This window comes from Netta rufina (genome assembly GCF_964035555.1).
Source record: "Netta rufina genome assembly, chromosome: 5".
Classification (NCBI taxonomy): domain Eukaryota; kingdom Metazoa; phylum Chordata; class Aves; order Anseriformes; family Anatidae; genus Netta; species Netta rufina.
In genome coordinates this window covers 59,595,995-59,725,495 of record NC_140128.1, presented here as the reverse complement: position 1 = coordinate 59,725,495, position 129,501 = coordinate 59,595,995, and the positions used below count along the sequence as shown (strand labels likewise).

The following is a 129,501-nucleotide window of genomic DNA, read 5'->3' as shown; positions in this document are numbered from 1 at the left end:
ATCAAACGCCTGCTTAACAGAGGTGTGAGTTTAAGTAATAGTCGGCACAAAGGACCAAAGCTGATTTCTTTCTGTTTTCAATGAATTTACGAAAGCTCCTGGTGGTTTGTGTGTACGGTGTTGAAAAGAGACTTGTGCAGGGCTCATCTCTCTCTGCTCATTGGTATTTAGTTCTCTCACTCTTCCCTGTGGGCGTTGTAAGTCTTTGAAGGCACAAAGTCTGCAAACACATACACACAAATTGCTTCTCTTTCCATTAGAGTCCTTTGGGCTCTGGGGCTGACGTATGCTGCTGGGCCAAAGCGACTTTGAGCCTCGAGGGGGTTTTTGGCCCCAGATGTAACATTACCAGCAAAGAGGACGGGACCTGGCAGAGTATATCAACTGATTTAGTGATATTAAAAATAACCTTCTCTTCTTTCAGGATTTATTCTTGAGGTTTTAGAATAAATTAATTAGGAAAAGCAACACGAGAAAGAAAAGAGGCTTCTGATATAAGCAGGAAAACAAAGATAAATAAAACAACCTCTCACTGCCCCACAGAAGGATACCAGCACTGCAGCACCTAATGTCTGGTTTTAAATTCAATCGTCTGCCCTACAGGCCACGCGGGTTCCATGCATGTCCCATAGCCTGTCCTCCAGGCAAACCAAGAAGTGTGCACAGCGCTGTCCTGGGTTGAATCGCTGAGTTGCCACCCCAAAGACCACCTGCATCTTTCAGTGCAGCTCCAGCACAGCGATCCTCCCTGGGGTGCCTCTCGGACCTTAGGTCTCCATACCTTCTCTCTCCATCTCCACGAGCTCTGGAGATGAGGCAGGGCCAGGCAGCCTCTTCAAGGTCCTTTTTGTGTGCTCTTCCCATTGCTACAGCTGCCAAGGAAAGAGCTTCAGGCGTGTTTGGAAACAGGCACCCCAACCTCCTGCAGAGCTTCAAGGCGTCACCCACGTCCCCACTTCCCCCGCAGCACCCCGGGGGCCAGCCACACACACACACAGGTCACATCCCAGCTCTGCTTTGGGAGCCGCAGTAAGTTCCTGTGTCAGCCCGTGGGTGTGAGATGCCGTTTTGCTCCCGAAAGCACAACCATCCCAGTGCCAGAAAGGCAGCAGCAGAGCAGGTTAAGCCCAGGAGAGGCAGAAGTTTGTGTATTGGGGTAATACCACCTGAGCAAACCCAGGGGCTGCTCTCTTTTGTAACGAACTGCAGAGATAAGGCAGGGACACGGTCCAAAACAGCAGCTCTGAAAATGAGCTCCTTGACAGAGAGATTCCTCTTACTGCACGCTGTAAAACAGGGAGATGGCTTCAACCTGAGCCTCTAGTAAATGCAACAGCAAAAATAACTAGTCTGAATAGAGTGTTTTTCACTGCTTATTGTGTAATTTACCCTTCCTTCACTCTCAAAGCTCACAGGCACAGTCTCTGCAGACAGCTCGGTGCTCTGAGGGCTGCCTGGCTGTGGCTGTGCCGCAGCAGGATGCAAAGCCCCAGCCTGGCCCTTTAATTCCCACATCATGCGAGAGCTCTCAGCATCCCCAGCCCTCCGCTGTAATGAAATGTGATTAAAGGCGGTGCCTTCCCCCTCTAAGCCTGACTGACTGCTCGCTCCTTCATCCCCTCCACACCAGCAGTCGCTCTAGGAGCAGCGAGGATTACCTCTGTTTCTCTGAAAAGGGAATTTTACCAAGAAATCCAGCGACAGGAGCTTAAACAGCACAATTGTTGGCCGTGTGAGCAGGCACAGCCATGTGATGTGCACACACCAGGTACCAGAGAGGAGCACACCAGCAGGACCCCGGCCAACAGATCCTATTTCCCCCTTCTGCCCAGCTCCAGCCCCTGTGCAGAGGAGAGCTGAGCAGAGTAGACGGGTGAGTAGGAGGGGGAGCTCTGCGTTTGCAAGATGCAGGCAGTAGTGGCCTAGTTTCGGCAGTGCTTGGTAGCTGAATTGCCATCCAAGAGCTACATCTGCAAGGCTCTGCACTCACCTCCAGAACATATAGCTCTTAAAACGATCCCCTGCCCTGGAGAACCAGGAATCTGGGTCTGAATCTATGATGTGAGACGGCGATGTTGTTTGGAAGCACACCCTGCACCCTCCCTGTGGCAGCAGGGTCTCCGCGTGCTATTGCAAGCGCTGCTCCCGAGCATCTTCAGAGCAGCAATCTTCTTCTGCAGTGCTCATCCCCATCCCAGGAGCCTAGCCCAAGGTTATTAAAAGAAGAAGCATTAGAATTTGGCCTCTCAGAGATTCCCAGCTGCAGGGAACAGGACTTCCTTCTTCAAGCCCTGGCAGGGCAGTTTTGGAGGCCGGTTATTGCTGAGGAAAAACGCTCAGACTAACACCAGTGTGTCTGCTGCTATTTAATGGCACTGCTGAGGATCCGGCTGAAAAGAGAGCACCAGACAAGATAATCTGCGAGCTCTGAACAGGTCAGACAGTGGCCAGAAGTTTACATGCACAGCGATTTGATACTGATGATACAGCAAAACAAAAACAACAACGTTAAAACTATCTGCGGATCTGCTTTTGGGAGAAGCTGAAGAAATTGAGGCAAAGGCCTAGCCAGAGCTGCTTCCACCACAGAACGTTACATCGGTACCAAAAAGGCACAGCCAACAGCCAGAGAAGCAGAAGCAGGGTTTTTTTATGAATTCTCATTGGCTTGCATTACATCACACAGCGTGCACAGAGTGCTCTGTGCATTTACCCAGCCCTACAGCCAGCCCATTAGAGGTTACCATTTGAGTCCTGATTTATGCTGCTACTGTCCGTGCACTTATCTGACTCCGAGTGTTGATTATGCACTGTCTGCATGTCTCTGGAAACTCACAGAGGCTAAAAATTACACTTTGCATGCTGGAGGAGAGAGAAACGGCCTGCTATGCTTTCATTTAGGATTTGGCATGGCAAGGAGGGTATTAAAGAATCAGCCTGTGGAGACAAAACCTGCAATCACTTTTCCAACACCCCAGAGATCACACCCGGCAGTGTGACTGAGAGGTGCATTCACCATCTCTAGGACCCAGAACTACTGCAACTATGGATAGAAGTGCAATGAAAGGGAACACAATCCTGACAGACACGAGGCTTTGTGCCCTTGAAGCAATCGTCACCTGTTAGTAAGCAGCAGTGCTTGTAGGAGCTGCTAGGAAAGTGTCTACGTGTGCCACAGGTTCATGGAAAAACACGGTGCTAATAACAGGTAACCCGAGAGAGCGAGCCCTGTGTAAGGGGCCTGAGGACAGGTAAGGCTGCCTGTGATAAAGCTGAGCACTGCAGGAACTGTCTCAGTGTAACCATGATAGCCGGGCTTTGCATTCAGCAACATTCTCACCTGGTCTTCTGTTTTTGACAGCACAGATCTAATTTTCTTCTTTTGTACACAAATGGGAACCAAGAACATCTTAACAGCAGCCCCTGGGGGCAATCCATAAATCAAAATCAGGCTCAGAACTCCTCATTTCTAATTGCTCATGTCAATATTTCTTATGAGAAGAAGTTATCTGAGCAGGAGGCCGTCACCTGTTCATTCGTGGCCTTGTGCCCAGCACAGGCTGAGCACGGCTGCCCTTATCTCAAAGCAGACAGCAGAGGCTGGATATGTCTGGCTGCCCTTCTGAGCTGGCTCTACCTGCCCGAAGGTTCAGTGTCAGGATATTGAGTAGTCAGGCTGTGACACCGAGCTGAGCCCTTTGCTGGCTGTGCCCACACACCTCCTCTGTGATGTGAGAAAAGTGTAACGCAGCAAGGCCTGACCCTCACAGCCACAAGGTGTTCGGGTGCTGGAGACCCACCGAGAGCTGAGTCAGGCAGGGGCTGCATTTTGCCAGCATGAAGCCAAGGAAGATCAGTTCGGAGACCTTTTATCTATTTTTTATTTAAATTTATGAAATTAAGCTCCCGTTAGCAGAAGCGCTGTAGAACCAGGCTCTATTTTATATTTGTAATTAGCCCTATCAACTTCAAAGAAGCTGTTTTTCTATAATATTTGCAGGGCTGGGATTTGTTTTTTGCATTTAATTGATACATCATTTAGCACTTGGTATCAGTACTTCAAAGGGAACATTATTGCTTTACATTTCAAAATCACTTTGTAGTGCTTTCTGCGTATTATATCGCTGGAATTGGAGAGAACAACCGGCAAATCCTTACCAGCTCCAATCATCTGCGGCTTTATTTCCTGAATTAAATGTTTGTAGTGAACACGAGCCTACATTCCTCAAACTCTAGCTGATGTCAGTGCTGAAAAAGCAAAACCAGGCAGGAGTAATCCCTGCTATAAACAGCCCTTAAAATCATCAATTTTATTCTTAGCTTATTGCAGTGGAGTAAACAAGTCCAGCTACGGGGTTTTATAACTTGTGGCAGGCTCTTTTCTTAACGTAACTTGACATTTGCAAAAGACTAAACCCAAACTGACAGAGGGCTCTGCTGGTTTCCCATGAACCATCCCATTGTATAATTTAAGCCAGTGTCTTCTGCCAAAGTAGTGAAATAATGCCCAGGGCCCTCTGCTGGGTTATGAAGAACATATCTCCTTCCCCAGAGTGCTGAGATGAATCACGGTCTTGGAAAAGTTCATAGCACGCCTCAGCATACAGCCTTGGCCATCACCGTTGTGTTTTGCAAACAGAACTCCAGGTCCCACTCATGTCAGTGGTAACAAAGGGCATTTTACCACGCACAAACAACAGTACAGGGAAGGTTTCCCAGAATAAAGCATCAAGAATTTGTCCTCATTGTGCTCAAACTGAAAAAAAAAACCACGTCCCTGTTCACTGTAATTTCCTAATCTGAATTCTTATCAGCTCTTTACAGCCAAACACGGTAGAGAAATAGATAAGAAAACAAAAAGCTCTGTAAAAGCCAGGGAAAGATGCTGTAAGAGGAAATGAGCTCTTGCCCTTTGCACAGCTGGGGGAGAAGAAAAATTCAGCCAAATGAAACCGGCTGAATACTTTCTGAGCTTCAGATGTGGAAGTCTTACCAACCCTTTGTGAGGATCACCTTCTAGTGGCGGAAGGAGCACGTGGTCCCATCACCCTGTCACCTATCACAAGCAGCAGGAGCTTTTTCAGCTCCAGGACCTCAATGAATAGAGCAAACAGGAGACAGGACCAAAGCGGAGGGGTGGAAACAAGAAAACTGGGCTCCCAGGACAGCATTAGAAAGGCTGACTCCAGGTGGATGGGGGACTGTGATGCTAACAGAAAACATTTCAGATCAGCACTGCAGCGTCTCTGTTAGCAGGAGAGGTTTCACAACACTTCTCAACAAAATTAACCTGGAAGACAATTGAGTCCTCTGTATCAGATGCACAATTCTTGTAAAATTTCCGAAGAGGCTTCTGAAAAAGGTGTGGGAGGGTTAACGGATGACTTTGAGGCCCTCCGGACAGGAGTGAGAAATCCAGATGACACAAACACATAATACGTGACCATACAATATAGACTTCAAAATGGAAATGGTGTGAAGAGACTGCTTGAGGTTTGCTTCGTGGGAAGAAGGGTGACTCACGTGTGATTTTGTTGTTCTTCCTGACTTCTCAGAACTTTCTGAGCATCGTGTACCTGCAGCTGTTCCCTAGCTTAATTGCCTTTGTGCTTGTTAATGGCACATACATATATTTCTTCTACATTTTTTTTAATAATATAAAATAAGTTCTGAAATAATTTTGATTTAATATGAGAACTTCTGTGAAAGTTTGTTTTTTTTATATGACTCTATCTCAAAATAGCGTTTTGGGCTCTGGATTTGAATTTCTATCTTGCAGCTGAAACAGTTCAGCAGAATCAATAGCACGTAATTCATGATTATGAAACTGCATTTTTTTGTGGGAAAGTATTGCTGACGGGGCTTTGTCCAGCTCTGGTATTCTCTGTATTGAAAGCTACATCAAGTGAGCTCATGAAAAAGGAATGTGAGAACTTTGTGGGTTTTACCTTAATTATTCATCCATAGGTGTTGGATAGAGCCCAGAATATCAATGGCTTTACAAATTCTGTTGTATATTAAGAATAAAGGGTATCAGCTTGACATTTGTTTTGCAAGTGGGCTTGGCCAGATACTAAATACCCCCACTGCATGTTTATTTAATCAAGGAATGTGAATGTCAAGGGGGAAGATTAAAAGATCTGAGGCAATGAAACAACATCCTACTGATATGCACAGGAACAACTCTTAAAATGTAAGGATTCAAAACTTTAGTTTCAATTAAAATCAGAAAACTCATTAGAAAATTCATTCAGAGAGCATATTTTCCCAAAGATGTACAATTTTGCTGTGGATTAATTTCCACTAAAGCAGGAAATACAATCAGTTAAAAAAATTTGTGGATGCATCCTATGCTAAAGATTTATTCTATCTCACTAAAATCCCACTGTGAAGCCATTACCGGCTGGTATATTAATGGCACTCTCAAGGACACGCATTGTGCCTGGTGACACAAAGATATGCCGTAAAGGAGCCAGTTTTATTTTTCAAAGATGCACTGAAGGTAAGCACCAGTGACTGTTTTTGTAGGAGGTAAACATTTTGACCTGTTCTGCTGTCCTCCTGTATCTTCTTGTTCCAGTCTCTTCATGTTCCAGTCTCCATACCATCACTTTGTTCAGGAAAACAGTGTTCCAGCACTGCTGGACAGAAAACCCACTGCTGTTTTTGTCATTTGGTCAGACCGTGAGTTTTCCACATGCCTGAGAAAGAGGAGAGGGAATCACTGAGCCTTTCCAACATCATATTTTACCCAAAGTGATATACAAGATTAGATGGCAACTTAATATTCAAATGTCATTTTCGAAGACAAAAGTAAGCTGTTTAAAGATAAATGTAAAATGTGATGCCAGTAGTCTGTAGTGCTTTGTGCTTATACCTAAGGTCTGATTTTTCTGGCTTTACTGACTTTCATGGTTAGTGCTGTAGTTATGTGAACTTTCCTGAAGCCAGCTGGTCTCAGAATCTGACGTTTCATGACATTTTGAACCATCTGGCTGGAAATGTCAGTCCTGAAGCTCCTCATGTAACGTATACTTCCTTGCAGGCTTTTCTCCAGGACGCAGACCCTACCACTGCCAGCTACTTGGAAGCTTGACACTACTTGCCCTCCAGGCGAGGTGTGCAGCTAGGAGTCCCCAGAGGAAAAGCTGTGACTTTCAGTCACTGTTTCTCCTCTTTCAGCTCTGGGTGAAGAGAATCCGTCTTTCTGTGTATCATCTCTTGGTCACTGTGCTCCAGGGTTTGAATAGTCAGGGCCCTGTTCCATGACTTCTGAGGAAGGCAGACTCGTTCATTATACCAGCCACTGCAGGATACATCAGGGCAGTACCTTGATTACGGATTCAGTCTCAATTTAGACAACCCAAGTAAGTCACCCATGAGCCCCTTTGAGTAAATATTGCACAGCCACTTCACTCACAAGAAGTTTCTCAGGAGAGTTCTCTTCTCCCTCTGCCCTTCAAATGTTCTCAAACCTATCTTCATCTTCATCTTATAATATATAACTGCTTAAAACACAAAAATATAAGGAACTTCGTGGCTTGCCAGGTACAGTCCTTCTCTATTTTAGGCAACAGTATGACATAAACTATTCACTGCCATCTTAAAATAAGGTCAAGTGTTCTGTCCCTCTTCTTTCTACTGGAGAGCTGTTCCAAAACTTCACTCCTCTCGGTGCTAGACAAATTCTTCTAATTTCCAGCCTAAATTTATTTATGGCCAGCTTACAGGCATTTGTTCTCAAGCCAACAGTGTACTTTAGCTTAAGCAACTTTTCTCCCTCCCTGTTGTTTTCTTTGCTGAGATATTCATAGCTTCCCATAAGTCATTCCTTTTTTTTCAGCTTGCTGCAGATTTTAAACTTCGTGCGATTTGTTCTGCTCTTATTATTAATTGTCCTCTGAAATTAGCTGCAGTGTTCTAGAAATGTTTACTACAGGTTTATCAAGAAACTTCATGACTTCATGCCTCTGCATATGCAGCTCAAACTGACCATCCCTAACTCCATTTCAATACACCACTGCCATTTCCTTTTCATGTTATTCTTCACTTAGCCTCTGGTTTTCTGTGTATGCACTAATATTTCTCCTTCCCACTGAGAACAGGAATTTGAGGAGGAGGAGCATGGGGAGGTTCCCAGAGGTATCAGCTTACAAAAGAGCTCATTTTTTAAACTAATTTCCAGATTCCATTTCCTTGGTTGCTTTTTCTTCTTCTCTCCAGTTGGTGTTTGCATCCTGTCCCAGAGCTGCATCATTTACACATTTTATAATTCTGCCTTTAAGTCCTCTTTTAGAGAATGGAAATTCATTCCTGAAGAATAGCTCCAAGTTCTTTTCAGCCTAGCTCAACTCACTCACTATCGTCCCTGCACGCTACCAGTGCCCCTCCAGCAGCACATCACCACGGAGCAGAGCTGGAACTCCGGTCTCACATCTCAGATCACTGCCCGCATTGCCCAGCAGTGTATGCAAAAACCTTTCAGGAATGTGTCAAGGTGAACAAATTCTACATCTCACGTACCCAGGAGCTAATAAAAATCTCCCCATTTATTTGCAGGTGCTGAGCCTTAAGACGAGACGTGGGTAAAGCATCCAACACTCCTAGGAGTTAAAAAGGATTGAAAAGACCCCGGTCTGCCAGGAGCCATGCAACTGAGTCTAAAATAATCCAATGGTTTGGTTAGAAAGATATGAAGACATATAAAGGGAAAGTAGAGACGAAATAAAGTAAGAATTATAAAGAGCCTTTGGTCAAGCCAAAGGGTTACTCATGATCCTGTCTCTGAGTGGGTCCAGTTGCAGATTATTAGGGAAAGTGCACACAAACAGGGAAACCAGGAGTGAAAATCACTTCCATTCCCAGGGACTGGAAATGCCCTGCAATATGTGTTGAAAGATTTCCCAAGCCAGCTATTGAAATTGCATCTTGCTGCTTAACAACCTTTGATGGAGGTATATCCATAAATTTGTCTAATCACATTTGTAATTTGTTTATGCTTTCAGCATTCGTGACATCCTGTAGTAATGACTTCCACAATTTAATTATAGGCCGTTGAAGAAATACTTCCTTTTATTTGTTCTGAACCTGCCTGGTGATTTCTCGATGTGCTCCAGAGCTTGCACAGCAAGAAATGGTGGCTATTGTTCCCTGTTTACATCTTCATGCAGCTTGTGATTTTATATACCCCTGTGATTTAGTCATTTGTTTTCCAAGGTGAGCACTTCATACAAGTTCTCATAAGGAAATTATCCCATACTGCTGGTTACGTTAAGTACTCTTCCCTTAGCATTTCTAGCTCTATTTATTTTCGTGATGGAGGAACTGTGAAGAATTCAAACTGCTTGCACGGTGCAGGGTGTGGGTACACTCAGAATCTACTGCTACAGTGTTTTTCTTTTGTTATGTCATCCCACCCACCACCCAGTGGTTTCTAACATTTTGTCTGCTTCTTTTATTGCTTCCAAACATGGAACTGGTCTTTTCATCGAATTATCCATAATGTCTCTGAGATCCTTTTTCTTGAGATGTGATAGCTGACTTAGAGCTCATCAGTGTGGATCTATAGCCATGGCTGCCTCTCCTCACATGCAGCAGTCTGTGCAGTTACCACTACAGTTTCATCTAGTGTTTCATCGACCAGTTCCTCAAATTTTATGAGGTCCTTTTTGCACTCTTTGCAGTTGCTAGTGTTCTGTGATGCAGGAAAAAAAAAAAAAAAAAAAAAAAGGTTAGAAGAAAAAAAGAAATATGAGAAAGAAAAATGCTTTTTAGGATTCTGTTAAGCTGATGATGTAGGAAGTCCATTACTCAACTCCATCTTTTGATACATCAGTCTTAGAGTAACCTTGTACTGTGAATTATGCTAACAGATCTCATCACGACAAGATCCAAATACCTCAAAGAAGACTCGCTGATATCACATCTAGAATGCTTCTGTCATCATCTCTCTCAGACTGGGAGGATAGGGCTTGGCTCTTTTTCATCCATGCAGCCAGACCGATTAAGGTGTTATTTCATCCTGGAGAGCTGACTACGCTGGTTCCAGCCCAGCAGGTTTTCAATTTCCATTGTGCATCAGAGACAAAGAGATGTGCTGCTCACCGTGGAAAAATGCAAGAGAAGAAAAGTAGGTGAAAATTCCTCGCTGCATTTCATTGCTGCTTTTGAGTGCAATTCATTTGCCCCAGATATTACAAAAAATGTTCCAGTGCTTCTTCTGTGACATTTTGGGGGTTCATATTTCCTACAGACCACTGGTGACTGACATTACAGTCTAACTGCTGAACATGCTTAAGAGCTCTCTTGAACAGTTGTGGGATTTTTTTGTTTCTCCCTAGCTCTTTGTAACCGGTGGTCTTGATCTCAGCATAACCAGGCTCTGGGAAAAGGTAATTCATAAGGATTCTGTTGTGGTCAGACTAAAGTGATTCTACCACACCTACTCTAAGTGGCTGTATTTTCACAGGTTTAATTCCCCGTGTGTAAGGAAAAAATAATAATAACAATAGCAGGCGAGAATATGACCATAAAACAGTTATGGCCACGTAACTGGCATCATTTTGTAGGGTTCAGTGGAGCTATAGGAGCACACACAAGCCGCAGATTAGAGCCAAAATTGCTTCCCTTGTAGCTTGATGAGTCTATAATGATACTGTCTCATGGACGATTTACTTTTGTTTCAATGGAGCTCATTCAGGCCCTTGATACATAGAAGTGAAAGAAGAAAAGGACATATGCCGAATAGGATCGTGTTTTCTGTAGTATCGATGCAAGTGGGGTTTGTTCTATTATAAAAATTGGAAAATATTCACCACTAAACTGAGAAGCACATTTTCATTTCTTCAGAATTTGCATTTCAGCAGATTTCTTCTGCATTTCTGCAGATCCTCTATAGCAAGGATGAAAAACTTGATCCCCCTCCTGGAGAAAGGATTTACTTCACCATTCATAAGCAGTAAAAAATAAATATTGTAAACCTTAAAGAGCTTGATGGCTTTGGATATTATTGATAGATTACAAGGAATGAAAAAGTTAAAAAAATCAATTGAAATAGAAATAAAATAGAATAGAAATAGAAACTTCTTTTTAAAGATTGGCCATGAAAATATCACAAAGGTGTTTCATAGGTGCCGATTTCTATCCTAAATCAGACCCCAGTGAGATTCAGAGTACAGAAGAATTCAACAAGGGCACAACACTACCCTCCACCAACGTTGTCAGTAAACGACATGGATGTTTCAAAAGTTTGTTCAACATAAAATTTCAGTGACTGGATCTTCTTGTACCTTCCTCCATCAAACTCAAAAGCGTGTGCTACCATCTGCATTTTTCTGTAAATACCTACATACTGTTACTCAGCTCAGTCTTAAGCTTCCTTTTATCAGTGAGAGTCTGACAGCAGTGCATCACCAGCTTTGGTTTCCCGTCCATGGCTAAGTTTGTAGCTTCCTTTCCTGGAATGAAGCCACGTCAAATGAACACACCGTTGCAGGAGCTGTTTTACCCATGCTGCATACAAAAGAAAAATTCCTTCTGTCTTATCCCCTGTGTCCACCTACTTGATAAACCCATGGATCATGTGGGTTGGTTAATTTTCACTCGAGATTTACAATGGCAGCTGAGGCTGAAGCGGTGTGCTGAGATGCCCTTGTATTCCTTTCCTGAGTCAGAGCATTTCAAGATGGGGTTTCTCCTCCTGTAGCCGTAGACCATCCAGCCGCAGCTTCCATTTAGCTGTATTGAAGTGCTTCTTGCTGGACTGTGACCATTTAATTAGGTGACTCAGATCATCGTGGAGGTATAACTTCATTATTTACTACTCAACAAATTTGCGCCATCTGCAGATTTAACTGGCTGAGACCAACGTTACCATTTGGATAGATTAGATAGTTTCATTACATTGATTAATAATCATTAAAATGATTTCCCCCATTTTGAGATCTGCTTTTAAGCCAATTTCTAATCCATTTAATGTGTGCCCTGCAAATTCCATTTTATGCTACGCTGCTTGTTTTCATATATTTTACGTTTATGGTGATGTTCCCCTGTGAGTACCTAGTCGCTGTGGTTTAACCCTGGGAGGCAGGAAAGCACCTCACGGCCTCTTGCTCACTTCCACCCCAGCAGGACAGGGGGAAAGAATCAGAAGGGCAAAAGTTAGAAAACTCGTGGGTTAAGATGAAGACAGATTAATGAGAAAGACAAGAGGAGAAGAGAAAAGGAGAAGCTGGCGGGGCAGTATGAGAAGCTGAGAAGTCTCTGACTGCATAAGCACTGCTCTGCATGTTATTATCACTATTTTCATTACATAACCAAAACTGTAGTGCCATACAAGCTGCTAAGAAGAAAATTAATTCTGTCCCAACCAAACCAGCACACTACCTGGTTTCTGAACAATTCCCTGCTTTCTTTGATATTTTCAAGTTACGCCCCCTGTTGTTTGTCAGAAATTGCTGTGAAGTCTGGGACAGTGACCATAACAAAAAGAAATAAAAATAAAAAATAAAAAGAGGCACATATCTATTACTGCATAGTGCTATTTTTTGTTTGCGTAAAGCAAGTGTGCCAGGATCATGAGTCACTAGGCAACTGCTAATTTATAGATCAATGCTGAGCTCATTTCTGTCTGTTAGCATAACATCCGGTCGAGCTGGCTGGAGAAGTTACTGCAATAATAAAACATCCTATAAATAATGCCTTACCTAGTGTTTCCAGAAGCACTAATGAAGTTTTATCAGTTTGATTTTGTTGTTGTTTGTTTGTTTTTAATCTCCCTGCAGGAGACTTTCAGCAGCTATTCCCAAGTCAAAGGCATCTGAGATAACTCAAATTTTTTCTTCCTGCACATTACTGACATAGACACACAAAGCAGCTTGTCCTGCACCACAGGGAAATTTCATACAGATGCCCAGTGCCCATCTGAGCTCACTCCTCAGATTTTGTGGCCTGTCTTAAAAAGCGCTGAGAAAATACAGTAATTCAGATAATCTCAAAGCACAATGTAAAATGTAAAGCACAGACACACATATTCATTTTTATGCTCCTATTTAGTTCATTTACTTTAGAAAAGGTGGTGAACAGTTGTCTATAAAATCAGGTGAATTTAAATGCAGCAGAGAGGGCAGGGCCCTGCAGCACTGGCATCCATTCTGCTTCTTGTGCTCTGTATCAAAGGGATGCAGCCAGAGCTGCAGGGAAATGGTCTTGTCCATGCAGAACTCAGGCAATCAGGAGTTATTCTTGATAAAATACTCACGCATATGTATTTAAAGCCACAATTCTGTCTGTCACTACTGACATACTTGATTCAGCACACTTCTATCCCATTCCATCCTGCAGGTCAAACTGTAACTAGCCGGGGATACACACTGCCCAGGTAACACCTATTTTTGGCAACGCCAAGAGCAAGCAAGTGCACTGCTTCCCGTCACATTTGACTGCATCACCAGTGCTGTGTCAAAGCCCAGAAGCCTTTCTCAGGTTCATCTTAACAACGTTCTTCTTGACCCCCGGAGGAGTAAGGACTGTGCGTTAAGAGGGAGAGACATCAATGTAGCTTCATGTTTCCAACTACTGGCAGTGCTTAACCTGCTAAGCTACCAACTTCTGATCACATGGGCACAATTAGAAGTCTAGAATTTTTAAAACTTCAAAAAGCATAGACACATCTCACATCAAAATATTCAGACTACTAAAATTATATAAAAATTCCCCAAATTGTCTCATTTATCTTACCTGATAGCAAAAGCTAAAGTGTGTACAGTTTTATTAGCAACAAAGAACAGAGAGCCTAGCTTCTAAAATGCAATCTATTTTAAACATTTACACAAGGTCTATCATCACTGCTTCTTGGCACTTAATCTGATACTTGATCTAAATATGCATTGGTTGGCAGAAATGATACTGGAAGCACTTGAATTAATAAATGACACAGTGAAAGTCAGAAATATCCCAGTGATACAAATAGAAGCAGCCAAAAAGCTGCTCATAGCTTACAAACAATACTTTTTTAACAATGGAAATTCTTCTACAAACAAATGTACCAATCACTTTTAACAATCCCAGAGAAACCAAGTTGTCTACCACCCCATAAAAGTACCAGTAGAAGGCAAAGGCAGAAACATATGTCGGTGATACACAGTGATCAAGAAGAATCTAATGAACAACAGTTTCAAAAAGTTTCACTGACAGTCAGCAAAACAATTCCAAAAGTAAATGTACAGCAGCAAGGCACCATCAGCACTTAAATATTTGCTTTGACTATGCTTTGAAATGATTTAAAATTATACTGAAAGGCTTTAGCAGAATTAGAGCAGAATGTGCCACAGCAGAAGGTGAAAGATAACACACTTGAAATGATTAATTCAGTCTGAGATAGGTCTGAAAATCCTTTATGTTAAAAGAAAAACCTAGCAACTGCTACCAGACCTTTTTTTAAATATATGTGCAAATATACGTTTTAACAGCTTTACAAACCAACACCAAATTATCTAGCAGTAACATTATCTAGCTCTTAATGAGCTGAGTTAACAATTAATATTGTAATACCACCCTGCATATTTGCTGTAGTTGAAGAGATTAGGGATATTATATGCACTCAGATTTTAGGTTGCCAAAGCAGGGCACCCTGAGATGATTCAGTCACCTAGAAAGGACTAAAGGTGTTCCACAAAATGTCTATTTTTGTAATTATTCCCTTCTGGTAAGACAGGAGTGTTTTCCAGTCAAACAGAAATCCCTACACCCAAATTAGATCATTTGGCTTTCCTCATTGCCAATAATGAGTCATTCACTTACATGCTCAGAAACAAAAGCAGTTGCATTTTGCTACTGAGAGTACCAATGAATATCTGGATTTGGATGCAATGTCCAGTTTTACTGCTTCATCATTCAACTGCTTGCTTGAAAATACTAAGGAGATCACAAAATGGCATCAACAGGCCTAGCTGCCTAAGCTACATTACTGTGAGGGTTGCCCATAAGATTCTTTGTCAATAGGAAAGGAAAGAAAAGGAGTAATTTGCTAAACAAGACCAGCTTTGTTGCAAGATCCAGTATAACACAACACACTTCCCTTAAACAAAATTACATAAAAGGTTCTCTGCAGGAGGCTCAGAGTAAATGACTGTGTTGGTTTTATCCTTGAAACATAAAGTGAGCACAATTTTCAGAGCACTAACATCCCCTTTTTAATTTAAAATCGTTCCATTATGTACTTGTTACAATATGTTAATTTGTCAGATGATATTTGGACGCATAATTTTACCTTATTACAGACTTCTGCTAAAAGAAACCTACTAAATTTTTGTCTTTGGGTAAATGAATTTTAGCACCTATAGACAGGGAAGTCGGAGACCAGGCAGCAGCATCTTTTATAATGGAGAAACAGATGGAAATGAGCTGCCTTATGTGGAATTGGAGTGACATCTGGTGACATCGGAAAGCAGCGCAAGTAACAACTGATCAGCCTTTGAAAAACTACAGAAGCTGCTTGAGCCATTTCCACTCCTTCAATTAAAAATGTTAGGAAACATTAATGCAAAGATTTTAACAGAAACCCTTGAAATTTTCAATAAATCTAACCTCCTTAGTCCCAAATCGGTCATCTCTGAAGACACCTGAGTCTGCAGGAAGCCAATTTTCTGCTGGGAAATCCTACTGCTGGGAAATGTTCATCTAGCCTCACTGCATGGAAGAATAAAAATAAAAAGATAAAATTAAGGGAAAAAGGCTGGGTGAGCAGTTCTTTCAGTTTGACTGGTGCTTTTTATCTCATGCTCACGTTTGTAGTTGATTTTAGTTAAGCCAGAGCTTCTGTGTTGCAAGTTGGCACAGCCAGTTTACATTCTTCTGAAGTTAAACCACTGCACAGATACAACATCCATCTGACCAAGAGTGGTTTGTGGGATAGAATAAAACTCTCTAAGCCTTTTTTTTTTCACATTTCACTTAAAGCACCTTAGCAGCTCTTCGCCACTACTCACAATAAAGTCATTGCAGTGTAAATTAATTAAGCACCAGCACAGGGTCAGATGGATGGAAAAGGGCTGGAGAGAACCTCCATAGTGTTGTGTCAGACCACTAGCCCCGTTTAACTGGGATTACTGGGATTACTGGTGCCGTACCCCTCTCCCTCAGGTACCCAACATGGCCGCCGCCATGCCCACCGACATGGCCGCGCTCCCGGCGCCAGGGCAGCCATTCTCGCCTCCCATTGGCTGCCGGCCCCCGGTGGGCGGGGCTATGCGGTCTCCTAGGCGACGCGTCCCCCTGGTGGCGCTCTGGGCTCCGGCGGTGCCCGGGCCCCGAGGAGGCCGCAGGGGGAATCGCGGTGGTGGCGGGCGGGAGCTCGGTGTGTGTGGGGGCTCTCTGTGGGCCCTGAGCTCCAGGGGTGGTGGTGCTGGCGAAGCTGTGCCTTCCATAGGGGAGGTAGAGCAAAAATCTGTGCTTCCCCGGGCTCCCAGGCAGAGCCCAGAGGAGCTGGTGTGCACCCAACCTAACCAACTTCCTCAAGTGTTGCACCTGAAAAATACATTCTCCGTTTCGAGCCCCAAAATACTCACTAGAGAGGCTGTCTGTCATCAAATGCTGTGGCAGAGGTTCCAAATCAGCAGAAATGTAGCATATTAAGGGTATGCTCTGTGCATCCTGTGCACACAGCCATTTAAGTGATTCAAAAAGCTGCTGTGTCAATTGTATTTTTACCTACTGTTTGATGACGCTAAAGATTAATTGTAGCAGCTTTCTAACTAACAATTTGTAGCAAAGGTTTTGTAGTCTCAATTGTATTCTGATATCTGCAATGTTTGTGCAAAAGTGCTTTTACTGAGGGTTTTTGTGGTGAATTATGAGCTCTGGCTGGCATGTTCTTATCTTTATGATTTGTGCAAATATAACTTAATGAACCTAATGCACGAGTAAATGAGTGTGCTTCTTCATCCTTCTTTATGGATGTGGTCATAATAACTTGTGCTACAGTGCTTTATGGAACTTTAGAATCTAAAAATGTGAAGCAAAAAAGTAGTAAATCAAAATATCTCTGGCAGTTTCAGCTTTATTCTGTCATAATCTTCACTGTGAGTCCATTAGAAATACAGATTCTGTAATTAAATACAGGAATTTAGATTTTTACAAACTTCTTGGAAATCCTGTGACTCTGTATGGGTGGCTACACAGCTAATAATATTAATGTATTTTTTTTTCTAAGAAGTTACTAAGAAATAATAGTCACAGCAGAGAACTCAAGAAATGGTGCAAAGTGATAACCAAACCCAGAACCTTGAGGAGATGATTATGGAGTTGGTAAGTTATTCAATTTTTATTTTATTTTTTTTTTTTTTCATCTCTACTTCTGTAAATATCAGTGTTCTTGCTAGAATATAGAGCTATTTTTTGCTTTTCTAGAGGTACCATTTGTAGTGTAGCCTCCATTCTGGAATACCCCAGAGGTGGTATAGGGCAGGCATTAATAAGAGTCTGTGGTGAACTGAATGAGCTGTAGCAAACATATTAATACTTGAGGTTCTTTGTCTTATGAGAATATCTTTAAATAAATTACTTTTAATGTATAGCTCCCTGCTTTGTCTGTTTCTCATGAAGTAATATTTCCTTGCAGAAATACTTATATACAGAAACAAAAACAATCTTGTTATATACATTTGGCCAAAATAAATCTTTTAGTTTTGACTCAGTCACATCTTTTTGTAGATATCAGATAATTGTGAACAGAATCAGATGGTACGTGAAGTTTCCAATATCTTCGTTTACTATGAACTGGTTAGAAGTTCAAAATGTGGTCCCACTCCACATTTGTTTAAATGTCTGCGTGTTTTCATATGCTCACTACAGGCAGTGGAACTAAAGGATAGGATTCAGCTGCATAGATATTGCTGTTTAGTGCTGTTTTCCTGACTTAATGTGTCCAGAATATCAGCTGCAGGATACTTTTAAGGCCTCTAAATTAGCACTAGATAGTCTATGTGGCCAACTGTATGCCATCCTTAGTATATATTGTCCAGGAAACTAACAGAATAAGTCAATTTAGTGTAAATATCTCCTGTATGATCATCAGAATGGATTTCTGGGATCTTTTGGCTCAGGCTATATTGATTGAATCCCTTGACTAACATTGAGAGCTTGGACAAGAGGCATGTGTGTAGATGCCTACTGTTTTGTGTCTTATTCTCGTCCTGAATGAAATTCCATGTAAACTTTTATTTTTATCGTGGCCAAAAACTTGCATTGCATTTACTTGATACGACCACTTTAGAAGTGGAAAACTACAAGACTGATTAAAACCCACCAGCTAATTGCATACACACATATGCATGAACACATACATGTACTAGTTCATAGATTAAGTTATGGATTCCTGGGTTTTAATCTAAATTAAAATTAGCTACTTGAAAACTGTTGTTTTAAATTTAAGGTACATTTTGAGGTTTGATAAGAAGATTTTGTGTAATACTTTGTGAGCAGAAGTATATGTTACTTAACTTTTACATGCTTAATGTGGTTAAAATTGCAAAAACATTTTAATGCAAAGAGAGTTTTAAAAGACACAGCTGCTGTTAAGCAGTACTGTAATGGCAGTAAGACATTGTGCTTCATAATGTATTCTTCATAATGTATTTTTTTTTTACAGCATGAACATAAAGAGAATAATGGCTTTGTTTCATTTCCAGTGCATATGCAATGGATTGCCTTATGAGAAAATTGATCAAGAGGGACTGAAAACAACTGCATTGGAGATGTTTTTCTCAGGTTATTCCAGAATTGTAGGCATGGAGTACTTCCCCAATCTAACTACTCTCACTCTCATTGGGCAAAGTATTCAAAACATTACAGATCTGGAGCACTGCTTATTGCTCAAAGAGCTATGGATTGCTGAATGTTGTTTAGTGGTAAGTTAAGTATGAATTTTCTTTGACAGCTTTAGCCAGTTTCCAGTCCTTTGCAAAGACAGTCTGAGTCTTTTGAAAGCACTCCTTTTATTTGTTCAAGGAAGAAGACACCTTTTGAAGGAGTCTAGATTTGACATTTAAGTATATAAAATCCCTTTTTTGATATGTATCAAATTAACTTTTTTTTTTTAATTTATTTTAGAACCTACTGTTGGATTTTTTTTCTCTTTCATTAGAATTATTTTTTTAATAACTAGGATAGTTATATTGAAACCTTTTCCAGGACACTAGTTAGAATGAAGAAATTTTAATGAAAATAACATTGTATTTTAAAAAAGCACGTATTTTCAGGAACTATTGCAGCTGCTGCTACTTTTTATTTGTGGGCTTAATTGAAAAGCTTTCTAAATCATCAAGATTCTTCTGAGGGTATGATCTTAAATTGTTTGGAACTACTTAAGTTTCTGTGCAAGCTAATAGCATATTGACAAAAAGAGTGACTTCTTTTGTTCAGTACTGCAAATACATCTTCTTCTATTGCAGAAAATAGATGGTCTACAAAAATGTGTAAATTTAGAAAAGCTTTACCTTTATTGCAATGAAATTTCCAGGATTGAAAATCTGGAATCTTTAACAAAGCTGAATGTACTCTGGTTGAATAATAACATGATCAAGAACATAGAGGTGAGTCTGGTGTCCTTGTTATGTTTTCTTGTCTTCTATTTTATCTAATATACGGTATATTAATTACGTGAAATCAAAATGTATTAATAAGTAAGGCTAAGTTTTAGAATAATTGAACAACAGAAAGAGCAATGTTAAACTTAATGTTTCAGCCTCAATTCATACGTACTCATTTGGAACAGATTGACTGTCAAGGTTTTCTTCATATGCAGAGTTATCTAAATCAACCGTTTTCAGATCTCTATGACTTCTGATGCGGAAATAAAATTATTTATTTAGCTTTTTTATAACTACAGCCTTTTCCCTGTATTACATGGAGTATTACATAAAAGGTTTTCCATTTAACTCTAATATTAGCGTTTGGCATTTTTGTTTGGAGGGATGAGCTCCTGTTAAGGAAAACTTTTATCCTGGGTTTTCCTCAGGCTGTTACATATGAAGTTTGCTCCAAGGGAAAACTGGTTTTCCCCTATGTCCCCTCAAAATAGAATTCTAACCTTTGGGTTGGAGGTTAGTCCAGGACCAGCAAGAGTTCTGAGATTACCAGCTTGCCAAATAAAGGGAGAAGAAACATATAGATGGCCATTTCTAGCAAAAGACCACATAGCATTCTGAATTACCAGACTCCCATCAGGGGACAGAATGCTGCAGCCCAGTCCACTTTAACTTGAGAGAGTGCAAGAAAACAAAGCAGAAGGAGATACTGATATCAATATAAAAGTAGTTAGAGCAGAAGAGATGATGATAAGGATCAGATTATTGTGAATCTCCAAAGCCAGAAAGAGGAGAGAAGAGAAATCAAAGCTGAGCGTGCTGATGTGGAGAGGAAGGAGATACTGATATATTACACCTGACAGAGAAAAAATATAAAAGCAGTAGAATGTTACAAGGTAGAAGTTGTTATTTATTAGTGGGGACACTGCAAACAGTAGTGGCATCCCTCTGCAAAGAACTGCAGTGTCATCATGGAGAGAAATGATTGACATCAGTGATACAGTTCTTATGATATATATCCCTAGGCCAAGACATGGGCTGCAGCCAAAAGCTAATGAGTACTTATGACATAGGGCATGATCTGTTAGATTTCTCATACACAGCTGTGAAACTAAGGCTGGGGGACTAATTTTATTTCCATTGCAGTATCATTTACAAAGGCTTTCCAAGCTCGTTCCCTTTGGGCAAAAGGCTTTCTCTCTTTGCATGTCAAAATAAAGCTATAGTTTACAACAGAGGCAAACATTGTTTAGACTCCAGTCAAATTTATTTTTACATTTGAATGATCTGCCTCATAGCCTACAGGCTTTTCAGCATTGGCAGTGCTATATTAGATTAAAACTGTATTGTTTAAAACATTCACAGGGCTTACATACTCTGCAGAATTTGCAAGAGGTCAACCTTGCTGGAAACTTAATAGAAAAAATAGGTAAGTGATGTCAGTCTGACATTTCTAGCATGAGCATTCTGGTTACTACTGAGGATTTATGTCTTTAGTTTAATCCTTATCTCATTCTAATAGAAAAATTCTTACCAACTTACACAGTTCAGAGCCATATCCAGTATACACAGTCCTGATCTTCCCAAAGTCTGTGTCAGAACTCCCTAGGGCTCATCTCTACTTACACCAAACTCCTTTCTGTTGTTGTAGCCATATCAAAGAAGACATAAAATAGATATTAGTGGTATTTATGCATTTTTTCACCACCTCTAGTATAAATGACTTTTAGTGTAAATCTATATTAAGCCTGTTTGATTATAAATGGAGATGTAAATAATTTCTGCATTTCTACACTAGTACTAGAGAATCTCACTTTTTCTTGATTTATCTTCATCTGTAATAAAAAAGATCTTCCAAATACTATTCCTACTTTTTGAGTGAAAATGGAAAATAATGTGTATGATGTCATTGTGTTAATGAAATAATCATTTGTGTTTGTTTGTTTGTGTGATGAAAACTCATCCAGAAGATGAACATGTAGATATCCCAGTAGACAACACAAATGTTTTTTTTCTCGATTGCTGTTTGTCTTTGTTTAATTTTAGGAAGTTGCTTAGACTTCAATATACAAATTGAAATATTAAACCTCTCTGGTAACAAATTATCTTCCTTCAAGGTATGTTCTCACTTTACATTTCTTTTAGATGTGTTCTGGTTTTGTTTGGCATTTTATCTCTTGCTGGGAAGAGAGCTGGCTTTTCTTTACGATATTAGAGGACCAGTAACATGTGACTGTGATGGCAAATGGTTTAAAAAGAAAAGATGTCAATATTAACTTTTATTGGTTTTGTACAGCTTTTAGCTCTTTTATTTTGCAAAAATTACTGCTTCTAAATAAGCCTTGTTACAAAGACTTGAAATTTATCAGAAAATTTGTCAGAAACACATTGTGTTTTTACTTCTCTTACGTGCTTCCTGTTCAGTGTGGCTACATTACAAATCTCAGAAAAATCACAGCATGCACATGTTCAGTATTGACTGTTCAGAGTTTAGCAGCTACTATCTTAAAAGAATCCAGCCTCTTTTAACCTGTCTGCTCACTGTCCTAGCAAACAGAGCAATTCCTCACTCAACTCCTAAATGCAATCAGATTATGAATTAGTTCACAAATCAAATAGGCTTCAGGCAATGGATACAAGTGCTCAGCAAGAGTTTCCCCTCTAGTCTAATTCTTGTCTTCTGCTGATGATGTTTGGATCAAATTACATTCTGCTTCATCTGCTAAGCACTCTTTTAGAGAAAGTCACCAGCTTAAGGAAGGAACAAACTGGAGCTGAAAATGTTAAGAAATAGCCTGGGACAAAGAACGTAGGGTCAAGAAGAGGAAAGGCAGAAAAAGGAAAAGAAGAGGTTACATGAAAAAGGAGGTAGAAAAACTCAGAGGAGGATTTAGACGGGGCAAACGCAATGGTGAACTAGGATGGCAGCCAAGAGAACAAACAGGCTAGCCAGAGCCTAGGAGAGTTACATGGGGAAGAAGGACAGTTAACATGAAGTAGGAACAGAGCTCAACAGGGAAGGGACAGGGCATATGAGGTAAATTGAACAGGGAAGAGGATATTTTTAACATTACACATAAACAGACAATGACACTAGTGACATATTAATTTTGAGACTGTAAGTTTAGCCAAGTGCTGGGGATTGTAGGGTATTAGGAGGTATTTTAGGAATGATTAGTGAATTCATCCTGGGAATTTAGAATGTTAAATTAACTATAATGACATTTAGCTGATCACTTTGTACTTTAGGTATGTAGCCCTGCATGTAATTCCTCATTTCTAACAGAAGTCCTTTAAATCTTGTCTTTATCATCAGGATTTCAAAAGTTTTGTTGTCAATGGCCACATGTTTTTATTTTAAGCTTGAGAAAGATCAAGGCTTTTGAGGACAGATTCACTTTTTTTCTAGATTTATTTCTTCATAGAGCCTGAGAGCCTGACCTTTATTTCACACATTTGCTTTGCTTTCTTTCATTGATTGGTTGTAGTTTGTTTTTTCCCAGAATTTAGGCAACCCCCATGGGGAAAAAAAAAAAAAAAGAATCCCCAATGCTCTACATGAATCCTGAGAGGTCTATAAAGTTGCATGAGCCCATGCTCATGAAAGCTACTGCATCTGTGCTATATTCCTTCCTCCCTCAGTTTGTGCGTTTTTTGTTCTGTATAACCCCTTAGCGATTAATATCCCATTTGATCTTTGTGCTAAAATATGCTGAAATAGTCCCTTTTTAAATAAGGTGTATTGGCATATTGTTGTGATAGCATTTTGTTTTTCAGGAACTCGCTAGTTTGTCAAGACTACCTAATTTAAAAGATTTGGGCCTAAATGATCCTCAGTATGGGCCCAACCCTGTTTGTCTTCTTTCTAATTATGCTATCCATGTGCTGTATCATATACCACAACTTCAAAGGTTTGATACGTATGATGTTTCTCAAAAGCATATCAAGATTCTGGTAGAGGTAAGTTCAGACTTTATGAATGAATGTGTTACTGATGATAAGCGTTACTATGTGATATCTGAGTTTCAGCCAGCTACAATGAGTGCTTTGTTACTGCTCAATACCATATTAGGTTGTCAAAATTTTGAGTTTTATCATGGTCTCACAATTTTTGTATGCTTCCCTTTATGTATGGTATTGGATTGCAATAATATACATTGTCTCACTAAAATCTGAATGTATGTGATTTGCTACCGTTAAAAATATTAATCTTTTACCTAGTGTCAGTACTTTTTCATAGAGTTGTTGCATTTCAGGCTGTTGCTATTTAATACTGAAAGAAAAAGGATGACAGAAAAATTTCACATGAAGTTACATATATTTTTGTTTTAAACGTTAGTCATCTAAAGTGTCAGTAACCTAATATCAAAACCAGAGTGTCATATTTAAAGGACATGGAAGAATTTACTGAAAATATGGGTTTGTGTGTCATGTTTTCAAGTGTTCCAAATATTTTACAAAAACCATCACAGATTCATTTTCACATTGGTTTGCCATGTAATGAACTTTCAGATGTCTTGCTATCCAAGCAGAATATCTTTAAATCACAGGAAATTTAACTGGATGCTTAATAGAGTATAGGAAAAACTTTCTGAATAAATTCCACAGTTTAATGAAGCAAGTCATAAAATTATTTTAATGTGGAATATGTGGCATCAATCTTATGGATAGCTGTTAGGACTCTTATCTGCAGAAACACATGGCAGTTAATTCTTGCTTTGGAAAATGTTCCTGGTGGGGGAAAAAAAGCTAATACATGAGAGGAAGTGTTCAGAACAGCAACTGGTCTCAGATGAGAAATGTTTTTGTTGATTTATCCAGAATACTGAGCATGTTTTCCTTTAGATGTCCAATGACATCTAAATGATGTCATTGAACAGGTTTGAATATAGACTAGAGCTAACTGAGGTATGTGGAATGAGTCCATAGTTTGATCAGTAGCTACAGCATAAAATTATTAATTAGAATGTTCATACAGATAGTATTATTGGCTGTTTGTTTAAAAAAGAAAAATAATTACAAGAATATGTTCATCAGACAACACCCAATGGCTGATGTTCAAATACAGTCAAATTCAAATATACTAAAATGATATTTAAAATGCAAATGCAATTTCTGAAGCACAATTCATAGGTATGATGTTGTGTTTTGCTATGTTCTTCAGGAATAAGCTCTGTGAATAGCTACAACTTATTAATAACAAATGAATAATTTCCTTTTTTTTTTTTAAGACCACAGTTATGAAAAAAATAATGTACTATCATATGCGTGTAAAAAGTGTTCATAGACAGCTCCGTGACAGGCTTGAGGAGCTAAAAGAAAGCAAATGCAAACTGCAGGATTTGCCAGAAAAGAAGATAAAGTTGTTCAGCTGCAACATAAAGCATGTAAGTTGAAACAGCTTGAAATGTCAGCAGAAATGTATCATTTAAACCATCACCCAAAAAAAACCTTATACTCATTTATGTTCAATAAATTATTTCATGAAAGTACATCAGCTCTTACTAATCCTTGTAATCCAGGAGTTTGTAGGACTCTGTTTCTGCCAGAAAAATAGCTCTTCTTCAGAGTAGCCAACAGTCAACCATATGGGACACTTAAACTGCTGCAAGGGGTCTATTTCCAGCTTCATTTCTGGCAGGTTCATAATAATTTCAATCTGCTGTCTTAAGCCCTAAGTGAGTGCTTTGACCAGTGATTTTTATATTATATTTTTTTAATGGAACAACCCTAAGATGAAAACCTGAGAGATCTACCCTAGAAGAGTAGACTAGGTAGGATATTTACCTAATATGGTAAACTGAATTTCAAGTTGCTGCTTTTATTCATCCAGTACGGGTGTTTGCAAAGAACCTTTGTGCTGAGTTCCCAGATTATTGTGATTATTGCCTGTTCTAGTTGATACCATGAACATTTATAATGGATCTGTGTTCATCCTGATATAGGACGCTTTTCCATGTTGGGAAGTGGTTTTTTTCCTCACCTAAGCTTGTATTTTGTGTTTGTTTTTGTTTTGTTTTGTTTGTACTTTTTTTTTCCTGATTTCTAATTGAGTACTCTATTCCCCTTCAAGAATGGTATAATCAACATAATGAATCAGATTCCAGTTGCATTGGTGCAACCACTCTTTACATCAGTTTGTAAGCATTCCTAGTAGGTCCTCAATGCACTTTGCATGGGCTCTTTGCACATATGTCTGTATAGAAATAACTGACCAAAATATTGCTGATTGCATAAATAGGACCCCTTAAAAGTGCTTTGATCAACAGTCAACAGATTCTAAAGGTTTACCTTTTAGAAAATAATGCAAAGAGTTTTGCTTCAACTCAACAGTGAGTAATTGCTGTCACACAATGATCAAACATGGGGAGAGAAATGATCCCTGCCCTTAGGTGTTTGAAGAAAAGCAGCAGTTCCATTTTAACAGTACCTTCTAATTCTCTTTTACTTGCTGATACTTGATTTGTGATGAAGTCACATTGAGGAATTGGTCCTGCCTGGAAAAAACAATGGTCTAATTGATATGAATAGAACTCGGATTTGAGCCAGGATACAACGGAAAAATACATGCAGCTACTCAGAGCAAAGCTGTCCCTTTGGTTGAGTAATTCATCTTTTTCGATTGACAAAAGATTTTGAATTTTTAGAAATAATTTTCTGATTTAATGATTACAGGTATGCTTTATAGTACACATTTAGAGGGCTTATCTATTGAGAAAATGTAAGATAAGTTTCCTGCCATACTTTAAGTTAGTCTCTTGCCTCTGAACCATGGTATGGTATTTTTATCAGCTGGAACGTGAACTGGCCAAGCTGGAAATGTTGGATAAAACATCAAGGAATGAATCTCCAAGGAGTAAGGATTTGGAAACAGAAAATCCAGTTCATGATACTGACGATACAGAAAAGGCATTCATAGGAAAAATAAATGCCATGAAGGAAAGAATAACATTCTGGAACAGAAAACTGGATGAGTATGTTTACTGAATTGTGTAAAAACAGAAGTCTGATATTTTCAAACAATAATTGGGTATGACTGTGGTTGATGGTTAGGAAATTAGCAATAGGACATGGTGCCTGTTTCCTGCTTGTTTTGGACGATGTCCAAACTGAGTATTGCAAATATCATTAAGGTGGCAATTCTTATGTGGTCTCAGTTATTAGATTCAAGCCAGTTTCTAGCAGGTAGATGTTGCCATTCATGCTGTCCGTGGTCTTAGTATATGTGGAAATGTTTGAACAAGAACATCTGGGATGAGTAATTATATCAGACTGGTGCTTGGAGAAGATTTCTGGGCCTTTAAACAAGAGAGAGCTCCAGCAAAATGCTGCAGTTTGTTTTGTTTTCCCCCTTTTAATTCCAATGTGGTTTTAATGGCTGCAGCTTCTTGTCATTGTTGTTTCTGGCTAAGTACTTCATGAGTCAGATACACTCTAAAGTCAGTTGCCAGCACGAGGCGTGCACACAGTCCCTCACAGTAGGGCATGCGAAGGGTATCAGTGATACCACAGACCTGGTGTTGGATGCCAGCATGGGGCTGAAGCTCATTCTACAGAATTTTCATGAAGGAAGAAATGGCTCTCTTCTGAAGGGTAGAAAGTCTAGTTTTTTCTTTGGTTTGATATAAAAGACCAAGAAAGATTGTTCCTATTGGCAAATGTAGTAGAAAGAGTCTGTCATGCCTCAGGCTCCAAAAAAATTGAACCACTTGTTTTTTGCGTTTGAGCAGAAATAGTATCCTGAAGTAGCACACTTTAAAAGCCTGCTCATAAAGAGGAGGAAAGGAAGGAATAACTGATGGAGAAGTGGAAGAACTTAAACGTACTGTGAAACTTGTTGCCTTTGCTTGTCACTGATTTCAGTCCAGTGCCTCACACTGAACTCAAGCCCAGGATGGTCTTATTAGTACTGCAATTTCTGCTGAGATCACGAATACCAAATAGCAAACTGAGAACACCTCTTACTCAAAGAGGTGATTCTCATAAGTTAAGGATTACAGCACAGTGTCGAGGGTAAAAGTGATAAAGTTTCCTGTTGTGATCACTACAGGACCTTGCTATCCACAGTTGTAATCTGTTATCTGTCACTTTTATTTTTTTTTAAATATTGTTGTTTGGGAGTGGGGGGAAGAGAAGAAAGATAAGGAAAAAAAATAACTCTCTCGTTTTATGCATGTCCTTGATACATTATTCCAGCAAAATTCTAGTTTCTTTTTGCAGAGTTGAAAAAGATTATCAAATGGAAATTAAGAAGAGGAAGAAGAGTTTTAATTTGGTAGTACAATTTTTGTTGATGGAATTGGAAACAGTGGGAAACGTTCGCTTTGAAGAAGGCTTATCAAATAATCCCTGGTAAACTTTTCAAGATACTTCAAACTAGAACAGGTTTCTTATGATTCGAAGTTAATCATTTTTAACAAAGTAAGCGTATTGCAAGGATTTGGACTTTTCTGAAACTTTTGTGCTCTGCATAGATGCCGTTTGAAGGTGGTAGCTGTAGAGAAACTTATCCTTCTACTTGTCTCAGGGGTGTATTAGGCTTTGAGTCCACAAAGTTTGGTGGTGGTGGCTGTAGTTGTCTCTCTATATATTTTTTATTACCAATTTCTGAAGGCCTTGATTTTTTTTTTTTGATTTTTTTTTTAAGGGGGGTACATGACACAAAAGAAAAAGCAAGCTGCCCGGTAGTTTTGTAATGACAGTGATAGTGATCATTCCAAGTTCCTAGAGAGCTTTACTTGTGAAGAAGCATTAGAAGTTGCTTACATAATCTCTGTGTGAATAACCTTGATGCTCAGTTGAGGGGAGATTCAAATGTAGGTTGGCAGTATTTCAAGGACTGTTTTCTGCTTGAGTACACCAAGCTTGTCCACCTCAGCTAAGCTTTCCTTTTGTGTTCAGGGATGTTTATTAGAGCTGCAGGTAGTCCTGTGTGTACTTTGAGGTTGTTTATAAATAGCATTCTGCTTACTTTTTATGCTACTTTCTAAAGCCAAGAATCTTCTTGTTTAGACAACCAATAAATGTTTTTGTTTTAAATTTAATAAATTACTATTGTAGGGGTGAAAGCCAATCCCAAGGCTTTTGAATGAGTAATCTTAGTACAGAATCTTTTTGATAAAGATAATAACTCTCGCTGTTTGTATATCTTCTTTCTAAAAGAAAACTTTCCACTGATTGAAATCCACTGATTTAAAAAACTGTGGAACCTCTTGAATTTCTAGGTTGGAGTTCTTCTTAAGGTGTCTGACTATCATATAATTATTAAGGAATTTTACAGTACCAGATGGAAGCACAGGAGCTTATCACCTTACTGGTGAGACACAGAAAATGGCCACGTATTTATTAAGTGACCTGATTTCTGTACCACAGGTCATAGGTGCCAGAACAGAACACTGAGCTTCTGTCTCCAGGTTCCCAGCTAGCCAATGGGCCATCTCTTCCTCCTCAAGTTTTACTCTAGAAACTGTTGTAGGTTCTTGCAAACCATGCTTACTTGATGCATGATTGCACTTAGTATGGTAGAACTGCTCATTTGAGTAGTGCAGTAGGACTTAAACAGGTTTTAATAAAACAGTGCAAATAGAAGAAAGGAACACTGAGTCACAGATGATTATGTACTGATGCTTAACTTTGAATACGGCATTCAAATAAAGCTAGGTAAACTTCTATGTCTCCATTTGAGCGAATAAAGTTGGAATGGAATGAAATGGGCTAGAGATACTGTTTGTGGTTCTTCCTTTTGGATAGGAAAAAGAATAAAATAGCGTAAGTTGCACTGAAAAATTCAGTGCAAAACCAGAACAAAATATTATTAACTTACTGTCTTTGTGCATTTCTGCACACAGGTTTAGTTCCTGCTGTGAACTAATTCAATCACGATTTTGTACCTGGGACTTCGGAGCATATGGTATCACGGGAGTGAAAATAAACCGCATCTTTAGAGTGCACAATCAAATTCTGAGGCTGAAATTTGAAGAGAAGTTTCAAACGTTTCTGGAAAAAGAAGTTTTCCATGTAGCAGAGTAAGTGCCTAAGTCCTAAGTGCTATTTACTGTAACATTGGCAAGTGATCAAAGTAAACCTAATGATTTCAAGGAACAGAAAGATTTTGCAAAGCATCAAATAATTTAGGATTATTAAGAATTTTGGGCCACTTTTGCACATATAAAGGTGAGACAAAGTTTGCCACAGTCCCTGTGTTTGGTATTTCTCTGACTGGCTCTTGGTCTTCAAAGGTCCATGTCTTGATAGAAAATACCAGATAGGAGAGTTGGTTTAGACTTACAACGTTAGAATCTGGGTCTTACCTCATCTGTTCCTAATAAGGTTGTGAAAACAGAGTAAGTGCTGTTATGAATGGTCAGATTCCTGAAAGCAGCAGTAAATGAACCATGCAGAAACAAACAAAACAAAGCCCACCTGGATGTATACGCATCTGTATTTCATTTGTATCACAGGAGAGCATATACACATCGAGACGTTGATTTATATCCTTGCAGATTAGCCCAGTTTTTCTACATAAGTATTAATGAGCACGATAACACAAATTTCAAAATTTATTTCACTGCCTTCTAAGAATCAAACTGAGACATGATGCAACTGTGGTTTTTATTGTAAGCACTGGTAATTATCTGCCCAAAGCTGCTTGTAGAACTGTGTCTCCAGTGGAGCACAGCATCTCCACTGTCTTAAGACACCCGGTTGCCCACTTGTAACTATGAGACAGAGCTCCTGCTTGCATCCATTTCTTTCTTTGCAATAATGAGGAGTTTGATGATTTGATGTGTGAGTTATTTATGTAAGTTATGATTTTTAGTACAGTTAATAGAGTGCTTTTAATCTTTGTATGTGCATTTACTATGTTTATGTGTGTGTGAAAGCTTATTTGACGTTATATGTAGATGTGTGTGTGATTTCTATGTGTGAATAAATAAAACAAGTTAAATATAAAATTCATGACCTTCAAAAGAGCGTGAGAAAGTTGGGACATACTTCCTAGTTCTGTAGGTCCTGGGAGACAGAAGCTGCCTTTTACAGAAGTGTAACCATGACAAACATTCAGAGGAGGGCAGAGATGATCTTATTGTACTACTAGTTTTCTTCCTTTAAGTCTGTAGCTTAAAGTTATTTATCCCCATAGCTGAAACACCACTATTAAGCTTCTGGTTCATTCCAATACAACAAGAAATACATGTAGATTTGTTCATCCCTTGCTGCCCTTCACATAAAGTTGGAAACATGAAATGACCCTTACTCAAATTATTTAAGCTATTAATCAATGTCAGATTATTCTATTACCCTATTCCTGTGATTTTTTTCTGGTTATGAGAAAGTCAGATTGGCACAGCCAATGGTTTTGGGAGTTCTTTTCATATTACCTGGAGAGAAAAAAACTTTTCAGGTAGCTCCTCAATGCATTCTGTAAAATGTTGGTAGGATATCCTCCTGTATGTATGAAGAACTATCTCATGTGTTAACTCCTAGAATGGATTAGCCAGATCAGATCTGTTCATGTGTATTACAGCCTGTTCTTGTTGATCCCAAACAATTTATACATCTTCCCTAAAACGCAATTATACAGGGATTAGGCCACTGTTCTTAAATTGAAACCGTGTGGTCTGATGCTCATTTCGGCAGAGAAGTCCTGCAAGAATTAATCAAATACTCAAACTAACCTGCTGACACTCAAACTGTAGTGTCATAAGTCACCAGAATTGGCACTCATGAGGAAAAAAAATAAAAAAACAATTGGGAAGAAAAGAGCAGCTACCAACAGCTATGTAGTGTTTGTATGGCTTTCCAGATCTGCTGTCAACATAAATTGCATTATTCTCCTTCATGTTGAGTTATTGCTGTCTTCCTGCTAGGGATCTAACCAAATTTAAGACTTGTTCCTCCACAGGTGTTGTGGTTTAACCCTGGCAGACCACTAAGTACCACACAGCCACTCACTCACTTTCCCCAAGTGGAATGGGAGAGAGAATTGGAAAGGTAAAAGTGTGAGAACTCCTGGCTTGAGATAAGGACAGTTTGTCGTGTAAAACAAAAGCCATATATACAAACAGAGCAATGAATTAATTTGTTACTTCCCATCAGCAGGCAGGAGTTCAGCCAGTTCCAGGAATGCAGGGCTCATTGCGTGTAACAGGTTCTCCAGAAGGCAAACGTCATCACTCTGAACATCCTGCACTTCCTCCGTCTTTCCTCCACCAGTTATTGCTGAGCACGGTGCCACTTGGCATGGGGCATCCCTTTGGCCAGTCTAGGCCAGCTCCTGGTGCACCCCGGCTCCCTTGCTGGAAAAAGAGCACAAGGAGCAGAAAGGAGCATCACAAGGAGCTCTGTGTGAGCACTGCTCTGCAACAGCTAAAACATTTGTGTGTTATCCGTGGTGTTTTCATCAAAAAACTGAAACATAGCATCCTATGAACCTCTACAGAGACAATTAACTCTATCCCAGCCAAAACCATGACAAGCTAAATAGGTTATTTATTTATTTTTTAATATAATATAGGGGATGGAGACTGCTTTTACCACTTATGAAGAGTCAGGAAAGAAAAATTTATCTTGCAAGTGATCTTGTGATTACTGTAAATGTGAATATTATAGAATCAGAATTATACTCTGTTATTCTTAGTAAATATTGTGTGCATGTGTAAACGATATCTGATTAGAATAGCTGTTCTTGTCTCTTGCCTGCTTTTGCAACAGTGTAATGAAAACCTGAAGTCTTTCCCTGTGTCTTTTCTTCTTAAGAAACTACAAAGAGAAGATGGAGTATCTCTTTTATGTATTTAATCCTAAATTGCCAGTTAAGGAAAAGCAGCTGCTGCATATACTGGAAGATGGTTTCCAGGATCTGGAAATATATACGGTATGCTGCATTGTGGACAGAAGAATGCTATTGCTTAGTAAAGGATGGCAAAGAGAGCAGGCAGAAAAGTGCTACTCTTTCTTTCTCTCTTCTTTCATTGATTTTTCTATTCATGTTTCCTCTGTCTTTTTCCTCTGTTCTTATCATATTTCTCCATTTTACTTCTGCTTCATTCTTCACATCTTTATGCCATCATGTCATGATTAGTGCTTTCCACTTCTTTGTCATCTTCTTGTCCCTTCCTTGCCCCTTCTCTTTTTGCTGCCAATCATCTCTTTTTACTCACCACTTCTCATCAATCCCCACACACTCTAGATTTTGCTGGGACTGATGCAGGACTCCTTTGGAAGTCTCCACAGTATCAGCTTCACGTGTTTGCTGCCTATGAAACATGTTGTTTCAATGGTTTTGTCAGTTACTTACATTGCAATTGTCATTACTATTTGTTTGGACACAATATTATTTTCCTGTTTCATTCTTCCTACTAGTGCTATCAGAAAGCATATCATGGATTTTTATGGTTGGTAAATGGATGGTATCCATTTTCCTGTTTTGTTTATTATTGTTTATATCTTGCTAGTTTATAGAGGCCCCACTAAGATCCCTTCTTGTGACATTGCATGCTATATAAGCATACAGAAGGATGGGCCCTGTCCCCAACAATCTGATCTTATCTGTTTCTCTCATACTATTAAAGTAACACCACAGATCATCTTTTTATTCTTTATTCTTCAGTTTTCCTGCCTGCCATCCCTTATTGTAAGTCATGTGTATGTTTACATACCTAAATTTTTTTTTGTATTTTTAAGGGTGCTTTTATTGAAAGGTACTTGGGCCTTGCTTTAATTTTTGCAGCAGTCTGAGAAAAATGAAGCTGTTCCTCTCTGTAACAGTCTAAGCATATGTGAATGTCCCAGAATAAAGTTTCTGAAACAACAAGCCAAGGCTGAAGGCAAAAACAAGAGAGATCCTGAGGAGTCATTCAGACATGGTAATTCAAAGTTGGAACAACATTGTAAAGTTGATGATAAATGCTGTATTTTGTGCTACAGGTCAAAGGACATTTTGTAAATACTGTAAGTGGCCATGAGTAGGCATAAGTAACTTGAAAGGAGCTTTGAAACTGCTGAAAACTGTGCCAGTGGCATTTTTATGTATTAGGAAGCTCCAAAAAGAGCTTGGGCTGCTAGGAGTAATTCCTAAACAGGAGTTTGAAGCCTCTATGGGAAATGTCCTCATCTGAGATATAATTAGATATGTCTGATCTTTTCAAGATCCAACATCTCTAAAAAAAGGCAGAGTGAAGAAAGGTGCAAATACACTGGGTTAATTTGTGTCTAGGACTGGACACTGAAAGGAAAAATACCAGCCTTCTCTTTTTAGCCTGGTTTCCTAGAGAAAAGGCTTAGGCAATCATGCTGTGTGATGCTGTCATTTTAGTAGCTTAGGAATAATCAAGTTTCAGCCAATTTGGAGAAAAAAAAAAAAAAAAAGCTATGAAGTCTCAAAGATAATTATTTATAAAGTATAAAAATTTTGTAGAAATGTGGCTTCACCTAAGTTAGGTCACCTCTCCTCCTTCTTCCAGCCCTGCTCCCCACTAAAGAAGAGGCATTTCTCAGCTCATCTAGGGTTCCTTTAGTGTTAGCCAGCAGGGCAGTCAGTGTGGACTTCTCACACATCTCTCAGGATAGATATAGCTTGAAACTATCCACAGCATATACTACCTTTTGCTTGGCCTTGGTGATCTAGAGAGCTTGGAAAAAATGGGTTTGCTGTAGTATGGAAGAAAGACCATTTGTTGGAGAGAGATTATGTGTTGGAGGTCACAAATCCAAATGATAGCTGGTCTCACATCTTTAAATATTAGCTAGTTACAAACTTTGGATATCACTGTGTTATTTTTTTGGCCAAAGAATGTTTGTTTTCATGAAAAACATAAATATTAATAAAGATTCAGTGTTTATTTTACATATATATATATATATATATGTATTATATACATATTAGACCATTCATCATCCAGACCAAGATGTAGCTTGTTTATAATAACATTAAGCACCATTTTTGTTTTATTATTCTGTCCTCATCCCCAAGCCAGAATTAGAAGCATTAAATGTCTTTTCTCTCTACACTTAGGGACAGTAATAATTGCGAAAGTTTTCCTTGGCTGCAGTGCTCCAGTTCATGCAGCAAGTCCCATCTGTCAAAGCAACTACCCAGAAGCTAATTCTGTATTCAGGCCATGGAAATTCCTAGGAAGTGATACATCTACTTCTAGTAATGGTATGTATTTGTAGGCACTTGTTAGCATAAAGTTAAGGTTAAAGTAACATTTGTATTCCAAACTCATCATTCACTTTGGGTTGTGTCAAGAGGTTTCATTCCTGAGAACTCAGTCTCCGCTGAAATGCGTGTTTTTGAAGGCAATAGCAAATAAGAAGATCTTTCTGTGAACTAAATGCGAACAAATATTTATTCAAAGAGTGGAAGTGAGCTGTGCCATGCTGCTTTTAGCCGTCAGTCCACGCTAAGTGCAACTTAATTCATGGAGGTTCATATACACACGTCATGCAGGGGGATTGAGTAAGTGTTGCAAAGGGTCATCTGTACATACCACAAAAGAAAGCTTCAGCCTTAAAATCCACAGCCCTTATTTTTAAGCAAAATAAAAACGGTTGCTGCTGGTAAATGCAATGTTACAAGTATCGAGATTAAATCTTCATATTGTGTGCCCTCTTAGTGATAAATTCTGCTTTATGCTATTTTTTGCAAGAGAACACCAAGTGGTAATTGACTAATAACATTACCTGTTCTTTCTGGTATGTCTTCCAAACTTTCAGATGCTGACAGAGAGCAAAGTGTGTTCCTTTATAAAGGAATTGGGATTGTTTTGATTTCTTAGGAGGAAGTGAAAGCAAATTTGGAAAGTGATCATACCACAGTATGTTGGAGTAGTTTAGGACAGTGCAGCAATAAAAGCAATGCAGGAGAGCTGCTGGTGATCTCAGAAGCTAAGCTAGTTTTTCACAGGCTGTGATCTTTGTACTGGAATCTGACAGTTTTGTATTCTACATGGGGGTTTAGATAACCAATTTAAACTCCTTTATTAGCCTGCGTGAATCTGTATGGCCAAGCAAATCTAATGTCAGAAAGGAATAAATATGAAGGGTCTTCATGGAAGGAGATATCTTCGACTTACTAACATTCTAGCCAGGGGAGTTTTAGGTTAGATGTTAGGAAGAACTTCTTTACTGAAAGGGTTGTGAGGCATTGGAACAGGCTGCCCAGGGAAGTGGTGGAGTCACCATCCCTGGAAGTCTTCAAAAGACGTTTAGATGTAGAGCTTAGGGATATGGTTTAGTGGGGACTGCTAGCGTTAGGTCAGAGGTTGGACTCGATGATCTTGAGGTCTCTTCCAACCTAGAAATTCTGTGATTCTGTGATTCTGAAATGAATACCAAGCTTAGCTTAAAAGCAATAATGTATTTGTTCTGTTTCTTCCACTTCAGGACTGCAGGCTCCCTTGGAACAGAAAAGTTGTGACTGCAGCGGCTGGCAGTGCGAGTGGTTTGTATTTGACCATGAGCTCGTCCTGCCAGAATACATTGCTGAGTTTGAGTATACTACACTGGTATGAACTGCTTTTTCCTACTGTGATAGTAGAGAGCACATCTTAGATTTCACAGCTCAAGAAAAAAAAAAAGGGGGCAAGTAGGTAAAATGAAATCCTGTTTTACTCACAGGACCTGTCGAGCTTTGGTTTAAGGTTGGTTCTCTTCTTTCTAATCTATCAGATACAGATAAAAACTTCTGTGGAAATCAGTGAGAAACTTTCTACTCATAGTGAAAGTTAGGGGAAGCTTTTATTTTGTAGCTGTAAAAGGTACAGCAAAGAAAGCAAAGATCCTCGTAAGTTTCAACAGATAAAGGAAACGTAGATGAAAACTATGTCCTCTCTCAGTAAGAATTCCCTTCTTTGAGGTACCATGTAAGGTAAAAACTGTTAGTATTGACTGTTGAAAAGATCTTGTTTTCATGGAGTCTTTAGGGAGCAAATGATTTTTAGTTGTTTGATTTAAATTGTAAGATATGAAGCTTTGCAAAAAATAAAAATAAAAAAAAAAATAAAACCAAACATATATTTTAATCTCAGCTGGTTTCTTGAACAAGTTTTCTTTGTAAGAATTGCTTCTATTCCTTTTTGTAAGCCATATAATGCTCCTCTTTCACTCATCTAGCTTCGTAACTTGCTGCCAAGGTGAAAGGTGAAAAGGGCCATTTCAGACTCTAAGTTACCCTGGGGAAAGGAAGGAAAAGTGTGGAATTCACTGATGTCTACCTGGCCCGTGGTCCAGCTGTAGACTGCTCCATGGTAATTCTTAGACTTAAGGAATTCCAGTGTACAGTTTTACTTTTAACTTTAGCCAGAGTTATGCGTGGCATACAGTAACCTATAAAAGGAAAAACATTGTGCAGTACTTTGATTAGGAGGCATTTAAAACCCAATTTTTAGCAGGTCTGTGTTACAGAAAGATGATTTCCTAACTTAATTGCCATAAATTTCCTCATCAAACTTCTCTTTTTATGCTGAGTATTAGATTTATTATTTAAGCCGAAAATATAAGGTTTACAAATTTTGGTGTCTCTTATTTTATATAGGTCCAAGACAAGTCTCTGTTTTCCACATGCAATGTAATTGTGGAAGAGGGAAAGAGAAGCACAGAAATATTTATTCCGTCTCATGATTTGCAACGTGATGATGATGTTTTGAACATGGAACCAACAGTAAAAGGGAGGCCTAAGATTGCTTACTTAGATGAAAAAGCACTATTTTCAGTTGCTAAGGTCAATATCTACAATCAGGTACAGGTGAGGGATTGCTGTCAAATTTGCAGTAGAAGAAATGTATTATGCAATTGTTACCATTTTTTTTTTCAGGTTGGCCCATGACCTAAACCAAAGACAGTAGGTTCATTTTTAGTTTTCTGTTTGGGTTTGTTTCTGATGTTGCTTACATTTCCTTGACATCAGTAGAACTTCTGTTACTCTGCCTGTCAGTTATGAAAATAACAATTGCTTTTCCTGTTGTGTAAGGGACAAATAATTTCAATGAAAAACAGGTTAAGAAGAATGGATCTAAGAATAGGATATGACCTATTATCTTTTCCATCAAATTTTATGGAATATGTGACTGTATGCCATTATACAGATTGTTCTTGAAAAGATTTTGGGAGTGGGGGTGGGTGAGATTTGACATCAAAAGAATGTAACCCATGGAGAAAACACTTTTTTTTTTTTTTTAAAAAAAGAAGCTGCAGATTTAAGCTTAAGAAGTGTATGTTGTTACAGTAGCTGCACAGAAAAACACTTTTTCAGATGGGAATTCGTATACATAATTCTGACATTGCATTCATATGCATAATTATTGAGCCGATACTGTTTCTTATACCTGCTGGTTATGTTTTTGATCCCATTTTTATACATCTTCAAATAAACTTTTTATTTTCTAAAATTTATTTAGAGACAAGAAAAAGGAGCATAACAATTCTGTTCTTGTTTTATCAAAATGCCATCCGTACAGTGATCTGTTTGCAGAGAAACATTAGCAATTCTCCTTCACTTGGCCTTTTTCTAAGGATCCCTTCCCTGTGTCTGCTTGGCCCCATTCTTCCCATCCTGTTTTCTAAGAATTGAAAAGCTACCAGTTCCTTCTCAGCATCTCCATTAAACAGAGAACTGATTGATTGTTTCCTTCTGTTGTGAACGGATTGACTGTCTGACTCTCCATCTTACCCAGGCCATTTTTATTTTGGGAAGTAATAGTCTTCAAATAAGCGAAAGAAGAGTAATCATAGCCTTCAGTTGTGTTTTCATTATTTTATGTTACATTCACCTTTTGCATTCAACTTTTGTAGTCTTTTTATGGTTTGCCAGTAGGATAGTGTTTATATTGCACTCCAATGGTTGAAGCTTTTTCATTTTTAAGGCAGCAGTGAAGTATTACAGTATTTGTCTGCATGTCTAGTAAAATCACACTTTCCGATGTACTTTTGACCTAGGTTTTGAATTTGCACGGGAACAGCCTGAGTCAGCTGCAGAATATCTCTAATCTTAAAGCACTTCGAAAGCTTATCATCAGCTTTAATGAATTTACCTCCTTAAATGATGTTTATGACTTGGTGAGAAACTAAGCTTTTTTTTCTTGTTTAAAAGAAACATTTACTCACATAAATATGCTTGCATCATGGAGTGGGCTTACAGGATAGAATTGGGCCTGGAGGTGCACTGTGGAACAAAACAGAGGGCTAGGGCTGAACTAGAATCGTGAATGCTGTCAGCAGTTTTGGTGCCTGTTGATGTTGTCTCCAGTTTGAATCACAATATTACAGTGGTATTACTTTATCACCCATCTGTCCTTTGTAGCTGTCATTTCATTTTAACAAATAGTGACATTTGGGGTGAATGGGATAACGGAATTCTCCACCTGGTTTAGCATTGGCCTACTTGATGATTTGGGTCACACACTGCTTTTCTCCCCCTTCCTTCCAAATATGTGGAATGAAATAAGTGCAAAACATATCAAAGTAGAGGCGATTAATAGGAATAAAAAGCTGAACTACATGGACTTGGAGCAGGATGGTTAAGAAGTAATTCATCTTCAGCCTGAGAATGCTACATGGTACGTGGCTGATAAGTCCTAGCCAGGACCTCTGGGCTTTTCTGTATTACCACTGGGGATTTAGGGATCCAGCTCCTAGCTTGTCTTTAGGCCACTTAGGAGGCTCTTGATATGAGCCCTAGATATGGTCTTCCCCTTTCAACAACTTCCTGGCAGGCAGTCAAGTAGACATTGAATGCCAAAGTGCTCTGCCAGGTAACAGCTCCTCTGTTGTCTTTACTGGGACATGGCTGGAGCACGCTAGATCTCACTCATAAGTGTCTCTGTCGAGGGAGCCAAAGCATTAGGTTAGATGAAGTCTGTTGAAAGATTAAACATGTCTGATTACTTCAGCTGAAGTTTATCTTGCTACAGTTTTGGCCACACAACTATTTTCAAACCTTTGTTGTTTTGCAGCCCAACCTGGAGTATTTTGATGCAAGCCATAACCATGTGATTACTCTTGAGGGCATAAGAGGCTTAACCAAACTGCAGTTCTTCAACCTGAGTTGGAATCAGCTGAAAAAATCCTGGGAAGTTATAAAAATTTTATATGAACACACTCCCAATTTACTAAGTCTTGACATCACACACAACCCATGGTATAAGGTACGTAGGCTTAAAATCTGGTCCTGCACCTTAATACTTCTAAGGCCCTTACAGTGTAAGAAGCCTTATGATCATATTATGGAGTCTTTGTTCTCATGAGGACTTCATTCTGTAGCACTTCTGTGGCACTTCTATTTGGAGATGTCTCTAAGGCATAATTTCTTTCTTTTCAGTTTCCAATAAGAATTTTATTGGTGCCAGATATCAAAAATCAAGCCATGGCTTTAATTTTGCTGGCTCAGCTGCACTGAATAAGGGGTGGGAGCAGAGATCCTTCCTAGCATTGGGGCTGATTACATACAGTTTGTCTCTCTCTTACTGCATGCATCTCTCAGCAGCAGCACAGATGTGTTGGCTGGAGCTTCAGAGAGAGAGCCAATACTCAGTCCTTTTACTGATTCTTGTACATTTATATTGCCCAAACAGCTTCTGGAACAAATGTTTCTCTCTGTTCTTTATTCCTTTTGAATCAGTACATTTAAATATCAGTTCAGAGCAAGGCAGAAAATCCTTATTACCTTTCAGAGGATGCATGCTACCATCTAGCTCATAAAAGATTGCGTTTGGGTTACTTGACTGTCAAAATACATCTTTATGCCATCCACAAAAACATTATTATTCAGCATGTGAGAAATGTGTATTTCATTTATTTTATGTTAAACTAGTGGGCAGGCTAACTTATTCCCTATGTATATGGTAAGTTTGTGGTGATGTCTTGAGGTTTCAATGACGCCTCTAAATCCTTTAAACATCTTTCATATGTCCTATGAAGCTTTTGGCTTTTGCAATATTTCTAGATCATAAATGAAACTCTCAGATTATAAAATAAACACTAATACAGCTCATATATTAGTGAGCTTTGCAGGATTAGTAACCTTCTGAGTTAGACCATGTGACTTTAGAGCAATTTATTACCATCAGTGTCACATAAAATCAGAATAATCAAAATTGGCCCAAAGGTACCTTGTCTTATGTGTTTTTGGCAAACTACATAAGCAGGGATGACACAGTGGCTCTGCTGAAGATCACTACAAAGCTCTAACTCTTGACATCCATGAGCTGACAGTAAGAAAGAAGCAGAAAGGAAATAGAAGTCTCTGTTATGTACTGTCACTTTTTTCTTTCTTTTTTTTTTTTTTTAAATAATTGACGGTTTATTTCTCTCTTCAAGCCAGCCTCTTTGCGGCTGAGTGTCATTGGTCAATTAAAAGCTCTCACTAATCTAAATGGAGTCATGATTACTAATGAAGAAGCTGCAGAAGCATTACGCTACATTGCAGGATCAAATATAACCCAGGTTTGATATCTGTTTTCTTGTAACTTACAATGGATACTATGGAAAAGGAAAGCTTTATGAATACATACATTTTTGATGTCATTCTATGCTGTGTTGTGTTTTTTTTTTTTTGTTTTTTTTTTTGTTTGGTTTTTAAAGACAACTTGGCTCTCTGATTTTTTTTTTCTGAAAGCAATTGTTTTGTCTTTTGCTTCTAGCAGTAGGCCAGAAATCATTCAATAAACACATATCTTACAAAGATCTTTGGTACCAAAAATTGTATTCTGGCATGATGTTGGAATCCGTGTTTAGGATCTGCTGAATTCAGAATGCAAGACAGTTACTATGTTTGCCAAATAGAAACAATAGAGGGACTATCGTATAACAGACTAAAACAATTGTACTGCATGCTTGTTTTTAAATATCTTTTGCCTAATTCCTTGTTTGAAGGTCTTTTCAGTGGGTAAATTTTTAGAGTATTTTACAAGCATTTATGAAGCAATTCTTTGCAACCCCTGAGCACAAACTTGTTTTATTAGAGCTTTGGACTATATACTCTCCTGAATCTTAGGCTGAGCCTAAGCTAACACCCTTCATCAGCTGTCTAGGTTGGAACTCAATATCATGCTGACACAACATTTATATGATCAGAGCACAGTCACAATGAAACTGTTTTCTGAGTCAATGCTGAGTAAGGTCATGACTTCCTGCAAAGAAAAGGACAAATGTCTTCCCAGAAAACAGACTAGAGTTAAAACAGAATGTTTAATACAGTCTATCTTCTCTGTTTTATGTACTGAAAACTCTTAAAAAAAAAAAAATATATATATATATATATATATATATATATGTATGTGAAGGTTCTATAGGAATCTTTCAAACTATTAAGTGTAATAAATCTATGATTTATTATAGAATCTATTTATCTGCTGATATCACCTTTCCCTTTCAAGAATAGAAGAATTTTTATGCTTTTTGCTATATGCTAAGATGTGAACTATGTATCATGGAATAATAGAATGGCTTGAGTTGAAAGGGACCTTGAAGATCATCTAATTCCAACCCTCCAGCCATAGGCAAGGATTCCACCCTCTAGATCAGGTTGGCCAAGACCCCATCCAGCATGGCCTTGAACACCAGCAGGGATGGAGCAACCTGTTTCAGCGCCTCTCTACCCTTACAGTGAAGAGTTTCCTTCTGGAGTCTAGTCTAAATCTATCCTCTTTTAGTTTAAGACCATTCCCCCTTGTCCTATTGTTATCTATCTAAGTAAAGAGAACTTCTCCATCTTTTTATAAGACCCATTTAAGTACTGAAAGGTCACAATGAGATTTCCTGGGAGTCTTCTCTTCAACATGCTGAACATCCCCAGTTCTCTCAGCCTTTCTTCATAGGAAAAGTGCTCCAATATAGTAAATCTTGTTATATTATCTACTTAATACAGTATTTTCTTTCTTTTTCCCCCAGGCATCACTACTGAAATATTCTAGGACTGATGAACAGAGACCCCCTATTCTCAGTGTATTTTCCTGTGCTACAATTCTGTCTCAAATCAGCAAAAACAAACTGGATTCACAGATGCATCATAACAACTGGTATTCAATGGTAAGGCTGAGGCTGTTTAATATACTTATGTCAAAGTTTAGATTAATCTCTATAAAAGCTTTCTTTTGTCACGTTAGTTTAAAGGTTTTATGCTGTTTGTTTATATATATATCACTGAAAACTTGCAAGTCTAACCAATAGTTATCTTGTCTCTGGTAGCCATTTCCTGATGCCTCACAGGAAGCTCCAAATACCCTGAAGGGGGCATTTAAGTTGGTGTTTTTGCATTGCAACTTTCTTTTGAGCGTTAATAGATTTTTAAGACCAAGCAGACCCAAAAAGATACCCTAGACTAACTTTCATAGAATCATAGAATATCCAAGTTAGAAGGGACCCACAAGGATCACTGAGTCCATTTCAAGTAACAGTAGATCTACCAGGTCTCTCCTATCTCTCTATCGTTTCTACCTTGTTTTTGAAACAAATTTGGCTACTATCAAATTTCACCCACTCATTTTGTCTCTTTCCAATGTTCTGAAGGACTAGAACCAGATGTTCTAAAGGACCAGGAATATTTTTGTTATTTCGCCCACATCATCCCACTTTTTACTTCTTAATATCCATCCTCTAAACAGTTTCTCTATTAAACAAGAGACAAGTTTGCTTTTGGATATCATTCTTTTTTATTACATTCTCAGAAAGTAGTTATTAAAGTTTTTAATACACTTAAAATATCATTAGAAACAATTCAATATTAGTTTTTGTTTCCTGTGAACTGTGCTGTAATCCAGTAATAAAGCCATTAGCTTTTGATTATTTACTCCATGGCACATAAGCCTTTCTATGGTACCTAAGGATTACATCAAGCTAACTGAGTTATTCTAGTCATCCTATTTATCCTTACTACTAGTATAACTTCAGTTTGTTCATAACTCAAGAAATTCTAAAGGTTTATGCTATGATTGTAATTAAATGAATTGATGAGTGGCTCAGGGTTCATAAATGTCCTCAAATGAAAAATGTCTTTTAAAAACGTTAACGTGAGTAGTTCCAGGTTTGGGTTCTTTTTAGTAGCTGACAAAGTACAAAGTATTTCCTTATCCATGTAAATTATGAGCATCTCATTCTGATTCTCCCCAAAGGCAGAGAAAAACATACACTGAAACTATCCTTCTCTTCTGTATTCTGATTGACTATTTTAAAATCCTTAGATAGGATCAAGCCTGTAGCATTGCTTGAATTTCATTAGGTTCTGATTATGATGTCTCTGATTATACTGGCTGTTAAATTTTTATTGACGTTCTTAGCTTTCATTATCAGCAATCTGTTTGTCACAACTGTTTTATTCTCATGGCTGTCATTTTTCCTATTTTTCATTTTTTCCGCTCTACTGGAAACAAAGGGCCAAAGCCTGATCCAGTGGGGCTCATGAACATTTGCTTTTGTCTATAAACTTTAAAGGATGAAGATTTTTTTAACTGTAAGTGAAAAAGTGTGTAATAATGAACTGTTTATTGTTTAAACTTCTGCATATTTTAGCCTCTCATAACTAGCCTTCACATATTTAATTACGTTTTTGTGTCATTCATTTTGCTCAACAGCTTTTGGTGTATGAAAGTTGCCATTCCTACAACAATAAGGGTATATAAAGGACATGCTTATGTCCTTTATATATGTCCTTTATGCACTTCCACGGTTCTGTGGTGCTGATGTTTTTGTGTCTTTTTTCCAAAGAACTATCTCTAAAGGCAAGACAAAGTCCCTAATCTACTTGCTTCATTTAAGAATTCAAGGCATCCCAAATGTTCTATAAGTATTTCAAATGAAAGTGACAATAAAGGTTCACAAACATTGAGCAAGTTTTTAAAGAGCAAGGACACTGGTGGCAAGGATGATGAGAGAACCAGACTGATTTGGGAAATTGCAGTCAGTTCCTTTGCATTATCTCCCTGATCAGTAGAGGCTGGCTCTAAGAATTTTTCATTAGAAAATTCAGTTAGCTCTGCTTAGCTTATTTATTCTGCTAATTTTAATTTTTCTCTTTCTGATGTCACAAAAGCACAATATTTAAACATGTTGAAGTACGAGTTCTTCCAGTAAATTATATAATCCTAAAATCTCTACTACATATAATGACAAAATTTTTCTAATACTAACCCTTGAAATACAGTCTGCACTAAAATTTAGACACTTAATCATATTCCAAGTCTAAAGCCAAATGATCTTTTCCACGTGTATATTGATCCCTGTACTAATCAATTTCTCGTGGTCAGGCAGGATTAACGTTTTTGGAGAATTCTACTAAATATCAACATGAAAACTGTCTTGCAAGAAAAGAGCCAATAAGTCTAATTTCAAACTAACAAACATTGACAGCAACCCTTTGAACATTCTCTCACCTTGAAAGATTATGTCAAATTGTGAACTAATTAAGCAGTAACTAACCAGTTCCTAATTGGGTCTTTGCTCTCAGAATGTCTTAGGTCATTCACAACAGGTCTCTTCTGGATTCTCTAGTGTGTAGCATTGTAGCTGAGCCTTTCCTTCACTGGGATCATAAAATTATGTCTTTTGCTCAGCTGTTCATTTTCATGGAGCTTGGAGGAAGTCAGTATCTTTCAGCATAGTGCTTGTCTGACAGATTGAGCCAAACATCACCAATAGGTTTGAAAGTTAGTTGTAAGGTTAGCAGATGGATACGGAGGCAGCACAATCGTGCTAGCTTTTTTTTTTTTTTTTTTTTTTTTAAGGAAACTGAGCTAACAGAAAGCCATAAGAGTCTGTGGAGGAAGATTCAAGGTCATCCTAACCTGTTGTGACCCATCAGTTGAAATCATGTTAAGCTACCCAGTATGAAAAGTTAAAAGCTTCTCTGTCAGTTTGATTTGTTATTAGAATGTGGAATGGCTGGAGGAAAACACATTTCTGTTGATGAGCGTAGCATTTCATTCTCTGTGCATTAGGGAATTTGTGTTTACAGAAATTGCCAGGAAAGTTAATGCTTTAGCATGTCATATATGTTTTGTGACATCGGAGAGGAAAGTTTCATGGAGGGTAAGATACATGTTTTGAAAAATACTATAGCAAAAAAAAAAAAAAATGTTCTTCAGTCATCAGCAAAATAACTCCACTGGCACTGAGTGTTTTCATGATTATTTGTCTTAGGCTAAATCCAACCCTTGATATTTTGGGTCCCTACCACGCAATCTGAATTTTTTGTTTGGGGCTTTATGATCCTTTTGTTTCTTCATTGTGCAATGGTCGGCCAACATACTGCAGTATCATCAAAAAGCAGGGGAGTCATCGTCGTACAAACAGGTTGTGGATAGGTTTGTTAATAGCACAGGAAGCTTGCTGCCTGGTGTCTGAAGTCAGATCTTGTGTAAGAAAGTCCTTTGACAATGTGGGCAGCAAAATATCTACTTGCTATCTACTTTTATTTGTTTCTGTTCAAGACCCTTCTAAAGAAAATTACTGAAGTTGTTAATCTGTGATATAAAGAGTACTTTATATATAAAATCATGAAGTACTACGAACTTAGGATAAATTCTGCTCTCACTCAGCCTGCGCTAAATCTAAGTTTGAATAACAATCTCTTAGCGCTAGGGTGGAAATCCTTTTCCCATTGCAGTTCTGTTGTAGAATGAGGATCTGTAAAGCATACTTACCAATCAAAAATCACATTACATTGACAGAAGATTTTAAGTCAACCAAAGCTATCTAAGGTCTGACACAGATGAGGAAAAAAAAAAAAAAAAAAAGCTATGTTCAGATAGCTTCAACTGCAAAGGTACATTTGGGAACTGGCATTCTTATGTTATAGAGCCCTTGGTTTTGGAGGAGAAGCTGAGGTTTTTTTGAAGATTTTTTTTTTCTGTTGCATAATGAGGAAATGTCACATCCTGCATCTAATAAATTGCTATTGATAGCAGTAAGAAATGTGCAAGCAGAAACAGCACAGAGTAAGTAGGTAGAATTAAATTACAGATTAACTGACTGGTCAGTTTCTTTCACTTCTAATACTAAGGGGTTTTGTTATTTTTATTTTATTTTATTTTATTTTTTTGCAGATTACTGTTTTAAATCTGGATGGCCAACATCTCTTCAAAATTTCAAACCTGGAAAAATTGGAGCACTTGAGATGGGCATCATTTAGCAACAACAATCTCACGCAAATAGAAGGACTGGACTCTTGTCTCAACCTTGAGGAACTCACTTTAGATGAAAACTGTATTTCAACACTGGATGGTACTATATTTACCGTGGTAGTGGTAATTCAGGCTGTTAAGCCAGGTCTCAGTAGAAATGTTTCTTTACAGCAAAATATAGAGGCTATGATTTATTTGCTGGCAACTGTGTGAGTTTGTCAAATACTGAAAAATCTGATCTTAAGTTTCTGAGTGTATCTTTTACAGAACTGAAGTAAGGGTGGGAGGCAGAGCAGTTATGTTGCAGCAAAAGAATTTTCTTTTAATTAAACATAAATATGCCATTAGATCTAATGATTAATAATCTGGTTATAGTTGGACCTACTAGCATAACCTTTGTCACTTATAATGTGTTTTACCATCTGTATCAGACCTTTTTCTATTACAGCTCACTTTACACTAAGTGCATTTTGTTTATTTTTTGAGGAATTTCAAAGCTCACCAAACTTACAAGACTTAGTGTAAATAATAACCATCTTACCAGCCTCGAAATACATGTGTTTGAAAATCTGTGTCATCTTCATTATGTTTCCGTTGAGAACAACAGGATCACATCTTTAGTTGGTTTAAAGAAAACCTGCTCCCTAATAGAACTATACATAAGCAATAACTGTGTTTCTACCAACCAAGAGATGTATCATTTAAAGGTAATTATAGATTTACTGTTTCAGAGATGATTTATTCATTTATTTATTTTAGCACATTATAAGTACAGTCTTCTGCCACTTGGAACTGGCGAAGTTTTACTTCGAAACATAGCTGAATCTGAAGTGATTAAAAAAAAAATAATAATAAAAATACTCTAACCTCTTTTGATTGATTATAATTACTCCTGAAAAGGAGGTACTAAACCTTCTGGCTGGACTGGGCTCAAAATTTTCTACAGTTAAACATCACTTACACTGCATAGGCTTTAAGGCTTAAAAAACATGGAATAATTCTACAACTCATGTCAGATAACAACAAACCACACCTGCAGCAGTTCCAGTTCTTCTCAACTAACGTATGCATGACAAACTTTGTTGGCTGGATTCTGACACTTACTAATGGGAGACTGAGGCCCTGGTTCTTATTTATGTTCAGACTGTTAAAACTTTGTGAAATTACAAAGGCTTTTTTAGGGAATAGTTTTCACTTACTTTGAGGGCTTTATTTGTGCCTTAAGTGATGCCAAGTGCTTTTCATCTAAATGAAAATATCTGGGTTCTATTAAGTGGTTTCTTGGTGTTTCATGCGGATGACAGCTGAAGAAACAGCTGAAAATGGGGGGGGGGGAGAGAGGTGAGAATGAATAGCTGAAAAAATAGCCTGAAAGCACGTATATATGGACATTATAAAGTGATACTAATAAATGTGTGTTTTTTCTTTTCTCAGGGTTTGACTAACCTGATAATTTTGGACATTAGTGGAAATGCAATAGTCTGGAAACAAGATAACTACCGACTATTTGTATTATTCCATCTTCCCTCTCTAAAAGCTTTAGATGGTATCAGAATAGTAAGTTATTCTGTATGTCGATTATTACTACAATTTTTGGGTCTTGATTTATAGAAGAACAATTTTAACAAATAATCAGATTTATGAATATCATGTGTGTAATCCTTTAATGTGCTTAATAATACTCCATTTTCTTTCTGTCTCTTTTAAAATCATTTTGGGATAGAAATTGCTTCCTCCCTCTCCCCTCTTTTTCTTTTTTGTAAAAGTTCCAACCACAATAGTGTCCTGACACATTGCTAGAGTTCTGGGGACTTTAAGTGTAACTGTGGAGCATCAGCATTTCTAACACTTACGAAATCAGTATGTATTATTTACAAATCTTCTTTATGGACTAACTGAGAGAACACAGACTGTCTCCATTAATCTGTTGCACAAGGGAAAATGTTAGCCAGGTCATGAAGACTAAATAACACTTTTTAAGTTACTTTGATTTTAAGCATTTTTAAATCATTGATTATCCTCTGTGCTAAAATGTGTCTTGCCTATATTACTATAATAGTTCTAGATCTGTCTTAATATAGCAGAAATCAATTGAAATGCATCTAACAGGAGCCAACAGAAGGAGAAAGTGCGAGAGATTTGTTTGGAGGCAAACTCACTTCTGATATGATTGCAGACAGACTGGGTCATTCAGACTTCACAGAAATGCGAGAATTAAATTGGGCAACCTCTAATATTAGGTACATTTTTTGTTGTTGTTTTGTTTGCAGAAATGCATTATCTGTTAAAAGTATCATCTAATATGGTATTATCTGTGGTTAGAATGTGAAAATCTGAAGTTAGGACTTACATTTAACAAATGCACCTGATAATTCTGTACTGTTTGGAGGCTGAATTATCTCGACTTACCCATAAAATGAGTGTTTTTTTCATCACAAACAGTTACTGTCTAGAGTTTTACTGAAGAAATATTCTTTCCCTAGACGTTTCTACTTCTCATTTAGGGAGTGGTACTGCTTGTATGCAGTTTGACAGAAAATGTCTAGGAGAGGTAGAATACTGACTCTAGACAGAGAGTATGAAGAAAAGAAATGTTGTTTGATCAAAACCCATCTGCTCTGATTCCTTTCAGAATAACTTCAGTCAAAGTGAAAACAGACACGTATACATGTTCAGTGCTGCTTCTCCAGTCTTCTGATTTTTTAAAAAGCTGCTTGTCCATTGTAGATATAAAAGCATTCAGAGCAAGAATGGGCTGGGATTGGTTGCATTAATTGCATTCTTAACAGAGCACTAGTATGTATTCATAGTAGGATGGTCACGGTTTTACAGCAAAGTATTTTACACAGCCCTAGTCACACTAAGTTGCAGCTATCATCCCTGATAATAATCTTTAGGAAAGTATTTCTATGGGTTGTGTCCACATATTTATTGTCTTAGAGATATACTTAGATTTTCATCTTTCCCAGTATCTTAAATCTGTCAGTGAAAGTCCTGCACTTCACGTTATGTGAAGTCATTTATCATGGCACAGTCCACAGTCTTCATCTGTCGATGTTAAATAGCCTAGAAGACTTTCAACAACAGTGGAACCACAATGTCAGGAATATCAGTGTCAATATTCTGGAGGAATTGAGAAGGATCTTGCTCATAATGAGATTGCATATTCTTTAAATTTTAATGTTGGTTTCATCAGACTGTTTTAAGATGCGAGGACAGATGCAAATATTTATACACTATTGTCAGAATTATTTTCAAGAACATTAATTCCATCAAAGCTTCTGTAAAAGGTTGTAGAGCAATTCTATCACATCGACTGTGTGCCTTTTAGGGTATTAAAATTGCCAACCTTGATTTTTCTTGAAGTGATTTATCAAAAGCTCAATTATGAATTCCCTAAAATCACTTGAGGAATGTCTCTCTGACCAGTAGAGTATCCTGCTTTTACTATTAACTAGGAACAAGCAACATGAAAGCAGGCTTTGACTCAGCTGAGGTGCACAGTTAGAATCTGGGTGGTGCTTTGGCAAGCCTCATGCTAAGTGGAGAACAGAATACTCCATCTGAGCAATGGCAGTTCCAGCACTACCAGAAAGCGGTGAAAACAGCCTATGAGGTGTGGAGCTGGTATTCCAGCAATGAGCTGTACAAGCAAACAGAGCAGATTGTTGCAAGTCCTTGCCTTTGATGTCAGAATCAAGCCAAATTTTTATTAGTGGAAAAAGAACTCTGAATTTGTTGTGAGGCTTTCATTAGGGCGCATCTTTCATAGGAGCTTGTTGCGTTTCTTAACAAAAAGACAATATGTTTAGGATCTCATGCAACATATGTTGTTTATAGCTTATTTTTCTGTTATGTGTATTCTAAATTTCTGATTATATCCTTTCCTTGATTCAGAGCCATAGAGCTGGTGCCAGCAGATCAGTTTAGAAACGTCTACAGTGTAAATTTACAGAACAATAATCTCACATCTTTCAGTGGTTTAATCTTCCTTCCTAATGTCAAGGTGAGTTCATGACAGTCTTTTCTCTTTTTAGTAATAATATTAATAATAAATAAACTAATTTCCTTTGATTGAAAATGTATCTTTAATCACTAATATGCTGTTTGTGTTTGTGTAACAACAGTAGTCAATCAGCACGAAGCTGATTGCAACTACTACTGCAATTTTACAATATAGTTGCAGTAAACTAATTCAAAAGATCAATGAACTGCACTAGATTTTTTTAAACGCTGCAGGTTGACCAATCATGTTTCTAAAATACAATGAAATTTCTGGATCAGAAAAATGTAATTGGCAGTTCTGCTAATGAGTTAGCAGAGAAGCATTCATTTGATCTACTGTGTTTCCTTTGTAAGGTATTATGTCTGAACTACAATCAGATTGAATCGATACTGCCTGGACAGAAGTTTCCAAATCAGGTAACAAATAGGCAGCACCTGCACCGAAGGGTGGCCTCTAGTGGGTATGGACAGCAAGAACTTGCCAAAGAAAGAAGGTACCACTAGCTTTTAAAATATATTTGTATCTCTCTTTTACTCCATTGAGGAGGAAAGAGGTCTCTTCAGAGTCAGATCTGCTGTTTTTGTTTGTTTTTCTGTTGTTTGTTTTATTCATTTTGCACGTGTGGCATGTTTGATATCATCTTGTTGGTTTTGCTTTCCTAAATTTCCACAACTTGTTAGGCTAGTTCTTCATCAAAATAACAATACCAGGGTTTTGCTCCCCATTCTTTGAATCTTGCTACATAGACACTTATGAATATGCTTAATTTTATTCACCTTCCTTACAAAAAAAATAATTTTAAGTAAGAGAACCATCTACCTTTCTCTGGCTGCTCATTTGATCGGGGGCAGTGTGGACATGTATGTCTGATCAGATTGATCATTGATGTTCTGTGTTTGTGTTCTTTAGATAAAATTATACAACATTAAACTACAAAATTTTATCAGTATAAGAAATATTTTGAGGTAGTATTTCAGTCACTTGAGCCTGATCTGTGAAAATAAAGCTGCCTTGTGCTGTCTAGTATTCTGATAGCAGTCACAACCACTTATTAGAATCAATGAGTTCAGCCAGTTCAGGCTACAGTACTTTTGTGACCCAAAAGAAGGCTTTTGTGTATTCAGTCAACCTTCTTTTGCAGCATTGTCTAGTCATTTATTCGGCCACTAAATCTCCTTTCCTTCACTCATTTCGTAAATGAGGTTCTTTTATCCATCTTCTGAAGGAGATGGTCATACTTACTTCTTCTTTTTGCCATCAACTGTAGGTCAGCTTGTGTCCTAAAGAGCATTTTCAAATTACTTTTCAGTTTGCATTTCTCATCTGTATACTCTTTCAGGATTAAAATTTCTGAAATCTGTCAGGATCCATTTACTTTCTTCTGCATGGATAAGGCAAGACCCATAATCAAAGTCAGTTTTATCGTATCAGACAAGTCTTGTAAGGCACTATGCAGAGTTCCATCTATCCTTTGGTCAAGTTTTATGAAAGTAACAGAACATCAGAGAATCCTGGAAAACCTAGCAGTTGTGTGCATGCTTCTCAAGAGCTCACCCAGCTCTTGTCTTTATTCTTTGCATGTGCACAACATCTGTGGTGTAGGAAAATATGAATTGCTTTCAGATTTTCTGTGGGAAATGGACATGGGCAGAAGAATGCGTAGATATAGGTTATTTGGGCTTCCCTCATAGTGTGCTCGTTTTGCACGTCTGCTTCCTTGTGAGAGATGAATGTTCTTTACGTAGACTGGGGACTCAAAAAGGGCTTGCAATAATTGTTCAATAACTGTAGGAATGCCCTTCTTGTCAACAGAAGGGTTTCTAATTTTTTTTTTTTTTTTTTTTGGTCGGTTGGTTTTGTTTACTTGCTTATACCAATACCTTCTAGCTTTCTCCCCTTTTCCTTTTTAAATATTGATAACTTTAGCTTTTGTACAGGCTGCTGAACAGGCTGCTTGGTTCATAAGTTAGTGCAAGTCAACTTAAATAGTCTGTAATGTTTCTCAGCCAGCTTTCTCAAATGTGACTTACTCAGAGTCACTGACTTAACCATGTTAGATTCTAGCTCAATAGCTGCTACTAAACATCCTTGAAGTCAATACCGAAATTGAAATTATTTCATTATTACTGTATTATATCAATGACATTGCCCCTTTTTTTTCCCCATAGCTGTAGCACAGAAGTACTTAGTGGACACCTATGCTTTTTTGAGGTTTATTGATAGTTCTGCTATCTTCAGCTAACAATGATCCAATACCATGGTCAGGTTTGCTTTTGTAATCGATACACTTATAAACTTTGTGTGTAATGCTACAAGCCATTGATATCCCATTAAGTGCATTTGCTCTTTTCATCACTTTTTAACATATTCTTACTTCTCGCTGTCAATTATTTTCCTATTTATTATAGCTGCTTTTAATTTCCCACTACGTGGATACTGGCTTCTTAATGACAGTTGCATTCTTTCTCAGTTGTGGGACATTCTAGGAACAAAGATGTTTTTCAGCTTTCCCCAGTTGACATTTGACAGTTTCCCCATTGACATTTTCTCCACAAGTTGAATTAGCTCTTTTTTTTTTTTTTTTTTGTGGTTTTGTGAGACAAACTTGTGTAGAAGATGAAACATATGTATTACGTATTAACATATGTTAAACACAAATTAATTTTACATACAAACATGCAGTTGGGATATCAGTTTGTAGTATATGAATATAATCAAGTCATGATCATTAGCTGCTCAGTGATCACCAATATTTAGTGTTTTTATGAAAATTGAGGTTGCTAAACACATTGTGTAATTAGCTGGGTTGCGACGAAGTAACAAAGCTAAAATTGAAACCTTTTTTACCCTTCTCTTTCTCAGTTTAACAACTCATGCTACCTAATTACAGGTCAGATGCAACTGAAATGGAGCTTTTACAAGCAAATTGGTGGAACCGTGCATGTTATTTTGCCCTACTGTCATCCAGCTGTTGTGCGAATACACCAAATAGTTGTCATAAATATTTTCCTAAATTAAGCAGCAGTTTACAGCTGTTTTCTTTTCATGTCCTCGGGTTTCTCTGAGCAAAAGCGATTTTTGTATTTGTTTGATTTCCATAGTCTGGATCCAGAAAACTTGACCTAGCGTATGCAGTAATTCTAACTCCAAGTAGTAGATTTTTCATTTCTCATCAGTTTTTTTTTCCTGTATATGGGTGTAATTCTTACAAAACCTGTTTTAGTGATTAGTGAAAGTGGAGTCATCCGTTTATATTTTTTGTAATTGTTTTTTCTTTTGGGAAATGCTGAAATTTTTTTGTTCAAGGGATATTGTGGTGTTAACACTCTTGTTTACTTTATTGGTTTAGGGATGCAAGATTTGGAGAAGACCTGCCTCCAATAATGCAGAGTTTGGAAGTTCTTCATCTGGGTCATAATGGAATTACTGACATGGCCCAGCTGCAGCTTAGCAGGCTAAAAAACTTGAAGCTTCTGTATTTGCAGGGTAGGTGATAATATCTTTTTCTGTACATTCATTCAAGCATATGACAGTACTTCCCTTATGCCCAGTCTTCACCCTGTGTCTTGGATTTGTGGGAGATGGTCTTCTCCGGTCATGACCCCAGTAACAATGATGCTGTAGCTTTAATTCTCGCCCTGGTTCCAAGATCCTTTAGCTATTGAACAGTGAAATTCTTCCATAGTGCACCAGTGTGTCACGCTTATCTTTTACATGTTTGTCAGATTATAGCCAGCAAGAAGTTCCACCTTAAGAAATTTCCTCCTTGCTATAAGCAATAGTGAAGATAATGATTCACATCTCAAGATGCCCAGATTTGAATGAGGAAGTTGATTTGCTTTAAATAGATGTGGCACATAGACAGAAGAAATCAAATACACTGTCTTCTAGTGTCACTGAAGTGGTCCAAAACAAAAAATAAGTAGTGCAGAAAGTTTGAGCTGCTTTTGCTTATGGTGATTTTTTGCTAGAAAGGACTCCAAATCCATTAGAGACAACTCCATGCATTTACTCTTGGTATGTTAGGAAATTACATCAGCCGCATTAAAGGACTTGAAGGTCTCCAGTTTCTGCAGGAGTTGGTGCTGGACCATAACCGCATTAAAACAATTTCACAGGACTCCTTTGCTGGACAGAGTAGTCTTTTGGCTCTTTATCTAAAGCAAAACCAAATACGAGAACTGAAGAGTTTACAACCCTTGGTAAAATTACAGGAACTCTTTCTGGACTTCAACAGAATTAAGGTACAGTTTATTTTTGTTAATGCTGAAGATTCAGTGGACTAAACGTCCACTTTTTGAGACAAATTCCCATTGGCCTCTGTGGATTTGCCTCAGTAAAATTACCTGTGTTTTCCCTAAAATATATACACGAGCTGCAAGATTTCTGAGAATTGTTGATGTGTGTTGCTGTTTTTTTTAATTGTTTATTTAAAGTTTTTGTTTTGTTTTGTTTTAACTTTTGGACAGGAGTTATCTGAACTAGAAAAACTTCAAGTTATTCCCAGTCTCAAGGTGCTCTCAGTACGTGGAAATCCAGTGAGTATGTTAGTTTGCATTGTTACATAAACCAGGTATGTATTTCACTTCATACACAGAGTATTTACTCTTTTATAATAATTGAGACTATTAAGAATTTCCCCGTAGGCAGCACGTTCTGCTATTACTGTTTTAAGGTTGAAAGCTTCATAGCATGCATGATGACATTGCCTCACTGTGCGTGTCTCAGTGCCCTACTGTAATCAGAAGGCGCTTATTCTTCAGCATACTGTTCTTCATAGTGCTGCAAGATAAATTTAAAATGCATGTGTTTGCATGAGTGTATTGCAGTGATGGGTTGTCCTTTCAATATTCCAATACAGGCCAGATCTGTGAAGAAAGATCAAAGAACGTTAAAGGATCTCTGAAATACTTGATTTTATTTTTAAAATGGCTCAATAGCAATCTTTTTTGTTGTTTTGCACAGCACTCCTTGAAAAAGTCCTGAAGGGAAGTTTGAGGTTTCTTTCTTTCCAGACATGCTACTATTTTTCAGTGTAGAATTTGTTGGTTTACCTTCTTTCTCTCTGATGGCAAACTACTAGAACATGGTAAAGAAGACTGTAGCCTTTCTGATTTTATGAATGCAGAATATGGTACAGAAGACAGATGTACTTTCACACAGTGGAAAAGGCTTTATTTCTGAAGTGCAACTCAGTGGGGGCAAATATATAAAGTTTGTATTATCTCAGCTTTATGTATTGATGTATCTTAGCACTGCTGAGCTTTAAAGTAGCATTAAATGTAAATGAAAACAATATATGTATTTCATTGTTAGTTTGAGAACAAATATGGCTTTCTAAATTTCAGTTAAAAATATAGCTCATAGGGCTTGTTTTTGTAAATGGACCCTTGAAGGTTGGCCTGAAAGCCCAAGTTCTAAATGCTTCTTATGTTTGCTTGTTGTTTTTTTTTTGTTTGTTTGTTTTTTTTACTGTAATTCTGCAGTTTATGGTATAAAACAACAGCTAGAAGCACATGGAAGAGAGAAGATAGGCATGTTGGATAGGCATGGTGTAGTCATGGACTCTATTTGCAGTGATTGACTCAAAAGAATATTTTCACACTTAGGACATTTTTCAAACTAACTTTCAAAGTCTTATACAGAGTAGTAAATTAATTGGTTTCTGAAATGGATGATGAAATGGCAGGAGCACGTCAAGCAAACTGAATGTCACCCACTAATGGCCAGAATAGCGATTCCTTTCGGGAAATTGCTGTTCTGGAGTTTACTTCTTTAAAATTGCAGGTCTAGACTTCCCCCTTAAGGGGATGAAGATGGTAGTCTCAACTCTTCCCCATACAACATGGCGTTAAGGAGATGTATGTCTCAAGTATATTAGTAAGTGTCAGTATCTGCTGCTATGGTCTACACTTGAGGTGTTATATAATCTTTCCTTTTCAATAACATTTTATATTAAAATAGAAAAATATTGCTCGTGCTTTCTGCCTCCAGCACAGCCTGCATCTCAGCACTTGGCCTTCTGTAAGGCCAAGTTTCCTAGTCACTTCTCTACAGGGAGCACAGCACGTTTGAATTCTCATATGTGCTGAGAGCCATGAGAAGCTGCTGGGGTCCAGGCTAACACGATGACAAAGGTATAAATATTCCCACAGAGTGCCACTTTGTCAGTACAGTCATTCATGGGCACTTAGTTGAAAACCATTGCTCAAGATGTACAGTCATTTATGCCCAGCTTGGATTACGTTTCTAGGAGAGAAGGGGTATAAGGTTTAGTTCAGACATTTAGTAGTGTGGCTGAGATACTATCATCTTTTTGGACAAGGAGCCAGTTTTGGGTTTAATTTATATTTTCTTTATACAGGTTTCTCTCAAGAAGAACTATCGTTCGCTGCTTGTGATTCGACTGCCAGCACTACAAGTGCTCGATGGAACAGCAGTAAATGCAGAAGAGAGGTTGAAAGCTGACTATCAGTGCCTAGAACAAGTATAGCAAATATTACTTAAACTCCAAAGACAATATTAATGTTACCTATAGTGGGTGCCTAATGTGGTTATCATAACATTAAAATAGATTTCTTTCTACATTTCTTCAGAGAAACTCTCTCAGGTTTTGTAAAGTCAGGAAAAAGAAAAGACATATCTGCTCCCTTTCTTCATCAGCAAATTTAGTGAGCGTATGAACATGTAACAGGTTCTTTTCTGTCATCTGGACTGGAAGATGTCTACAATTTGGGTGTTGTGCTACCTTCATTGAGTGGCCTGTGATAGGACTGCAATACAAACCAAACATTTGAAAGCTGTACAAGACCTGTTAGAGTCTTAGGCTCATCTCCCTATAGATATGTAGGACACCATTGATTTTATGGGCCAGAAATGTAATTTTTACCCCTGGTAGTAAATTGTATTTATCCTGAGGTTCTATGCTTCAGCAAATTCACTTATTTTTCTAGCCAGGTTCACCCTCAGTTCATACATGCAGTTAGACAACTTTTGGATGGTCTAGACCACAGGTGGAATGAGGCCATGGGGAGAAATTCATTTTGTAGCTTCAGGCTTGATGAACCTTATACAAAGGTTAAGCAGAAGCAGTGCCAATGTCATTCAAATATGTCTACGGTAAACAAGAACATACGTATTCATAAGTATTCATGATTTCATAGGGTATCTGCATTTGATACATTTTTGTAAGTTTCAGTGAAAGCCAATTCTCTTAACTCATAATGTTATTACGTAATGCAGTATCAGCAATGCTGTATGAAGGTTTTAAACTACAGTTTCAAGGTGCAGTAGTCACTTGTAACTTCTATCTATTTTTTCTTGGTAAATAAGATTCTTGCCACAGTTTATTACAGTTTTTCTTTTTGGTGATAGTTGAGAATAGTTATGAATGTAAGCATATTTTGATAATGCAATATCATATCTAGTCTTGAAAGAGTCCATCTTGTACCATCTGCATCCATTGGAAATACTTTGGCACAGATAGTATTCTTCACTTATTCCTTTGCCTATAAGCCTCTTGTTTTGTGTTAGCTTTCCCTGTCCTCCTCATGGAAGTGCACGTACTCCATCTTTGTGTTTCAGTCCTGCATATCACCGTGCTTACTGACAGTGAGGTCATCTCCTAATGTCTTGAAATGCAATTGTATACCTTGAGCTGACTAGTGTTACCATTAATCAGCATGCCTTTTTCATTGCCGTATTTGTGGTGTTGAGAAGGGGCTCCCTTGTCCATCTACCTTGTTATTCTCCTGCAGACCCTGCCCTGAAATTCTCACTGACCGTGGAACCAAAATAAAGCCTGACAACAGTTCTGCATCTGCTTTGACCATTGTCTGTCACACAGATCAAATTTATTGCTCATTATTTTCTTGTGCTCATCCATCTGTCAGTCTGTCTGCATTCATTGGGTGTGCCTTATCTCATTTTACAATGTAAACTCACTGGAACAGAGATTTTTTGTAGGATTCACTATTAGGTTTTCTAAATACAATAATAACTATAACAACAGCAAAGAGTCAGAGAGAAGGCTAGCTCAGCACGTGTCTCCTACAAACAGAAGGTTCATTGTCTCTGTGGTTCTCTTTATCACTAGGACTCCACTCACTGAAAGAGTTTGTTGTCACCACAGCAGACCTGTGTTTTCTATATCACAGCATGAAACTTCTCTAGAGATTTGTTTGATGAACAGAATTCTTTCCTTGCAGCTCAAAAGACTGCAGTATTCACTTTAGCCATCCTTTTCCACAGAAGGATCAGTTGAAATTAATGGTGAGATCCAGAGTCTGTTCCCACTCTGCACAAGGCAGTTCTCTTTTAATTTCTGTTTCATATTTATGGAGCAGAGAAACAGCTTTTACACGTTTGAAACACAAGTACTAAGGATGATGAGAAGCTTCAGTAAGATTGGCTTTATTCTCATCACCCTGGCCAGTTTTTCTTCAAACCTCTTTGCATGGTTCTTTATAGAAGAAAAGCTCTGCCAGTAGACATCTACATCACGAAGTTATTCTACTCTAATTATCTCCTTCAGATTTCTTTTATTGCCACAGTACCCTCAGCACACCCAGCTAAAGTGTTGCTGAGTTGAAAATACTACTTGCAACACTGCATGTAACCCTTTTGCTGTTATCTTATGCTTCCCCATTTTTGGGTTATTCCCATATTGGTCCTTAATTTATAAGTTCTTGTCATAGATTTCTTGGTGTAAGTATGTCACTGTATAAATAAAGTCTTTTAGCATTATAGCTTCCTAGCTTCCTTTAGCTTCCTAGGTAGTGGAATAAATGCTATTACTGAGCACTGATATTAGTGGTATCTTTATTGTTTTGCCAGATCTGTCTTAATGTGGATAGTAGGTCACAGATGAAACCATATAGGTTAAAATCCATGTACATGGTTCTGTTTCAGAACTTGATCTGTCAAGAGTGCATTACCACAGTTACATTAATCTCTGTTTGGAGACTCAGGACCTTAGTATCTTAGTGTACTAGTGAAATACATTTCCCCACTTGAAGCCACAATGCTTGTATACAAGAGTTCAAAGCACTTTTAGATTGAGTAATTTCACGTGTAAATGCTTTATTTCAAAACTGACCTGTGCTTTCATTCATTGGACATCACTTAAATAAAAACATGGCAGAACAAGTAAAGTAATAGAAGCATGTTAAGGCTATATCTTTAGAGAAATCTCTGTTTTATATTCAGGTTCAGTGAAGATGTTATACCTCATTAGCTACAACAGAACTGAGCCATTTTCTCATTAGATCATTCAAGTGGAACAACACAAAAGATTTTCCAAGTTTGTCAATTGCATTTTAGTTGTGTTTTTTAAAGTGCTTGTTAGAAAGCAAGAATTGAAACCGTATGGTGTTGTTTAAGCTTAAAAAGTGCTTTTGATCTTAAGCTTCAAAAGAGATTTTCCCAGCAGAGAGTAGGCTAGCACTTTATTCGGTACTATTTTAGGTGGACACCAGAACACTCTGTACATAATATTATTTTCTCTTTTCATGCTATTGATTAAATCTCCTTTTAAAGTTTTCACTGCTGAATTGCAGATGATTTACAGGAGGCAATCAATTACTATTGTCATTGTACTGTGTACGCAGTCTTATCAAAATTAACAAATTGGCACAGACTGGCAAAGAGCTTTAAATCAGTTGCTACAAAAAGTGGTAGCCTCAAAGTGAGACTTAGGAACTACTAAATATTTCTAGATATTATAAAGAATCTTCCAAAGATTAATTATTATCAGCCCCCTGTCAGCCATCTGCTATAGTTGGTTTAAATTTGAAAATGTATTATTTTCCATCTTTCTCAGTAAAAACAGCTTCAGTGCATTACAGGTTTGTTCTTAAGGGCTTACAATTTTCTGTCAAGGCATTTTGGTTTCATAGCTACTGATTCTTTTTGAGGTATACAACTTGCATAGCTTCTGTGTTTGTCTGAAAGCTTATCTAGAAAGTGCAATAGTGAAATCATAAGCTCACAACAGTAATTTGAAGAACTGGTCCTATAGTTCTTTAAGTAGATCATTACTGTTTATACTTCCGTAAAGCAAACAAATAAAAAAGACATTTCTATCATAAAGACCAAGATACTTAATCTCTTTTTTCTCCTTTTTTTTTTTTTTTCCCCCTTACGGAGGATTTCCAAGCTGCAAATTCCCCAAAGAACTCTAGATTTCCTGCACTACCAGCAAATCTTACAAGACAAACTCCTCTCAGAATAGCAAATGTGAATCTGAATGAAAACATTAACCGTTTCTTTGATTTTACATTTGGTCGTGAACTTAAAGAACCCCTACTGAATAAGTCAAATAAAAGTAAGCATAAGCAAACATCATTACTAGTTTCCCTTTTCCATGGTACTTAATGTTGTTATACTCTGTCATACTGTATATTCTATGGCCTGTATAGAGCAGTTTTAACAAGCACATTTTTATCTTTCCTACGACTCTTGAAGGTTTAAGTTTCTTAAGTTCCTGCAATCTGTAAGTTTTTAACATCCTTCCCAAAGCTGGAAAATGCTTGTGTTTTCTGAAAGAATATACATCCTTGGCAGGTGTTCTTCATATTGGGATGGATCTTCAAATTCATTCTGAATCACCGTTAGATGAATTATCCCTTCAGTGATTTCAAAAGCTTTGTTGTTGTTTTTAATTTGTTAACCAATTTCATTCTGTAAACTAGAATTTAAACTATGCTAGAAATTGGAAGGAAATGGTGTAACCTAATTGATCTGGCTAGGAAAATTCAGAAGAAAAGAGGAATGAGTGCAATTCTTGATGACTGGTAGACGGGTTTAGGTTGTACAGGCAGAAAATCCATGTGCATTTTGTGTTACAGGTAAGTCTAGGATCCCAGGAATTACAACATATAATCTTCAAAGCATCCATGTACAAAGAACTCTTAGGCACGCCAAAGGAGCATCAACTAATCTAAACCGTTTGGTGCATCACAGTGCTACTTCTAAGACCAGCCAACTGAATCAGAGCAAGAGAGAAAATACCAGCAGGTGAGGCTCCTCAGCTTCTTTTTCTTTGCTTTGTTAAGGGGAGATGTGTATGTGTCAGAACCAAAGCACCTCTCTTCCTCCTTCCTTTGCCTGATGGGGAATTCCACATCCACCAAAATTTTTTTCTCTTTCTTCTTATAAAGCTTGCAATGCATCTAGGAAAGCATCATAGAAAACAATTTAAAATTTTACCATTAGAACAATGACTATTAAATGGAGTCAGACATCTAACAAAGATAAGCTCATATCTCCTAAGTCCATGTTTAGCCCTGTTCTGTCACTAGCTCAAGACTTTGGGGGGTTTGTTTGTTTTGTGTTTTTGGTTTTTGGTTGGTTGGTTGGTTCCCCTCTTCCCCCCCCCCCTCCCCCCCCTTTTTTTTAATTTTGTTGCCTGAATTCTAGTTTTGTTTGGTAATTGTGTTTAGTAATAGAAGTAGTTTCCAAAGGATTATATATTTTTGTAGACCCATATCACGAAAGCTCTGAAGGTGAAACACTTTAAATAAACCTTATTTAACCAGGTAGTGTTGTACTGTCTCAGATATTATAGATGAGAAAACAGTGGTGTCAGAGGAAGTGATGTTACTCACTAAGACTGATCTATACAATATAAAATTCCCCTTAATCTAAATTTAAGCTGGCCTCTTCACAGGGATGTATTCTACCTTTAATGCATACTGCTTAGCATCCTTCTACAGGCACTTCTTTTTCATTTATAAAGTGTTTTTTTTCTTCAGTTAAAGCAGCAAGTATGACTGTTTCCCTGTGTTGTAGATTGATCCTCACACATTTAAAAAATACATAAATAAAAGCAACCCTCACATGGAGGCCATGTAGTTTAAAACAGGGTTGATGAAATGTTATAGCAAGCGTCCTCTATTAGAAATTGTGTTTTCATTTCTTCTCATGCCACATGTTCTTTGATCTCGTCCCATTTCTCTCAGCATGTTGTAACATAGCAGAACTATGCATGGAGTCTAGGTGATTCAAATTTAATCTTATTTTTTTATAAATTCAACATGCTAAAATTAGAAAAACACTGCAAAGGCAGCCAGGTACTTACAGCAAATGTTTGCCTCTGATAAAGCAACACTAGTCATGTCATTCCTGATTAAGAAGAAATTACGTTTTAGGACTGACTAGGCCTTTTTTCTCCTTTTCCCTCATGGCATTGCTTCAGGCAGAGTTAAAGCTATTCATGTATTTTAACATCATTCTTCTTACACGGCTGTCATTAAGATTTCTTTGAAATATTATCTTCCTTGAATTTCTTCACTTTGTAATGAATAGCTAAAGGATATTTGTAGGACGTTTTCCATTTAAGTTACTGTTTTTTGCTTTTTAATTTCTATTTTAATTGAACTTTTAAAAATACTGATAAATTCTGCATACAATCCTAAATTAAAAATGAAACAGGAATGCTGTAGCACAATCTTTTTACTTTATTTCTACTGTACAGGTTCTGTCTTTAGTCAGTATTTTTTGAACTTTTGGGAAGATTCACTGATGCATCAAAGCAGAAAAAACTAACAATGTTTTTTGCCTGACTATGAATATCTTCCAGACTTCAGTGTGTTCAACTTTCAATATTGTAGTTATATATTTCAATACAAGGCAAATTCCACCAAAAACAGATTATCTGAACCAGATAATTTGGACTCCAGTGAAAACACCTGTTTTTTGTTTTGTTTTGTTTTTAAGAGTGTTGGCTTTTTATCCTTTCCTAGTCCCAAACAGTAAGGGGTCACTCTATCAGCTGCTTGTAAACGAGAGTGATAATAAGATAATGTGTTATTATCTAAAGGGTTCTTTCAGGTCACATTGTGGGGTCGTGTGCTCCCTAGCATTAGGTCAGTGGTTTTGATGTTATCACAACTGGAACAAGGTTAAAAGCTTTCACCATATCCACAAGTTGGATTGGAATTAACAGATGCAGCAGGATGTTTATGAACCTAGTGGCATATTTCTTTGCTTGTCATTTTTAAGTCACCTGTTTGCATGGACAAAGTGATAATTGCCTTTCAGCAGATTTAAAACTCTCGGGATATTTAGGCTTTGCAGGACTAATAGAGCAATACCTAGCTATGGTTACAAATCTGATTTCAGTATTTGATATTTTTGTGAATAATTTCTTCATAACACACACACACAATTTTTTAAAATACTTATAAAGAGAGGCACTGAAGTACATGGTAGAATCTTTCTTCTATATTACTAGTAGATCTCAAGAGTTACTTTAGCAAAGTCCTATGTTCATCCATTAAGAGTGAATAGTCATGGGAGCACGTGACAGGACCGAGTATCATGTTAATGTGCTAAATATGTATAATTAATTCTCTAAGTTAATATATATATATATATATATATATATATATATTTTTTTTTAATATTGAAATTCTCTTTTTTTCTTTTTAGGAAGCCAGCCAATAGCCTCTCCCAGCTAAATCAACCCTAAGAGTCTGTAGTAACTGTGAAAATGAGAGAAATGACAGGAAAAATTCTTCCTTGGGATTACTACACAGCCTTGAGTGGTGTTACAGAAGTGGCATTTTGTACTTTCATTTTAATGCTGTGATTGTGAATGCATAATGAATGAAATGAAATGTCAATTAAGTAATGAAATTATTTAATTCAATGAAGCAACCGTTTACACACATGTAGAATATCTGGATCCCTTGGGACTCAGAGATCCCTTTGTCTTGTTCTCACTCATACCAGTATAAATCAGGAGTCAACCTTCTGAATTTAGTTGACAGGAAGTCTGAATTCAATATGATTTCTTCATATTTATACTGGAAAAATGCATAGTCAGATCTCTACATCTTTACTATGTAGTGGTGTTTTCTTCCAATATCTTCATAATCTTAATTACTGTTCAATTTTTACTAAACTGGGAAAATATCATGGGTTACAGTACGTGCATTTTCTTGAAAAGGTGAGGAACAAAATCAGTGCATACCAGATCAAGGTTTTGTACTGGTAAATTTACTGCGCAAAATTTTCTTTTGCTGTTCAATTTTAGACAAAAAAAAAAAAAAATTCTTTTGCTGTTCATTTTAGACAATTCCAAAAATTGGTTATAACACATGCCTTTACTATACCTACAGAACCTATCGCATGTATCTATTTATATCTGTGTGTGTGCGTGAACTGATGTAAGGAAAAGCAATTGAATTACATCTGAGTGTAAATTATGGACTTTAATATTGCATCTTTTAGAAAAAATGCATTTCACTTTTCAGATTATTTTTTAAAAATATATGATTCCACTGGTATACATGACAAAATTATAGACGTTATATATCTGCTCATTTCTAATAAAACTATAACTATTTGAAATGTAATTGTTGGTAATTTACCATATTACTCTGAAATTAAAGGACTTAGATGTTTAGAGTGCTATCTTTAATATCAGAGCTTACTTGCAGTCTTGATAAATTTTCCATAGCATTTTCACCTTTCAGGTTAAATTAAATGGCTGCTGAAGGTAGGTATTTATTTATTTCTAAAATTTTCTATGCTAAATTTGGAAACAAACATCGCATTTCTATTAGCTGTATGCTTTTTTTTTTTTTTTTAAATCTAGAATATTATAACTTTTTGTTTGTTTGTTTCTCCTAGGTGATTTGAAAGAGCTTTTTAGTGTTAATTATACTTACAATTATATGCCAGGTAGTAAGTGTGAAGGTTGTTAGCAGACACGGGCATTCGTGCAGTCAGGTCCCGTTTCTGGCTGGTAAGTTTTCTTTGTCTCTTGTGCGGTTTGCAGGACAGCCACAAGGTGTCTTTGTTGTACTGTTGATTTTCTCGATCAGGGCCGCTGTGCCTGCACTACCCTGGCTAACAGGCTCTCACTTCAGACGGGTTAAAGCAGCTTTGCACCAGAAAAAGCCACAGCTGTTGGTCCCATTCTTGCATTTTACAAGGCAAGAAAAAGCCAGTTGTAGTGTTGCAGAGCTCAACAGGAGTCTGTGGGGGCGGCACAGCCATTGGGAAGGTTCTTGTTTTCTGAGTAATTTGGAGCTGACTTCTTGGGAAATGGGTCTGAGTGCATCTAGTTTATTTTTTGTACAGTTTGAATCACATTGCATCTAAAAGTCACCGCTAGCTAGCAGTCAGGTTTGTTCATTGCAGGAGAGCTAGAGGGACCTGAAGAAGGAAACTGTAGTGTTTTCAGGGGAAAGGTTTCATACCTAAAGGCATTCATACCTTAAGTTGAGCCTGAGGGAGAGAGAAGCACATGTGCAGCTACTGGATGTAGACCAACAGCACAGAACCGAAGATGGCCCCTCATGAGTGAACCAGTTGTAGAAGTCCCATGTTGAGGAAAATGAAGAACAGGACTGCTTATGCAGCATGTGGTGGTGCTCATGGCCTTGTGTTACTGATCTCTGTACAAGCTCAGTCCCAGCCCTGCATAGGTCACAGCTGAATTTTAAGGCAAGTCTTAACAATTGGCCTTAAATGAGGAATAAGGGAGGAAGAGAGGGATGAAAAAGAGCTCATATTGTTCTCTGCAGGGACTGCTCGGTGCAGCTTTTTGCTTGTGTTCTCCATGTAAATTTGAACCCTATAGAAAAACCCCTTGTATAATCCTGAATAGAAGTATCCTTTGGCATGTTATCTCCATCCAAGACAGAGAGCATTCTCTGACAGCCTGTAACAGGTGAATAGCTTTCCTTTCTGTAGGCTGTAGAAGCACAACGTGGTGAACATAAAATTAGAAATATGTGTGTACTCCGTCTAGCTTTATGTTTTAATTCTCTGAACTTATCCACATTAGTGCATTCTTTTAAATTTCAGTATCTTTCAGCAATTTAAAATTCCACCTTGGCTGACTGCCAGGGCTTTTTTAAGTGCAGTATTTTACAGTGGAAGTCTAATTCTGGTTTGGGGGCTAACTGAACTCCATACTTCCAGTAAGTCCTAGTTTAGCAAAATATTCCTTTGTGAGAAATTATATTCTTAAAGACAGTTAAATGCCGAAGCACAATAAATATACAGGACGCTTGTGCTACAGAGCTTTTAGAAAAGATCTCTCCATGTTGGGGAGACTGTTACAACACTTAGACAGGTGAGTTCCAGGAAATGCTTATTCAAGCAGTGAAAAACTTCTTAATTTGGGGAGACAACAAATAAATGTCAAGTCAAAATATTTAATAACATTTTGTTTGCAAAACATGCAAAGAGGAAGAGGAGGAGGAATAAAAGGTGTCAAAGGGGATGCAGCAGGGAAGAGAGAAAAGCCTTGAGACTGCAGTCCTATATCTATGCTTCTGTACCTTCAAACCGTATCATCGCTGCTTTTCTGGTGTAAAATTCAGGGTTATTTTGAGGTTCTCTAAACGATGTTGGAACACACAGGATGATGGACACTCCTCACCACCACTGACCTGCCTGTTTATGCTCACAACGAGCTCCACCACAGCCTTGGCAGTGGTGAGGCACTAGTGGGGTATCACCATGCCCAGTCTTGCCAGCAGAGACCCAGATTTAAGTGGTCAAACAGCCCACAGACAGTTCAGCAGGAAGGCTATAATTAGGTTGCTGACAAGAAAAGGGATAAACCTTCAGAGTAAAATCCCAGACAAGGATTTAAAGGCTCTCTGTAGTGACACACTCAGTTCTTTGGCTGGATGCACCCAGGATTGTCTGCATTTACTTGTCAATCTCTTCTGTGGGAAGGATCACAGAAGAAAGCAAGCCTTCTCGGAGCGTCTTTGTTGAATCTCATTCAGCAGGCTTACTTCCAGTGACAGGAATGACATTGCCTCTGCAACCACCGTTAGTGAATTTGGCCCAGTGAACTGCAGTGGTGCTGCAGCACAGTAGTTTTGATCCTATACATGCATTGAAATCAATGGGATGTTTTTCCTGATAACTAAGGGCCACTCCTGCATCCTTTTTTCTTCTGATTCCTGAGTCTAAAGGTGTAAATACCATTTGCATTGGCTTGTTGCAAACATTCCTTGTAAAATAGAAAATGAAAGCTTAGAGCCTGAAGAGCACAGGCAGATCTGCTACAGAGGCCTCGCGTCTGCAGCAGTCCCCTGGGCAGAGCTGTGAATGCAGGAGTCTTTGCCTATTGCCTTCTTATTTAATTTTGTATAAAGTTGATCGTCAAAAAAAAAAAGCAGACAAAACTTTGAATCTCCCCATCTGTGTATGTGTGCAGACATTCAGGAGGCACTGGTGCCGCACCATTTCAATAGCTTTTGTCTGTAAAGTGTCACACTTTTCATCTACCATTTAATTCTTCTAAATGGATGTTGCTCTTCTTCCCATTATGGACCTCCATCGCTTCTATGAAACATTATTTGCATAAAAGGAACTGAATAATTGATAGAGGATGTGAGCAAGAGCTAGCACACATCTTGGTAGGGGTTTGCTGGTAATCCCAGCGAGTCTAACACATAGCTCATAGCTTGTTTAATGGGATGGAAGCTGACAGGGTTTTCTTGTACCTCTGCTACAGAACTCATAGCTTCTGGATGACCTCCTTGTACTTAGCTTCTTTTCTTGTTGATCTCGCTGCTCTTTTCCTCCATTAACGGGAGAATTCTTGAAGGGAATGATACAGTATGCTACAGTTTGTGTTCACGCACACCATAAAATACTACTGCATCTGAGGTCTGGTGGGTTTAGTCTCTTGCTTTTATAAAATAAAAAGGAACACAAATCCTAAATGGATTGTACTATTAAAGGCAAAGTCTGCAAACAGCTTTCATTTATAAGTTTGTTTGATCTTGAATTTAAGCTTAAGTTTGATCTTTGATTTTTTCCCCCCATATTAAGTTGTTTTTTTTTTTTGTTGGAAAAACTCTTATTAAAACTGTAAAACTTACAGTTCTGTAAGCAAAAACTTAGAGATTTTTTGCTACTGTTCTGTAACATACGTTATATACTGAAAGGCTTCTGCATTTTAGATGTCTCCACTTCGTGAGATGCCTGTCAGAATGAATATATATATTTCTGAACAGAGAAAAAGCCAGAGAAGCAATATATCCTATAAATAAAGCATGTTTGGCAGTTGTCTGAAAATTTTTCTAAGATGGAACTAGAATTGAATAATTATTCTTCTAGAGATTTATACGTTTCCAAAGTGTACAGTTTTTAATGATAAGCAGCTGTAATAGGAGGGTCTGGAAACAGCTGGACGATTAGTATTTTAGTGGTGAGGGAGCAGTCTCAGCTGCTCTGACAAGCAAGCTGCCATTTTCAGTGTAATCACTTTTGATTCTAAAGCACTTGCTTTGCTTTTAACTTTCTGCAAATCCCTCTTGATATTCCTCTTTTTAAAGTAAGATGCATTTCCATATGTCCATAAAAGTTTCCCTGACAATTCAGCATGCTGTTGGCAATGACTTGCCTTATTCCTGTTGGGTGATTTGTGAAATGAGGCTGCTTTGTTTATTAAGTGTACATGAGAATAATGTAAAACATACTTAACATCCTCAACCACTGCACAGATGTTTTTGTGCTGAAAGGAGACTCAAAGTTGCGCTGATTTAATTAACCTTTCATTTTCTCCCATTTGGAAAGCGATTTCTTAAGAACTCCTATTCCTGATAAGCATGTTATTCCATAGTTTAAACATTCTTTGTAGAAATAAATAGTTTTCGGTATTCTCTAAAGAGGAGTATTTGAGAATAAAGAGAATTTAAAAAATAGTATGAAAATAGCTGGTCAAGATATTTCTGTTCATTCTGCCATTTTCTCTCTTCAGAACTGTGCCTGATGTTTTGGGGGGAAAAGGCTTTCTGTGACAAAACACTGCTGCGTAACATATTTTGTTAACGTGTCGATATTTTATTCCTCAAAAATATTTTACATATGCTTTTTCTATTCTCATAAAATTAAGTAGCAAACAAATATATATCAGTAGCATTTTAAAATTTCAGTTCTTATTCTTTCCCATCAATTTGGCTGAAAACAGGTATTTGCAAACACTGGTAGCCTAATTTCTTGTGGCCTTTCATTTTTTATGAACTGTTTTCAAAAGACTTCAATCAACCTTAATGGTGCATTTTTAGTTAAGGAAACAGAATGGAGAGAAGTCAATTTAAGCTCCCCAATGAACAAGTGTGTACAGAAAAAAAAGGCATAAATGGGTTTAGAAAACAGAGCCAGTACAAGCAAAATGCAGTGAGCAGAGCGCTCAGGGAAGCCAAGATATAATGGAAAGAGTAAAATACTGCAGAGCTTTTTAAACTATATACAATTGGAACAATGGACTGGACCCAGACATCTATGTTAAACTGTTAGAAGATAGGTGAAAAGCAAGCTGCAATTCTGCAACCGGGGCTAGAGAATACGAGAATGGAAGGGCTTAAAGCTGAAGCAAATGAATGTAGGGTAGTTTAGCAGGATAGAAATCAAGTCAAAATTGGCATATTTCACTGTTCAATTTACCATGTGAAGAACCATCTCCTGGCTTTCTGTATTAAAGGACTATTAGTACCAGCCTCCTTAATGAAGCCCCCTTTATGCCACCTGTGAAATAATAATACCTTTTTTTGCGCACCTTTTTTTCTTTCTTTTTTTCTTAAAAACCAAAATACCTTAAAAGCATTGAGTAATTAAGTAAGGTGGCCTCTGCGAGTATACATTATATATCTGCAAAACATACACAAAAGAAATACACCTGGGAAACAATTACACAGTGATTGTTTAATTGCCTCCCATGACTTAAACATACCATTAATAATACATATAATATATTTTTCCAAAGCATCACAACCTCGCTAGTAAAAGGGTGGCTGCATAAATATTAAAAATCCAGACTAAAATAATTCAGTCTTGCTAAACCCGACGGATGCATGCTCTCAGTTGTCTTGGCCCAATCACCTCTTTGAAACAAACTACTTTACAGGGTACCAGCAATTATTATCACTTGTATCGTAGCCTATCAGTTATACTTTGCTTTTATGCATGCTTACAGTTGAGTGCAGTTGTTTTTAATGCCTGCCTTACACCATGATTCAATCCATTTGGGTAGCTTAATGCAAAGATTTCGTAATGTACACAGGGATGAGTAGCACTAAGGCAACGAACATAGTCCTCATTATTCTTTTAAGGGGAATGTCAACAAGAAGAGGAATTAGAGAGGAAATCGTTGTAACTCCAAAAGAACATCTGACTAACCACTACAGATGACATGTTTTTTTTCCCTTTTTATCCTCTTCGCGATCCATAAAGGAGGATTTTTCCAAAACAATTAATTTGGTTGCCAAACCCTTCTTAATTCTAAGGAGATTTAAAACTCATCTACTTGGAGTCTGTCTCATGGAGCTAGACCCACAACCGGATTACGAGCTATTCCATCATATGGCTGTTGTTAGCCCAGTTGCTGCTATGTGGTACATAATTGGACTGCTAAAAAAAAAAAAAAAGACATAAACCCCCCAGTCTTCTTTACTAAGCCTACTGGCACCTCCAGCATTTTATTATTTGTATTACTTTCTCCTCAAAATAAAAGCTCAGCAGCCTGAGAGAAAAAGGATTTCCAAAACCTTCTTCCAAGTAACCTTGACATGCAGTCCCTCGTACAAACAGTAATGCTCTAAGCTAAACCAATCAATAGGCAGCACTGCGCGCCGCAATCCCGCAGCAAAACTGAGGTTTAACTTTGAAAAATGGCTGCTCTTTGTGTCTAGTGCTGGAGAGCATATGGCAAATTTCCACTTAACAGGAATCACGATTTACGGCACAAAGTCCTGCGTTAATTCTTTTAATTAGTGTGTGTGTACGCACAAGTATGTGTGTTGTTTTGTTTCTTTAGAGAGAATCCATGACCTTAAACAAGCCAAAGAAGACTTAAACCCTGGTTCACCCTTTTGCAACAACAGTGGGGTCATGGCGATGTTTTCTTTCTCTGTGCTGGCAGTGCACAATGCTCTGCGCTTGGTCTTTGCAAGCCGAGACAGGGCCAACAGTCAGACAATGTCCACACTTACAGCCACGGTCTTGGTCCTTTGATGTTCCAAATCAGACACCTCCTGAGCACAACACCTTGGCCATCTAGGCTTTGCACGTGTTACCTCTGTGGGAACTGTGACGGTCACAGAAGATGGAGGAACACACCAAGATCTTGTCCTAAGGTGGTACCAGAAGCATTCCTGGTTCAGTTGCTTTAGAGCACATTAATGGAAAGGCATTTCTTTCTGCATAAACTTAGAAGAAAAAAAAAAAAAAGATTCATAACATGTTAGTATTCATTAAAAGTTGCTGTTTTTTTTTTTTTTTTTTTTTTTCCCTCACATAATACAATCCTAGTGTGTTGTGTTGTGATTGGCACATGCATGGCCCTACTCATATCCCACATTAATAATCTTAAGTGGTAATGATTTTCTGATTTAGTAAATCTAAACTATTTCCAAAAATTAGAAGTTTGTGCCCTTTATCAATCTCTTCACTCATCCTGTTCCATTCTAACCCAATTTGTGATTGGACGTGATATCAATTTGTGATTGTGTTCTATCTCCTTCTTTTTTTTTTTTTTTTTGTCCTGGTTTATGTCAATTATTCCCAGGTTAAGTATAAACTGAGTTAAAGCACGAACAAGGAAAACTGGGATGACTCTAAACCTGACTGCCCAACATGCATCAACATTGGCAAAATATATGGAACAACCTTGTACTTTCAAAGAAATAACGAATGAATTATAGAGAAGGAGTAGAAGTGGAGTACCTGGGAAGATGCTATCCATTTTGCAAACAGAAGGGATGAAGTATTGTAAGTCAGAGGGATGCTGATGTATGTGAGAGCCAATCATTCACATTCCTGCATAGCAGCCCCACTTTTATCTAGGGCTGAATGCTTTAATTTTCCTGTCTAAAGCTCAGTGTGCCAAGAAAGAAACTGCTTAAAGCTAAATATTTTAAATTCAGAGAATCTCTTTTAAACTATTTTCCTCAGAAGTTAAATATGTTTGCACCAGATTTTTGCCTTTGAGTTTCAGTTTTCCAGCTTGCAATAAGGCAGGAGTCCAAGTGTATCCTGTCTGGTAAACACTACCCTTGTCCTGGGAAAGGAGCTGCCCCACAGTGCTCCCAACCCATCTCTGACCCTCTTTGGAGAAAAACATTGAAGTGTGAGTTTGACAAATTCCAGCTTCTGAATCCAGGGTGAGAATCGTCCTCCCCATCGCTACCAAGAAGCTTTGGCACTCCTGCTGTTGCTCTGACAGCAGTGTACAGGATCTCTTTTGCCCTATGACAGCAAAGCAAAGGGGAAATCCATTGCCATTCTTCATTCTCACTCTCTTCAGGGCTCAGAGAGAATGCCCATTCTTCGTTTCTTTCTTTTTGTACAGCTCAAGCCAACTCTAGCAACATAAATAAAGAATCCCCCTTCCTCTCCCTGTTTTCTTCGGTACGTTACGTCATCTAGAGCCAAACAAACTGCAACATTTCCTAAAACAGAAATTGTTTTTAAAAAATTCAGGCTGGCCAGCTGTTGGGAGTCTCCCAGCTGGGAACGCTGCCTTCAGAATCCACACTTGATGCTCCTGCACAGTCCCTGCGCTGCTCACCAATCTGTCCGTCTGCCTGCATGGCACGGCGCCAGCTCTTAAGTTGGCCGGATCTTTATCCGAAGCAACGTGGATTTGGACTGACAGTCTCGGTAACCCCAAGTGCTGCTTTGTCTGCCAGAAGTCCCTCCACAGCGACACCACTGCTTCTCTTGCTAGACTGCTGCCCCTGGTCGGTATCTTGCTCCCGGTGGCCTTTCAGCTTTCAGGAAAGGACAGAGATTAATTCAGAGCCATAGTTACTAGTCAATATAAAATAAAAGCATTGCATTTTTATATACGTCAATGTTATGTACATCACTATACTCCTTAGGTTAGTAGTTATGTATTTGAGGTACATGAAGATGTAAGAAAAGCTGTTATTGTGTAATGTGCAAATTAAGTCACAAAACTCCCATTGGTTTTACCATGAGCAGTGTTTGCCCCTTGAATTTATTTTTGCTAAAGCTGTTTTAAAGCAACAGAATGCTCCAAGGAAGTCCCATTGAAATGAATGAGGTTCCTGGTAGAGACATTATCCAATGTGAGTCTGGGTACCAGGGGATGCTTCTGAGAGCAGGGCATGTGGCTTTTCAGTACATCTCTTTCTTTTGTGTAGTTCCATACATGAACGATTATTTAGACGCACTTACTTTCTGACAGCACACTGGGAAAGGTGTTGTTGGGTTCATCACAATTTATAAATGACTTCTGCAATCCTTGCCTCAGAAACAACCTCATTCATTCCCAAACTCTTCTTAGTTTCAAGAAGCATATTTGCTCTGTAGTGTTCACAAATCAACAAGCCTTTCCTTTCCTTTCCTTTCCTTTCCTTTCCTTTCCTTTCCTTTCCTTTCCTTTCCTTTCCTTTCCTTTCCTTTCCTTTCCTTTCCTTTCCTTTCCTTTCCTTTCCTTTCCTTTCCTTTCCTTTCCTTTCCTTTCCTTTCCTTTCCTTTCCTTTCCTTTCCTTTCCTTTCCTTTTTTCTTTTCATTCTCAGCTTGATAAAGGATGACTTTGTAGTTACTCTTAAAAACATAACTTTGTCATAACATAGCAGCAGAAAAAAGAATGCATTTATACCTAAATGCTACAGAGACCAATGAAATACCAAAAAGAAAAGGAAGAAGGGACTTCACTAGTACCAGAAGGTGCTGGCAGAGCCAGTGCATTGGCTAGAATCAAGCAGAAGTCTTGATGGTTGGGCTTGGTCATATTGGAGGTCTTTTCCAACCTAGATGGTTCTACAGTTTGCATCATGGGAAACTTGGTCACTTAAGTCTTTAAGTGCCTTTAAAAACTGGTGCACTCATTTCTAGGCGCCACATTATGACAAATCAAACCAACTACAAGATCTCTGACAGCTCAACGTGCTCCCATCTTTGCAAAACTTTGCCACATCAGAACATTTCTCAGTTATGTACTGAAACCTTTCCGTGCTTACCAGAAAGTTCTTGAAAAAGAACTTATTGTTATAAATAGGGTTATAATTAGATAAGTATCTAATTATATTATTTCCAAAATTCCCTATTTTCATTTTTTCACTTTTAAGGACTATTTTCAGCTTGCCTTTATTTTCTGTTTCCCTATTTTCTGTTATTTTTGCTACTACACAGTCTTTCAAAGATTCTTCATCAGACTAAGCTTTAAAGGAAAGCACATGCACAGCGTAGCACACCGTTCCTCCACTGTGCAGGGAAATAACACGGAATCTGCAGCGGCAGAGCTACCCCACACTACCCCAGTACTAATTCTGGCATTCAGGCCCTGTCAGTCTTCTTCAGGGGCAGTAATAACATTATAATGGGACCAGGAGACAAAACTGTCAAATTCTTTCCGAGACAATCTTCGAGGCTCATCAGCATAGACAATCATTCCTTTCACTTCTGGAGTAATAGGAAGATTTTAAGCAATATCTTTTGATTTGAGTTGGACTTGAAAAATGACATAGCTGGGGGCCTTATTTGAAATGCAACGAGACTGAAATGTAAAGTGCAATTTCCCATGCAGTCTGTGGAGAGAATGAGGCACTTGTCCCAGTTCTCTTAATTGTCTCTGATTGCTGTTTGTGTAGCACAGTCACTTCCTCGTCTTCGAAATCACCTTCAAGGGCTCCAACATTTTTCACTTCACTGTTTTAAATCAGGGAGGGCTAAACACCCACCCATTCAGCCATTATGGCTCTTTTATGTTATTTATGTGGTTTATGCTATTAGGCTTTAAAATTTTGTTTATTTAATTGGCCTTAACAAGTACTTAAGTAACAGTTTTGAGGACACATCAGTGGGACCCAGCACATGTTGATTAAGGTGTGCTTAACCTGACAGTTAATATTTTGTACCATTTTCCCAGCAGCCGTGACTGTTATGGAAGAAGTGCTAATTTTCCAAGAATGGTTAGAGCTTGATTATTATGTTGTTTCTTTATTCACATGGCTTCATTATTTTGTTGGCGCTGCTCTGTGAGAGATGAAGGAGTGCTATTATTTCTCCTCCCAACTCCTTTCAGTCTCTTGCAATCATTTAGGCACATGTGTGACATTACTCAGATAAGCAATTCTGTCTGCCTGCAATGAGACTGGCCAGATGAATAACCCCATAAAACAGCTGCCCACCTTCAGGAGCAAGCACCGTATTTTCTGGCATACACCTGGCGAGGTGAACAAGAAACAGTAAAAATCACAGTCATACATCCCACCAAATCTTCTTTGTTTAAGTAAGCAGCGTGCATTCAGAAGAGAAGTTCTGCCAGTTGGAAGCTCTAGAGATTTTCTTGGTTTTGAGAGGAGCCCAAAAGGAGGGAAAGGTAAGGGCACAGAAATTGCCAAAAAAAAAAAAAAGTTGCAGGTGAGTGGAGGCCAGAGAGGCCCCTAAAAGTAGAAAGGGTGCTTTGGTTCTCTGGCTGGACTATTTGAAGCTACTCTTAGGTACTCGTAAGTTATCCCAGACAGCAGGAGTCCAACTTAGCTTTTTATATCAAATTATTCATGAAAGTCAACGGGAGCTGGAGATAAACTATTCATTCTTTGCACATCTACGTGAAAGGAACTCTCAGGAGAGATCCTTAAGGTCCTGCCAAGAAAACAAGGGGAAACATTTTAAGAATGGGAGGAAACATTTATAATTGAACTCACCAGAAGTGTATTTTGATTAGTTAACTCTACCAGAATAAAGATGCCACCTTTCCTTAGACAAGTGGGTGGCACAGAGGGGAGCAGGGGAGGACATGAGGGCTGGAAGGGGTGCAGCTATGATGCCAGCCTGGTTTTAAACATGACACCACTGGACCTAGTGGACACACACTGGCTTCTAGTGGAGAAGCATCTAAAATAAGGCCTTATACATCCTAATACTCATCCAGAGGGTTTCCAAGGTCATGTAGTATCGAGTAGCCTCCAATTCCCTAGCAGCATCATTGCAAAAGCCAGCAGAAGCTGCCTTTCTTTTACCTTTCTTCACCGAAGAAATAAAAATTTGAAATGCTCGTTGGACGGTGTCTTATTTTTCACAGCTTTTTGTTGTTATTATTCATGTTATCACAACAACGCTGTCCATTCATGGACCTGAACGTGCTGTACAGGGGTGCTGCCCTAAGGAGCCAACAACAACAGGGCAAGAGACCACGGATGGGCAGAGAACTAACAGACCACAGGGAAGGAAACAATCAAATAAGCCAGGTTTGCATGTGTTCAGGGGGGCTCAGAACACCTGCACTTTCATCTTAAAGAAAATAAGACTCCAGCAATAGGAAAGACAGTGGCAGTTTCAAGCCATGTAAGCCAGCTCTTTTTTTTTTTTTCCCACAAAAAAAAAATTAATGCCACATAAAATGTGAATTTTCATTAAGGCACCTAGTGTAGCAACAGGGGAAGGGAATAAAGGATGTTTTTAAAATGAACACTTTTGCTTTAAATACAACATTTGAAATGAAAAGTATCAACTGTTTTTCATTCTCTACCTTTAACAAGATGTTGAAGGGTTTCTTAGCAGTACTTGTGACAATGGGAATAAGTCAGGGTTAACTTGGCAGAAACCCCATACCACACTTAGCTGGTCCCTATTGTAACTGTGAACAAAGGTTTTATTAACATCTTACCCCTTGTTGGGCCCAAGAGTCCTTCTTTTAAACACAACAGGAGCTTTGAGTCTTCAATTTACAGCTCTGTGGAGGGGATTTATGCTGGCAGATTCAGCATGTTGTTCAGCGTTTGTTTACATTTATTTCCAACCGTCCCCATCAAAAGTTATCTGAGCAGCAGAGGCTATTTTCTAAAAAGGGTACTTTTAAAATGTGTCCAATATGGGCACAAAATCAATGCGTGAAAAGCTTTCCAAACTCCAAACCCAAGCTGCACATAAAAGATGGGATGGAGGAGGGGCTGCAGCTCATGAAGGCTGCCCTCTATGCTAACAGCGGAGGAAAATCAGAACAAAAAACCCTTCGTTGAGAAAATCTTGCTCCCCAGGTGCCTGCCAGTTCAGGTGCCTGAGAAAACCGCAGCTGTCAGGAGGAAAAAAGGTGTTGCACTGTTTGCTGGAGCAACCAAGGAGAGCTGTGCTCATCATCCCACCGTGCTGATGGGCTGCGTGGCCACAGAGGCTCTGCGTGAGCCACCTCTGCGGGGTGCCACAGCCTCTGCTTGCTCCAGGTCTGAACGTGAGGCTGCATCGAGCCCTCTGTGGCTATCTGGCCTGAAGGGAGTGTCACAAAGAGAGAAACAGAATTTGGGGTCAAATGGACGGACTCAGAACCCTGTGCCAGCACCGAAAGGAATCAGCTAGAAGTATTTTGGAGTGACCCGGAAGGATCCTGTGTAAGGTGACAGCAGAGGCTGCACGGTGAGGTAAAATTTATCTCACTCAGCAGCAGGGGAGCCTACTAATAACTCAGCATGCACCCAGAGTGTACTCACCTGCCAAATAAGATGTCCTTGCTCAGGACGTCCTCACCTTCAACCCCATCCCAGTCCAAAACAAACATAATTCATTCAATGACTCTAGAGGACCCACCGTATGGCCAATCCTTGCTCCTTGTTGGATTTAAGCTGCATTTTTGGAAGGACAATCTGCTGTCAGCTGGCATGATGTGACACTGGGAGGGACATGCACAGGGTGCTTTCCCCACAAGCACGATGCCCTAAAATCTGAGCTCAGATGCTGGCCTTCCTAATGTGTCAAGGTTTCCTAATCCTCTTTAGTATCCAAACATGTCCTGATGCATTTTGTGCTAGACTCCAAGTGAAATGAGCACACTGTGGGAAACGCGTCCCTTCCTTCATGGAAGCCGGCAGCCTTTAACCTTGCAATGATCAGCTCGCTCACACAGGGGGAATGCACCTTTGTGGCCTCAGGGCACTGCAAAAAAGCATCCCCTGTGCTTTCTGTGTCTATCCTCGAGTTCAATCTCATGGAAACGCTGGAGGCAAAGGGATTGGCATGTGCTTTTAAGCAGGATCCCCAAACCACTGATGTTACACGGAGTTATATCTTTTTTTTTTTTTTCAAAGCAAATGGTGATTTCTCAGTTTCTTCACCAAGGTCTGTGCTTCCAATTTCAGTTCCAGCTGCTGCAAAACAGCAAATAAAACAGGCTGCTCTCCTACCTCGAGAGGGCACCACGAGACAGTTGAAAAAAGGAACGGAAGCAAGCAGGCTTTACCTCAGGCACTACATTTTCATGTCATGATGTTCAATCACAGTAATTAGCAATAATCACATAAGCAACAGGAGCTTCCCTTACCTCCCTTTACCCCTCCAAAGAATGGAGTCTGTTTCATTAAAACCTCTGCTTTCTTCTTAATCCCACGGTCCAGTTCATGGGCGCTTCCTTCAGCAACCGGAGGACCTGGTTTCAGTAGTTTTGCTGCCGAGATATCAGGTCAGCGTGTCAGCCTCGAAGGGAAAAACACATAATTCGTGAATCACCTGACTTCAAAACGGGATTGTTAAAAGGGGGAGAAAGTCTTGACTGCTAGCAGGACTTATTCAACAAACCGAAACCTATCGCTAGTGTGACTGCCGCTATGCTTTCCGTGACAACCATGACCTACTTACAACAAATGAGCTGTGTCTATGAAGCGGCATTTGTGCTTTTAATTTAAACAATTCTAACACAAAGAGATTCATAGCGCCCTGCTGTGAAGGCCCTATGGCCTGACCTGCTCCAACAGTGGAGGTAGGAGTGAGCAGATTAATTGTAAATACCCCAAATGAATTTTAGCAACACTTCTACTTCCTTTCTTAGATACGTCCACTTGATAACGTTATCCTTGCATATCTTACTGACAAATCTAATTTGGGGTGTTATTGATAATATTGTAACATAAAAACTGAAGGAAACCAAAGACATTTCAAGCCAAATAAGTACATTTAAAAAGTGAGCAAACTACATTTATCTGTTAAAAATACTTGGTGAGTTTGGACAATGATAGGAGACTAGAGGGTTTTGAATGGACTTCAATTTCTCAGTGAGATGAAAGAACAGGCTTGGGTACTCCTGACCTCCAAATGGGTCGAAAATACAGGCTGCCTGTGACACAAACGCATATTCACTGCTGAAGCCCCAGAAACCAGGATTATGGTCCCAAAGTCTTTAATGCACTGTCTGAGCCTTCCATTATAGACCGGAAAGTGTGGATTTGAGGTAGGACCCAGCATAAGAAATCTTCACAGTTGGATGTAAATCCATGTTGGGAATCGATGACTATCCAGTGTGCGAGGCCAAGGTAAAGGAAGAGAACAGCAGCCCTCCGAGTCTGCTCCTTGAGGCTGTAAGTCCCATTTAACCCAAAACAACATGTACAATGATAAAGGCAAGCTTGGATGTATTCAGGACATCTGGCAACCTGATGGAGATAGCAGCCTGTGACATTTTGCAGCCAGCATTTCCCAGTATTTCATATACTCGGGAAACAACACATGCACTACTTCCTCACCATAGGTGAGCCAAGGACAGAATCAGTGAGGCCTTGTTATTGGGAAGAGCCTTGCAGAAAAAGCATGGCTGACAGAAGAAACTATGATTTTCAGTTGTATAAATATAAAGAAAATAACTGATATGTTCATAACCAAGAGACTTTGATTTACACACTAATTTTGGGGCAGGTTTCCTGTTGTTAAAACCGAAATGCTACGGATACAATATTTTAGAACTCAGGTAACAACATGGAGAATTAAATACCTACAGCTCCCTTTCTGAATAAACTTCAGAAGTTAATAATTTTATGGATTGTTTTTGTCTTCTTTTCAGATTTCTGACAGCATCCAGAGCTCAGGATGATGACATGGTCTTATAGATGAGGTCATGAGATAAAAAAACAGCTAACTAATGGTGTGTGGATTTTGTGAGAACATGAGATAATTAAATCTCCATCCCCCCAACTCTATCCTGAATGGTTCTTTATAAAGACTTATAACAGGCAAACAGCAATTTCATGAAGTTCAACAAAGAGAATCGCAAAGCCCTGCACCTAGGGAAGAACAACCTCAAGTACCAGTACAGGGTGGGCACCAAATAGCTGGAAAGCAGCTTTGCAGGAAAGGCCATGGGGGTCCTGGTGGACAACAAGTTGAGCATAAGCCACCAATATGCCCTCACAACAAAGAAGGCCAACAGCCTCCAAGACTGCATTGGAAAGAGCATCTCCAGCAGGCCAAGGGAGGTGATCCTCATCCTCTCCTCTGTGCAGAGGTAAGGCCGCATCTGCAGTTCTTGGTCCAGTCCTGGGCTCCCCAGTACAAAAGAGACTAGGACATACTGGGATGAGTCCAGTGAATGGTCATGATGATAGTTAAGGGATTGGAGCATCTACTGGATGAGGAGAGACTGATGGAGCTGGGACTGTTTAGCATTGAGAAGCTCAGGAGAATCTTATCAATGTGTACAAACAACTGAAATGAAGGAGTAAGAAAACAGAGCAAGACTCTTCTCAGTGGTGCCCAGTAAGTGGACAAAAAGCAATGGGCACACTGAAATACAGTTAATTCTATTTAAACATAAGAAAAAAAAATACCGTGAAGGACGTCAAACACTGGAACAGGTTGCCCAGACAGGTTGTGGAGTCTCCATCCTTGGAGGTACTCAAAACTCAACTGGACACAGCCCTGAGCAACCTGCTCTAGATGATCCTGCTTTGAGCAGGGCTTGGAATAGAACACCTCAAAAGGTCGCTTCCACCCTCAGCACTTCTGTGATTCTGTGATTGCCTAAACTTTTTTTTTTCCAGGTTATCGATGTGTTCTTCAACAGGAAGAACAACAAGCTGTATCAACAAACTCTTGCCCCTGGAAGAGCTGAATTAGTCGCTAGAATCACACCAGCCAGCTGGAGTCAAAGTGAGTTTGTATTCAAAGTCCTGCCAAAGTAAACATTATTGTTGCAGAATTTGAGCTCTATGTGTGGGTTATACGCTGTATTTCTTAATGTGCTTCAAGAACACGAACATCATTAGCCACAGGATTAGCACCCTGATGAGAACCACATGGGATAGCAATGAGAAGAGCTGGCTGAAATGGTGAGTGAGCCTATGCCACAGGCTCTGCTGTACCAAAAGGGCTATAGATGCCTTAGCTTGGCCAAAAAATCATCCTGTGACTGAAACATGTACAAGGTATTGAAGAGACATGGGAGATTTCATTGCAAACCATATTTAGCACAAGGCTTTTTAAAGCTTCATTTAATGGATGCATTTAAGCTTTTCAATTTTTTCAGGCTTAATGATTCCTGGAAAAGCAATGTAAATACATTCCTAAAGACAGAAAATTCAGAAGCAATACCCCTTTGATCTCAAAATTGCTCAGCCTAGTTTTTAAATCAGTCACACGAGTTAGAATCATAGTCACAGAAACACAGAATATCATGAGTTGGAAGGGACCCACAAGGATCAATGAATCCAACTCCTGGCTCTACATGGGACCACCCAAAAACCACGTCTGAGAGCATTGTTCAAATGCTTCTTGAACTCCATCAGGCTCGGTTCCATGACCACTGCCCTGGGGAGCCTGTCCCAGTGCCCGATCACCCTCTGGGTGCAGACCCTTTCCCTAACCCCCAACCTGACCCTCCCCTGTCCCAGCTCCATGCCGTCCCCTCGGGTCCTGTCGCTGTCCCCAGAGAGCAGAGCTCAGCGCCTGCCCCTCCGCTCCCCTCGTGAGGGAGCTGCAGGCCGCCATGAGGCCTCCCCTCAGCCTGCTCAGCTCTGGGCTGAACAAACCAAGGGACCTCAGCTGCCCCTCATACATCTTGTCCTCCAGACCCTTCCCCATCTTTGTAGCCCTCCTTTGGACACTCTCTAACAGTTTTATGTCCTTCTTATACCATGGTGCCACAAACTGCACACAGTGCTGGAAGTGAGGCCACACCAGCACAGAGAAGAACAGGACAATCCCTTCCCATGACCGGCCATCAGTGCTTTTCCTGACACACCCCAGGACACTCCTGGCTCCCAGGGCACACTGCTGACTCACATTCAACTTGCTGTCAACAAAGCCCCCCCAAGATCCCTTTCTGTGGGGCTGCTTTCCAGCCTCTTGTCCCCCAGTCTGTACATATAGCAAGGGTTGCCCCTTCCTAGGTACAGAATCCAGCACTTGCTCTTGTTAAATTTCATATTGTTGATGATTGCCCAGCCCTCTAATTGGCCAAGAGCACTCTGAAAGGCGTCTCTACCCTTGAGGGAGTAAACGGCTCCTCCTAATTTAGTGTCATCTGCAAACTTACTTAGAATACCCTCAAGTCCTGTGTCATTTATGAAAACACTGAAGAGAACTAGCCCCAAAATGGAGCCGTGTGGAGCCCCAGTAGTGACTGGCCACCATCCCGTTTTACTATAACTTTCTGATCTTGACCAATCAGTCAATGTTTCTCCCATTGCACTATGTACTTATCTAGATGTACGCTGGACATTTTGCACAGAAGGTACTATGAGAAAGAGAATCAAAAGCCTTGCTGAAATCCCAAAATTACAACAACTGGCTTGCCTTGGTCAACTAGGTGGGTAGTCTTGTCATAAAAAAAAAAAAAAAAAAATTAATTTCATTAAACAGGACTTTCCCCTCTTGAACCTGTGTTGTCTATGACCAATGATGGCATTATCTTTCAGGTGTTTTTCACTAACTCCTGGAATAACCTTCTCCATAATTTTGCCAAGCACTGAAATGAGACTAGCAAGCCTGTAATTACCCAGTCTTCCTTCTTGCCCTTGAAAATCAGAATGATGCTTGCCAGCTTCCAGTTAAGGTAAGAGGTCTGCCTAATTATTTATTGAGAAATTTCAGTTGAAAATACTATTCTAAAGTACATTGAGTGTATTCCAAAACCCAATTTTAGTCCTAATAGTGTAGCCTGTTACATCAAAGGAAGTTATTTTAACATGAATATGGTTTTAGGTTTTACAGATTTAATTGCAATGCTTGCCAGCTCCCTTCTGTATAGATGACATGAAATGAAACAAAATGAAACCAACTGAAGCTAGATGTTTAGGAATGATTTATTTGAAAACATGATTGTCCATTTTTAATCAAGACTGAATTAATTTTTTAGATAGACCTGTTCTGGAACAAAATAAATCTTTATGATGGCTTTATTTTTGATCTTGGAATATATTATGTCTCTAAATGTTGAGCTATAATTCATTTCTAATCATACTGGTGTTTTTGCGGTACACTCAATAAATAAATATATGGGAAAAGATGTCGGCATTTTGTTACTGCTCAAGCAATTTTCACTTCAAACCATGTTGCTCTTTACTCTTTGCTTTCTTGTACAGTTCTGCACATCAGTTATCTGTAATTGCCATCCTCCAGATTGCAAATACAGCCTGTTTATTTTTCACATCCAAAACAGGAGCACAAGAATAAAGGTTGCTTAAGACAAACATAACTGTAGTTCATGAGAACAATCCCCTTAGATCCAAATCTAGCAAAGTTTGTAAGCATATCTTTAATTTAAAACATAACAGTATTCCTATTGCCTTTGAAAGAATATGTTTTATGTTAAGGCTTTCATAGAAATTCTTAAATTATGCACAGGGCAGAGAACCTCAGTCAGACCTCTGTCTGACCACCTCACAAGTTGAATAGACCTACAGCATTAAATGTAACCCTCTTTGTCTTTCAGGAGCTAAATTCTCTAATTGTCTTCACACTGTAGTGTATTTCTTAGACTCCGACTTTGATTTAATATTTAAATATATTAAGTGAAATTTCAGATATATGGCTTTCTGACTTCCAAAAACAGCTCCACTGGAAGTGGTTCATTCTCCGAAAATTGCCTATGACAAGTCAGAATTTCACTGATAAGCCTCTCAAATACTACAGCTGCTGTTCAGAGGAATATCTAAAAACTCATCATGCCCAGACCTTGACAAAGAACAAGAATTCAATTCAAACCGAAAAGACGCAGTGCTGGGAAAGGTTCTGACATTCAAAAAGGGTAGGAGGATAAAAAAGAGAAAAAAATGACAGACTCAGTCTGCACCATTACTAAAATCAGATCATTTCTTTTGTTCTCCTGAACCTTCTGCTCTATTTGCCAGGAATCATATTAGCAACAGAAACTGTGAGAATCTGTCCAACCTTATTAGAGAAGCTGGACACAAAGAAATTATGAAAATCCTTTTTAAATGTACTTGCACATACAAAGAAAAAAAAGGCAGAGTTTTAGGATTCTGAAAGATTAGATCAAAACCCATGTCAGAAAAGCTGGACATCAAACTAATGAAGCTTAATTAACAGTATTGATGTATCCTGAGCACCAGCAAAGAACAGCACTTTACCATTTATGCATGTGCATGTGTATATATGTGTATATATGTGTGTGTGTGTATATATATATATATATATAGTTTTACTACTTTTACTACTTAGGACAGACCTGGACAGGCTTAAACACAGGCATGCTCACAACTTCTTCTCAAGAGCAACCAGTTCATCCAAAATATTAATCTACCGTCCAAGTACTGCCACCTGTAAGAGCTCTGCTCTTTGGAAGCATTTTGGTGGTTGGCTTGTGTTCCCCTAACCCCCAGCACCCCAACACAGTCCTGTTTCCTAACTGTGATTCTAGCAGTGACAAAAATCCATTTGTTGCTGCTAGCAAGGTGAAGCATGTGGATGGATGTTCTAGGCCTTTAACTCTTACGCTAAAAATGCTTTTCTTTACATGAAGTTTGAGATTCACCAGCGGGCCTAATGGTCTGTACTGCCGTAGGAACAACTGATGATTGCGGTGTGTACCGAGAAACAACAGCTGCACTCCTAAACGTCGTGGGAATTTCACATGAGAATTTTCACACTGAGATCTTCAGTCTGCTTTTTTGAAAAAGAACAACAACAACAAAAAAAAAAAACACAAACGTTCACAAGCAGCTGCTGGCCCTGCCAAGGGTGTCACTGCTGCGTGCATGGAGGCACCTTATGGACAGCCAGGAATTACAGGCACAAAGCCAGCAGCTCAGACCAGCTCCTGGAGTGATGTTTCCTGATGGCTAACATTGGCAGCTCTCCGCTCAGTGAGTGCTGACATCCCCTGGAGACCTCCAGACATATACCTACTCCTCTCAAATATCCCACTTAGGTCTCTGCATTAATTTGGGGGGTCAAGAATCTGTTGCAAAGTTCGATGCCTGATGGAGGCAATCTGAACCCAGTCTTCAATAACTAGTGTGTGTGGCATGTCTTGCACACAGTCTGTCTCCATTTATAACCACAACATCTACGTGGCCATGGACTGCAGTATAAATGACAACTGTGAAGCCTGTATGGCCACAGGACTGTTACACCCTGTCAGACTAAACATCCCATAGTCAATCCTGGGTTGTCACTTACGATTCAAGTAGTACACAAATTTGCAATCTGTAATTCTTTCTCTGTCCCCTTCTCCTTAGATCAGTGATAAATTCTCAAAACACAGCAATTGAAAGAGACTTCAAAGGCAAGTGAGTCTTTCCCAAAATGTAAAATATTTAACTAGATTGCTTCCATAATCAAGATGTTTTCAGCATTAACAGCAAGCAGGAAAACCTTGCTTTGTTAAACAAACAGAATTCAGTTCACAGCTCTTGATTTTAGCAATATCCTATACAAACTAAAAGCCAAGGGCATCTTCAGTCTCACAGACTGTTTTATCCCCCACTGGCAGTAATACTGGAAGAAGATTAGTGTTCTCAAAAAAGTCCAAACCTCATTATGCACAAAAATAAATTGATAAGAAATACTTGTATCTTGATTTAATGTCACAATAAATAGCTATGTATCAACTCTCAAATTACTTGAAGTATATGTTTAGCTTCCATAAAGGAAGGGTAGCTAAATGGAAGGTTATACTTCAGTTAATAAAACCCATTAATTACATGGATGACTGTTATGCTTGCACAATTAATAGTAGTTCAGAAATGCCATGAGAAGCCTTTGCCCCCTGGAAAACATAGGTATCTTGCACATGTAGGAACAGGGCACTTTTTTGTAAAGTAGATGGTTTTATTTTAAAGGGATAGTCATCCAGAAAGAAGGAAACTACCTAGTATGCCACGTTTTTCTGCCAGCCTAAGGCCATATCGTCTAAAGGAATTACTTCCAAGGGAGCAACAGAAAAGTAGGTGTGGATAACATACATCCAGCACACACAGCTTTCCAGAAAGCCACGCTGCTATACAAATGATGGGCCTGGTATAGAACGGAGAACAAAAAGACTTGAGTCAATCTGAGGAATCAGATTTCATTCTGACATCTTTTGTTTGGGAAAGCCAGCTTACAGATCTCAAAATAGCAATAATTAACTTCAGGCATCAGGAGAAAGAGAATAAATAACTTTCATAGTCTGACTCGAAAGAAAGCTTTTTTTTTTGCCTTTTTTTTTTTAACTTACACTAATTCTCTTTAAAAAGAATAATGTCCTACAAGCTCCACCTTCCTTAATGGTTAGTAAATGCAATAAAGCACCTGTTTCTGGTGTTATTATCCATACATATAAAGATGCATTCAAAACCAAAAATCACTTTTTCAGTTTATCTTTAAAGAGGAGAAAGGTCAGTAAGAAAAATATTCGCTACTGCATTCATCATTCTGAAGAAAGTAAACATAAAAAGTATGGAAATACACACAATGATTACTTGGAGGTTCAGGATTAATAGCCCTTTCACAAACTAAAAAGAAGCAAGCCAAAAAGCAAGTTGTAAGGCTGCAAATAGCTTATGTACATCCTAAATTAAGCAGATGAAGACTCCTATTAGTTTCAGTAGGACTATTCACATGCTTGCAGTTATATATTCTATGAAAATCTGGAAAAGGCAGCCAGAGGTTGGCAGAATTTAATTTGAACACTTTTCTGTTTAGTAAGTTTTATTTTATATGACTGGGAAAACTCTTAGAACTTTTCGAGAAATAAATTAGCATGCTCCCCTTTCCTTTAGAAAGCTTGAAGTTTGCACTGACTGAAATTCTTTTTTATTCTTTTGAGTATAAGAGAAACTACGGGAAATGAGGGCAGGCAAGAACCCTTCTCTGAGCTTTGAAACACAAACTGCAGAGCTTGTGAAGAAATAAAGCTAATGTCTGCTTTCCCCTGCAATTCTTATTTAGGATTTACATATTCCAGAACAGAATCATCACCTTTATAAAACTGTAGTTGATTTGGTAAATGAGGACTGGCTGAAACTCATCAGCCAAAAAAGTAAATACCTGCCACAGACCCTAGTGAATTGTACAGAGAAGCTATTTACCTTACATTTAGTTTTAATCACATTGCCAGAGATACATTTCAAGGTCAGGGTGAACAAATCTTAAGTCAAGGAACCTGGAGAACACACAGAGCTTGAGACACGTGCATTTATCTTCCAGCAGGCTGGACCCTTATTATTATTTATACCATTGAGCCTCATTTAAAAGAAACTCAGTAAATGTTAATCAGCATTTTGTTTTGGTAGTGTTCCCAAGGTTTTACACTGGATACCCCAATCTGTCTTTTTATTGTCTCTGAATAATACAGTTTAACAAGCTTACAAAAAGGTTATAATGCATCTAATTCAAATTAAATTTATAACAGAAATCCCTCTGGCCTATCTGAGATGTTAAGCATATGCTAGTGTGTTAAATTTTATTAGAGATTCAGATTAAAATGGATGTAATTATTTCTAAGAATTCATATAGTGTTTGTTATAACATGGATATTAAAGTAGACTTATGCATGTCCTATTGAATACAGTTACACATTTTATCATTATTAGCTATAAATTATATCGTGCTCACTCTTAAATATTCTCAATGTTTAATATGTGTAATTTGAAATATTAAGTAGTATTGCATTAAGGATTTAAATTAGAAAAAGTATAAAATATATATAGAGAGAAGTATTTAAAGTATAGGATTAAAATTTCAATTTGCCAGTGAATGCTAACATTTATTTAACCTAAAAGAAAACTGAGAATGCACCTTCCTATACCTGAGGCTAGAACCAGTATTTTCATCTTTAGTTTGATTTACATAAACTGAGAAAGACCATTAAAGTGACTAATGTCTGCGTGAATATTTTATTTTAATATGATTTCAGGATGCTGTAGATTGAGTATTTGTGCTAAATGTTTTAATTTACTATTGAGACGTTGCATATTGAATATTCATGTAAAAAAGTCAGAATTAAGGATTAACAGACCAGTTTGGTTATTATGGGAAATCTGACAAGTGTCTGACAAGTCTGTTATTATGGGAAGATTAGAAATAATTAAAATAGGTGATGAAAAAGCAGCCTCAGACATTTTTACGGCAGCTCTCAGAGGGACAGAAAGAAACCTGAGGCGATGAATTCAGCAGAGGAAGGGGGACAACGCTCCGAGAGCAGCACTACAGGATCTGGGACAGCAGCAGCGACCATCCCCTGGCACAGCTCTTGTGTGAGCTGAGGGCTTCTCTTCACATTTAATTTTGGGGATCCGCCACAAGTCCCTCACGTCTGATTTTACAGCGGGAAGGCGACAGCTTTGTGGGGAAGGCACACACAGAGCCTCTGAGGGAAGCGGTGGCGCTGAGCACCGGCCAGCCCCGGGACCAAACGATCCGCAGCGGGGTGGGGAAGGCGGCCAGCCCTTCGTCTTCGTCTTCGCCTCCACCTCGCACCCCGTGTGCCAGCCCCACCGAGAAGCCGCCCGGTGCAGCTCCCCTCAGGCCGGGGCCATTTCCCCCCCGGGCAACCCGGGCGTTCCCGCGCGGCCTCGGCCCTGAGGCGGAGACAAAATGGCGGCGGGGGCTGAGGGGAGGGGGCGCCGCCGCCGTGAGGCCGGGCTTCGGCGCTGCCCGTAGCCGCCTCCTCCTCCTCCATCCTCTCCTCCTCCTCCTTCCCCGCCGTCCTCAGCGGCAGCAGCAGCCGGGCGGAGGGGCCCCGGCGGCGGGGAGGAGCGTTGGGTCGCGGCCTGTGCTGTTCGCGCTCCCCGTGGAAAGCCGTGGGGCTGGTGTGTGTGTGTGGGGAGCGCTCCACCGTCCTTCCTCCTCCTCCTCCTTCTGCCGCAGGCTCAGCCCCGTTCCCCCTTCTCCCCACCGCCCCGCAAATCCCCTGAGCTGCTCCGAGCCCGGCCCTGAGGTAGGTGCCCGCCTCACTGAGGCGATCTCCATCACGGCTGCTGAGGCGCAGACAGCGGCCCCCCGGGGACGAGGAGGGGGTGCGGCCATCCCGGGGGGTGCAGCAGCAGCTGGGCCCTTCCCTGGGGCCGGCTCTGTCAGACCGGTGGTGCCCCCTCCCTCTGTGCCTGCCCCCAGGTAGCCCTGGTCTCTCCGTAGTTAAAAAGCAACAGAGGGGTGAAATGGGTGGAAATGTGGGCATTTTAGCACGTAGGTTCGCACAGGTGCATCTGGGTTTGCCCAGGCAGGGGCTGTCTGCAGCTTCCCCTGCACCCTCATGCTTGCATTTGTCCGAGCTGTGCTAGCAGGTGGCTTATAACCCTTGCTTAGTCTCGCGTGAAAAGAAGACCACCTAGGTAAGTAGTTTTAAGCCTTACCCGCTTCAGCAGCTTAGCTGACTTGAGAGCTGTACACATGTTCTCTTGTAATCTGCTTGAAATAAAACCAAACCGCACCGATCTGTCATCGGTGTATACGAAGGATGATGATGCTTACCTAGCCAAAAATTCACACCTTCATGTGAATTGCTGCCCGAACTTATGCAAGATTTGTGTTGTCTCACTTTCTTTTATGCAATGTGGATGTAGGGAGGATATCGTGGGGATAACACGTTAAATGGTTTTATGGTGTTAAAGTCCTTTTATCATCCGTGTTACGATAGCATCTAAGTCACTTAGATCCCTGCCAGTGATGACAAACTGTTGTCGTGCAGGCTGTTTGGGTAACCAGGCAAGTTGTCACAGTCGGGCCAGGCCTGTATGTTAGGAATGTATATTGAAGCCAGGTCCTGTAAACACTTCCTAATGTGTGGAGTCTTGTTGCTAGGGCTTTGCACAGAAATAATGAGACGTGCACGAGTGCCTCTTTGAAGTCCTAACGCGTTACCTGACTTGGGAAGCCAGGAGGATAGCTGACAGTATCATTTCCATATTTCTTTGACTTGTCATTTATAAATAAACTCACTTCTTTTTATGGCTCTTAGGTTTTGGAGTAGAACCATATTGTTTATATGCATAGATTTTGTCTCGCACAAAGATGTCTATTGTTTACACAGAAACTGTGAGAGGAATGTGTTGTTAACATTTTGTTAGCAATATAAAGTGACAAACACAAATGCAAGCTAAAACGTGAAACAAAAACAGACCTTTTTAGAGCAGAAAATCACAGCTGCCAGAAAACTGTTTTTAAGGGAAAACTATGCACCTTTTGGTTCTACATTTCTTTAAACTCATCTTCTGTCCTTTACAGACACATAAATCTACTGTGTTTAACTTTCAGAGCAACTTTGTTTCATGCATACGTAGCTCTTTAAGCAGTGTTTCTTTTTATAGACAAGCTTGTCTGAATTATATTTTTTAATTACATTTTAAAATTGTTTTTAATTGGGTGTGTCCTTGTTACATTTTCAAATTCTTGAATTGGCTGCGATGAATTCCCCTCTCCATTGTCAGCATGTGTCTTTTCCATTATGACTGACTACTGCCTTCTCCTTCCCTTAAAAACAAAAACATACAATGGCTTGAAATAGGAAGACAAAAAAAATCTTTATGGTTTCAGTATTTCATGTTCTATGTTTACAAATTCCGTTTTTTAATTTTTACAATTAAAATCCACTGTGTTCATGGAGAGTAGTTAACAAGCCTGTAGGGTCCTGCTTTTCATTGCGGTGTGTGTTGACTTGGTGTACCCTGAAAGCAAATTTCCATTTGTGATGATGCCTATCAATGGCCTTTAAGATATCTCATTGGCGTTGTTTCTAGCTTAGACCTGTGATAATCAGTATCTGCCTGCAGTCAAATCATTAGTATCTGTTTAAATGTGAGGAGTAAAATGTGCTCAAAAGCACCTGAAAGTATTTGGTTTTGTAGAGCAAAGAAATCAACGGTGGCTGGAAACTGCATGGCAGTAGAGTTTATTTTTACTATATCAGCAGTGATAGCTAAGGGGTGTTCATGAGATAATACAGGTCCAGTAGAAGGAAGTCAGAATTTCAGTACTTGGGCAACAAAATTCAGCATCTCTTTTTAAAGTAGTAATATTTATGAAATTATTTTGCATTGCGTTCCTTGTGCTGTAAGACAAATACCTGTGTCTTACCTGGAATAGTCATACCTGTCATTCATGGATTTTTGCTTTTGAGACCAGTAGCATAAAATTATATTTGAATACTGTAGTTACGTTTTTGCATTCATTACTTCTACATTGCCTGACGCCCTCTAAATGAGTATTCATGTCTGATTTTTGTTTGATGATTCATTGTAAAGGTTTACAGGAATGTTTTTTCCTTTTTTTCAGCTTTCTCCGTTGACATAAAGAAGATGTTGATGTGCCAATTCTGCTACAACTCACAAGTATTGTGTTTTGTTTTGGTTTGTTTTTTTGTATGTTTTAGGATACGGAAAGTGAACTGTTTGTTGTCGCTGTCTCATGTGGTGCTTTGCATGCTGAGATCCTGTTCTGTGACTAGGCTGTGTAGGGAGGACATTTTACACAGGCAGATAGGACAAGAGGGAATGATTTTAACCTGAAAGAGGGGAGATTTAGATTGGATGTTAGGTGAAAATTCTTTACTCAGAGGGTGGTGAAGCCCTGGCACAGGCTGCCAGGAATCGTTCCAACCCAAGCTGGATGGGGTTTTGGCCAGCCTGGTCTAGTGGGAGGTGTCCCTGCCGTGGCACAGGGTTGGACCCAGATGGGCTTTAAGGTCCTTACCAACCCAAGCCATTCTGTGATGATTCTATGACACTAAAAATGTTGATGGGTAAAAATGATTTTTTTTTTTTTAAATTCTTTATTTATAGAATAATCTTTTTTTCTATCTCAGGTGTTTGCTTAGTAGCTGTATTCCGGTAGCAGATTCTATGGATGCTTTAAGATATGTTTACTAACACTAACATATTAGAATTCCACTACAATCTGGTAAATGAAAACAGGACACACAAAAAAAAATCCCTGGTTAAGTTTTGAGTTCCAGATTTGGTAATGTTTCCTTCTTTTTCTTTCTGTTCTTTTACAGGAAAAATGATATTCATCCAGCATTCCTGAGTAATAAGAATGGGTCCAGATGTACCTCTGCTGAATGATTACAAGCAGGAGTTCTTTTTGAAGCGCTTTCCACAGACTGTGCTGGGAGGTCCCCGGTTTAAATTAGGCTATTGTGCCCCTCCTTACATATATGTGAATCAGATTATTCTTTTCTTGATGCCATGGGTTTTGGGAGGAGTAGGAACACTTCTGTACCAGTTAGACATTATGAAAGACTATTACACTGCAGCACTTTCAGGAGGACTGATGTTTGTTACTGCACTTATCCTTCAGATGGCAAATATATATGCAAAACAGAAAACAGTGACAGTAGAAAGAATGCAAATTCAGAATACACTAACAGATGAAGATGAGTTTGAATTTTCCAGCTGTGTAGGTTCAGAGACAGTAAAATTTATTATTCCTGGCAAGAAGTATATAATCAACACCGTGTTTCATTCGTTTCTGGCAGGGGTATTGTGTGGGCTGGGAACTTGGTATCTGCTACCAAACAGAATAACCTTGCTGTATAGCAACATTGGAGGAACTGTTACGATCTTTGTATTTGGATGGGTGACTGTATGTATAGCCGAGTATTCGCTAATCATAAACACAGCTACCGAAACAGCTACTTTCCAGCCACTGGATACTTACGAAATCACTGCTCTGATGAGACCTTTCTACATTTTTATCTTCATTGCAGTGGATCTTGCACACAGGTAAAGCTAATGCAGCATTTTGCTAATTAAAGTAATGGTTATTGTGTATATATTTTAATAAGAAAGATGAAATTTGAGGTTTTAATCAGCTGTAGGAAGTCCAAAAGAAGCTAGAAGAACACACAGCAGACAATGATGTCTGCACTGTGCTTAAAAAGTTGTTCTTAATTTTTTTTAGTGTTCCATATAAATTCAGAAGCCCCCGAGAGAGCCCCTGAGAGGCTTCTAAGTTAGGGACAGCTAAAATTGTCTTCTACAGAGTTGATTTCGGTATTTTTGTACGAGAGCATTTGCGTCAACATCCTTTTGAAGAATATGTTCTCAAAAATACGTTCCTGATCTGGAACTGTAAATTTAAACACTGCAAACTTCAGGAGTACCAGATTTATATCCAAATTTTGTCCTGCAATGTTTTCTAATTTAGTCTGTGCAAAGTCACTGCAGAGTGTTATAAATTACAGGCCAAAATACCAGGAATTTGGCTTTTACTGAGTGGATAAACCACTGTGAACCTTGCTGTGTGTTTGTTATGTGGATTTTGAACTTGGATTTTTAAATGCTTTAGTAATAAGGAAGAACTGCATCATTGTGCAAATGGGAGACTGTTTTATATTTCATCTTTTCAGATGAATGTCTTAGCTGAAACATTTGTAGAATCTCTTAAAGCAAGATGCTTTTAGTTTTACTTTATGCATTCTTTTTCGTTGTCAGGTGATACTAATATCACTTTGTCACATGTATGTATTTTGTAGTTGGGTTGTATCAAATGCATTTAAAAAAGCATGTTTGATTTTACCACTTTTGCACTTGGAGATATCTTCGCTTTTGATTTACCCTAGCTGCTTCTTCAGTTACAATATGGTAATTACACACATGGTCTTGGACACCAAATTCTTCTATCTAAATTCGGGAGGAGATAAACCTTTAAATTCCTGACCAAATTCTTTTGAGACTTCCTTATTTATTTACTAAGAAGTAGAGAGAAGTCATGGATCTTAGCAGTCCACCATTAAGTAAATGAGCTTGCTGATGAACTATGTATGGCTTAGGATGTATGCAGACTTCTAATATTGATTTGTATATTTTTTTACAGAAAGATTTAAAAGCTTTTATGTACAAAATTACATTTTACGTTCCTAAAGAGAGTAGATACCTTGATGTGCAGGCAACGTGCCAATTCTTTCAGTGTTAAATCTTGCATCTTGGATCTTGGACTTGCATAAAAGTTTTGTTTTTGTAGTTTTGAGATGATACTTAACTTTTTTTTGGTAAAATGGTTGAGGTTTTAGAGCTTCTAGACTTCCTTTTGTACAAGTATTTCTAAGTTTATAGTCACAATAGTATAAAAATAACTAGGATACTTAGAACATTTGGCTCATCTGTGTAATTTGAAAGCTTCCAAACTTGTTAATAAAAAAAAAAAAAGCCAATGTTCCAGTGTTCTAGCTGATGCATTACTGCCCAAAATATAAATTTATATGTCCTTATGTTTCCTTTTAAAAAAATAGCAGTTGAGGTTTTGTAGATTGAATGTGTACTGTTTATAATTCTGGATTTACTGTACTAGTTAAACAAAAAGCCTTCCCACACATCAGCTATGTTTTCCTTCACAGAAGTCAAATGCATTTCTTCTTTCCAGGTTTGCTGTCAACGCACCCATTATAGAACAGACAAACCAGATTTTGCACATCGTATTTCTTTTTCTGCCGTTCTTGTGGGCAATGGGAATTCTGCCCCCGCTTGACGCACTTTTTCTGTGGGGAATGGAACAACTGTTGGAGTTTGGACTAGGAGGTTCACCTATGTCAAGTAACACAAAGTAAATTTTGTTTATATAATGGTAAAATATAGCAATATTGTCGATAACCTTTTTCTTTTCAAGCAAATCTTTTTTATTTTCTCCTTCACAGGTTATTAGTAATGTTTCTCATTTCTGCTGGAACAGCAATAGCATCGTATTTCATTCCCAGCACTCTCGGTGTGATCCTCTTCATGACTGGATTTGGGTTCATACTGAGTCTTAACCTAAGCGAGATTGGTTTTGCCTTCAAACACACCATGATCAGCCATTTAGCCTCCAGAAAATCTAAACATATGCGCAGTGGTCTTAGAATACAGTTTGGGTGGAGGGAATTTATTTTTTATTTGACTGTATTGGCACTCGCTCTCATAGAAGCTGGCCTGCTGCATCAATTTGCAGGCTTTTCATCATTTTCCAAAGCCAGTCCTCAGGCTATAGCAAGTTATATCCTGATTGTATTACTTGTAATTATGTGGATTCTTAGAGAGATTCAGGGAGTGTACTTGTTTGGAACCTTCCGAAACCCCTTTTATCCAAAGGATATCAGGACTGTGACTGTGTTCATGGAGAAGCAAAGAAGGCTAATGAAAGTTGGTGTTGTCAGGAGGATTTTACTAACACTAGGTAGGAATACACGCTATCTGTTGTTTGTTAGATGATGTTTTAGGGAGATTGAAACAACACTAGAATTACTGTATGTGCAAGACTCTGTGAATGAACTAAGAAAAAACAAGTAGCTGAAAATATTGGTTGATGTTTTGCTTGATTATGCATTGAGGTAATTAATATTGGTTCAGAATATTTGAAAGTGGTAACTGATTTTTTTTTAAGAGGTACATGTAAGAAGATGAACTTTTCAAAACTCCAGCTCAGAAAGCAAGGCCTTTTAAAGGATTTTGTTTACATCAGTATCCACTTTTGAAAAAAATGTCTCTAATAGATTTTAACAAAAATACTTGGTAAACAAAATGAACTGGGAGTCTTCAAGCTGACTGTACTTGTTAGTTAAAGGGAACAGTCCCCTTGCTGGTGGAGATTGGGACAAATCTGTGTACTTTGGAGGAGCCAAAATTAGACTTAAATTAATTTAATTTCATAAAAAAGTGTCATTTTGGGGAAGTGGATTGATGAGCACTATTCCGTGTTTATTTTTACTTGTTAATATGAGTATTCCCATTATCCTTAGGGAAACGAGCAAAGTAATAAGTAAAAACTAAGCATTCACATAAATGGTTGCAATCTCAGGCCAGTAGTGCAAATACATTGTTTGATATCCTGGAAGTGTAACACAAAGAGGAGTTTGTAATAATGAAGGGAGGAGTTCTCTTTTTACACTAAGATTTCCATTCTGCAATAAGACTTTACCTCTGTAAACTTGAATTGTGTTTTTGAAAGGAAATCAGTTACTCTTTTGTTTCAATTACAGTGTCTCCATTTGCTATGATAGCATTCCTGTCACTAGACCGTTCGCTACAAAATCTCCATTCTGTGTCTGTTTGCATTGGATTCACAAGAATATTTAGGATGGTAATTCAAAATTTAATTACATTAGCCTAAGCAATTCTCTTCTATGTGGTTTAAGTATTAAAATGACTTGGAAGAAATATTCCAGGTCAGGAAAGCAGAGAAAAGATAAAGACATTTTTAAATGTATGTCTAACGTATCTCCATTTTAGGTATGGCAGAACACAGAGAATGCCCTGCTGGACATAGTGGTTGTGTCAGTGGCACAAATGCTGGTGCTCAGTCCAGACCTCTGGTGGAACAGGAGCCTTGATACAGGAATCAGACTCTTGCTGGTAATTGCCATAATTATCATTATCAATGATAATCATGCTTCATTTTCTCAAAATTATTCTAGATAAGGCAGCTTTAGCAGTGCTGAATGTGTTCCGATACAGAGGATAAATAAGCACGTGCTTGTTGTATATGTGCCTTGCAGGTCGGCATCCTACGGGATCGACTGCTTCAGTTTGTCTCCAAGCTGCAGTTCGCCATCGCCATTCTTCTGACATCGTGGACAGAGAAAAAACAACGTCGCAAATCTACCGCCACCTTAATCACTCTGAATGTGGTTTTCTTCCCAATCCTGCTGATCTTCATCGCCCTCTCTGCGCTCCTTTCTTCTCCACTGCTGCCACTCTTCACGCTACCGGTATTTTTGATCGGGTTTCCTAGGCCTATCCGAAGCTGGCCAGGACCGGTGGGCGCTACAGCATGTGTTTGCTCCGATACAGTGTACTACCAGCAGATGGTTCCAAGTCTGGCTGTTGCTCTGCAGTCTGCATTAGCAGCCGGTAGCCTAGGTAGGTGTGCTAGCAGCACTGTGATGGAATGTATATAAATATTTTGAGAAATGTGATTTTGCTGGGGAATATGAGAAGCAGCATCTGATTGAAACCATATTTCAAATGCGTAGGTTAAATCTGATATTCAGTGATTGTTCATTTGAAGAAAACGTGATTACTTCTCATACCTCTCTGCTTCATATGTTCTTGTAAGAAAACAATTCTTTGTTGCCTTTGAAATAAGCAGAAACAAAACTGCGATGAAACAGTATCAATCCTAATCTTTCTATACTGAACAAGAAAGGTGCTATGGATTTATCTCACCTGATTAGAGGCAAGTGTATTGAGGAGTTCTCTTAATAGTGAAGAGAAGGAGGTTTCAAACTGCTCTTTGAGCTTATGTATGCACTTTTGTTTTCATCAGTTCCATTGTTCAAGGTGATTTTGTTAATTTTGATACATGAATTAGGTAGGATGGATATGGACTGGATGTTTGTAAAATATGTTGTAGACTAAACTAGCTGTGCACAGCTGAGACCAGAAACAGTTGATGAGACAGTGTCATATCTCATGCAGGCAGTCAGGGTGAGGTTGTAACAACATTTCTTGTCAAAAAGCCTGTGAAAGACATCAAGATGGGTATTTCACAGATTTATATAAACAGAAGTGAGGAAATGCTGATTTTTCCCCCAGCTGGAGACAGGATAACTGTTAAAATAGCAAGCTCGTTTTCTAGGGAAACAGTCTTTGTATAACATAAATAATCGTTGCACTTTGACAAGAGATAAACATTTACATAAGCCTCTTAGAAAATGGCTTGCAACTGGAAATGGCTTGGACTGATATTTAAAGAGAGTGGAAGTTAACCTTAATCACTCTTTCCTGAAGAATGTATGCAAGTGCTTTACTAGGAAATATTGCTGCAGTTTTAGTACAGGTGGAAAGGTATTAAAAACTAGTAAGTTTTTTTTTTCTCTAAAGTATAGAGAGATGCTTCACTGTCTACTCGATCAGCCTCTGTGTGTGTTTTTCTATTTCCCCATTGCCATTATGGCTGTGGTGACCTCAGATTCAATAATTTAAAACACCAGTCTTGATGGTAAAAATGTCCTCTCTTTAATGGGAAAATCTGTGAATGAACATCTTCAAGCAAGAAAAAATGCTGTGTTCTCAACTGAGTTAAAATTTGAAGACGTACCACTTTGTGTGTCTCTATTTTAATTTAAAATCATACTTTTTTCTATGTTAAGGAGTTTTAGTAGCTTTAACAGCTACCAAGAAGAATATTAAAATCTTCGCAAAATGTTAGCAAGAAAATGCACTTCATTAGCTCACTGGGATAGAAAAGGTTACTTAAATTTTAACTAGAGATTAATGGTTGGTTTCACTAATTCCATTTTACAACATTCTAAAACTGAAATTCTCCCTGCAAGTGAGTGATCACTTGGATGTGAAAGAGAGCAGAAGCAAGTTGTAAACTGGCACTAAAGGTACCTTGTGCTAAGAACAGCACCATTGTGTTGGAGGAGCTGACAGTAGGCTGTAACTTAAATAGATCATTATCCACCAGTTGCTCAGAAGTTTGGCATTGCCTTTTCTACTGAAATAGGTAGAAGAGAAAAATAATACTATGGTTGTGTTTGGTTTTTTTGTTTGTTTTGTTTTATTTATTTTTGTTTGTTTTTGTTTTTTGATTTTTGTTTTTTTGACATAAGTAATTTAATTTTTACAGTGAGAGCTGGATTGTGGGATATTTTTTTTAATACTAATCAATTTGAACTGTGGCCTGAACTGTTCAGGTCTTAATTTTCAAATTTCAGTTGTTCTTGCGTGGCTGCATTTTTAGTGATGTCAGACTCAAGAAAGTGTGATGGAATTTATTTATTTACTTATGGGGGTACTTCAGAAAGACCACAGGTGATTCCCATTGTATCTGTTGCTGGCGTTCAATGTGTATGATACTGGCTCACATATCTTTAAAGAGAAGCCCTTAGAAATAGGTGTTCCTGAAAATGTAGGTCTTCATTTCTCTGCTTCTATTTATGGATCTGTAAAATGGGTACAACACCATGTCATTGGTAATCTGACAGTTGTGCAGCACTCTGGATTTTGCATCCTGGGGGATATTTCTAATCATTGCAGACAAATTAATTTAGGAACTGGTAGTGTAGGTACCAACTCGTGTTGAGTTAGATTTTTATTTCCCCCATGACGAGTAAACTCTGTACTCCACAGTAAGCAGGGCCATCAAGGTACCCATGTGCTAGCTGATGATTCTTTCCTGTATTCAGCAGTCAGAAGAATTTCAGATCTCCAAGTGATTCCCGTGGGAGCTGTGCACTTGGAAATGCAGCCAAAGACAATCGTTAATCGTGACGGTCACATCCACAAAGGGAACTGAGGGTGGGGTTGCTTAACCCTGGTCCAGGATGAAAACTGTTGTCCTGTGGTTCTGTAATGGTTCCACACTTTTCCACAGCGTTTTCAAAGATAGCACCACAATTTCAATATGTATCTTTGCAGCTAATTCCTTTAAGATTCTAGGGTATTAATTAGCCAGTTTTAATTATTTTTTTATGTTGAATGTTTTGTGTACACAGTCCAATTTCTTAGCTGGTGTGTGGAAAAGGCTTTTGTTGATATAATGCTACAGTTATACCACAGCTTCTGGGTATTTTTTGTTGTTTTTTTCTTGTCTAGGTCTCTTTCTACCTGGATCACATTACCTGTGCCGTTTTCAGGATAGATTGATGTGGATATTGGTGCTAGAAAAAGGCTTCACTTATTGTGGTGTTAACATTAAGGTAAGTGCATGCTGAGGATTAACTCACTGTATAAGTAACTTACTGGTTACTTACGCAATGTCATTAATTTACCTGACGTTACAGTCAATTTTTTTATGATAAGTGTTATTTCTATATTAACTGGTCTTAGAGCTGACGTGCTTAGCAGTTGTGAAATTATTTATCATCTACCTTGTAACATAACATTTTTAGTAAGCTCGTTAATACAGATCTTCATGAGGCGAAGTTGTTGGCTTTTTTCCTAAGACTCTTATCTGTGCCTAGCAGCGTAGTGACTGCTTTGGGGTTATCATTATGTCTGGTTAGATTTGTTGGTAACTCACTTCTGGAAATGCTGATAATGGAGCATGCCTTCATTTGTGGAGAAAAACGCTGCAAGAAAACAGAACTTGCTAGTATTTAAGCATAGGTACTGGTGAAGACTAAACCCAAATTGTTCTCATTTGTGCCTTAGGGGCTAGAATTGCAGGAAACATCCTGTCATGCTGCTGAAGCTCACAAAGTTGATGAGATTTTTGAAATGGCCTTCGAACACCAGGAGCACACAAAGATTCTCTCTCTTAACAACCATTTTGGACACATTTTGACTCCTTGTACTGTTTTACCTGTGAGACTGTATTCCGACGCCAGAAATGTGTTATCTGGAATAATCGACTCCCATGAGAATTTGAAGCACCTGAAAGATGATTTCATTAAAGTGCTTGTATGGATGCTTGTCCAGTATTGTTATAAGAAATCAAAAACACGGGACAACCTGGGCAGTGTGGACAAGAACAAAAAAAGATCATTTCCAGAAAATCAGCACAGCAGTGCAGCAGGAACACCCAGGCCTCTGAGGGATGAAGATAGCTTTACTGTTGATACAATTGAGGACTGGACTGATGATAGTGACATTTTTGATCTCGAACCCAGGGGCAAAATGAGAGACAGAAGAGAACCTGGACGTTTGGGAATGACACCAAAAGCACATCTCTCTATTCCAGGATCTGTAGAAACGCAGGGCCAAGATGTCCTACAGGAAATGTCACCAGATGATAAGTTACACAGGGCTGTTGTCCTTGGGCTCCCTGCTGTAGACAAAGGAAAACAGGAAGAAATTTTACCTCAGGTTGAGTTCAGTTGCTCGTACTCAGAGCTGTTGAGCATCCCTGAGGAATGGCGAACGGCCCCGGTGCCTACTTCGAAAGTCAATGAAATGCGGCAGAGGTTTCCAGAAGAGTGGTACCATTTCATTTTGAGTCAGCTGGACTTTTTTCATCTGACAGAAAAGCCTTCCAATTTACTTGAAGACCTCATGAAAGATGAAGCTTTGAAAGATTTGTATGTCCATGGTGTGTTGTCGTGTTGCTTTGGTCTGTTTGGACTGGATAACACTGTGCCAGCCCCGAGCCATGTGTTCAGAGCATACACCGGTGGCATCCCGTGGTCTGTTGGGTTGGACTGGCTAACGGGCAAACCAGAGCTGTTCCAGCTTGCCCTGAAAGCATTCAGGTAAACAGACTCACAGATCTGAACAGTGATACAGGAGTACTGGGCTTTGAAAGTATCAGTTTGCTAAGAGTAGTTCATTTTAAAACCATAATATTTAAATAAATTTGTAGCTTCTTTCTACATGAATATTGCCTGTAACCCTGAGCTGTGAAGCCTGTGATGTCCTTCCGTAGTCCCTTCCCCACTGCAGCTGCCTCCAATACTGGAAATCTGCCTTCTGAAGTGGGAAAAACACAAAATCTAATAGAATTGCGATGGAGTTCAATGTTTGGCACTTTCCATTATCAGGCAGAGGGAACAGTGTTTGAAGTGAAGGAAAGATGTTTCAGCAAATGTGTTTCACGTCTAGGTGAGCTAAAAGTTGTGCCTACTAACTTCCAGTTCCTCTGCTGACAAGTGGTAACTTAGCAAGTTGGCACTGCTGAGAGGCTTTCTTCCTCCTGTCTTTGCAGCAGTGCTTACTGTAGGTCTTTCTGTATGTTTCAGATACACTTTTAAACTGATGGTTGACAAAGCAAGCCTGGGGCCAGTTGAGAACTTCAAAGAACTAGTTAACTATCTGGAAGAATACGAAAATGATTGGTACATCGGGCTGGTATCGGATCTTGAGTGGCAGCAAGCAGTTCTTCAGGAAAAGCCATACCTTTTTTCGCTGGGACATGATCCAAATATGGTAAGAAGAAAAATTACTGATTAGCAGTGTCAAGGTTTGGTTTCCTTCCCACTGTTTTTTTGTTTTTCCTCCCCCCATTGTTGTGTTCCAAAACATGAAGCTGTGCTACCAAATTTGTGTTTGTACTAAACAGAAACTGACATCACCGTTGTTGGAAATAACAAGGCATTGTTCTTCAGATGCAGTAAAATTTGCTGATTGTGTTCCAAGATGGAAGAATTGAATCAGGGAGACCAGTTTATACAGCTTGCTACTTCAGAGGGCTGGTGTTCATAGCATGTGAAGTCCCAAAGCTGCTTGTAGTGCTTTGTAGCTAAAGCATTGTGTGTCTTTTTTCAGCATGTACTGAACGTTTTGATCTGTTTGTTTTTGAAGGGAATTTACACTGGGCGAGTCCTCACTCTCCAGGAGTTGTTAGTACAAGTGGGAAAACTGAACAATGAAGCTATCCGGGGTCAGTGGGCAAATTTGTCCTGGGAGCTGCTGTATGCTACGAATGATGACGAAGAGCGCTACAGCATCCAGGCACACCCAGTTCTTCTGAGAAACCTTACTGTGCAAGCTGCAGACCCACCTCTTGGCTACCCCGTTTATTCATCCGAGCTTCTGCATCTGCCTTTGTTCTAGGCTCTCTGTAGCACTTTGTAGTAGTATTATTGTTTTGTATTTTCCATCTGCGTGTTGGAAAACATGCTCATGCTACATTTATACGCTAGAAGTAAGAGTTTACTCTCATAATGGCGTTGGGTGGCAGTGCCAAGCCAGCGTCCACAATTTGCACAGAAATGGTGCTAGCCAGAACCTTCGGCAGGCAGGACATTGCGAGTGGTTTTCTTGCTGCTGGAACATTTGAGACACCATTGCCTGTGTGGCTGACGAGCCAGGAAATGCTGAAATTCTCTTCTCTGGGTTAGAGGAGAGCAGCATGATTCTGATCATTAACTATTTTTGGTGCATTCTGTTTTTGTTTTTTTTCTTTTTAATAGTTGGACAGGTGACTTGCGCTGCCAAGTTACAGCTCATTGTAGAACCGTCAACCACAGAGTTGGTAACCAAAGTGTATATATGACTATTTATATGAATTTTTTTATTCTGGCCATTTTATATGGGACTGAGTTCAGTTTTAGCATTTGTTATAATATATATGACTTTAGGTGATCCTCGTTAGCTCTAGTAACTTATCAGTTATGTGCTTTAGCAAGAAGTTGGGAGGATTTTTACCAAGTGCTTGTTCTGGGGTCAAAGACAATTTGTATAAAACAGTGTGCGGCCTGACACATTGATAACCCCTGTGACCTACTGATGAACGTGAACATGTCTAATTAGGGGGGAGAAGGAATTTAAGTCCAAATGGATTGATTTTATTTCCTTCCTCCAGTATCCATATGTATTTATATATATACAAGTTGTTGTGTGTAACCCGTGTCCATACCACTAACCAGTCTTCCACAAAAACAGCTTGATGATTGAGGGTGGAGGGGTGGGAGGAGAGGAACCCAGCTGTCTTTGAGAGAACTTTTATTTTTTTAACCTTTGCAAAGGTTAGAACAGAGTTTGGCAGTTGGTTTGCAGTGTTACAGGTCTCCCTGAAAACAGGTTTGGGTCATCTCTCCAGCGATGTGTTTCTCCTGGTCACTCCCACCCGCCATTAGCACGTGAGTGTACTTTCTCTGTAGGTCAGTAGTTACTGTGTAGTTACTGCCGGTGTATGCGCAGCAGGATGTAAATAATTGTCTGTCTTTAACTAGGATCAATTTCACAGAGATCTGCTCTGTAATAGTTTTGGTATTGGTTTATAAAACCCAGTCCTGTTTAATTGGAGCATGTTTATTACTTCTACACCTCACCTTTAAGACCTTTTGCTATTGGATAAAATTTGTCACAGGACTGTGTGCTACATGCCAAGCTGTTAACCGATTGTTTTGATTGGTGCCCATAAATTACTTTAAAGAAATATGCCAACCTTGGAATGGAATTCAGAAGTGGTAACGAAACAAACTTCAGACCCCAGGGTAGAGCCCTCTAACAGCACATAAAAATTCACACAGAGTATTAGTGGAATCAGCTTTTAGAAAGTGATTGGTGTGCAGGAGCACAGATAGCCAAGTGCTGATAACCTGAAAAAATCCTTGGTTGGCCACGAACTGTATCCGGAAATGCAGAATTGTGGAAACAGATCTGGAAGGGGCTTTCAGAGAGCTCATGCTTCAGCTCGCTGTCAAAAGGAACTACTCCTGGCAAATGTATAATTCAACTTAAAATTTAGTATCAAGTATAGCATGAGTTTATCAAGTAGTTCACTACAGTTCTTTGCTGTTCTTGCAACAGTTGGAGAGGGTTTGTCTTTTTTTTTCCCCCCCTAAAATTAATTTAAACCTCCCTGCCTTGTTGTACACCTCCTACCGACTTTGTCTTCTGTGTGGTTACAGAAGTTTTAATTACTTTTTTTTTCAGCAGCAGCAGTCTTTTATTTGATGGTTATAATTTCTGCCCTCATTTTTTGTCTTCTGTAAACCGAATAAACTAGTTGAGAACTGAGACTGAAGAGAGCTGTGATCATTTTCTCTTGCTGTCCTCCGGTTCCCTCCATCTGGTACCCAGCCTTTCACAAAGCGGTGCTGGTAACTGGCCCTGGTATTCCAGCCGAGATCTCGATTGGTACCAGATGGAGGAACAGAATTACTTACGTGCAGAATTCCTGTTTATGGACAGGAATATAGAGCTAGGCTCTAACGCATTGTAACATCCTGTCCCCTGCTATTGCAGGCAGCGTGTTCTGCAGCCCCTTATTCAGTAGTACACTGAGCCAATTCACACATTTCAGGCTGTTTTGCAACAGTATGACCCTGATTCATGTTATGATTTTCTAACCCTCTTCAGATTCGTTTTTGGCAGAACTACAAGTTACAGCCTCTTGTTCTGTACCAAATTTATGCAACTGCCTGCCTCTGTTAAGTGTGTTATTTTGTGTGCATGTTCCTCGAACTGTCCCGTTTGTTTTGGAGCATTTCTTTGATTTATCAAGAACTTACAGCACCTGCAAGCCTGGCGGTGTCTTCAGCACTCACAAGCTTGTACGCTGTTACTCACAGCACTGATGGCGTACTACTGGATGGAGTATCTGGTGCTGAGCTTCTGACAGGCCACCACACCATTTTCCTGCTGTACCATTTTAACCAGGTGTGCATCAGCTGTGCTGACATTCTTACCAAAACCTACCTGCTTTACGGATCGCGACCTTCATCACACAAGGTAAGCATAAGACACCTTTACTGGGACTTTGATAAAGAATCTTTAGAACTGATCTAATTAAATTAATTTTCTAACAAATGTCAGTGCTTACTGGAGGATCTCTACCCTTCTGATCCAAACAAGATTTTTTTCTAGCCTTCGCAAAAAACATTAAGCCCTGGAGACTGCTTCAGTCCCATTTATGTTGCCATGAAGCAACGGGAATCAGTTTAATGGAGTGAAATGAACCTTCTGTTCTTCCAGAACCGCATGAGGAAAGACACTTGTCATTTGATCAGTCATCTTTTTTCTAGACAGTATTTCCATCTTTGTTAAATGTCATGGGAAAAATGTCGCTTTTGACTTAAGCGCTGCTACACTTGGTAAGTTTCAGTAATTTATAACTGGGTTGTTAGGGTTTTATTAGTGCTGAATGAGATATCATGAAGTAGGATTGTTTTTTTTACCTGCACAGTTTGTGGGTAGAGGTGCATCAAAACATTACAGGGGCCTTTGTCAACAGCAGGAAGGTCACCAAGCTTGTAAACACCCACGGGTGACCAGTACAGAGAGGTACTTTTAGCTAACAGTTGAACTGGATTTTAACTGGCTGGTTTAAGTTTTAAAACAGTGGTCATTGGTTGTCCACCGTTGTTGCAAGGTTTAGTGCAAAGCTGAGCACTACCCAGGACAGGTTACAAGCACACCATCGTGCTCTGGTCCTTCCTCCCTGCTTCTCTACACTGCCCACTTCTCAGACTTCACCCAACAACCAGCACACTGAGGTTTGTGGACTCTGAAGTGGTCCTCAGAAATGCATTTAAAAACCTAAAGATCAAGTGACAGAAGTTCAGGAATGTAGCCCCCCAAACACCTGATAACACACACCTTGCTCAGACCAACTGTACAGTAGTCTTGCGGCTGGTGGCAAAGATCAAATATCATCTTTTCCCAGACACTGCCTAATACACCCTTGACCCTTTATCACAAGCTTCTACTTGTTTGTTTTTTGTTTTGGTTTATTTTTCTGTTTGTTTGTTTCGCTCAAGGTCCAGTAGGCATGAACATGAGGGAAATGGGATCCTGTGGGTAAGTGATTTGTAGCCTGCTCACCAAGTATTTGTTAGTATTACAGCAGCAGAAAAACAAAATTTCTAGCCCCCGTCTCAATTTCTGTAAGCTTAAAATAATAAAAACCAGGTATGTTTAGAAAGTGATTTTTATTTCACCAAGTGTGTATACAGCTTGATAGATTTGTCAAGTTATATGACGACAAAGGTACAAGAGATTAAAAAAAAGGTTTTGCTTGCAGTCAGGCAATATGAAAAAAGTTTCTCTCTGCGTTAGCACAAGTACAGCAGGATTTTGCCCGTTTCTCCTTACTTTGTCTTTCTCGAGTAAGAGGCATCAGCATCCTGGAGTGAGAATTTATTCAGTCAGTATTTCCCCTCCCTGCCCTCTACTGCACTGGAGTCCTTCACCCAGTGTTACTTTGCTCATAACTGCCTGCTGTCAGAGACTAGCTCAATGTGAAGGTAGGAAGTTGCACGTGTTCCATTTTCTGATTCTGGAGTGCTTTAACACGGTACAACAACAGCGCAGTGAGGAGAACGCCAAGTGGCACTGTGAGAACAAACCACGCTGCATGGCTGTCTTCTGGGAGGTGAATGAGAGGGAAGAGACCTGACAGGCAGTGGTGCTGCCTGACGTACTTTGGGGAGGCGCTCAGATTACACGCCCGATATAAAAACTAGACAGACCTAGGGGAGAGCCTGTCAACAGTCTTAATTTCAACCTGCATTAAATAATTCAGGCCGTTGACTTACAGCTCAGCTCTGCATTAATGCTGAATTCTCAGCTCGTGGCCGGTGTGATAAAGATCAGAGGCAAGACCTTTGGCACTGCAAGATGTACTGGCTGCTGCGCTGCGCTGTGACGGCGCTGCAGTAATTCTAGACTGCCAGGCGTGCAGCTACGGGGTCTAGCCTGGCATCAGCTGCTAGGAATGTGAGGAGGAGGAAAAGAAATGGATCCAAAACTGCAGCCCCAACATTCCTGCAGCTAAAGAGGCTGTCAGCAGGGTAAAGAAACGCAAGTAAGGGGAGGAGATAGGAATAAACTTACCACGCCACTCTTGAAGTTTTGTATTCTCCTCTTGCCCATTCTGTTCATCAGCCACCACGCCCAAGTGGGCGCGTACTGCCAGAGGTAGCAGACGGCCAGGTAGGGGTGGTCGCTGATCCAGGCTTCCTTCAGGTCGTTGGCTGTGCTCACCAGCGTGAGCCGGACACAGCGGTCGGTCGGCATCTTGTGGGACTGATCGCCGCTGTTCTCCAGTGACTGGAGGAGGCAGAGAGAGGGCAGGGAGTAAAATGGGGCTTCTGTTTGTGGGGGACGGGGGGAGGGGTGAGGAAGGGTCAGGCTTTGCACAGCAGACACAGTCAGAGTTTCTCCACAGTGCAAAAGTAGAATAAGTGTGAGAATGCTTACCACCTTCCTTTAACACACACGCTTCAATAAAGCACCTTTAAATTAGTGTCTCGACTGATGACTTAAAATTTTAAAAAAAAGACAACCTTCAAAATCTATTCTGCTTTGCACTGACTTACTTATACTTCAAATTAGATGTATCAGCAAGTTACCCATTCTGCAGCAGAGGGCTCCAAGAAATGTGAACTTTCCTCTTCCCAGCTGTCTGCCCCATTATACTTTAGAAGTTACTCTGTAATCAAATGAGTACCTGAGGACATGTCCCCCATTACCTTAATATTCCTGCCAGCTCTGCCCTGTGCAGTTAGCTCAAGAGAAGAGCGAGAGGCTTTTTCAGTGGCAGTGATGTCTTGTGCATATATAGCCCATAGTGAAATAAGCCACAGCCCTGTGAATTGATGTGCATTTCACTCCAGCAATAACAGACTGCTCTGTCATCTGTTCTGCTATTTCCCAGAGCAAAAGCAATTACGGCCTAGATTCTGCCTTCCTCCTAGGCCTTTTGCCACGCTGAAATCTGAGGAATTTGTTTTTGCAAGATTTCCAGATTGCTGAAAAAGTACATCTTTGTGAAAGTATGCAGCTTCGCAAGACAACATTTCTTTCAGAACTCAATTGAACAATGGGAGACTTTTCCTCCCCTTTTATTGCTGGGTTCTCCTGAACTTCAGATCAATTGAATTTATGGCAGATTATCAATATGTATCACAGTAATAATTTCTGCCAGATCTTCTGTTAGACAGCCTTTACTAAAAAATGAACAACTGGAAGGTTTTGCTTTTCATCCTTGAACAACTACTAACAGGAAAAGAATGCAAGCCTCGCCTCAGTTGACTCCAGTGGCTCTGCCAACAACTGCACCAAAGTCAACCGAACAGAGGACATCGTGACTAGGGCAAACAAAAAGCTACCTGTGCAGACACGACGCTGTTTGGCGCTGTAGAGTTGTGTCTAGGAAATCTTGACCCTTCCCCCAGAATTGCGGCAGGGCAGCCATATGGTAAATTTTACTAGCTGGGGACTGTATATGTTGGAAGAGAGAAGGCATAACAACTCCCCCACTTCATTTGATATGGACTTGATACCACAAAGCACTACAAAACAACACAGGGTTCTGCGTTAATCAAAGCATTTCTTGGTGAGGAGATGAGGCTCGTGTTTGTGAGAAGGAGCAAAAGAAAAGGAAACCACAGAAGGATGGCTGTAGCAAAAAGTTGGATTTAGTACAATAGAATTCAGAGTCCTTACCTTTGCAAGATTCTCCGTAAAGACATTTTGTATAATCTTAGACTGTACAGGTCCTGGGCAGATGTTGATAATACTTATCTCAGGGTAGTCAGTCAGCTCAGTCCGAAGAGAATTAAAAAAGCCCTAGAAGAAAAGGCTGTAATGTGATCATCTGCTGCGTTTCCCTATGTAGAAAGATATTGCTATTTACAGATTTTAATTCTATTTCTCTGCCATAAAGACAGCAGTATTCTACTGAAAGCAATTCCTATTATTTTGACATTCAATGGGTAATTTACAATTTTGTCTGCAATTATGTCTATCAGGGAGGAATCTATCCCCAACTTCCCAAACACACAGTAATTTCTCTACACCGCAGCTGTTCCCATACCAAGGGCCAGCCCCTCTCAGAGCCCTGTGGGGCTCCTCACTGGGGGTGCAGCACATCGTTAGCTCCTGCTGCAAGTAGCTTGGACACAAGTGCTCAGCCCCTGCTGAGCAAGAACTGCAATATTGGGGGAAATTATTTTTTGCTGGTGAATTACTCTTTGTGGTGAGATGAAAGCTTTTAAAGTGTTTCCATTAGGTGGTGTATATAAGAGAGAAAGAGGAAGAAGCTTTCATCATATCAAGTCAAAGGAGCAACATGGTATTTTAAGGAGGTACTTCCGCACCACTGAATACACTTCCAGTGCTAATTTGCATCCACATAGACAAAAAACTTATTTCAGCTCAAGGATATGCTAAGTTAAACTGCAGTTACAAAAGCTGTAAGTATTTCTTTTCCTTAAACTACCAGGATACAAATTTTCTCAATGTCTAGCAACCCATGTATAGACAGCAGCTGTGACGGGGAACAAGACCAATTCAGGAATGCGCCACCTACCAAAGTTGCTGCTCAAGCACTACTGAGCTACGATTTAGCAAACAACATACCGTGCCTTATCTTCGATCTGGCTAGCAGCAGTTCCCTGTATTTATTCTAGCACATAATTTTGTGTCACAACAGAGACAGAAGGCCAGCACAGGCTGATAAACTGCCACTGCAGTACAGATTTATGATTTGGCTGGCCCAGAGCTCTTCACTAAATTGCAATATAGGACTAGCACCAGTCAGCCCACTCCTGCGATGGCACGGAAGAGGACAACAGGGACAACCCAGTACAGCTAGGCAACGAGCTGCGTGCCTGTGCACACTTCCAACCAAGAAAGGACCGTGGGCTCTGACTTCCCAATTGCTGGTGGCTAATTTCAGCTTTCAGATCGCATTCAGGCTCTGCAGCGACAGTCTGTAAAAACACCGACCACGTCTTTAAACTTTTAAGTACCCAGGCCCATCTCTGGGCCTTGTCAGCTTAGGAACCCAATCCTGAAAGATTGGGAAAGGCTGAAATGACTTCTACTAGGACAAAAATGTACTTCAGAAATTCCCCTAGCAATCAGAGGCTGAACAAAGACAGTGGCAGCTGCTGCTCAGTGCAGTCCATGTGCCTATTAGACAAGTTCCTGATTAAGGAACATTTTGAAGATCACCATTTCCGACCCACTCCACATGCCACCAATTATATGAATTACAGCTAGATGAACAGTGTATGATCTCCACGAGCATTGTCACACCAGGAGAGAAACTGCAACAGTCAGACGCAGCCTCCTGTGGACGCAACTCATGCTCTTGCAGCTCTCCTTGCAGAACTAAGTAAAGGGTAATTTCATTAGTACAATGTTGTTATGAAGAATTCCAGTTGGCAGGACTCGAGGCATGCTTGTTTCAAGAACAAAGTTTAATTCTTAACAGAATTCCTTCCATCCTTCCCCCTCCGACTGCAGCATTAACTCTGTCAGCTGTGGTAGACTTCAAGGCGTGAATTTTAAAAACAACCACTAATAGATGAGTTCGTGGCAGATGGGGACATACATTTAATAACCAGTGGCTAAAATACTGATCTGCAGTTCAAGAAGACCCTAGGTTAACACATGCTGGGAAGACAACATGAAAAGCATCGCTTTATGCTGTGCTATTTTTCCCCAACTTCTCTCTAGTCATTTCTTCTTGGTCATCATCAGAGATGGGCTACTCGGCTACCTGCAGAGGACAGCTGTTCTGACGGGCTTCCTTTATGTGAAGTGCACTGGTGAAGTCTGGTATCTCAAAAAAGCTTTAATATTTTGGAGGGGTTCACGCCCACACCTAGCCCTAACTCTAGACTGGTAAGATGCTCTCAGACCAAGCCTGTATTTGCAATTTAGATTTCAAAATCTGTGTTGCAAATCACATTTTAACCCTTGGAATCAGTATTTACAGGATTACTGTAAAAGAAACAAGAAAGGTGTTCTGGAGCCTGGACTGGTTATTGAGCAGAGGCAGAAGATAACAAAGGTATGAGCAGTTCAGTTAGCTTCTTTTTAACTAATCCTGACATTTTAGTGAACTGTTTCTTTTAAGCTTCTTCCACATTCTCAATCCTAACATGAAATTCAACATTCTGTGAATTTTTAAAGCAACACATGAATTCCTCTGCAACTAATTAGTGCTTATTCCAACAGCACCACAGCCAAGAGATAATTCAACTGAAAGAAGGCTTTAAAATAAAGGAGAGTAAATGGAGCCCACACTTCTGCTCATTGCATCCTTCTAATTTAAATCTACTAGACCTAAATCAAAGGCTGGCTGGCTTCTAATGGGCAATTTCATCGCAGCCACCTAAATGAAGGGTAGCAGCTCTCTCCCTGTCATTAACTGAAAATGTTAGCAGAGACCTGCCACAGTCTTCTACATCTTCATTCTTTCAAGCATCTAATGGCTTTGCAGTGTCAGCCACTAGTTACATGTTTGTTGTTAGTCAAATTGTCAAAAAGATATCGATCCAATAGGTTTAGCAAAGTTATTTACTCTGCTCACGTGCTTAAAGCCAGCAGGGAGTAGGAACGTGCCAGTTTTTGTTTTTAAAATCATCCCTGAGCACAGCTGAAGTTTAGCTTACTGAGATCAAAACGTACATTAGCGGGAAGTCAAACAGTGGTGAAAGACAAATATATCTAAATAAATTTGCTAGTTAAACAACTGATTCCGCAATGATAAAGGCAGTCTTTTTTTCCCCCCAGACACTTTTCTCAGCTTTTATGTTTTTCTGCATGAGAGAAATGGCTTTCAAAAATCTTTCCAACCAATACTGAAAATTCTGTGTTACGCAGAAGATAATGTCTGCCTTCCTAAGGCACTAGGAGCTGCCAGTTCTTCACAGCACAGCAACATTCAAAACTGTTGGGAAGGTTCTTTCAGAGCTTCCTAGCTAGAACAGGAGGCCTCATTCCTCATTAGTCTGCTTTCTAAATCACTGTTCTCACTTCACTGTCCTAACGATTTCCAACAGTCTAAAACCCTCTCACCAGGGATTTTTCTTCCCTAACTGAATTAAGATGAGTCTTAAAGCATGAAAAAAAAACGACAGTTGAGAGCTCTGTTCTTTTTTTTCCACTTTTTTTTTTTTTTAATATATTAGTCTCTATTTCATCTCTTTCTGCTTTGATTGGGTTATTATGTCCTGAGCATATGGCTACTTGGTTCCTAAGCTCTGAGTCAAGGTCCCCTTGGGCTCACCTTTTGTTTTGCTAAAAACAAAGCGGATTCTGTAGCGAGGAATTTACAGGGCTGTTAGCTGAAGAAGCGCTTGAAGTTCAAGGATATTTTAGAGGCTGCAAAAAATAGAGACCAGAGGAAGAGCCCCCCTTCCCTAATTCTTTCAGTCCAGAATCATTCTCTAAGAGTTTCAGAACATTTCAGAGCAATTCTATATAATTTTAAGCACCTGGGAAAGTTATGTATGCTGTGTGCAATTTCAGGTGAGACTTATTTCTGCACAGAATAAAGTCCTCTGCTACAGCACTAAAACCGATGCTGGTATAGCACACAAGACTTAATAAAATTCAGAAATGTAACTTACCTGCAGAGCATGCTTGCTGGCACAGTACCCAGAGGCAAGAGGGGCTCCCATGATGCCCATCACGCTGCTCACAGTCACAATCTTTCCCCTTTTCCTTTCGATCATGTGTTTCAGGACGTGCTTTGTGAGAGAGATCGTGCCGAGGTAGTTAAGTTCCATTATCGCGCTGTAGACGTCCAGGTTTGTGTCCACGAACAGGGAGCGTTGGGAACGTCCACCATTGTTGACCAAAACATCGATCTCGGGAAAGATACAGCGATAAATAAATATAGCAAGTTTTCTTTAATATTTGCACTTCCTCAGGCAATTGTTAACTGACTATTCTCATCCCTCTAGTCTCGCCCACTAGCCTCCCCCTTTGAGTTGCAGGCTGGCTGACTTTCAGGGGAGACAACAACAAAGGAATGATGTTTGATGCCAAACAGTGCTAACTCCTAGCACAGGAACACTGGCAGCTGAAAACTAATTAGATTAAAGAACAGAAGGGACAAATCCAGTGCCAATAATTTCTCTGTGACACCAAAGTACCAGCAGACTAAAGGCCTAACTTGAAGCTTTGCCCATTGTGCACAGTGTTAGATCCGACTGCTGTTGTCTTAACTCTGGACCAGCAGTCGAAAAGACTACGCACCACACAAGGTAAGCAGCTGGGCCTCATGTCCAGTTTTGTCCCACATGGCTCTGAACCCAAATTACGTGCCTCACCAAAACTACAAACTAAAGGTCCTGACTTTCAGACACAGCTCCAAGCTCAGAATATACAACTGAGGATAGCTCCATTTGGAGCAGAATTTCAGTGATCAATCAAGCAAATGATCAATCAAATCAAGCAAGTTAATTTTTAATTCTTGGTACTGGCCAGTTGATTAGTTGTTCCTTGCTGCATCTCTGCAGAGCCCACTGAAATACAGAAGTAAGCAATAGAAAGGATGAGAATTTAAGTACTTTTCTCACATTTAATACCAAAACTTGAGCAAGATGTGAATTTACTGTATGATAAGCATTGCTGAATTTACCGTATGATAAAATAAAAATGAAATACTGACCTAAATGCAGGGATAGGAGATAGAGAAGAAATTCAGCCCCAGAGGTGCACCTTACCTTGCCAAAATGCTTAATAACGCTGTTGGTTGCAGCTTCATGAGAGCTTCTATCAGTCAAGTCCAGACGCAGAACAAGGATGTCTTTTTCGGTCAAGTTGCTGATCTCTAAAGACAGCCATAAAGCGAATGGGAACCAGTAAGATCACTAATACAACAATTGTGGAAGTGGGTTTTTAAACCCCGCATTTTCACTAAAAAGACACCAAGAAACGATAACATTAAGTTGGAACTAAAATGCTTTGTTTTCATTTTAATTTCCACATAGAATCCATTTTAAATCTGTTCCTACCATTTTTTTCCTCATTATTATCTTTGGCTTTTAATGAGCTTGACTTTATTAAACAGGCTTGGGTATCACAACACAGACAATTCAATTCTCCAAATAAATTGCAGTAGTTGGGATTGTTACAGGATTACTTGATCCTGAAACTTTTCACTGAGCCATTCTGAAGCTCAGCTTATTGACAGCCTTGACATTTTCCTCGTAGGTAAATTATTAAAGCGTGCTTATTCCTGACAATAGGAACAGCAGAGATTAGACCAAAACCACAACACGTATACATGAGTAGTTACAAGCTTTAGGGCTAAGTTTAGAGAATATGGTTCATTGTAGGGGGTAGAAGAAGGATGATCCTCGTGGGTCCCTTCCAACCTGGGATATTCTGCAAGAAGGTTTTTGTTTAATGAAGACCTTTCAACACATCCACCTCCTGCAATAAAAGGCAGCTGTCATCAAGTTCAAGCCTTCATGCTGAGTGTTTTCACCAGTGACTCTCTGGAACATCTGACCTTTCCCACAGAAAGCGTTTCTTGAGCAGTGATTTGCTACCCCTGGAGTCTGGGGGCAGATGACTCACAAAAATAAAACCTTCAATGTTAATCTTTCCATTTTTTAAACCAGACAAAGCTATTTTTTTTCTTAATATCTGCATACTAGGTTGATGGTGCTATTTTTTGTTTTTAAATCGATTCCTAGCCACAGTTAAGTACATCTGCTCCCCTTTGACCAGCTGTGCTCTTTAGAGAGAGCGCCTAAAGCTCTTATTTTTTCATTACCACGTCTTGCACACACAGGTACCGTTGAACCTTGTCTCTACTGTGATGTACAGATAAGGTTACTGAAATCCACAAGTTGCCTCTGCTCAAAGGTCGCTTGTATTTAGGTAACTGGATACAATAAAGCCATGTTTGGTTTAAAACTACCATATTTCCATGCACTGCTGCTTCCAGTGCTCCCTCCTCCTCCCCCCTACCTTTTCCTCTATTTCCCTCAGACCATTACAGACAGCAGGAAAATCTTTGTAGGTTAAACTACACCTCTACAGCACGCTCCCAGCCCTGAGGAGAAGGGCCTGGGGATGGTAGTGGATGAGAAGCTCGACACGAGCTGGCAATGTGTGCTTGCAGCCCTGAAAGCCACCCCTGTCCTGGGCTGCACCAGCAGCAGCGTGGGCAGCAGGTTGAGGCCCAGGCTGCCCCGAGGAGCTGCGGCTGCCCCATCCCTGGCAGTGCCCAAGGCCAGGCTGGATGGGGCTGGGGGCAGCCTGGGCTGGGGGCAGGGGTTGTGCCCATGGCAGGGGCTGGGATTCGATGGGCTGTGAGGTCCCTGCCAACCCAAACCAGCCTGGGATTCTGTGATTTCTATCAGCCTCCTCCAGTCACTTTTTTCTAGGGTGAGGAATCCTTGCTGTAGTCATTCCTCAGACAGCTTTCAGAAAACTTCACACATTCTTGTTACCCTTGTTCTAGGCTTCCTTTGCTGTCCACTCAAGAAAAGCAAAGAAAACCATGTTCCCAAGTGGGAGACCTTGGGTTCGGGTTCACCATTTTACACAAACGCTACCAGATGTTGCTCACATCCTATGCTGACGTGTCTCCAGCTGCTGGCAAAACAAACTGCACGTGGGCATCAGCTTCCAGATGCAATATCTGAAACTGAGCGCTCAGCCTGCCCAAAACAACAGCCACTTTCACACAGCTGTGAGTGCACATTCCTGATACGCTGTATTTTCTGGAAACCCTTTAAAGTCTCCTTACACAGCAGCTCGCTGCTACATCTGGGCAGGATCAAACTGCCCAACCACCAAGTAGCAGGTTTTCCGACTAACATTTTTTCCTATGGTTCATTAAGTTTTGTTATTTTTAATCTACAAAATTATTACAGTCACCCAAAGCCAACTAGTTGGTTTTTTGAGTATATTTTTGCAAGACAGCTGTAAAAGTAAGCTGACTTAAAACAGCATTTTCTTATGACATCAGATATACACGAGATAGTTGTGCTTGCTTGTGACAGTAATGTGTAAATCATCTAGTTACGGTGCTGCTGTGTACAACGCCTTCCACAGTCAAGTTAAAGCTTATTAGCTCCAATTATGCCATACAATTCAGCTAACTTCAAGTTGATGTTACGTGCAGCAGCTCAACCTTGACCCATCCCACACTGCTCAAGCCTTACAGAACACTCCTGAACTCAGTTGCAGAAGGGAAAAACACAGGAGGTGTGAGCAGGGACAAGGGACAAGCCATCCAGTTTATGGGGTTTACGTGGCAAGGTTTTGGTAGCAGGGGGGTGCAGGGGTGACCTCTGTGAGCAGAGTCCAGCAGCTGCCCTGTGTCAGAGCAGGGCCAGCTCCAGCCGGCTCCAGGGGACCCGCTGCTGGCCAGAGCAGTGCTGTGTTCAGTTCTCGCTGCTCTTGCCTATTACTAATAGGTAACAAATTACACTAATCTCCTTCACACTGAGTTGATTTTGCCTGTGACAGTAATTGTTGAGTGACTTCCCCATCCTTATCTCAACTCACTAGCTTTTTTTTGTCCATCACATTTCATCCTTTTGAGGAGGGGGAGTGAGAGAGCAGTGTGGTGGAGCTCAGCTTCTCACCAGGGTGAAACCACCACACCCAGCAAGCACTCAGACACATGCCCAAGTGTGCAGGGAAGGAATCAGGAAGGCTGAAACTCAGAAGTCTAAGCTGTTGAGGAATGTGAAGGGCAAGGACAGCTCCTACAGGTACAGCAGCAACAAAAGGAAGACCGAAAAACAGAGTGAGCTCACCGCTGAGTAGGGATGGCAATGAAGTGACACAGAAAAACATGACTTGCTCATTGCCTTCTCTGCCTAAACCTTCACTGGCAGGATCTCTCAGGTCTCCTACAGCCCTGAGAATAGCCTCTGGGAAAAAGAAATGCTACAGACATCAGAGAAAGACCAAAGTAGGTACAAACTGGACATCCAAACAGGGCAATATATGCATCCAGGGGTTATGAGAGCTGACCAATATCACTGCAATGCTACTGATCTTTGGAGGAGGTCACCAGAAACTGGAAAAAAGCAAATGTCACACAGCCTAAGCTCAGTCCTTGGGAAAACGATGGGACAATTCCTCCTGAAAGCGATTTCCAAGCATATGAAGGACAAGAAAGTGACTCTACCAGCCAACATAGATGTACTGCGGACATGCATGGCCTGACCAACTTAACTGCCTTCTGCACTGACACAACTGGCTCTGTGGCCAAGGGCAGAGCAGCAGATGCTGTGTATCTTGACTGTAGCTTTCTGTGTTGTCCTCCACAGCAACCTCATAGCTATGTTGGGGAAATGTGAGGGGTCTAGGTGAGTGGATTACAGTGTAAGTGAAAATCAAGCTGGATCAACCAACCCTCAAAGTCCAACAGGTGACCAGTTAGCTCCAAGTGGTAGCCCTCCATGGACGGTATCTTTTAGCATCTTCATTAATGACCCAGGTGATGGGATAAAACACCTGGTTTTCAGCACATTTTCAGGTAACATCAAGTTCAAAGGAGCAGTTGCTGTGCTGGAGGGTAGGGCTGCCATTCAGAGGCATCTTAACCAGCTGTAATAATGGTCCGATAAACCTCATTAAGCTCAAAGTCAAACGAAAAATTTTGCAGCTGGTATAGAACAGCATTATGCAGTACTGCAAACCAGTGCCCAAAAAGCGAGGTATCAGATCTCCACACAAGGCCTGAGGTCCTGATGAAAAGCCTGCTGATTTATATTCCATGTGCAGCTATGAGCTCCTGCAATTATAAATGCTACTGGGCTGCAACAGCAAGAGAAGATTGAGGGAAGAGGCTGTTAAGTGCCTCTACACGGCACTCTAAGACTGCAGTTGGAGTATGGTGTCCAATTTGGGACTCTCATTAACGACAAATACCATCAATCTGCAGCACAGAGCCACCACGATGGCTAGAGGAGCTAGCACACCTTATAATTAAGGAAAGGGGTGGAAGGCTGAGTTTAGAGAGAGAAGTAAGAGGGCAAGGGAGCCAATTACTGTCTTCCACTACTTAAAGGCTGGCTATAGAAAATACAGAGTACCTATGTTGCTGAAGAGTTTCCAATATTCCTACTAATCTAACCCATAACTAAAAAAGTTCAGTAGCATATTTCTCCAAAACACATGGCTACATAAGACTAGTACATAGCACAGCCATGATATTCACACAGTTATTTCAAATTGGCAGAAATTATTTTAGTCAAATCTGTGCTCTCGGTGCATATCAACTGAACTAAGTTTTCTGAATATTCTCTAGCACCTTGCTCTTATACAAACGTTGCCTGAAAATGGACATCCAGATTGCAGCTCCTGCCAGCATATCCAGTGCCATCAGTGTCATAATGACAACAAACGGCCGCAGACGTAAGTGCAGTTGTGTGCTTTTAGTGACCACTAAACATTGCATCATATCATTTGACTTTTGCCATAATTACCGTCTAACCACACCACCATCTGACAGCCCTGCTTTCTTTTTGAAGACATCTATTTAAGTACCAGCTTTTTCGAAGCGTCAGGAAATGGAAATAAGGAGCAGTGCATTTTTGAAACCTCCTTGACAGATTTTCCGAGTAACCTGCTGCAACTTTGAGATTTCAAGGAATTTTTGTGCTAAGCCAAATGAACATTTCAACATTCACTAGCAAGCGTTCCAAGTACGCTGCAGACATTGATCAACATTACTAGGAACAAACTGTCAGTGTGATAATATAGTCACTAAACAATATGGAGGGCAAATAGGCAGAAAGAGATATGTTAATCACGTTCAACACTTCTATTTATCGACATTAATTTATTGCCTATCCCTCCCACAGCCTGCCAGAAAAACAAGGAAAAAAGATAAAGAAGAGGAATGAAGTTACACTACTGACACAGCAGGCATATGAAAGATAACTGGCACAGTTAAACACCCTGCATCATACATGTTCCTCTCGATCTACAGGAGATCCTCTTCTCTGCACTTACTCAGAACGGCTTTTTCTGAACATTTCTATTCATTCCTTTTCCAAAGCAAACTCCTTGACAGTTGTCAATCTGACTGTAGGAGGCACAAACCCGAAGGGAGAAGACTTCTCAGTAGCATGCAGCCACATTGTTTGCTTCTGAAAAGGATGACACCCCTCAATTTCTTACCTCCCTTCCCCACTGTATGTATTCAGTAACTTATAAAACCAGCTGCAGTTGATAATAAGGGTAACACCAGCTTATAAGGGCTCTCATACCACAAACCTATACAAAGCCTTCTCTCAAGAAAACAAAGTATTGGCTTCAAATATACAGTGAAATTATGTATAAAGTTCACTTTCATCATGAATTTTATTCCTGTGCTTTGTGGGTGAGTATTTCTGTGGCAACCCCGCCACAGCGAGTGGAGCTGCTTGCATGAAGTAGTAACTTATACTTACGAAGGCATTTCTTTTTCACTCTTTCCAGTTCATCTTCTCTTCTTGCTGAGATGGCAAGGAAAGCTCCTATCTTTGACAGCTGGTAAGCCAACTCTTCTCCAATTCCACTCGAAGCTCCTGTCACCCAGACAACCTTGCCACGTAGTTCAATTTCTGTCAGGAGAATCAAGACAGCAGTTCACACATTGACAATGCTAGAATAAACATTTAAGTCCCTGCAGAGGTAAACTCTGATACTGTTAAGACATATGCTCCACTATATCGGCTGTTACAAAATCCTGACTTCTTTATTTTTTGGTCATGTGCAGTTGTGAAATCGTTCCATGCTGTTCTGCTACTTGAACTTTGTTCCACGGCTAATCTGAATAAACACGAATTATCTACCTGATGGAAGAAACTGGATTGCGTTTCTGCAACTCATCCATGCAGAGCATATCCACTGACCTCATCAAAAAGAGCTTCAGAGGAAAATGGAGAAGAGAATTCTTGGAAATGGCAGGTAAACGGTTACTGTATGGCAAATCCAAACAAAAGCCTAAGCCAACCTTTCCCAATAGATGTTCTACCTCAAAAACGGTCCTAAGTAATTGCTGACAGAAGAAAATTCTCTGATCACAGGTGGCTTATCAGAACAAATGGAATGAGTGTTCATCCGCTTCGCTTTGGATCTGATGCAGGTTAATTCTTGCATTGGCCAGAATACAGTACAGCGAGTTCCCAGGGCGTCAGCTCATCTATGAATTTCTTGCGTGCTCGCAGTTCCTGCCCAGGCATGCTTTTTAAACCTCTAGTAAAAACCGTGGTATCCTGCTCCTTCACTCCTCTGCTTGGGGCCTGTTCCCCCTGGTTTGCAGGCATTCCCCCCTCCTGACCCCATAAAACACCTAGAACCTGGGAAAAGGTTTAAATTTCCAGACGTACATCCAAAGTCATCAAAACAAAATAGATGGATGAAAGTCACCCATTTAATTCTGGAACATGATTTAAGGACGAGTGATCACTAATATCAGAGCACTTTCCAGAATGTATTACTGACTAAAACTTGCATGTCTTCTTCATCATCAGTCCCAGTAAAAAATCTGGGACTGATCAGCTGCTGAGAAGGGCTTTTTCTTCTATTTAACACATTTGTACACAGCACTCCAACTATTTCTAACCAACCAAGAAAGATTTCACATTATAATTCAAATAGCAAAGGCAAATTCAGCTCCTGGGATTTAAAGCCTGTTCTATTCTGGAAAAGGCCAGAATAGCATTTGTCAGCTCACTGAAACTTACCCATTCATTTGGTTTAGCAAAAATACCTCTTTACTAAAGCCAGTAGCAGTGACAACTTTTACCTCCTGCTTCAGGATCAGTTCCTGGTTCTCTCTCCACTACTCTGTTTCAAATTTCTACTTTTGAGTCTTAATGATAAATCCAATGAAGAGATGAGCACCAAAATCTTGTTTGCCTTCCTCCTTGCTGAAGACTTCAAGACTGACTATCAGAGCTCAACTTGAATTTGTAGGACTGGCATCAGGTATTATTATTATCATTATTATTTTCTTTATGTTTTGTTTTAGAAAGCTAACTTTTTTAGCCAAAGAAAAAACCTTCCTAAAACCAAACAAAGTTGTAGGAATAACTGTTTTTTTAATAACTATATCAGAAAGCTGCTGTCACTAAGGCTTATTCACACTCTTTTCCAAATGTTTTATTTCAACACATTCGCAAATCATTAAACTAACTACAAGGAACATGGAGTTTACCTCTCAGATTAATTTGTTATTTTTTTGGCAGTTTGTTTCCTCTTGAAACACAGTTTGTTTCCTGTCAAAACAAACAGTACTTGAACAGAAGCGCACATGGATATGCCTTCATCCCTGCTTACCGCACTCATCTCCTCTTGCTACTGAAAACAAATGCACCTCCTCCCACCACGCAGTTCCCCTGTTCTCAACCTGCCTTGAGCAGGTTCACTGTAGTTATTCAGGATCTTGTTCTGTGGACAGAATAATTAACTGAGATGAGGAAGGTTTTTCACTGATTTCTCAGTGCTGATAGTTACCCTACACTGATCTACTGGAAATTAGTACAGTGCAAAACCTAGCTGAAATGTTGTTGTAGAACAATTATCAAGCAACTAGCTTGTTCTAGAATAAACGTCCTGTTGTAACTGGAAATAAGTTTAAAAATTAACTGTGCCAAATTGAAAAATAAAAGATTATACTTTTACTAACCATTAACTACTGTGTTAAAAGACATAGCAAATGAGAGGTTGCACAGAGTACTACTGCAATATTCCAAGTGCTTCTGTAGTTCAGCTCTGTTCAGATTTATTTTTTTTCTCCATCATTTTATAACTCCCATGGCACAAGGTTACCACTTCATTTCATTCATGAAAATATTTGGAGTGGGGAAGTCTAAAGCAGAACATTTTCCCCAGACCCATGAAGAATCACACTGTTATTCTTAGCTTAAAGAGTCAGTTTTCATATATTCATATGTAAAAGGATCCTACTAAGCTCGGTAATACCACAGTGTCTGTGAAAAGCGCACCACTTAGAGTGACTGCTCATCAGCTAATGAAATACAACACATAAGGGAAGTCACCCAGCACCCCATAACCCTTGTCTCCTGATCTCACAAATACTTAGATCACGGGAAATATTCCAGCACCTGCCAATGATGAAATCCAGATGCTTCCCTATAGAAGTGAATCACTGAATTGAACTCGTCTTACCTATGCGAAGGCTGTGCTTTATAATTATAGTTTTCAAGATAAAGAAACATGATAAGAGTCTGCTTTCTGGTAACTACTTTTATCTGCAAAAATTTCCAACACCCATACTAATGTTGTGGAAGTTGTAACAAAACATAATGACAGCAAGAGTGACAGCTCTATCAACAGCTTTGATTAACATTCAAGTTTTCTCCACCTGACCCATGTGCTACTCACCTGGAGATGTCTGCAGACATGCTATGCTGCCTACACAACGTAGGGAGGAGGACAAGCAGGAACATATTTGAGAAAAGATCTTTTCTAGTGTTTGTCCCTTTTGTTTTCCTCGCTGAGCAGATAGGTTCAGCACTGTTACACCACTATCACATACGTGCAAGGCAGAACTATTGGCAAAATGCTACTTAAATGTTCCCATTTCAGCTGCATATTTCAGTTAGTTACAAGCACTGAGGCCCAAGGTGGGGGGAAAACGCAGTTCACCACTTTGCAGAGCAAAGAAACATTGACAAAATTCTCACTGATCCTCCTTATAGCACATATTGAAACAGCTAAAACTACATTGCCCTGTATGTGGGAATTTTTAGAGACTAACTGAAAGGTTTCCAAGCTTCCAATGAGATTGAAAGGTACTTTCAAATAATGCTATGTCCACATGAGAGCTCCTAAGTGTCCACATGCATTGCACACAGATACCTCAAGACAAAGCTTCAGTTCCGTATATATTTATCAAGATTTAGCCTGTTTCTCTGCCCTGAGTCTTTCCATGATATTTGCAAAGTCAACACACACAGGTATTTTTCGTACTTTTCTTATAGTGAGGGAACTGCCTGATGGACTTGCTGTAAGACTCACCCTGCGTATAGTTACAGAGTGGTTGCATATTTAAATGTAGTATTCTTAGAGCTGGATCACTTGTGCACACTTTCCTGTTCTCCAGCACACAGACTGGCACTTTCGCAGCAAGTTTCTACTGAAAACAGAAGTCAGACTGATCTCAAAGTCTAGGCCACACTCCCAACCCAACTCCACAGTGGGATGATCCCCACCTTCTCCCACTTCTTCTGTCCAACCTGCAGTGGTCTCCATCCTCACCCTTGGTTTGCTGCACGCCCACTAGGCTAGAACTAAAAAAAAGATCCCAAATTTCTGTTTCAAATGGCTTTCTTGACAAACTCTTCACAGAACTTGCCCTATTCTTCTCTCAGCCCCTTCCCAATGCCAACCTGTACCTGCACCACCATTCCCTACTGCATCCTTGTGTCAAGCCCAAACCCTTACTCCTCAGTTCCCCTCCAACACAACAACCCTCCTTCATCCAAGACTGTCCTATCTCCCCATCTCAACCCATCACCCAACTTCATTTCACACGCAGGACAACTCATAGTGTTCCCTATCCCATCTTTTCCCAGATCAGCTTCTCCACCCAGCTGTTCAGACACAAGAAGACGGTTCTGCGTGGTCACTGCTCCATTTTCACCTCAACCACCCAAACCCAGCTTTCCAACAACATCCCAAATTGCAGCGGCTGGCTAAGCTGAGGCGGGATATTCAGAAATGCACGACTCTTCAAATCAAAGCCTCTTTTATGCAAGTAAAACTGAGGATTTTTACAGATCTTTGGTTGTCTAAAAGGAAGCAGAACTGCAGACAGATTAGAAAGGTCAACACATGCAAGAGCTGTAAATCCCTGGCTGAAGGCGTTTTATTGAATCTTTGTAACCACAAGTGTGGAAAGCAACACCTTACAGAAAAGTGAGGAAAATCCACAGACAGCAATCATGTGGTGCTGCTCCCTCACACCTTTTGGGGCAAAAACCTCTGAAGAGGAAACCCATTTAATCCAAGCATTAATATTCATGTTTATTATCCTGTAAACAGTTTCAGCACTACTGTGAAACTGAGATCTGCTTTAAGATGCAAGAAGGAACAGAAACTAAAGAGACTAGGAAGAGTTTTTGTTGTTGTTTTTCTTTCTTCCAGAAAAACTGAAAGTTTCTCTCTCTGACCCACACTGTCCATCCCTCACCTGCAGGTTTTCGCAGGATCCTGAGAGGTTCAAGCAGCACCTGAAGGAGGAACATGCATCGCCTGCACACACTAGCATGGGGTGCCATGAAGAATCCCTTCCATGGTGGTCAGAAATCGAGGAACTAACTCATTCCTGCCTCATATTAAGCACTCCCTTTTCTTATTGTCCCCCCTTCTGTGCATCTCCCAGCACACCACAGCCTCCTGGACCAACAACACACCCGACAGCCTCGCTTATCCCACAGGCTGATGCCAGAACCAGATATCAGAGCAGAAACAATGCCAAACAACATTTTTGGAGCTGAGCGAGCCCTGCAAAGTTGCTTTTAGGCTACTTTATTCAACGCGTCTCTTCGCTGCTGCCTTACAGCGAGCTGCAGCTGCGCATGCGATCGCCACACCTTGCTGAGGGCTGAAAACACTGCTTTTAGGGTTATTCTTCAGCGAGCCCTGGGGGCAGCTGTGGTCGGATCGGCCGAGCTGAGGCGCCTCCAGCCCGGCTGCCTCGGTCCCCCCTCGTCCCCACACGCCGCCATCCCCGCGCCCCCTCACGGAGCGCCTCAAGCGCCGCCACCCCTCGGCGCCCCCGCAGCCTCCCTCAGCGGTGGCGGCCGCTCCGGGCGGGCAGCCTCTCCCTTGGGGCCGTTTATTACCTGGCTTCTTCCCCCTCCACTCGGCCCACAGCACCGTGAGGTCGCCATCGGCCCGCAGCCAGCGGACCAGCTGCGCCAGCAGGGCCAGGAGGGCTCCGCCCGCCAGCAGCTGGCACAGCGCGCAGCCCCACGACATGGCTGACACCTCCCCTCCGCCTTCTTTCCCCTTCTCTTCCTGCTGCGCCCCTTATGAGGGCCCCCGCCGCCGCCTCCTCCTCCTCCTCCTCCTCCCCGCATTCCCGCCCGCCACCGTCCCTTGTCCCCCGTCACGGTGTGGTAACGCGGGTTGGCGCAGTCAAGGCTGCGGCGATAAGGGCTGGGTTTGTAGGGCAGGGGCCGTGCGTGTGGCAGGGGCTGAAGGTTGCTTTCTGAGAGCGGGGGAATCTTTTTTCCCAACTTGACGTGCCCCCGCGGGGAGCGGAGGGCTGGATGGCTTCGGGTTTGGAAAAGGTGCTGGATGCCGCACGTCCTCAGGCTGCCCCGGCACAGGCACCGGTTTGGGGTTGGTGCCTGGAGAGCAAAACCCAGTGCCCAGCACGAGGAGAGCCTCAGGGGGACACCTATGAACCCCCTTCCCCTCAGGGGGACACCTACGAACCCTCTTCTCAGGCTCACCGGTGGCTCTCAGTGCCCTTCTGCAGCTGAAAGCGCAGCACTGAGGTCTTCCCTACCTAAGGTCTGTTCAGCAATCCTCCTCTTGGCCGAGCCTCCCCCTGTGCTGACAGGAGGCAAACGCTTACACCCGCTTTGCCCAACACCTCAAACCTTGGTTTTAGACACTGGGCTCTGAATCGAGTGGTGTGGGACAGCCACAAGTGCCAGAAACTGGCATTTCAGAACAGTACCTCACCCTCACCTGCTGCTCTTCACCATAGATTTGCTAGTGCGTAAGTGCAGAGCTTGTAACTCGTGTAACCTTTGTGCTTCAAAATCTTGCAGCAGCAGCAGGCAGATATAAAAGGAGAACCCATAGTAACTCAGGGAACTTTGCTATATAAAGACAGTTGTGTGTCATGATGACAGCTCTTTTTTGTATTTCTGCTTTCTCATCTGTTACTGAACTATTTATTCTGTGTTAGCGCAATATAGCATAATGGAACCTTAATGCCACATGAAACAAATAACTAACAAGTAATTAATTAAAGAAATAACTAACAAGTAAAATATATATATATATATTGTTTCCTTCTCTGTGGAAAATCAGGACATGAACAAATTTGCTCATTGCAAAATTCATCTGTCTACACTTGCCAGATCTTTATATTCTCTGGTAAAAATACTCTGGGACTTTTTTCTCCTTGTGGTAAGTGCAGGTGATACACAAGGGATTGCGAAGCTTTGTGTCACAGCATACTGGAATGGGAAGTATAAAATGGGAAGATGATGCACACTGCACCTGCACAATATATTCCCAGTGGAGTTTTCCCAGTTATCCCCAAAGGGACAGGTGTATAGTGGCTCAGGCTGAACACAGAATACGTAGGAGAAGCTCGCGAGGTCCCAGCATCCCATGGTTGGAGAACACTGAGAATTCATGATATAACACCATATTTTGACCCCTCTTTTTACAACAAAATTGAGTAAAACAGATTTCTCCTGTTAACCTTGTGCATTTGTACACGTGCACAGTCACTATCAATGGAGATTTTACTGCCTATGTCCAAGATTATGAAGACAGACAAGAAGTGCTTGCTCAGTGTCATACTGAGCATGGGAAGAAGAGCACTGAAGAAAGTTACAAGGTCTTTCACAAGGTGATATCCATTCTCAGTGTTTGCCAACTTATAAAAACTAAATATGCCCATCTTAGTAGATGAATTATCTGAATGATAAATAAAGATACTTAAGAAATTATACTAATTATACACACCCAAGCCTATCGAAAAAAATCTTGTGAGATACCCAAAGATATCCTAAAAAGCAGCAAAGCTACCACAGGTTGTGGCATTTACACGTTTGCTGTAAGCCATCAGCATCATGCCAGACTACGAGATGATTTCTTCTAACCCCCAAAGCAACAGGCAAAAGACTGATGGGAGCCCAGGGCTCCCTGCTTCCAGTCTCACCTCGATGGCCAGTAGTGCTCTAGCTTTCCATGCTGGAAGCACAACGTTGAGTGTTGACAGTAACATACACTCTTTTTGTTGCTTCAAAGACAGCAACTGCTTAGAGAAGAGCTGTTTGACAAAATACCAAAGCAAAATGAAACATCTCTTAAAGGATCACAACATAACAAAACCCTTAGATTTGATCAACATCTAAGTTCCCAAGGAAAACCAAAAGTATTTCCCTTTTAAGCCTGAGCTCAGTTTCCATGTGCAAAACTAATTTTCACTTTCTGAAGAGGCCATTACTGCTAAGTCTTTAGAAGTCTAGTTGAGGATTAAAAAGTCAATCTACCAAAGTCAACCCGAACATCAACAGAATGCACTTTATCCAGTGATTTATGCAGATGACACTTTGGAGTCCAGTAAACATGTTCTGATATTTATACAAAGTACTGAACTACAGTAGTGAAGTGCAACAGCCAAAGAGAAGCTGAAGTGCAATGCTCCGAAAACAAAATAGGAAATAGTTACCAGTATGAGAGGTCACAGTCTTGCTCCATGCACTGTTGTGAACCTTGGTGAGACTCCCTTTGTTGACTCTGTGGCAGCAGATAACAGATCAATTAAACTCTGAACATAACAAGATAACATGCATTATTCTTGAAAGTTACACGAATTATATTGGCACCTGATGTAATTAAAAGCAAAATAAGTTCCCTTTTGTCCCCTAAGCAATAAGAGAGAAATATGTTTGACTAAATTACTGTTTCTGTATATTTATTCTGCAATCATGCAGTATTAAGAAGACCTTGTGCGCAACTGCAAAGATATAAACTTGGGTGACCTCCATAAATGAATAATAAATGTGCAGTATTATTCATGCTGCTAAATGGAGACAAAAAATGTGACAGTAGACTGAAAATCTGGAACTCTAGTAATGCTCTTCAGCTTTCTGAATCCAATTAGACCTGTTTTGGTAGGGTTTTATTTAAGTATGTGCATAGCTTTTTCTGTGGGACAATGTTTATGGCATTAGAACCATCAGGAACAAGAAGAGTAAGAAGTAAAATCAGAATCATGTGAATTCAACATTAAAAAAAGATTAAGTGGAGATTTATCTTACAGTTTATCTGGCCACCACATTAGAACTTCTAAGTCATGTGAACTGTAATAATTTCATATTTTAGTTGTATTTCCAATAACCATATTGTAACCCAAAGCCAAAGGTGAGTGGAATGAATTTCAGGAATAGCATCATAAATTCATCCTATTTTAGAGCAAATTTATGCAATGCGTAGATCTATCAGATATAAGCTTATAAACACATGCATATCAGACCTATCAGAATGTATCATCAGGGTGTATATGGGTTTCTTTCATAGTGCCAAGTCAACACACCCAAGTAGGACTGGATAGGCTTTTCTCTAGATACTGGGGAGGATGACAAGTCCTCATTCTCATCCATTGTTGTTTTGCACCTTACTTTACATCTGTTTTCAAACTGATTTTATCATGTTGGTTTTGATGTTTGATACTGTTACTGAAATGGTTTATTCATGCTGTAGGTACTGACCTTCCAATCCTTGTATCTGTTTCCTTGTCCCATTTCAAGCTTGGACAGACATTCATCTTCCTTCAGGGTTCCCACCAACTTCAGCTGAAGTAAGATGGGTGTTGTGTTTTCAGTGCTGGAGATGAAGCATTTTGAAATAGTGC

General features: G+C 39.7%; 3 protein-coding genes across 3 annotated transcripts; 2 read left to right on the top strand and 1 right to left on the bottom strand.

The window, feature by feature from the left end:
- Window positions 1-17,250: 17,250 nt before the first annotated feature.
- Window positions 17,251-89,977, top strand: LRRC9 (leucine rich repeat containing 9; the record flags this gene model as incomplete). The annotated part of the gene is made up of 33 exons (XM_084288011.1): window positions 17,251-17,304; window positions 17,710-17,778; window positions 18,687-18,905; window positions 19,449-19,589; window positions 20,949-21,012; window positions 21,630-21,700; window positions 23,361-23,543; window positions 24,815-24,970; window positions 26,376-26,557; window positions 27,804-27,935; window positions 29,432-29,608; window positions 32,343-32,460; window positions 33,316-33,451; window positions 34,600-34,746; window positions 35,973-36,094; window positions 37,123-37,332; window positions 38,523-38,642; window positions 39,539-39,730; window positions 40,902-41,027; window positions 42,474-42,611; window positions 46,622-46,799; window positions 47,186-47,406; window positions 48,134-48,256; window positions 48,809-48,939; window positions 50,597-50,705; window positions 51,059-51,198; window positions 54,055-54,191; window positions 54,732-54,949; window positions 55,175-55,243; window positions 57,070-57,162; window positions 60,852-61,029; window positions 73,036-73,094; window positions 89,186-89,977. The coding sequence occupies 33 exons, from the start codon at window positions 17,251-17,253 to the stop codon at window positions 89,975-89,977; spliced, it is 5,205 nt and encodes a 1,734-aa protein (XP_084144137.1).
- On the top strand, window positions 89,594-105,095 carry PCNX4 (pecanex 4). The gene is made up of 12 exons (XM_084287881.1): window positions 89,594-89,797; window positions 92,131-92,186; window positions 92,852-93,578; window positions 95,218-95,397; window positions 95,489-96,003; window positions 96,806-96,906; window positions 97,056-97,178; window positions 97,322-97,685; window positions 100,368-100,471; window positions 100,926-101,962; window positions 102,449-102,635; window positions 103,011-105,095. Exons 3-12 carry the CDS (start codon window positions 92,890-92,892, stop codon window positions 103,260-103,262), a joined length of 3,552 nt encoding a protein of 1,183 aa, XP_084144007.1. The 5' UTR covers window positions 89,594-89,797; window positions 92,131-92,186; window positions 92,852-92,889; the 3' UTR covers window positions 103,263-105,095.
- A 2,019-nt stretch (window positions 105,096-107,114) lies between these two features.
- DHRS7 (dehydrogenase/reductase 7) lies at window positions 107,115-125,887 on the bottom strand. The gene is made up of 7 exons (XM_084286882.1): window positions 125,738-125,887; window positions 120,332-120,484; window positions 114,626-114,732; window positions 113,525-113,764; window positions 109,605-109,727; window positions 107,991-108,206; window positions 107,115-107,281 (listed from the first exon to the last, which is right to left on the bottom strand). Exons 1-7 carry the CDS (start codon window positions 125,871-125,873, stop codon window positions 107,246-107,248), a joined length of 1,011 nt encoding a protein of 336 aa, XP_084143008.1. The 5' UTR covers window positions 125,874-125,887; the 3' UTR covers window positions 107,115-107,245.
- Window positions 125,888-129,501: the final 3,614 nt, after the last annotated feature.

Coding starts and splice junctions, on each gene's coding strand:
- PCNX4 (XM_084287881.1), top strand. CDS start 92,890: ATGGGTCCAGATGTACCTCTGCTGAATGATTACAAGCAGGAGTTCTTT. Junction 96,004..96,805: donor GAGGATTTTACTAACACTAG/GTAGGAATACAC, acceptor TTTCAATTACAG/TGTCTCCATTTGCTATGATA. Junction 101,963..102,448: donor CTTGCCCTGAAAGCATTCAG/GTAAACAGACTC, acceptor TGTATGTTTCAG/ATACACTTTTAAACTGATGG.
- DHRS7 (XM_084286882.1), bottom strand. CDS start 125,873: ATGTCGTGGGGCTGCGCGCTGTGCCAGCTGCTGGCGGGCGGAGCCCTC. Junction 113,765..114,625: donor TTATTAAGCATTTTGGCAAG/GTAAGGTGCACC, acceptor ATCTTTCCCGAG/ATCGATGTTTTGGTCAACAA. Junction 108,207..109,604: donor TTACGGAGAATCTTGCAAAG/GTAAGGACTCTG, acceptor TGCCTCCTCCAG/TCACTGGAGAACAGCGGCGA.